We start from the raw sequence: 144,179 nt of genomic DNA on the forward strand, positions 1-144,179 counted from the left end.
ACTTATGCATCTGGCAGTGGTAAGCAGACCAGATATTATGTATGGAGTCAGTCTGGTGAGTAGATATCTCAATTGTTTTGATCATACACATTGGAATGTTGTCAAGAAAATAATGAAATACTTGAAAGAAACCAAAGACTATGGTTTGTGTTATAAAACATCACAGCAGAACCAAGNATGTCGAGATGTCACAGTGTCGTCGCAAATGGGCGACATGTTTAAATGGATTGTTGTTTTGAAAAGTGCTGTTATTACTCGTACATAGTTTTTGCATGCCATAATATTGGTAAAATGTGAGTACTATAAATTATATTTTGTAATAATTGTAACACCTATGTCAACCACATTTTAAGCAAATAAATTTTATTATTATTATCTCTTTATTCAATTTCCTTCTTATTTTTAATATTTTTTTTACAATGTAAATTATAGAAAAACTAAAAATACATTATAAAAAAAATTATTATTATTATAGTTTACTTGCTGACTGACTGAACTGCATCATGACATCAGACCATCAGTGAAAAAAAGATCGCCTATTTTATTTGGCAATATTTCGACTTAACAGATATTTACTATTTATGTATTCGTCATAATAGTGAATAGCCCAGAAAAAGAAATTGGTTTTTTTAAAGGCCTTAATATGTTTTTCTGTAACTTTTTGGACTTTAAATAAAAGCTGTCATTATAATAAGCCATTTTATTGATGTTTACCTCAAAGATTAATGTATTTCATTTTATTAATAGGAAATTGTCGTAGTTTTTTAATATCCGGTATCCGGCCGGATAGTGAGTTACTATCCGGTATCCGGCCGGATAGTAAATTTAGGCCGGATATCCGGCCTACCGGATAGTTACCGGATATCCGTTTCATCTCTAATATCTTTCAATCAATGCATTGAAGACAATTTCATAATTATCAGCAATTACTGGTATGCTTTTAACCGTTGACAATGCAGATCCAGTGAGACAAGAAAGCAAATAATGATATTTCTCAATAGTACTGAGGTTTGCGTTTTCATGAATTAAAGAAAGATATGTGTCATAAAATGTTCGCCATAACTCAAGATTGCCATCGAATTTTGATAGGTCGATTTTTGGCAAACGAACCTGAGGACATTGTTTTGGTGACGCGGGGTCACTGACCTTACTCGCAGCCGCGGCAGAATTTGACGCTAACGACGGCAACACCTCGTCAGCCACCGAAACAACGGAATAATACAACAAATCAAATGATTCTACCTTCTTGTAATCAATTTGTGTGTCTGGATTAATTGTTAAAATTAACCGGTTTATTTCGTCTGTAACTTCGACAAATTCAGTTCGAATAGCATCTATGCGCTTGAAACGACTTTTAAATATCGCAAGTTTGCTCCTGTCTGTCGTAATTTGTTGAGATAAATCGTACAATATTTGAATCTCACGAAATACATACTCCCGACGAGTATTCAGTAAAGTTAACTTTGAATCATCATCCATTTTGGATATTGCTAATACGACAAAATGTTAAGTTATCAACGATGGAAATGTGTGTAAAATGACGAGTTATTATTACGATTTTACGATATAATTGACAAGTAAAACTGTGTTTGCTTGAGTCAACGTTTAAATAACGTAAAAGTAATACAATAACGATTGAATTTTCGACTTACGAAATTAACAATGGCGTGCTAAAAAGTGCTACCTGGAAATTTTAGAGTTTTCGATGAGCGTTTTTTATTGACTGTAGAATCCAAAGAGCTATTCGTGCTCGAAATGACCACAAAAATATGGAGTACGTTTGACCAGTAGGTCTAAGAAAACGACGATGATAATATTTGATTTGATACGACGCAGAAAAATTGTATTGAGCTACAGACAAAAAGCCGAGCTGCGAAGACGTAAAAACAATTGACAGCTTTTTTTCCTTTTTTTCTTTTTTTATAAAAAATTATCGAATCAGCCAGTATGCTGAGCATGGAGGTATTAAACACATAGCATGTAATATTTAGTTACTAATTTACTAATGATGTCGATAGATGGCGTTTGACAGCTTTGCCTTCATGAATATTTACGTACCTCAAAAATGTTTGTCAGGCGCAAGAAGATTTTAAGCAATGACGATAGATGGCGCTTTTCCACGTCTTATGAAAATCCCAAATATTTTACGGGACCCTATTTTTTTCCAAAATAAAATTAGGCCTATGTTACTCGTGAGTTATGTAGCTTTCGAATGGTGAAAGAATTTTTAAAATCGGTCCAGTAGTTTTTGAGCCTATCCATTACAACTAAACAAACAAACAAACAAACAAAGTTTTCCTCTTTATAATATTAGTGTAGATAATACCTAATGGAAAGTCGTGACTAGGCCGAAGGTGGAAACGAGCTAAATCCTCAACTCCCGACCACAATGCTGTTGTTATCATTGTTGTTATGGCGACTGATTAAGGTAACAAGGTGGTAGCTAGCCAGGCGGGATTAGATCAAGCTCTACTACAACCAACCAATCCGTGCAGATTTTTTTGCCTCCACTGGGAATCGAACCCAGGACCTCTAGATCTGAAGCAGGTGACCACTAGACCACATAAGTGCTTAAATGAAGAAGGCTTAAGAAATACTGAAATACCTGAAACGTTCCACGCTCCCTCAATCTGGTAAGAGGCAGTTGCCACCCCAAACATAAAGTTCTTCGGGAAACATATCTTGTCCGCAGGCTCGCACGATACTCTGGAAAAGAAACGTATAGTTAAACACTTACACTTAACTACTTACTATACATTGAAGTAGAGTAGGTAAGGTTACGTTAGGCAACTTTATTTCGTTATTTGATTGATTGCTACAAATAAAAAATGGTGAGTAAAATAAAAATTATGTAAGCACCTAAAACATATCTGAAAATTCTTCCCAATAGATATCAGTTAATTCCCTGGGTCAATTTGAGCATTAATTGTCGGTGTGATATACTGATAAAAAAACTATTGTTCTTATATTATATCAGACACTTAAATTTTATTTACTTAAGTTATACGAGTATGACACAAGGGCCTTGTGATTATGTGTACTTACAAAGTAAAAACGGCCTTGGGGTAATTAGAACTATTTATACAAATAATATTTACCGAATCAACAGCAGCGCGAAAGCTGCGCACACGCATCGCAAGCGGTCCATGATAACACTATGACCGCGACAAACAACCAGTCAATACTTAGTCCGCTGATACGGTATTTAATTATAAACATTATCTACGGTATGCTGTCCTAGTAAGATGTATAGATGTCTAGTGGCCAGTTAATAAAACATTGAAACATTACAAATAATATCTATGTTACAGGAAATGTATGAAATCCGTCATTGTATACAATTCCTAGGATTTGTGTATAAGTCCTAAAATCACCCGGAAATGTGTGATGTAAATTATATTAGACACATTTCCTAGGAAATTTACACATTTCCTAAACAGCAATCGGAAATGTAATTAAGATTTCTTTTTTTTTCCGAAACTCAAATGGCGCTCCCGCGCCGCGGCCGCTGTGTATGTGACAAGGTCGCAAGTCTAACCTAACCTAACCGAGACTTTGTTATCCAGCTACAGGAGTACTAAAACCTTCATGTCAATAATAGTTTAATAAAAGATATGTTAAAATTAGGGTTTTCCAATACTTCAGCGTAATATGCGTGATGCCGAACGAAAGGTATGCCAATAGGCAAATATTTTTTTCAGTCAAAATAATAGTGCGAAAACAACTTTCAGGCTAAACAATAATAGTTGTGAGTTAAAAGTACCTATCGGTCAATGTGGTTTGTCTAAATAAAATTTTAGGCGTACTGAGGGGCACTAAATCACATGACCGCGCTTGTGCCGCTTAGTTTTATACATTTCCTAATACAATATTGGAATTCTATAAAATTCCTAGGAAAAGTATACATGTCCTAGGATATGTGCGTATTAAAAAATCTCTGAAGCAATATTTTATACATTTCCTAAATAGCTTCGGAATTGTATACATTTCCTAGGAATAGTATACAATTCCTAGAATTCATACATTTCCTGTAACATCTACACTAAATTATAAAGAGGAAAACTTTGTTTGTTTGTTTGGTTGTAATGAATAGGCTCAAAAACTACTGGACTGTTTTTAAAAATTCTTTCGCCATTCGAAAGCTACTTTATCCATGAGTAACATAGGCTAAATTTTATTTTGGAAAAAATAGGGTTCCGTAAAATATGTAGATAATGTAGTCTACGCGCGCGAAGCCGCGGGCAGAAAGCTAGTCACATATAAACAACAAAATTAAAATTAAAACTAAATGTATTCTGTCGAGAACACTGAGAACATTCCCGGGAGCGTTCTCGGTTCTCGAGAATATTCTCACTGGGAATATTGCCGGGAACGAGAACTTTCTCAGCGGCACATCTCTACACACAACACACTGGTTTAGAGTTTAGAGACAGCCTTAGTTCAGAATTCGCTTGGTGAATCATTTGATATTTTGATGTCAGCAGATTAGAAGATAAATTGGTTGATGATACGTAGCGGCCAATCTTAGTAGGTACACTAATAGGACCACATAACATAGTAGGACATATTTCAGAACTGGAAAACTTATTGCTTACGATTAGGCCGCTTTGGTTCAGAACAAAACCCAGGAACAGTACGAAACTACGAAGAAAAAGTCATATCGATATAAAATTATCAACATCCTGTATATTTATTTGTTTGCTTTGAAGCCATAAAAGTCAATGAACTTTTAATAATGTACCTTTTAATATAAATAATTATGATATAACAGGTGTGTACTTATGAAGACATTGACTGTTATTCAGAATATTAATTTGATACATTGTAATCGTAAGATAAAATAATAAATAATAATAATATAATTTTATCTGAATTGGTGAAATTCAAATAAAAACAAATCGATTCGAAGAAGTACCTCTCGAAGAATTACAAAAAACACTAGGTGAATTAATTACCTATTGTGTAAAATCACCATATAAAACAAATATAATAATTTTCATGAAGATACATAGTAAGACCACGGTAAGACATTACAAAGTTTTTAAAATTACGCGCCATAATTTACATTTTCAATGTTTCTGCTCGGCGCTAGATGGCTCTTTCTTACTAGATTCATACAAACGCTACTGCTACCCACCGCTAGATGGCGCATTATCAGAAGAATCTAGGCATTTCTCGAAACATTGTCTCGAATATTCCGACAGGGGGAGCTGTAAGCCACTCGGTGTATATAAGCAGATTGGAACCGCTGTCACGCCAGTCAAATACGGATAAACATTCAGCGCAATTGAAGAAAAACGAAAAGTGGTGAAAATGTCTTTGCTACCGTTGTTCGACGAGAGACTTTTCATGAGTCCCATGATGAGGGATCCCTGGTCTGCTGACTTCCGCAACTTTTCCCCGATCCTGGCTCAGCGCGACGCACTCTTCAAGCCTTGGCACCGGATGATGAGGTCTTGGGAAAAAATAATGGAACCTATTGACCAATTAATGGCCCAAATGAACGAGTGCAGGCTAAGTGACAGTGTTCGTAGCGACGACGAAACGTTCCAAGTGAATGTGGATGTTCAACATTTCTTGCCGGAAGAAATCAGTGTCAAAGTATTGAACAAACAAGTAATAGTGGAGGGGAAACACGAGGATAAACTAGATGACCACGGATACGTCTCGAGGCAGTTCATGCGGCGGTATGCTCTTCCTGATGGGTGTTTACCAGATACTGTGCAGTCCAAACTCTCGTCTGATGGTGTGCTAACGATCACCGCTCCCAAAGTGATCGCCATGCCCTCAACTGGTGAACGAATCATACCAATCACTCACACAGGACCGGTGCAAAAGCAACTAGGATCTCCAGATTTCGAGGAGTAAAGTGTGCGGCTGTAAATATTGATTATTTTTTTCTTAAGACTGATTTGTATCTTCGCTATTTCTGGTATTACCGCCTAATTTAAGTTACAGTTGAATAAACCTTTATTTTAAGATTATCTGGTGTCTCTTTGTTTTAATGACCTCCCCTATTAAATAAATTGCAAAGCTGATAAGATTATTTATGAATGTGCTACGTAGCCCTTCTAATGCAAAGATTCACTTAATATCGATGTATAATGTACTAACTTACATTCATTGCATACATTGCTTCTATTTAAAGACTTCAATCTTTAGACCGATATAGGTAGGTAAGTTAATTATTTACTATTTAAAGTCTGACTATAGGTTGGTTGGTAGGGACTTAGACTAGGTATATTTCAATAAAGATCACATTCTTAAATTAAGACTTTAATATGCATTTCACGAAAAAGCACACAGACACACGCACAGCTTAAATTAAAACATCGCAATATGGAATGTATAACTTTAGCTTAGAAAAAATAAGTTAAAACATTATCAAAATATCAAGATAGTAGGTATAGTAGAGACAAAGGGGCTAAAAATAACGAAAATAGTGCATTCGCTATAAATAGCTTGGCAGACGTCCCGATGCAACGCCCTTACTGGCCGTACTCGACGAGGTGCTCGACCAGGTGCTCGACGGGCTGATCGCCCACGGGCTGCTCGGCTGCCTCACCATCGCCGACCAACTTCAGCTTCTCAGGCTGGGTCTTCAACGGCCCCGTGCGTTTGATCGGCACCACCCGCTCGTTGGCCGCGGAGCAAGTCAACGGAGCAGACACAATCAGGACCCCGTCTGAAGACAGCTCCGACTCCACCGCATCGAGGTCACAACCCTCAGGCGGTAGGTAGCGGCGAATGAATTGACGAGCCACGATCCCGTGCGAGTCCTTCTTTTCTCCGTGACACCCCTCAATCACGAGATACTCGCCTACCACCTTCACCGATAACTCTTCTGGAGCAAAGTGCTGCACGTCGAGATAAATCTGGAATTTGCCGCTATCGGTCTCTAACGTGGAGGTAAGTTCGCGCGCGGGCATTACCGGCATCCGCTTCCACCACTTGTTTCTAGCGGCAAGCCGGTTTAAGGGTGCGAAGATGTCTTCTTCCATGAAATTTGGTGGCAAATCACCATCAGGAATACGAACAGGGCGTGCGCCACTATCAATTAAAAACTGGATCAATTTTTTTGTCATATTAATGCTTCCGACCATGCTGTAGATGTGCAACTTGGTTTTCATCGTTGTTAGAACTGCGCATGACGATCCGGGCGGGCAACGGCGCTCCGTCTGTTCAGCTATTGCAAACTGTTGTAAGCTAAAATTAATTTATTAAGATCATAATTTTCCTAAATTTCAACATAACAGTAAATTTTTAAATAAACTTATTTATTTATTTATAATTTTGCACATAAAACTGTATAGTGGGGGACTTAATGCCAGGTCACCTAAGTAAAATAATATACCTAATTATTATAATAACTTCCTAGTAACTTTTCAGTAAATTCGTGAGAACATGAAGTGGGTAGATGGTCGATTCCGAATCATAAAATTATTTCACGTATTTTATTACATAGGACTTACTCGTAGTTTAGTTCATTATTGTCTTAGATAAGTTAGAAAAATTATACGTAGTACTTATTATTATTCTGTGGTATAAGTAGCTAATTTACCTAACATGTCAAAGGACANGAACAATGTATGGAGAACGAACATTGTCCTTTGTCAACTTACATTTCTCTATTAATACTGTATATTAAACTAGCTTTTCGCCCGCGGCTTTGACCGCGTGAAATTTTTGTCTGTCACAGAAAAACTTATCGCGCGCGTCCCTGTTTCAAAAACCGGGATAAAGAAATAGTTTGAGTCCCTTTCTCGGGACTCAAACTATCTCTATGCCCAATTTCATCAAAATCGGTTCAGTGGTTTAGGCGTGAAAGTAAGACAGACAGACAGACAGAGATACTTTCGCATTAATAATATTAGTATGGATTAATTTCCTTTAGGGACATCATCGGCAATAGAGACGGACAATAAAATTGCTTCCATTCCCTGACAAGCTATGGTAAAGAGATGCACACAGCACACTCACTCACAGTTACACGAGATCAAACATACCTATAGTACGAGAGCCCACGACCAAAACCATGTCTCATAGCAATACGGCAAAAACCCTATAAAATCGTTAGATTGTAATGATTCTGAACCCGACTAGGTGTGTAGTAACGGTCGAAAGTGTAGCAACTGCGTGGGAGGCCATTTCTGCTGTGTCAAAAAAAAAAGACAGTCGGTATTATAGCAATACGTCTGATAGTGAAAATGTACATAGATTTTATAATTGTATTACGAAAAAGTTTGTTTTCAGACATTTTGCGCGTAGCATATAGCCTGAGCGCATTTTTGAAAATGTCAACAAATTTAGCCGACCTGTATCATAGCAATACGGATAAAAAAAAATTTCAACTTTTCGTATTGCTGCCATGATTACCAAAAACCTGTTTTCAGACACTTTAAGTGTAGCATATACTCCCAAAAACGAAAATAGCGTTTCGGAGTCGCCTGGCCGACGCCTCTGTTAAATGTTTTTTTTTAATTTACAGCCTTCATAGATATTCAAGAATCTCCCTTGTCTATTATATGTACGATGTTTATTTTACAGAAGAGGACGTTGAAGATCTCCCGAGCGACGTCCAGAGTGATTTCAAAGACGACGATTCCGAATCCGACAGCGATTGAATACGAGAATATTTTGTAACTTTGAATAAACCGTTTTTTTTTTTCAACTTCATCCCAGTTTCCTTTTGTGCGATTTGTTTCAGTCCTTCAACTTCAATGTTACGGTTTCGGGTAAATTCTTTGTTAATTATCATCTAATAAATTCAGGGTCGCAACGTATTCATTGGTTTGTAACAGAAAATTCAAGATGCCTCAATAAGATTTTTAAATGATATCTGAGTATCGAAAAGTTGTCTGATAGAGAAGGTGCTACACTTAATTTGTCTGATATAAATTTTTTGCACATGTGGACAACTTATTTTATCATGTCCAACAATTTTCAGACATATTGCTATGATACCGATCGGTAAAATTTGTTAACATTTTCAAAACGGTCTTAAAATTTAATGCGTTCACATTTCCGTCTGAAAATTGTTTTGTTCGCATCAAATAACCAAAATTTACTAATAAAAAAGATTTTCAGACGTATTGCTATGAGACATTTTTTTTGTCTCATTTTTAATTTTTTTAAGTGATTTTACGGGTTTGCGCTACACCACTAACGTCTGAAAANTTTTTTGTACCATAAACGCTCGTTGTACATCTACAGAGTGTCCCCATATGATTAGTCCGTATCGTAATACTGAAGACACATAACCGTGATATGCCGATAAAGCAGTGTCTCGAGAGGCCACTAATCTTAAGCGACGCAGGGCGAATACGAATTTGTCAAGTTTTGCGCATAATTTATCAACGTGTTCTTTCCAATTCAAGTGTTTAATGTTTATCTATGGTTATGCCTAGGAATGTTGCAGAGTTGACCTGTTGTATAGGTGTGTTGTTGTAATTGATACTCAAAGGTGCATCTGCCTGGTGATATGCTCTAAAGTGAATAGCATTTGTTTTTTGAAGATTTATCCTTAATTTATTTTGTTCAAGCCACTCTACAACTCTTCTTAATTCGTCCTTACATGAGTTTTCTAAGGCATTTTTGTCTTTAGATTTTTATTACTAACGTAGTGTCATCCGCGATATCAATAAGTATCAACATTAACAAAGTCCGGTCGCCGAGCACGTAGAATTTCGTCCAATAACCCCAAGCTACCCTTTATATTTCTGTCGCGTTCGCACACTCACTGCGGCCGCGCGTCGCACAGTCGCGACAGCAATTTAATTACGCGCGAGCGATAAGGATGGGTAGCTTGGGGTCATTGGACGAAATTCTACGTGCTCGGCGAACGGACTTTAGTAATTTACTTTAACAAAACTCTACAGAAGTCGTATTGATCACTTTTTGGAGGACAAAACCTCATAAAATTAGAAGCTGACAACTATCGGCAGATAAAAAGTCTAGTCTGCTAGGAGAAAATGAACTGTTAGAATCGGACTAGTCAGTATCGATTTATCTAACTATCGATATTATGAGTGAATCTTACCTAACGACCACCAATCGCACTCCGGTCCATATCGACCCTGCCCGTCTTCCATCGCCTGTAAAAATAAGTGGTTACATTACAATGATTGCATTTGCAGGCGAATTTTGGCTGTAACATAAAACAAGAAATTGCTACTCACTCTTAGAATTTCAGGCGAAATATAATCTGGGGTCCCCACCGCCACGTTACTTTGTACCTGATAACAAACAAAAACAATCAAACATCATCCGCCATTGGACACCACATTCACCTTAACTTGAGGATTCACTGAGAAGTAATAATGTCACAAAATGATGACCAAAAGATTTTCCCATTTCAATGTTATGTGCGGTCAGCCTGTTTATAAACATGTCTACTTTTAATGTGTAGCTAAGCTTTAGTTTAAAAATTGATTGAGGATTATTTCATTTCTGCTAAGCCCGGTCTGTGAGCACGTAGAATTTTGTCCAATGACCCCAAGCTACACATCCTTATCGCTCGCGCGTAATTATGTTGCTGTCGCGACTGTGCGACGGGCACCCGCAGCGAGTGTGCGAGCACGACAGCAATATAATTACGCGCGAGCGATAAGGATGGGTAGCTTGGGGTCATTGGATAAAATTCTACGTGCTCACAGACCAGAGTATAGGCTGTTATGCTACCTAACTTGACTGTAAATAATGTTAGTTAAATGAGTTTACCTTGCCGTCATCCCCTAACCGCAAACAGGACCCGAAGTCCGCTAGCCTGATGTGCCCGCTCGCATCTAGTAACACGTTGTCTGGCTTTATATCCCTGAAAAACAACATAACTTTATAATAAAAATGAGTTTTTCAAGTGAACACCACTTACTGCTAAATAGCTACGCAGATTTATCTGGATCAAAGGGATCGAAATACTTATTGCCACAAATGTTACGTAGTACGACGCGGTCTCCGAGGGACTGGATTCCCCTTAAGGGTCTGACGTAGAATGTGCTCTTCGCAAAATGTGCACAGCGCAAAATGTGGATCCTATCCTACTAATATTATAAAGGCGAAATTTTCTCGATTCAACCAAGCAAGAGTTAACTAATTAATCTCAGAATAAATCGTCAGTTAAGATATAATTTCCATACTGAAACTGTCAATGTGCCAGTTATACCAGGAGTCATTCTCGGATAAAAGTTTGGTCGAATCGGGCCTAAACATACCTGTAGAGTTATTATTATATTTCGAACTCCTCGTATATTTTGATTAAATTCGTTGCCGGTTCAATCCAGTTTAACTTTCCCTTGGGACAAACTTGACTTTCACTGGTTGGGTTTTGGGAGGTCAAGCTGTAGATCCTGGCTACACAGGAGTTGCAGCGGTGGGAACGAGAGGTGGGAATAGTCCCGATATCTTATTGAGGTTGTCGGTTCATCGAGCAGGTTCTAAGCCCGTCTCTGTGGTAAGACCACCTGCTTCAGACGCAGAGGTCCCGGGTTCGATTCCCAGTGGGGGCAGATTTTTCTGTTCGGTTTGGTTGGTGGTAGGGCTTGTTCAAAGTTCGCCTGGCTAGCTACCACCATCTTACCTAAGTCTGTCGCCATAACAATAATGTTAACAGCATTGTTGTATTCCGGCAGTTAGAGGTAAGATAGCCAGTTCCTCCGTGGTTGAGGATTCCGGATGAAGCTCGCTTCCACCTTCGGTCTGATCGTCACTTACCATCAGGTGAGATACAGGCCAAGAGCTTCCTCGTTGTGGATAAAAAAAAAGAATCTAAATATATTTAACTCAAAGGTGACTGACTGACTGAGAGACTGACTGACTGACATAGTGATCTATCAACGCACAGCCCAAACCACTGCGGGCTGAAATTTGGCATGCAGGTAGATGTTATGACGTAGGCATCCGCTAAGAAAGGATTTTACGAAACTCCACCCCTAAGGGGGTAAAATGGCATCCACGCGTACGAAGTCGAGGGCGGCCGCTAGTATTACTTTACCTGTGCACGTATCGGAGCTCGTGCACGCTCTGTATGGCCAGCACCATCTCGGCGATGTAGAACTTGGCCATGTCCTCGGGCAGCCGGTCCTCGAACTTGGACAGGAGAGTCAGGAGGTCCCCGCCGCAGTAGTAGTCCATCACTAGGTACTGGAAGACAGAGATAACAGATGATTTCAAACGAATTTAAGCTCTAAAAACCGACTGCCTATCATATGGCACGAATACACTATGCGAGACGTATAGATCGTTTCATCCACGAAGACGCGCCCCTTCATTCTTCCGCTAATGTTTGAGTGTTATCGGTACACGCTAAATTATCCATGAGTGCACACGCACACTACAATTGCTGGAATCAGACTCCCCGCACCCCGATCTAGCGCTTCAGATACAGACAAAGATAGCAGATTAGGTTAAAGTAATTTAGAACTTGGAATATCGACTGCCTTAGGGCCTTTCTCACGGTTTCATCCACGTATACGCGCCCCACCAATGTTTGCTCTCGGTCGTGCGGGGTGCGGGGAGTTTGATCCGAGCGGCATTATTGTAGTGTGCGTGTGCACTCATGGATAACTTAGCGTGTACCGACAACACTCAAAATTGGACTTGTGTGTACACACTACAGAATCCCGTTTTATGCTAGTCCAGTTTGATCCAGATACAAATACAAAAATCTTTAGTGTGCTTTCAGTCCTTTCCAGTTTAATGACAAAACAGTTTTACAAATTAAAACGGATCAGTTTTTTGCGGGACACTGCAAATGGGATGTTCTTGTGATCTTGGGTAATCTTCAAGTCAGTTACGTCAAATTCACAACATTAAAAATGGTCTTTCGAGCCGGATTTCAACCAAAGACTTATGGACTCACCAAATTGTGTTCATCCTGGAACGCATAGTGCAGATTCGTTATCCACCTCCTGTCGCCATAGACTAGCACGTCGCGCTCTTCTTGGAAACATGCTGTCTCTGCTCTCTGTGAAAAAAAAAATGTATAGTGAAAATTATTCTTTATTCATCTATACCATCCGTTTCTTATTTAAATTGTATTATTATTACTTAGACAGCTAATCAAGGTGTGTGGGCGTTTAATAAAGTGCCTGACTCCCAAGTATTAGAGAAATTATTAGTAACTTACTAACCTAACCTAAAGTCCTTTACACTTTTGACACTTAATGAACATAATTATGGGTAAAAAGAGATGAGAGAAACGTGACTCTTCCCACATAAACCTGTATTACAGACTATTCCCACCTTTTGTTTCCACCGCTGCATCTCCTGTGTAGCCAGGATCTACAGCTTGACCGCCAATAGAAACCCAACCAGTCAAGTTCAAGTTTGTCCCGGGGGAAAATTAAAAGGTTGATAAAATAACAATAATAGCTTACCTTGAGCATCTCCCATTTGTTGAGGATCTTCATAGCATAGACTCGTTCTCCGGTGGTGGTGGACACCGTGCCGCCAGTCGCAGCTGCCAGGTTAGCGCCGCCATCTGTGCCCTGAGTGGTACATAGAATAATATGACTACATGTTATGAAGGGAGGTTCTCGTGGTCGTTTCATTGGGCTCCGGAAGACACCATCGTGCTTTAGTAGATAGACTCTATCTAGCAGGGAGAGTCCCACATAATCCACTGGCTGTCCCCATCGCTCAGCATATGCGCAAAGCACTTGCTGACGTAAAAAAAAGAAAATAACCCTGTGGTACCAGCAATGTAGAATGGCTACCTAAATAAACTCCGACAAACGTTACTTCGACATTACGTTACTCCGACACTACTGAATATCTACATGACTTTACTTCGACACTACCTTACACAGGCGTATATCCTTTAAGAGACGACTTAGGGAAAATATGCAAACATCAGGCCTCCCCAGTCCATCTGGTCAGGCTAAGAAATGAACATCAAGCCTCCTCTGGCAATTTAGAGACAGTCATAATGGGGGAACCAGACGCAGGTTAGCGTACCATCCCTATATTGTTGACATTCCACCAGCTCGCACTAAGCGTTTCGATGACTCATTTATAATGCGAACAGCTAGGAACTGGAATTCGTTGCCTGCTGCTGTCTTTCCCGAAAACTATAATCCGGGCCTTTTCAAGGCGAGAGTGAATAGGCACTTACAGGGCAGATATGTACCATCCTAGACTGCATCCCACTTAACATCAGGTGCGATTGTGGTCAAATACCTGCCTTATTTTGCATAAAAAAAAAGTCGTCCTCACGTAGTGGATATCAACTGATCGTATCCCGGGTTTGCAGACAACAATGTGAAAGTCATTGTCTCATCCTGATCAGCGCTTAGGCATACGAAAGGTTAAATGAATTATAATAGTAAGTTCAAAACATACCTGCATAAAAGATGCCCTCACGACGCACACCTCTCCAAAGGCACCACGTCCTATGACCTTCACCAGCTCGAAGTCGTCCCTTGACAGTCGGAACCTCTTCAAAGCCGTCGCCACCGGTTTTACTGCAAAAAAAGTTAACATAAGAAACATAGACAAGGAAAGTGTATAAATAGACAGTACGGAACTATTTAGGGAATGTATATGAGTATGCTAACGATAAGAGACTATTCCCACCTCTCGTTTTAACTTTCTTTTTATCCACAACAAGGAAGCTCTTGACTTACATCTCACCTGTTGGAAACCTGGTGAATGCAAGCTTCACTCGGGTTCCTCAACTACAGGGGAACTGGCTATATTACCACAGAATAATAATAAGTACTACGTACAGAAGTTTTACTTCGCGAAGGTATTTAAAAAAAATATGCTCAATGTCATTAACAATATGGTGTAATTTCGCTTGTCTCAAGAGTCAAGCACCATTTTGTTGACAAACGTCAGTGATCGGTACTGCGCCGAAGCTATAGGGCTGACTTCGGTAAAATGATGTGACGTGAGGTGCCAAACTGCGGAAAATGGCGAAGGAAATACAGATTTTGCATGAATTATCATGAATAATATTAACTACTTATTTACCTCTCAGTGTCTTGAGGCAACTTAAAAAAGTACATTCTGTGTTTTTATCTCAGATCATAGAAAGAGAATAGATATGAAGTCGCGCGTAACTACAACGAGAACCAGTGTCCCCACATTTCCCCCACCACAGCTCCCACACACACATTCAACTGTGTAAAAACAAAGCGACTGAGAGTCTACGACNTCTATAGATTTGATGCGGTTTTGTCCGTATTGCTATAAGACAAAAATTTTGGTCGTGAGCTCTCGTACTACTATTAGGTACCTACAAATACATGGAGCCCGTAAAATAGGACTTGAGATACCTAATAATGCCGATTTGTACTTTCTACCTTTATGCCTAACTAGCATAGTCCACAAAACTGATATCTTTGGTTGACGTCTTATCACTTTATTCATTATTATTGTCCTGCTGAGGGTTCATAATTTTCATTTACTTGTCTCAATGACTTTTGGCCACATCATCATCTTTTAACTCCTAAACAAAGCACTGTAAGCTCGTAGGCTCGTAGCTCTCTACAACGAACACACACACGAGTTAGCACCGGGAAGTAAAAAATTATAAGACATTTTTGCCATGGAAAAAAATATAAAAATTCAATATTGATAAATGAGTCACTCATTGATTTTGTCCATCTTTTGTTTAAAAAAATCCCTACATTTTTTTATTTAGGAAAATTAACTTAAATCTCGCGCTATTATTCTACAATATTAAAATATCAGAATAGCGTATCCACAGCTTCATCGTGCTTAATTCATGGTTGTACAGTGCGGATGTGTGCATACCCTGCCTGTAGCTAGCGCAATAAATCATACATACATATCCTTTGCCAGTGTGAAGGTGAAATGCATCAAATCGATAAGTCCTACAGGACACTCGGCCATTGCACTTGCGCGAACCCGACGCTATCTGTCACTGGTACATCTTGAATCATTCGTGATGCTTTATATTGAATGATGAAAATTTAAGGCCAAATCAAACCCATGGTAAAGTTGCTTCCAATTGGAGAAAACGTCATGAAAATTTTCCGGCACAAAAGCCATTATTTGCCTTATTCCACTAAAAAGTTCATTAATCCCCATTACTTTAAAAATAAAATCCTTATCTAACGGGAATTAATTCATTATTTCCCAATAAAAGCTCCAATTTAGCGTTAACGGGGAATAGTGGAATAAGCCAAGTTACTGCTGGAACCGTATCTAAGTAGAAATGTAAGACGTAATGGCCGATTACCATTGACAATGAACATCATAATAAGGCTCTAGCGCTCGCTAATAGGAAGTAAATATTTTTTCCTATGATATTTTGACAGTCGATTTGTTTGTGATGCACAACACAAGGGTACACAATACCAAAGTCTCTAAAACCAAACAGCCAAACTATTACCAATACTCACTCGATAACTAAATCTAAAAAATATAACAATAACAAAGGTGACTGCCTGATTGACTGACATAGTGATCTATCAACGCACAGCCCAAACCACTGGACGGATCGGGCTGAAATTTGGCATGCAGGTAGATGTTATGACGTAGGCATCCCTAAGAAACATACTAAGAAAGGATTTTACGAAACTCCACCCCTAAGGGGGTAAAACGTGATCCACGCGTACGAAGTCGCGGGCAGCCGCTAGTTATCTATACCTCAGATAATTTAATACTAGTCCTATACTATGCTAGTACTTATCTAGATACAATATTGATTTACATGACTATTAATAGTTAATTAGGTAGGCAGTAAGGGATGAAGGAGAGACGCTCGAGGTAGGTACCGATTCTAACTAGAATAACGTGTAAGTAAGTATGGAAAGTAAACATAGATAATTCTTATGATGTCCGCACGACCTTCAAGACTTTCGTGACTGGTTGTGTGATGTAACAAGTTTGTTGTCTTTATTGATTAGGTTACTCGTATTTTCAACAGCGTCACAAGTCCAAAAAATACTTGTTTTACGATAAGTAGGTATAATAACTCAAAAGTTACATTAGCCCAGTAATAAGATAAATCAACAAATTAAGACGTAGCGATTTATCGAATGAAAAATACAAAGTTGGATGATTGAAATTGTAAGTCATGCAACTGTTTTTTTTAAATATAAATTTTATTAAACATTCAGTGATTTTTCACATTGAAGCGAATAAAAAAATTAAGTCAAAAATAAAGAGCGATAAAAAATAACCGCGGGATATAAAACTTTAAGCATTGTAGCGCCATCTGTTGAGGAGTAGTTGAACGAAGTAAAGCAGCTATGTCGCTCCAGAAACTTTTTGTTTCAGGTTTTATTTAGTTTCTTGTAAGTAAAGTCCTCGAAATAATATCAATAATTCATTTATTATGACGTAATAAATACATTGAAGGTATTTCATCATAATAATATCAATGATTAACACAATAGAATGTTCGAGAGTTTCGAGACCTGCCTCAATAGCGTCATCTGCAGATGCNTGTGGTAAATGACTTCATTGTTCCTGTAGTTCTTCGTTTCACTTATGTTATTGCACGTTACGACGCATTATCCAACAATATCGGAGAACATTTCCTCAGTACGACTGAATCGCGACTAACCTGGCGTCGCGGCCGATGTTCGTTTCTGGGCATATCGCGGAGACACGCGCCACGCCCCCGTTTCACATCTATTCCCTTCTATGATCTGAGGTTTTTATTATTATTTAGGCAGTTAAATACTGCACAGTATTTAGTACACCATTTTCTTTATTTTCTTCCATCATACACAAGAATACGCGTGCGTGAGTCAATGTTCGCTCGTATGTGAGGCCTTGTCGAATAGTATCCTGTAGGTGGGCCATCGTGCGTGTTTTGGTTTTCAATGTAAACTCGCGGAGATGAACAGGCCTGATATAACACGAGCAGGACGTCCAGTAGTCTACAAGCTGAGACCGGCGGCGCGGGACACTGGACTCTATTACTACCGGCATAGGACTCACTGTAGTGTATGAAGTCGGCGACGGCCTTCTCTTTGCGGCGACTGCTGTTGCAGCATTCGTCATATAGTACGAGCAGGACGTCCAGTAGTCTCCACGCTGAGACCGGCGGCGCGGGACACTGGACTCTAATACTACTGGCATAGGACTCACTGTAGTGTATGAAGTCGGCGACGGCCTTCTCTCTGCGCAGACTGCTGTTGCAGCATTCGTCATACAGTACGAGCAGGACGTCTAAAAGAGTCTCCACGCTGAGACCAGCGGCGCGGGACACTGGACTCTATTACAATGGCATAAAACTCACTGTAGTGTATGAAGTCGGCGACGGCCTTCTCTCGGCGCAGACTGCTGTTGCAGCATTCGTCATATAGTACGAGCAGGACGTCTAGAAGAGTCTCCACGCTGAGACCGGCGGCGCGGGACACTGGACTCTATTGCTACCGACATAGGACTCACTGTAGTGTATGAAGTCGGCGACGGCCTTCTCTCTGCGCAGACTGCTGTTGCAGCATTCGTCATACAGTACGAGCAGGACGTCTAAAAGAGTCTCCACGCTGAGACCGGCGGAACGGCCGGTAGCGCGTCGAGACACGAACATTGTCTCGATCTGCTTGAGACGCTTGATTCCCAGCACTGAAAAAAACAATATGGGTTACTCTACGCAAGAATAATTCCTAATATGTTACAAATGTTCGCATATTTGTCTGTTACGATATCTACGGGAAGAGTGGGAGTGATACTACTCCCACTTACGAGGGCTGCACTAAAAGTATCGGGAATGGAATATTTCCACTGTTCCAGTCATATTAAAATCTATTTAATTGCAAACTCCAGGGTTTTAAAAATCGTATACCATTTATTTATTTAAAAAAAGATTCTCGGTCGTATCACAAGGTCTTGTCAAACTTGTTTAGTCGTTGAGAAAATGGAATTGACTCGAGAAAATTCAAGAGCGATGTTTATTATGACTTTTGAAGTGGTTTAACACAAAAACAGTGTGTTGACCGGATGATTTCTGCATTTGGTAATGAAGCCCCATCCAAAACCACAATTTATCGCTGGTTTGCTGAATTTCAACGTGGACGTGTCAAGCTCAGTGATGATCCCCGTCAAGGTCGTCCAAAAACTGCAGTCACCTAAGAAAACGTTGATGCTGTGCGTAAGCTGATTGAAGAAGATCGACATGTGATATACCGCGAAATTCAGGCAACTTTAGACATTGGCATGAGTCAAATACAAATAATCTTGCATGAACAATTAGGTGTAAAAAAGTTGTTTTCCCGATGGATACCGCATTCGCTCTGTGAAGAGCAAAAAGCGGCTCGCGTTACTTGGTGCGTCAGAACTCTCGGGAGATTACATGCAGGATCCTCAAATGCTGTATACAACATCGTATCAGGTGACGAATCATGGATATACGCGTACGAACCCGAAACAAAAAACCAGTCACGAGTTTGGGTGTTCGAAAATGAATTAAAGCCAACAAAAATTGTTCGTTCACGGAGTGTTGCAAAAAAAATGGTGGCCACGTTTGTCTCCAAAACCGGCCATGTTGCGACTATTCCTCTTGGGGGACAAAGAACGGTTAATGCAGATTAGTATGCTAGCATTTGTTTGCCACAGGTCGTTTCTGAACTCCGTAAAGAGAACTGCAACCGCCGCATCATCCTCCATCACGACAATGCGAGTTCTCACACCGCGCACTGAACAAAAGAGTTTTTAGAGCAAGAAAACATAGAATTATTAGTCCATCCGCCGTACAGCCCCGACCTAAGCCCTAATGATTTCTATACTTTCCCTAAAATAAAGAATAAATTGCGTGGTCAGAGATTTTCATCACCTGAAGAAGCTGTGGAAGCCTACAAAACGGCCATTTTGGAGACCCAAACTTCCGAATGCAATGGTTGCTTCAATGATTGGTTTCGTGTATGGAAAAATGTGTCAAATTTCGCGGAGAATACTTTAAAAAGCAATATATACATTTTTAAATAGTAATGTTGTTTCACTTCCTTGATTCCCGAAATTTTCAGTGCCGCCCTCGTACATACATCACTCATGGGATGGGTGGGAATTATTCTACTCCTGCCCACATAAATAGTACCTAGCTATAGACATAGGGCAGAAAAGTTCTCAAGTGGCGACCACGGGCTAGAAGACGTAGCGTGGGCAGGCCTCCTACTAGGTGGACCGACGATCTGGTAAAGGTCGCGGGAAGAGCCTGGATGCGGGCAGCGCAGGAACGTGCATTGTGGAAAACCTTGGAGGAGGCCTTTGTCCAGCAGTGGACGTCATTTGGCTGAAACGAACGATAGACATAAGATGCATGGCTCCCGTCCCCTGTTTCACTCGCTTCCTATGTGTCGCTCCACTGTAACCAGGAGGAAACTTTATCTAATTTACTAGAGGCGAATTTAGGATTCGCACACCAGACGGGTGGAGGAGGCCTGATGTTTGCATATTCGTTAATAGTTAGCAAAAGGCGATTTTTACGACATGTAATGCAATTAAATTGCAATTCAGTTAAAGCTTAGTGCTATAAATCTACATCCTAGATAACATTATTGTTTGTAACCAGTTACGAAATACCAGTTGTATTTGGGTCAAGAGCAAGGCCATTAATAAATAAATATAGTAGAAATAATTCAGTTTTACACTTCGTGACATAATGATTAGGCACGATTAAAAACAATACAATATTTTAATGAAATAACTTCCTGTAACCATTAGTCATTGGATAAACAGTCAATAAAATAGTTAACTCGTACATGTCATTCCAATTAACATATTATTTTATACTCAGTCAATTAACCTTTAAAGTCCCAGACGGCATACATTAATGCCATAACAATTGATTATCTATTGTGTCTAGATTCGCGGGCCTTGAAGGATTAAAAAATATTTCGAGACAAAAAGTCCACAAAACTAGAGACGTGTTGTGATATTCCGAACAGATCCGCTGGAAAAGACAAGGTCTAGCGCTAAACTGTCAGTGCTTGAGGAATAGGAGCGGCACGGAAGAACCCTTCGCCACCCTTTTTGACATATTACAACGTTACAGAACATACAAATCTGAAGTCTCTTTGACATTTGACCTAGCAAAAGGGAGGATATCCCGTGCCGCAAAGAAAAAAAGAAAGACCACAAATCTAGAGACGCGTTGTGGTATTCCGAGCAGCTGGAAAAGATAACAGGATCCCACCCCTTTTGACATTATGACGTGACAGAGCATACAAATCTGAAGTCTCGCTGACATTTGACGTAACAAAAAACACCCACCCGTGCCACTCGCTCCCGAGTGTATATCATAGTTGCGACAAACAAAGGTGCTACAAACGTAGTGGCGGCAGTACGTTATGCCAACAATCAATGACGCGACTGCACATTAGCTCGACGAACAAACTGCCTCCTTCCAAAGGTTGCTGTGCCCTAACTGGGTCCACATTGATCTGCTTAAATTGTAATGTGGTGAAGCAATAAAGTATTGAACGTTAGCGCGACAGAAAGATGGGGGCGACAAACGAAAACACGAGACTTTGGAGCGACAAACCCTAGCGCGACGTTACTTAGGCTCGACAAACGATTGCACGACAGAACGCTCCCATAACTCAGGCACTGAGTTATGCGCTAGACATAGGTCTCGATAGAACTTCAGCAAACTATAGCGAGAGTCTAGTTTTCTAAACTTTCCGGTTCAATGACTACAGGCTTTCAGTTCTCCAGTGACTTGAAAACTGTGTCGTCCCTACATCTGACTCTGCGTTTATTTTTATACTTATCTTATGTATAAATCGCGTTATATGACGAATTTATTAAAGCGTTATGTAGATAATTTTGTATTCAAATTAGACAGAAAAGATCTCGTAATCGATTCGGTAACCGATCGTTTATTACTCTAAGAATCCAGATCAATCTGTGGCAATTAATAGAGCAATTTATAACTAACTCTTTGTGACATAATATATGACATCAATTTGACAAAATTGCTTCGAATTAAGCAATTTAACTGTCCATGTAAGTGCATATTAAATACAAAGTGCGATGACCTTTTTTGCAAAGCTTGGTAAAAAAAGATTGTAAGCGACCTATGTTCATAACCATAAGGTTTGATCTAATAGCTCTTGTACTGGACAAAAAAACAAGCTCCTCGAATCCTGCGAGTGGAAAAGATTAGCGTAAACACGAGGATGTATTTGGAATTATCTATTAGTAGGTACAATACATTACGTCACAGAAAGTTATAAATAATACATTGTATTCGATGTAACCAGTTTAATTGCAGACAAATATGTAGTTCCTAATTACAAAAAAAAACCATTAGCGTCGCACTCGATCGAAATCGGTGCGAATCGCAAATAATTTCATTGTAGCCGCCACTTGTTCGACAGAAACAATAAACAGGAAACTGTGGCTAAAATAAAGAGGATATCCTATAGACGTAGGACAATAACACAGCATGTGGTGCATATCGTAGCCGCGATGTAAATTTGTAATGGTGCCGTGCCACAGTGCAGACGAGCGGTAGTAACTCTATGGCTCAAAACTCACGGCGCGATTTTCACCCGCGCCCGCGGCGGTTGTGGAATTGGCGGTTTTATTTCAAAACTCACGGGAGCGGTTATTTGCGCGGTTAGGCTAAGAACTCATGGCGCGATTTTCACCGCGGGCGCGGGTGAAAATCGCGCCGATCAAGTCACTGGTACAAAATGGTGGAAAACCGCGTCGTGAGTTGTGCATTAGTTTTTTACATAAGTATCTACATTCTACAGAAGCTGCGGGCCCGCAACCGCTGCGGACGCGGGTGAAAATAATCGCGCCGTGAGTTCTTAGCCTATGTTGTCTTAACCAAGTGTCATCCACTGCTGGACAAAGGCTCCCCTAATCCCCTAATGCTTCAACCACACCAACGCGTGAAGATCGCCATCTCCAGCGCGATCATAGGAAAATGACAGGTCGGGTGAACTGTCATGGGTCGCGCGACCTGTCATTGGTCGTTGATTGCGCCGGCGATGGCGGTCTGCACGCGTTGGTGTGGTTGAAGCTTAAAGATTTCCACTGTGACAGAAGAGTCCAAAGAGAATGTCTATAGAGTCCCACGCTGACTGCAATCGGGCGTATACCGCGACCCTCATCATCAGAGTCGGAGGCCTACCTACGCTACGTTTCATAGGGAAACGGTGGTCGCCACTCAAGAACTTCTGTCAAGTTGTCATGTACGTACTTCACGACTTCTAATCTGTACGTGCATTATCTTTGAATGATTTTCTTTATCATAGCGATTACAAATTGCAATGCATTTAATAGATAAAGTATAAACAACAAGTAATTCAGATTTAACTGACATAATCTTGATTCATCGAATATAGATTTACGTTCTTTTTGTGATTGTTTTTTTCTTTTACGTATAAAACATGAATAATAAAATTTACAAGACAATATGGTAGAATCTACAGTCATAATAATCGAATTAAACATTCAGTTTTCCCGTAGACGTCGTAAAAGGCGAGCAAGGGGCAAAAACGCGAACATCAGGCCTCTCTAATTCGTCTGGCCAGAGTGGAAACTTTGGGCCAAAATCTCCACCTGCCTCTGGTAAAATAGATTGGGTGCTCCTGCCTGCAGGCAGTACATATTACATGATGATAAATATTACTCTTTAATTTGCAATAAACCTACATGGATATCTTAGGACCTCCGCTAAAACTCGCGACGAGCACAAATCATTTTCGATACTGACTGACCGCGTGCGGGCGCCTGCGTTTAGCAGAGGTCCTTACTGACTGACTTACTGTCACTTAATATGGCACTGTGTCATAAGTCATAACATCCTAATATTCTAATAATGATAATTAATAGGTGCGATTTATTGCCCGTTAATTACACTAATAAGGCAGCCTTGAGCCAGTTTAGGTGCAAATTGTAGGCATAATCAACCATTCTTTCAATTAGTAACATAGTTTTGAACAAAGGTGCCTTAATTGGTTCACTATCTATTCACATGGATTCTTCAAGGATCTTACTATTATGACTTACTTTTGTTCTTATTATGGCAAAATACTAACAAAACTCTTTTCAATCTGATAAAATGCTTAAAACTCTTTTCAATGTGATTCAAGACTTGTTTAAATATTGAATTGAAATTGTACTAATCAAAAACAGTGCTTGAAATTGAGAATGTTACTAGGTATGCAAAATCACTTGAAACCTATGTTACAGTTAAACTTTTACATTTACAAATACATTAGTTTTTATTTCATTCAAAAATACCCAGTAGTTATGATTTTATAGGCATTCAAAGTTCGCTTAAATATTGAGTCCCGCCGACGGTCACGTGACCCCGTGTGACGTACATTCACAGCGTCCGCTCACTAGAAAACGGATATAAACATACTCAAATATATTTTTTTTGTAAATACAAACTTATTATACATATTAACACCCAGACCCATCACAGAAATTAAAATTGAACCAAACCCAAACTTGATGCGATTGTGTCGTTTTATTGCGAATTACCTTCCAGCTCCATCATTAGACCCCGATTACTATATAGAATTAAAATACTCATCAATACAAAACGAACGAGCCCAAACTCGATGCATTTAAGTCGTTTTATTATAGAGTTCCTATGGCCACCTTCCAGCTCCATCATCAGATCAGCTCCATGTCATCATAATATTGCATGGTCATCCAAATCACATGTGTTTGCGAAATGTCAGCTTAATCGGTTGCCTGGAAGTGGGTCTTAATTCAGTTTGCAAGATTCCACCCATACAAATATGAGCCAGTCGTTGTAATATGACGTCACGCGCATAAAATGGCGGGCCGGCCGCCGCCCGCACTTTTAAAATTCAATATCTTGGAAACTAATTAACGTATCGAAATAATTCTTTCACGTGTATTTTTTATTTTTAACAGAGAATACAGAAAGTTAAAAAACAAAATTAGTGAACATTCTTCATTGACCTAGTTTTGAGCTTTCTTCTGTAATATGCTTATTCTATGAGTTGATAACAGTAACCATGCATGTTAATAAAGAACTAGGTATAGCTTCTCATCAATTAAGATTTCCATTTTCACATAGCAATTGGATCACAACACCTGACTAAAAATAAACTGGTTATTTTTTCAAATTAGAAAAGATGATAAAAATTTTTCCTCATAAAAATAATATGTTATTTGTTTATATTTTTTATGTGTCACAGCCAATATAAACTGATTGACCTTGACAAAAATATCTTCTACAAAACAGTTTATTTTTATACATTCCTCGTTGATAGGAGAAGGAAGTTTATTTCACTATTAAATATTTCTATTTGTTAATAAATAACTTACCAGGAACATTGTTTATCGGGACCAACGCCCGGTCAGGGGACGAGTCCTCGTCGTCAGACATTCTGGCTCCGCTGCGTAGCTTCGTTCACACTACAATGTCAATGGACTTTTGGACCGCACATGTCCTGTACACTACACTATTAGTCCTATGAGATTCTCGTAAAAAATCTACGTTTAAAATTTTAAGGCATTCACTTTTTTATTGTGACCGTCACCAATTCATGTTCCATTGTCGATTTTAATATCTGAAAGAAAGAAAATAATGTTAAAGATTATACAGTTACACCTTAGGTTATGATGAAAGAGTAGGGACAGAAGCCAGAAACGGGTCCAAGGAGTGCAAAGAGGGTACAGTTAGTGTGACATTCTTAAATTAAAAAAGAAACTGAATTACCTAATATATCCTATGTTTAGAATTACATTTGTCTAATACATAGTGTTTTTAAAAAGTATAAAAGCTATTCAAATGCTGTTTTTGTTAAAGAAGATTCATATAAGAAATTTGGTTTTAGTCAAATTCCAGGGCAAAAGTACCCCAATAAAAATACCCCATGAAATTAAAAATCAGTTGCATTTTAATTAACAACAGAAATTGTGTTTAACATTGACAATACCTGTTGTTTACAAAGCAGTAGCAATTAGATAATCATCTGATTCGTCAATTTATTTATTCACAATTCTTATCATTGGGAGAGGACTATGTTCACCAATTAAATACTAGCTGATGGAATAAGAAATAATACATGAAAGGCATTATAAAAAAAAATAGAGAGGTTTGGTGAGAATATGACTCATGTGAGTTCATGGGATGAATAATAGACAATCATATTTCTTTTTCCTAATTGATTGCGATAATTTTCAATTAAGAAATCATTACTTAATTAAGTGCTTTCAAAAACTTGATGAGGCCTAGCCTTCTATCAGCAATACAGCACTACTGATGGTTTTTGCTGTCTTTTTAACCCATTTAGCCCTACCGTACCCTATGTGGTACGGTATCTTTTTGAAAATATTTCGAAGTACCAAACTGTTGTTAATTTGTAAAAATGATTGTGACGGTAAGCTTAAAGTGATTATTTTACATAAAAATATTTTAAAATATGTTTTAACAAGTGGTTTCGGAACTATTTATGAAATTCCTCGACAGAAAACTAAAAATATATTTACAATGTATTTAAGAAGGTATAATTTCTTATTACTCATGGTAAATTATGTTATTTATCAATTTTATTTTAAAAATAGAGTACAATAGATATCATGACTACAAAAAAAATATTATTCAGATTATTTTTATACGGTTTATTCCAGTCTAAAATAGGTGTACCGTATAAGGTACAGTAGGTCTATGCATGAGCAAGTCATGCGAAAAAATATAATTAATATTTATTATTTTTATTTGTTTTAGGCTATTGATGCTTCACTATATTGCCACAACTCATGAAAAATTTGATAATTTCAGCAAACATAAAGCAGTCTTGGTATTTTTCTACTGCTGTCTTATCAGATGACCGCTAATGATGATCAGATTGACGAAGATTTAGGCGATAAAGATAGTGTCAATGTAAATAATAACCCTCAGAGTTTTCTTCGATGGATTTGCTAAATTTCCATCATCGTGTTGCTAAATGCGATTAAGGATAGCACTAAACGTAACAAATCAGAAGAAGCCAGGTCTTCTTCAGCTATCCTCACTAACTTAGGAGAAGGTAGGAAAAAAGAACCAAATGTGGTTAGTATCACAGAAAACGTCTTACAAGATATGTCAAGTGTGATACTAGTGATCATGTGATTTTATTTTTATTGTATATCATACAAAAATAAATAAAAATGTTCTTTGAACAACGACTATGTTTTGCTTGCTTATAGACCTACTGTACCCTATATGGTACGGGCTCCCCTTGGCCCCCTATTTATGGATTATTTTTTTCAATATTTTTTTCATGATTTTTAGACTTCCCTTTGTAAGTTTTTACTGAAAAAACGATATTTATTTACAAAAATAATTATCGGTCTAAATGGGTTAATTGAAAATAACAGTATACTCTCTCATATATATTGTGTAAATTATGTGAATGCAAAAAATGCGCACGTAAACATTAGAACATGTCTTTCGACGCCTTAATTACCGTTTAAGTGATGATAATAATACTTTAATTGCAATCATTAACAATAGGGTCTGAGATAACTAACAAGGCTTAGTGAAATGGACTAAGAAATTACGGGTATTGACGCACCTTGTAATTTATAGGAAAATAAGTGTAAATAAATGGTGACTGAAGATAAGGTAAACCCAAAATCGACTGATCGTAAGGCCTAGTCGACCTTAGACCGTCGCAAACAGGAAATTTAACAATTTCTCTATTGTCTAACGATTGAAATAGCGACAATTTGCTTTCTATTCGTTCTGCACAAGGTTGCGGGTGTCATTCAATACTCCAGTATCGAGGCGATGCTTTCGCAAGCCCAAGACTGAACTTATATTTTCACACCAAAAAAAACTATGAGACCCAATGACATATCGATGCGTTTCCGTATCGAAACTATAAATAAACAATAACATGTACTTGCGTGAGACGAAAATACCACCCACTCCAGGGTTTACGGCTCCAGTTAATATTAAATTGTTCCAAATACAATACCAAAGATCTTAACCTAAATTTTTCTATCGATTGTTATGCAAAAACACTGAGGTGACTCATCGTTGAATACTTGACGCACTTATCACACACACATTAAATATATATTCACCTGTTTAGAGCAGTATAATTAATTGATTTTAACTACAAATAGTATTTCTTTCTACAAAACTTAATTTTCGAGTCTTTCGGAGCAGACATTTTTACTTGGCGGGGGAGGGGAACACTGACAGTGCTGCCATAAGAAATAATTAGGTAATAAAATTACCAAATAAATAAATATTAATAATTTTAAAGGTAGATTTGGCCATAAACCTCTCATAACTCGAGTTAAAAATTTCAAATGTTTTTGAAGTGTTTTCAATTTTAAAATTTTTTGAAATATTCCAATCATTTTTAGTATTTTTATTTTTAAACAACTATTTTCATTTTAGCTTTAATCCAAGAAATCAGTAGTATTACTGGTAGAATTAATACACAAATACAATTTTTCTTTCTTTATTATATTCATTTGATAAATCATCTCATTTGAAATACCTATCCCAAAAAAATACACTGCTATCGAAATAAAATTGCTAAATTCGGAAGTCGTCTGACTGGCAACGTCTTTACCGGAAACGGTAGTACTAGTAGGAAAGGAATCAGTTAGAAAACTATTAATTAGAATATTATATTCTGAGCACAATTATATATTTTTTTGAATCTGGGTATATTATTATTTTTAGATACTAATTATCATAACGCTTAATATGACAATCATCTATTATTTTGTGTGATAGCACGTAAATTCCAATGCAAAAAGTACATCATTTGACAGAGCGTCATGTACGTAATGGAGGCGATGATCTTTCGTTCAGTGAAATAAATATCGAATTTTGACTAATTATTACCTAAAACTGTGTGTTATTGTGCTCAATTGGATTGCAGTGATTGATCTGAAGAAATTTATGGATACCTTATACAAAATAAAGTGCATAAACAACCTCGTTCTGTTACTGGTATGTATGCCATCAAAATATTTTGGAAAGTTCTTCATAAATCTGTAATACTGGCACAAATACCACGTTATTTGACTGAAATAATCTAGTTTAGGCGTTAATTCAAACGTTTTTAACGTAAAATGTAACGTGGAATGTCGTATTACATGAATTATTCGAAGGCTTTGTCGTCCGCGTAATTAGGTAGCTGATCGGAAAGGTCATGCATTCATATTAGCTTTATTCTTTCCAGAACGGCTGTGGCGACGTAAAAGACCGTTTGTTTATGGGAAAATAACGAGTGAGACATACCTGGGAGTGTTTGCAAGAGCAAGTTAATGGTTTGGAGAGGACACTTGCACTGTGGACCAGCAAATGAAGGTATGGCTTCTGATCAACCCGTGAAGAAGAAACAGCGAATCGATGCGCCCGATATCGACGAAGGCAGCGACAAGTCCGCTGAGGATGTGCTCACGGAGATATTTGACTCGGAGACTCCCGCCGAAACGTCGGAAGAGTTTCCCACACGCAACGGCGGATCACCAGACAGCGGGACTGTGAGTGAGGATGCAGTTGACTGCTCGGCCATCTTGAGGCTACCTAACGATTCCAGCATAGACATAATACCCTCCTGCTCAAATTCCACACCGCATTGGAATTCAGAGGATGACAAGCTGCTCTCCGAGCTCAGGGTACTCCAGGATGCTCTTGTTGGACAATGTTTGTGTAGTTTTGATGACAACACAGTTATTCAACTCTTTGATAGACAACTCAATATAGTTTCTTGGCCGTTGACTTGTTCGTTAACATATTTATCCACAATGCAGCTGATGTTCGATATTTATTTGAAACAAAACAGTACTGGTACTATTTGCTCAAAGGTAATGCAGGCGTGTGATATCTTCGTCAGGAACAGGCATGATTGGATTACCGAAGTTGTTGAATTGGCTGATCATAAGAGTAAGATCGTCACTTTTGTGGCGAGCAGGGTTCTCGCCAGCTTTCTTATTGTTTCAAAGGATACAGTAGATGAGAACTGGCTTCAGCAAATAGCTGAGAATATTTACCTGTTTGATAGAATCAACAGGATAACAGTACAAAAAATAAATTTCAGTCTTGACATTATCAAGAGGATAGTTGAATGGAAGGATGTTGAGCAACATCCTCTAGAAGACAGTAATTACATAAACTCAGCTGGAACCTTGCAGGTCCAAGAAGATAACCCTTTCAGGAGTAGTGTGGGATATGGCACGAGCAGCAGTAGTTCAGAATTGCCATCCTCAACCACACAGAGTAATAACTTACACAATGCCTTTTCTAATTTGCAAACACATAATGCCCCTTCCACTTCATCAACATCATCAGATGATAAACCAACAGAAGAGAGACCAACAACATTCAAATTGCATGAGCCAGTATTAAAATTGCACTCTGAACCGCTTACAAATGACTTGGAGGAGTCAATATCCCCTGAACCACCACAGTCGAGGATAGAAAGGGTAAGTGAAAATGGTTGTGTCACTGTCATCCTCACTGATTCAGAATCCTTTGACACATCACACATAAAATGCCTAACAATTAAAACGTTAGAACACCATTGGCCAGTCCTGGTGAAAAACATGAAACTGCTACTCCTGAGGTACCTGAATTTAGCAAATGCTGAAAACTGTATACTTACATTTTTCTCTCTGTGGGAGAACATAATTAGTGTGAAAGCGAATCTCTCCGTTATAGACACGAAACCTTTCTATGCTGACTTGCAAGGTTTTGTGGACTTACTACGAAATACAATGCTGCCAAGTCTCATTTATACTCATTTGCTTAGTTTATTCAATGAAGTTTTATGTTATGGTTCCACTTTGGCTTTACAAGATATCTTGCCTGAGGAGATTTGCTGTCTAGCTCACTCTATAGTAAGATTTGTCAAGGATTTTAGGCTGCTAAACGATGTGCGAGTACAAAACAGCAGAAGTGGCCTTGGTTTCTTAGGTCCTGAATGCACAGTAATCCGTAACTATTCTTTAGGGCCCGCAGTAAGCCCATTGTCCACCACAATTCAATTGGTCGATCAAAGTTATGGTGAGGACGAAAATGATCATTCAAATCACACAAGAAGTGAAGTGGACAAGACAATGTTGCAAAGAATGTCTCTGCTAGTACTCAAGTCGGTTGCTGTAACTGTGAAAGAAATGCGTTGCGATTCCTCTGACAGTTCTATTGATTCGTCAGATTATAACGCGATACAAGACATGCAGATCGTGGAACGATCCATCAGAGATGTGTTGAAAAAGCTTGATGTTTTTATTAGAAACAGCCTAGAGTTCCACCCAGAAACACCGTTTACAAAAATGTTAATACATCTTTTCAGTGAACAGGATGACTATCTGATTGAATCCATGGTATGCACACTGGACATAACTGTTGGTATTGTATACAGAAATTCTATGTATCCAGACCTCATTCCAATGTTGAATCCGATTGCTTCATTCATAGAATTCCTAAAAGTGGTTTCCCATGACAGTGATGTCTTACTGGATTACCTGGTGAGCAATGAAACATGCTTTTTGCTATATTTGCTCAGATTTTTAAAGTACGTGAGGAGGAACTGGCCTAAATTCCTTGAAACGTGCCAGCAAACTGATCTAGGTGGCTCAAGAGGACTTGATGACACGATGAGAGTGTTGATTCGACTACGATTACAAATCAGCAGACTGGTATCGAAGTCTCTTTTCCCATACAATATTGGGCCAGTCCTAAGATTGCTGGAAGTATGTGAGAGCTTGTATGAAGGCAATGAATTTAGCTGAAGTTAAAATGTTATAGATGCTGGACAAAACCATGATTTGCCATAAATTTATTAAATGCCACGGAGAGGTGATTACTAAAATGGTAGACTTATTTTATCCAGAAATAGTTACACTATAACTTGAATAGATTTTAATTTAATACTCGACTCCGTTATGTATTTACGATATAAATTAAGTTTTTAACAACTCAGTCAACTTTTCTCAGAAAAATATTGTGTACATTTCATCAATAAAAAAGACTGCCAACTTATTTTACATTCCAAAATTTCTTGTTCATTTACGATTTATAATAATTAAAGTTAGTTTTCTATTTATATTAATTAGTTTTAGTTATATTCTATTTAACATAATGATGTAATTATTTTTTATTTGTAAGTTATTTAAGGTGTAATGCAGTCTTCCTTTTTATACTGGAAAAATGATTTTTTTAACATAGAATGAATTAATAGCAATAATACAATCCATGTAAATGCAACTGGTATTCAATAATATTATTTTGTGGCTCTGTAAAGTATACTTAATTATGTGTTTAGCCCATAACTTGATATATTCTTATGAAGTTTGTGCCTTACCATGCTAAAAAGGTGCTTGATAAAAAATACTAGATTTATACGTGTTTTTGCACAAATATTTATAAATAATCGTATAATAATATGGCAACTATTTTGCATAAATTAAATCAATGCAGAATATACAATAGTAATTAATAACTAGGCGAGATTTAGATATAATTTATTTTAGTGAAGGTTGTATAAATATAATTTAATTTAACGTTTCATTTATATTATGCGGGTCTTACTTTTTCTTACTAAATTATTTTCCATGCCACAGCGTTGTAAATATGGCCATCAATTACCATAGTTATTGTAAGTAACTGTAACAGTATTAATAACAATATCATAATTTATGTAAACATTATTATTTAGTAGATACAGCTTCTTTGTCAATCTATAAAGACCTAATATGTTAAAAAAAAAAATGTACAACTTGCAGACATTTAACATTCTCATATTTTTTTTTACGTAAATAATTTTAGCTTTCTTTTTATAATTTATTTATGAAATCTATGTCAAATGTGTACTTATTTTACTCTAGTTTATTAATTGCAAATTAAATTAAACGGTCTTTATAATTGCAAAGTGAAAGTAATCATAATAACTACAGGATCTTCTGATTACTATCTTAGCTTAAGTTAGGGATTCACAACAGACTGTTATTATAGGATGTCCATTTTATTATTTTGTAAGCTGTTGTAAAATTTTCTATTTCTACTCTTTCGCTGTACTGAATCTCAAATTTAAACCGCAGCCTATAATTTTAAGGGCAGTGCCACTTGTTCCGAATTATGAATGAATGACCGATTAATCTTGCCAACCATTTTTTATTCACCGATGATTGTTTATTGTACGATGGTTTTTCAACTTGATTGTAAGATGTTTTTATGTAGGTAGTTCAAAATACTTTTTATTACTGATTATCAAAATTATTATTATCTATTTGGCATTAATTTTAGTAACGTTTGGCTAAATTCGTGTAAGTTTATTTTGTCTTGATTAGAGAAAATGATAAAAAAATATAAATTTTAAAATCTAAAATTGATTCAGTTTATTATTATTTTGGCCATAATTTTTTTTACGATGTCCGTTTGCGGATTTCGTTCTGAAATTATAGTGTTATGGCCGTAAGTAGTTAAGGTAAACCTTATGTACTTGTTATTGTTAATTAAGTAACAATAAATTAATTTAACAACAATAAAATGAAATATTTTTGTACATGATGACATTTGTTTGTTTCATTTTTCTCATATTTTTCAAGACTGGCTTTTCTCTTATGAAGTTATACCACAATACCATTGGAAATTGCAAGGTCAGCCGCCGACTTTCAATAATTGACTTGTTTCGACTTCAATATAGGAAGGTACAGTCAGCCTCAAATATAGTTCACGACACCCAAAGTTAGTTTCCCTGCGTGATCGAATCAGAAATGAAGAGATCCGCAGGAGAACCAAAGTGACTTGACATAGCCCGCAGATCGCTAAAATCAAGTGGCAGTGGGCGGGGCACATAGCTCGTAGAGCTGATAGCCGCTGGGGCAGGAAAGTTCTTGAGTGGCGACCACGAGCTGGAAGACGTAGCGTGGGCAGGCCTCCCACTAGGTGGTCCGACGATCTGGTGAAGATCCGGGAGGTGGATGGTGGACGTCTTTCGGCTGAAACGAACGAACGAACTCAAAGTTGTCACTCACGAACTATGTGACGCTGACTAGATAAGTAATTTTGTCCAATGACCCCAAGCTACCCATCTGCTCGCGCGTAATTATGTTGCTGTCGCGCTCGCACACTCACTGCGGGCGCCCGTCGCACTGTCGCGACAGCAATATAATTACGCGCGAGCGATAAGGATGGGTAGCTTGAGGTCATTGGACGAAATTTTACGTGCTCGGCGACCAGACTATAGTCTATCTATAGATAGACCTCTAGATAGTCACAAATAAAAATGCAATTGTACGTATCACCAATCTGTATTTCTATCTTTACAACATATAAACATACATAATAGCATTGTACACGGTAGTCTAACTTGTATACAGGTATTCTAACTCTTATTGCTTTGAGTTATTTGACAGTCTTCCATGCATTGGCAATACACAAAATCGGTCTTTACGCACATATTTATATTGTCCATAATGAAACGACACTCGAGAATTATCCTGCAGGGCTATTCTCAGTCAAACCGAAGTTTCGAATGTTTCATCCCTCTCACGCAAAGAGGTGCTAGTATGTGTAACAGTGACAGATAATAGACCTTGTTGAAATTGATCTAGTTTACAGAGTTATCATATTATTATTTAGTTAGGGCTTATGTATAGGATCCATATGGCGACCTGTATTCTTCTCTCGCTCTAACACTAAACAAACTGGGACAGGTAGCGCGATGGTAATGCTAAGCAATGCTATGCGCAAAGACCTCAACACAAGTATAGTCTAATACATAAAGAGAAACATTTCAGAAATACAACAAAACACATTTTTACTATGAATCTAAGATAGGTACAGTCAAGTCTAAAATGGTTTGAACAAATTGATTTCTAATGTAAAAGATACGCATTTTGCACTTGATTGTACTCAGGTCTAGTGTAACAAAGGCCCAAAAAACCTTTACAATCTGTTAGGCCGATAAATAGTTAAGATTCACCTTTGGTTTATGCTAAGAGTCAATATAAGCATCTACTGAACAAAGGTTTTCAAGGAGTTTATTTTAAAATAATTTAAACTCGTTTTAAAGAAACTTTATGTCCATAATTAACATAGTTAATAAACTCCTATTCGATCCTTTAGCATTATTTTTCCAGTATTTTAAATTAATAACAAAAGATTTAGCGCAAACCAAATTGTGCCCTAAACTAGAAATTATAAGACACAAATTAGCTTGCACTGACTATACAGGCTTAACATTCCAGAAAAAATAGATTATGATGGTTCAGGATCCACTAAGAATAGGGTAAGTAAAATATCCAAGAAATCTGCCATCATAGTGGCGCCTCCTAGTGGTAAGTCACAAACAATTTTCAACTTTCCTGCGCGAGCAACCTGTCTCTTCCTACTCTGTATTTAAAGACTATAATATTGCCAACGCAACGTTCACACAATTTTACATTTATCAGAAGTCAAATCTGGAATATTATGTACCTAATTTATTTACATTACATTCGAAAACATGTATTTTTAAATCAAGGATCGACTCTTATTTTAACACAATCGTTATTTCTAAAGTGAGCTAGAAAAATACAAAAGAATACGTACTAAGTTAAATGCATTATTTATTATCAGCATCGGTATTCTGCAGGGTGATACCTATTTAGATTTTTTAATAACACTTTTGAGAACAAATATTAATCATGTATGACAGGTAAAGAACCATTTTTTTTCTTCTCAACTTTTATCGAAAAGTGTAGATAGACTAGTGCAAATTCATGATGATGCATGAAACTTACAAAAACAGTTTTTGTGTCCAAATGACAACTGTGGTATACAGTAGAATAAGCATAAAAATAATAAATCAAATTGGTAGTAATTAACTTACTTAGTCAGCCCACAATAAAACCAATACTGAATAAAAAAAATCAATTACACAATTACAAAATACAAACATTTAAAATTTCTGAGTAGAGTCGATCGAATCTAAAAACGGTAATACCAATTTAAAACTAATTTTAATTTCATTCGACTTAAATATAATTTTGTGATTATTTCCAATTATTTTTAGTTAGGTTTTTTTACATCTTCTAACTAAGTCAATAAGTTATAATAACATGTGTCATCTCACTCTTTTGACATAGGTGAGAGCGAGGTAGTAAAAGACTTGGTTTCATAGAAACTTGGGATAGTAGTTAATAATAACATGTGGAATAAACCACAATTTGTCTACATAATTATTATGGTTTAATAATTCAATTATTCCTATTGTCACATACGTCAGAACATCAAGGATAGCTAAACGTCAAATTTCCTCAATTGATTTTGGACCTTAAGCTGTAGGACTACAATTCAAAACACATTGTGAAATTCACGATATCGTGGTATGTTGACTTTTGACGAGAGTTCCATGATGATGGTCTAAATGGCATAATTATTGATTGAAATGAAAAAGTGAACCTTGAACTATGAGATATAAAGTCCAGAATCCATTGGATGGTATGAGTGACTGAGACTATAGCACATTAAGGTGAACACTGGCATCTTACTTAGTTGCAATAGAGCGCTATTTCGCAATAAAAGTGTCTAAGGTCCGATTCGCAAAAACTTTAATCCGAGAATACTAATACATAACTACTCCTGGTATAACTGGCACATTGACAGTTTCAGTATGCGAAATATTACAAAATGTCGAATAACTGACGATTTATTCTAAGATTAATATTTACTCTTGTTTGGTCGAATCCACCCTAAGGCTAAGTTGCACCACCTAACTTTGACCGTAACTATAACGATAACCGGTGTATTTTGTATGGAGTTTGACAGATTTTTGACGTTTGTCAAAGTTAAAGTAAGATGGTGCAACTCAGCCTAAGTGTTGTCCACTGTTAATCAATGTCCTGAGCACGAATGACTCTTAGTCGTATAATTGTATTCTACATAGAACTGTAGCGGCGCTGTTTTGTTTTTCAAACAAAAAATACTATTTCTATCGAGGCCGATTACTATTCGTGCTCCGGGTACTGTGCCGTATTCTAGACTATCAAACACATCAAAGCTCAATTCTGACTGAACTTATAAAATTAGCATAAATCGAGCGAGATGCCTCTTTGTATAACAAACAATCAACAAAGATATCTTTGTACCTACTACATCAATGAACGACAAAGCCTAGACAAAGTGACAGTCGTAACTTCAAAATCGCTTCGCTCCGGCGTTTATTTCTACATTTACTTTAATCCGTGCTGACATTTTGAAATTAAAACTGTCACGAATATTTCTAGGGGACTACAGGCTTAGTAAACGTTGAGGGTAGTTTAACATTCACTGTCAACAAATACGATAACTACCTTCAGAAACAGTCAATATACCGATGAGAGTTATTTTAACCCTTTAACTGATATAGAGAAAAATATTTTCATTAGTTTTGTACCTTATGTTTTCTCAATAAGGTTCAAAATATAGTGGCAACAATTCTGCCACTACCAGGTAAAGGTTTAATGGATCTAAGAAATAATATTTTACACAACATTAACTGACAGACTGTCATACTTTTTTTATAAAAATACTAATTTAATATGTGACCAAAATAACTTCAGATATTTATTTGAAGTTAGGATGTCGTTTGAGATTTCAAAAAAGGCGTCTTATTTTCTTACTTTAAAGTTCAATTCAGCATGTTAAAAGTTACTTACGCCCGTATTCACAAACAATGCTTGCTTAAGTGAAGCAGAAAATCAGAACGCACAGCGTTGAATAAAGCTCTGTGATTGGTTTGTGTGTAACAAACAAAGATCTGAAGTTATTTTAGTCACACGAATCCTTAAATTAAACACCAATTTAGTGCATAAACAAAAACAAAAAAAACTCACACACAATTAAACTTCACGGTACAAAAACAAATTACGACATAACTAATTAACCAATATACCTAGCTGGTAAACAACACCACGACAGCTGTTATTCAACTAAACACAAGACTTTTACACTATATGTAGATCGTTTCATCCACGAAGACGCGCCCCACCATTCTTCCGCTAATGTTTGAGTGTTATCGGTACACGCTAACTAAATCATCCATGAGTGCACACGCACACTACAATAGACAGTTTGACACCAAACCCCAATAATTCGAAACCACAACTGTTTTAAAAAGACCCTTCATTCTGGTCTTAAAAATTTAATTTATTTTAAATTACCTGTAAATTACGATTTTTGGTCGCATTGTAATTGAAAAAAGTAGTTTAATTGAGTTGACAAAATAGTGACGTCACTTGCTTGTAGTGCCATACAAAATCTATGGGAGAGTTTCGTTTTGACAGTTTTAAAAAGTACGTCAATTGACTGTGGTGTCAACATGTCTATGCCGCTCGGATTGCTCGGAGCAAACTCCCCGCACCCCGCGCGACCGAGACCAAACATTGGTGGGGCGCGTCTTCGTGGATGGCACGATCTATATAAGACTTCTATAGTATTATACAAGCTATTCATTGAGACGACATATTTTGACACGCGATCAGCCGGCGTGCAGCGATGGCGACCAGACTTAAATGCATTGATCGCAATCGCTGCACGCCGGCTGATTGCGTGTGATCTCGTTGGTTTGGCCGAACCTTTAAAATGTTTTCTAAAGGCCTTCGAACACAATCAGGGGGCTTAGTGTGAGTGACTTTACATCAAACGTATTCGATATCGAATGCGTCAAAAAAATCTATGAAGATTTTAGTTCTTGAAAGTATCCACTAGGGACGCTGTACAATTTTTTTTCGTTCGTTCGTTCGTTTCAGTCGAAAGACGTCCACTGCTGGACAAAGGCCTCCCCCAAGGATTTCCACAAAGACCGGTCCTGCGCTGCCCGCATCCAGGCTCTTCCCGCGACCTTCACCAGATCGTCGGTCCACCTAGTAGGAGGCCTGCCCACGCTACGTCTTCCAGCACGTGGTCGCCAGTCGAGAACTTTTCTGCCCCAACGGCCATCGTCTCTGCGATTTTTTTTACGCAGTCAATATCGAATACGTTTGATATAAACACACTAAGCCCCGAGTACAACCCGCTCGAGTTAAACTGCGCATCTGGCGGCCGTGACGTCACATCGCCGCTTTGGTACGGACCGAACGAACGCGGGAGATGTGAGAGGGTAAGTGAGAGGGAGAGTCGCATTCCAGCGAGGTACGCAGGTAGCCGATCGGGTTTTAATATTGACATCGTTAATACTGTCATTCCTTTCTGTGGTATGAATAATTTCTTCATTCCAACCTCCACACTGCAGAAGTTATGGAGTCTGGCCTTTACTTTTATTCTAATTAGGTCGCTATAAAAAGTTATGATTCGTCGATATTACGAACATGATTTGGCTTATTTTAATCGAATTTATTAACAGCTAAGCTTACCGAAATATGATTAATCCCAAAATTTTTGTGAATGCATGAAAATTAAAGACAATTAATTTAATAATGATGGTAATTATGTACATAAATAATTTCCAACAAACACACGGTATGTACATTAAAATTTGAATAACAACTGCCGTGTATTAAATAATAGAAACAAAACAATAACCCTAAAATGCTCAGGTATCGTAATCCTCATCTATTTGTAGGTTACCAGAATTTAAATGGTCTATGTCAACCGGCTGACTGGCGGGTTTGACGTCGATTTTCTTACTTTCAGGCTTATGAGGTTTCGAGTTCTGCCTCTGTAACTTTGGAGCGTTCTTCGGCGGAACGGTCACGATGCCAGCGATCGCTGTATCTAAAACGCGTATCTCTGGTTTGGTGAGATTTTTCGAGAAGTCTATATTTAGAATAGGCGTCGACGGCGTCCTAGGGGGTGGAGTGGGATTCACGTCGACGAATTCCGTCGTTGGTTTTGGCACTGGAATTTCTAGTCTATGTAAAGGCTCCACAGGGGTCATATCAGTGTAGCTGGTTGAAGGTTGAGGGCTAGCATACGTGGGGTTAACGGTGATGACCGTTCTGTGCGTAGCGTCGTCTGTTAAGAAGGTTTCTTGGTAGAAGTTGGCCGTTCTGACCGGTTTTTCCTCGACGTGTCGTTTGGTTAGGTCTATGGCGGTGTCGGAGGAGACTATGGTTGAAGTAACGGTCTCGGTCCGGTGCGTTCTGTGAGGTAGTTCGGTTTCTGAAGACAAGCCCCGTCGGAGGGGGTTTGCGGGGGGCACGAGAGGGGGCGGCACCCTGGTATCACAGCTGCTGGAACTGTTTGAGTCTTCTCTCACTACCCTGCGGGGTGGCACTGATGCGTCTGAAAATCTGGTGAAAGGAAAGATGGAATTAATTTAGTGATGTCATAGATCTCAAGGAAATCTCGAATATAAATAAAAACTAAATATTTCGAGTGTATTTAAACTATGGACCTTAAGAGCGCTTTCACATTAGGGCATTAGAAGCGCGACAGCAGCGCGGCAGCGGCGTTTTTATAATGTAAAGGCATGCATCCGTTGTCACATAGTATGAAATTTTCGGCAGCACGTCTATCGCGCGTTTGTCGTGCTACTAACGACCTAATGTGAAAGCGCTCTTAGGCTTTTTAATAGACGACGAACTAGAGATAATTTGGACAAATACCTTGAAGAATTGGGTGAGCTTTCTGCACTCATCATTTCTTTCTCTTCAGCCACCGACACGTCTGGGATATTCTTAACCTGAAATAAGAAACAAAACACATGACATTTCTTTACAGAGTACATTCGTCCATTTTTCAAAGTCCACCAGCTCCTCAATCCTCGAATGGACAGTCTCGGCTAGGATATACTGCTTGACGATTGTGGAGACTAAGGCCCAGAACAGACGGTGAAACGCAACTGCAACGAAACTGCAACTGCTAGTTACTTTTGAGTTGCATCTAAGTTTCTGCCATAGCGTCCGTTGAGAGACCACACATGACGCGACCAGTTTGAAACTTTCAGTTTCATTCATCAGAATTATCAGAAAGTTGCAGTTTCGTTTCACCGTCTGTTCTGGGCCTTACTGGTCATAATTCCTTCATGTTAAGATCTCACTCATTCCCAGAGGAAGGAGAACCCCGAATCATGATGCTTGACGTTACAGAGACTTTAAATGGGTATTGAAAGAACAGTTCACAGAACAGTAAGGAACTTGGATGTAGACTTTTAGGATTCCTTCAGGTTACGTAAAACGTTATTTCATCTTCTTGGACCATCAGGCTTATGAACTACATACACTCACCAGATTCCGCAGAAATTCGAACAGCGACTTAGCCACTTTGACTTTTTCTTCTTCTTTACCAGAAGACTCTTAAACTATACATTATGCTCACCAGGTCTCTTAGGAAGTCGAACCGTGACTCGCCCAGGATGCACTGCTTGACGTGTCTTGGGCTGAGCGTCTTGGCGTTGCGCGCCGTCGTCACCTGCATCGCCTTGCTGACCACTTGATGTAGGTGCTCACCAGGTCTCGCAGGAAGTCGAACCGTGACTCGCCCAGGATGCACTGCTTGACATGGCTAGGGCTGAGCGTCTTGGCGTTGCGCGCCATCGTGCCTTGCATCGCCTTGCTGACCACTTGATGTAGGTGCTCACCAGGTCTCGCAGGAAGTCGAACCGTGACTCGCCCAGGATGCACTGCTTGACGTGGCTGGGGCTGAGCGTCTTGGCGTTGCGCGCCATCGTGACTTGCATCGCCTTGCTGAGGAGCGACTCCACGAAGAGTTCCAGGGTGCGCGGTGTACCATCGAACAGCTCTGAGTTAAGGAACTTAGAAAAAATTGAATGTCAGGGCCGTTTTTAACGTATTAAGGGCCATGGGCGTACCCTGGTGGCAGCTTCCCCCTGTCATAGTAACAGTCCGATCCAACTATCGGCTGACCAAAAGTCTGTGATCTGCGGCTAATGAAAGTGCGCACATTAGACAGAGTTGTATTGGCCAATTCTTCATAAAATTTGAGTCGGGCCCAACTATCGGCCAATTTAAGCTAATCCTATTCGCAGACCACAAACTTTTAAACGGTGTAATGTGCGCAGTTTCATACATTTCCATACTCATTAGTAGCCCGACCCAACTATCGGCCAACTAAAAATCGGTGGTCTGCGCCTTAGCTTAAAATCTGTAGTCCGCGGGGATTCCTAAAACAATCGTCTCTATCGAGTTAAAAAGAACCAAACATGATAAATAATTTAGACAAAATGAGATCATACCACCAAACCTCTTGTGCATGGATTTATTCGCACTCGTTGGCTTTATAAATTGTAATAAACCTATTAAAATTCAACCTCGATGTAGCACCGCCATAAAGCCAACAAAGTGGGTCTTTCAATCGTTTAAATCATAATACAATGAGTCTCAGTCATTGCATTGATCATCAATGACACTGCACAGTGGAAAAAAGTGCAGTAAGACATGGTTTTTACCAAGGCGGTTCTTCTCCGCGTGTTTTGTATAACCAATCAGATGGCATTTATTTTATTCCTTTGGACAAGCAGAAAGTAGGTATAGGAAGTTTTAAATATTTTCAAACGGCAACGCGTATACAGTAGTCTGTGATTTCAAGTTACTAGAAGCGGTTGACAAAATAATTTATATTTTAAGTAAGGAACAAAATTTGTAACGACCTTCTGTCCAGAGGTTTATACCCATTCATTTCATTTCCCGTTATGACTAAATAATTATCCACTCCCGGATACCCGAAAATTATCACTTCGTTCACTTCCTAGCGATTAAGACTCGAGATATTGTGCAGTTTCAATTTTGTCTTTCTTTTATTGTAACTTTAGTGTTGTACAATATTTAGTGTTGTCTACACTAATATTATAAAGAGGGAAACTTTGTTTGTTTGGTTGTAATGAATAGGCTCAAAAACTACTGGACCGTTTTTAAAAATTCTTTCACCATTCGAAAGCTACATTATCTACGAGTAACATAGGCTAAATTTTATTTTGGAAAAAAATAGGGTTCCGTAAAATATGTAGGCTATACAATGTAGTCCACGCGGGCGGAAAGCTAGTACAATATAAGAGTATCTCCTATCCATTATTATGTAAGACGTATGTTGCATTATTATCAAAGTTAGCCTACTACATCCACTTGTATTATACCAAAGATCTCTACGCAATTTTGCGCAAACGCATCGCTCCAATATTAGCTCTGACGTACACAAAAATCATAAATATAAATAAGTCGAGCACAAAGGCGAATCTGTTAACTTATCAGGTTGTAGACAGTCTACAGCACGTCAGACTAAACATTTTTGTTGGAAAACAGTGCCTATTTCGACTAGCATAAGAGTCATAGTATTGCTCTGATGCTCTATCGCCTGTGTACATATTTCATCTCATTCCGATAACGTTATTGAGAACATGAGTCAAAATTATTATCCTTGCTTTATTATCAACAGACTATTTTAGTCCGCAACTATGCATCTAAGGCCGGTTTCTACCAAAGCGGAGAGAAGAGGAGATGGAATAACCAATCAGATATCCGCTCCGAAGATGAGCGGAGAGGTGTTCAGGAAATAGCGAGATCTGATTGTTTAAACACATCTCTCTTCTATCATTCTCATCATCATTTCAGTCGTAAGACGTGCACTGCTGAACATCCATGCCTCCCCCAATGCTTGCCATGTTGTTCGATTGGTAGCGGCCTGCGTCCAGCGCTTCCCTGCTACTTTTATGAGGTCGTTGGTTCACCTTGCGAGTGGACGTCACACGCTGCGTTTTCCGGTAAGCGGCCTCCATTCCAGATCCTTGCTGCCCCATCGGCCGTCAGTTCTGCGTACTATGTGCCCTGCCCATCTCTCTTCTATGCTTTGGTGGAAACCGAGCCTTGGTTGGACTATTGCGGTGAATCCAATCGTAACACAAGCATTTTTAGCTTACCACGAGGGGTTAACTGTAAATAATAATAATCATCATCATTTCAGCCATAGGACGTTCACAGCCGTCCACTGGTGAACATAGGCCTCCACCAAAGATTTCCACAATGGCCAGTTGGTGTTAATACTCTTTGCAAAAAATTTAGACCTAGCTGAATTAGAAGTGAAAGGCATCAGAAGAGTAATAAATATGATACAAATTATAATTATACTGTAAATATTTGAAATATGTTAAACACTGCAAAAATAATCATAATGTTATCATAATAAACAACATTATCCTTCAGAAGTGAAACTTTTTAAAAATGATTTATATTTTAGCCAGCCTAGAAAACATATTGTTTTAGTTAAAAATACATTAAAACACTGCATGAACAGAAGTTCTTGCCTATTCTGTTCTGACTGCTAACTAAAAAATTTATTATCTAGAATTTCATGGAACCCCATAACATGAGTACAAGAAAGAAGTCCATGTCAGATAATATTGCAATGTTTTCTATTGGACTGAGAAAGCTGCATTATGTATGTGTGCCCTTTGTCTTCAAAGACACTTTTAATGTGCAGCACTCAAAAACTGACTTGACTTAAGTACTTGATTACCATAAACCATAAGATAAACAGCACAATTTTGACAGTCTTACTGCTGCAGAAATAATCTCTGTGAGTGTGAGTAATAAATAAGTCTTATTCAAAACCTATTTGTTTCAGTTTAAAAATTGTAAATGGTCCATGACTGCAAAATGGTACGAAGCCCTATAATAAAGATTGATCATAAATCCATGTCAAGCCAGGTCAAGAAACTAGTACATGAGGACTTTGGAGCGGAAGATGTATCAGAGATAAGATAACCCAGATTTGTGTATTTAGATAAGTAAAACTGTAGTTTAGGGATAATTCACTATGGTTAAGTTAATCCTGATAAAACTGTAATAATAATCAACTTCTTTTCAGAATTCATTTTGTTAAATACTTTAAGCTTCAATAATGTCAACTTTAAATAAGTTAGACTTATTTCTGATTATAAAATTCTTTTACTAATAAATACTGAATAGTCTCAACAAACATGTCATTGGTTTTGATAAATGACATGTTAATTTGGGTTTTCTTCATTGTGATAACAAATAAAATATCTACTCAACATTTTGTAATTTCCAAACATAACTCATTCCAACATTAATGAAATGGTTAACAAAATTATAATCATAACTTGAGATTAACTTGTTAGGAATTATTAAAAACAACAAAGTAAAAATTTGCATTATCCAATTCAATAGAATCTCTATGTAAAAATGTGCAAATTTGTATTGTTTTGGATGAAAACATTGAATATTTATGTTAATTTTCTATCTTACTTGTTGTATTGTATTCCTTATTCAATAAAACATAAGTAAATAAATAATAAACAAACAGCCTAGGGCATTGCCCTGAGGGCAAGTTAATTAACTGTTTAAAAACATTTTAATTTCCAGACAATTGGTTCTAATATTTTCCATTCTACCTTCAATTGTCATTATTAACTTTAACAAAATTTACTTTTGTATAGTTGAAATAGTAGTACCAAGAAAGAGTGTTGTATTAATAAGTATGTCTGAATTTTAAGATAACTTAAAATCACTTCAATTTAAAGAATCTTCTTAGTTAATCTAGTAGCAAGTTTAGTGCTAATAGGAATAACATGAAATTGAAATAATCAAAAAAATGCCATTGGATATTACATAAACAAAAAACTAAGAGCTTTTACATAACAAACATGGTGATGTTTATAAGGCAAACAGAAGATTGGCTCAGGTAGAAAACCAAAACTGGTATATATTGGCTAATTAATAAGACCTAGAGTACTTATTGGACGGGATGTATCAGTATTGCTGATTGTTTGGCATTGTCAAATCATTTTATGCATTCTATTATTAGGTGTACATTGAAAAGGATATAAATTATGATAGGCACCGCCTGCGCCACTTTCCCCACTTCCTCGTCAGTCTGCATGATCTTCTTGATTCGCCCCTACAAATAAACAATGTCATGATATCACCAATCCCCTCAAAATTCTACATGAAAACAACAATAATTTTGACAATTTTGCAACCATTAAAATGCAAATTTCGGCTTACCGCTGGGAATCTGGCGTTGTATTTTCTCTTTTTTGACGGCATGGCGGAATACTGTGCACTTTATCACCAATTAAAATATTAAATTAGCTTCCTACACCATCAGACTTGGTACTTCTCGCGCATTTTTGAGGTTATAAAAGGGGGACGTTCGCAGCCTACTTCATTTATATACGAATCTGTCAATTTCTCTTTCATTTTCACACGCCAAATAACACAGCAATTATTATGAAAATAAATTGAAAAAATATTTGAAATAAAATTTATATGAAAATGAAGGGTTTGTAAGTAATTCAATAATTTATGATAAATTATTACATTTTCAAAAAACATTATAAAAAGGATGTATATTTCTTGTTTTCTTTGCTCTTCGCTATTATTTAAAAATCAATATTCGTTTATAAATCAATCATGAATCAATCATTAAAATTTTGGCAGAAATAAAAAATGTTTTAATAAATCTTCTGTCGCTAGTTAATAGTCAATCAATTCCTCTTTTCATTAGTTAACAAAATGCTAGGGTAAATATGAGATCTAATATTTAATTTAATGATTAAACAAACAGCATTTTTTTTATTTGTCCACCCACAGAACACGATTACTAAAGTTTCTGAACGAAAATACGTCAGTCAGTCAGTCACCAAAATGGCGTCGTTGACGAGGTGTGTGTATTTTATTTTCTGGAAATTATTTTAATTTTAGCCATTATTTGCCCTAAATAAATTGGTTTTGAGTTACTTTCTTTGTGTATGAAAATTTGGTAATACGCTTATAGTATTTAGAGCACAAGCTGTTCAGCTAAACCTGGAAATCACCATGCATCACATTGTTGTTCTTCTGAATTTATTAGCTTTTATCCTTGTTTATCTCTTTTCATGTGACGATAACCCGTCATAATAAAGAGTAACAAGTTCAGTGATAAAGGATTTACAAAACGAATGGTTCGAAGGCAATAAATACATTTTTTATTTATTTATTTATTTATTTAAAAACTGGCGCACTGAAATATAATCTTTATGAAACTTTATATTTCAGCTTATTGCCAGCTCCGACACAGCAAGTGTGGGATCGAGATGATGAATTGAAGGCAAAACGAGTCGGCAGCGCGTTGGTTGTGTCCCAAACAAGTGTGCCACCTTATGGACAGAGGAAAGGATGGGTGCCGCGGGCAGAGGAGGACTTTGGAGGTAATTTAGCAATTTCAAGGGTTAGGAACTCTTTATTGGTACCAAGTACGATGCTTATATTTTCACCAAAATACCAGTTAATTCAAAGACAAAGTTGTGTATCGACAAATAGCATTGATTGCAGTTGTAAATTGAAAATAACAGCACATCTAAACATTGACTTCTTATGTTGCAATAGCTGAAATTTTGCTACAAATATCTATAGTCTGATGTGCTATTTATGTATATTAATGTAAGGCTTTCCTAAGGAATTTAGGTACCTACTCTTTTTAGTTTTTACAGCTACTTTTTAAACCTAATTTTAGCAGTATCCTTTCTTACATTATTAGAAGTGTCATAATTGAATAATAAAAAATAAACAATGGTGTAATTCTAGATGGAGGTGCGTTCCCCGAGATCCATGTGGCCCAGTATCCCTTGGGCATGGGTGCACGAGGGAAGGAGAGCACGTCAAACGCTCTGGCCGTTCAGCTGGATGAGACGGGCCGTGTCAAGTACTCGGCTATTGCTAGGCAGGGGCATAGCGCTGATAAGGTTGGTATTGGAATATGCACCTAACAAGTATAGCAATGGCTTCAAATTCAAAATTATTTATTGTGAAACATTAATGTGATTTATGATTCAAAATCCAAAATGATGGAGGAGGCTTTTACCCAAGTGGGGCCACAATCAAGAGAAATAATTAATTTTAAATAAAACTGTAATAACTGTGGATTTATAAATCTATAATAAATAAATAAAATGATTCAAAATCTATGTGTTTAGTCTGTACTTTTATAATTGCTAAGAAGTGGCCTTCTTTTCGCTTCGGCGTTGTTGGGTAGACTTACAATAAATATTCCAGACCAGTCAGGCTCATACCAAAGTTGTGATTGAGTTAACAAATATTCTCAAATTAAAAAAAAAATCTGTGGTAAGAAGTTTTCTCATCGCAAGCTAATCTTGATGACGTTAGGCACTTTATCTATGTAGTGAAATTAATAGAAAATAAATTATATTTTTATTTGTCAACAGATAATCTACTCCAAACTTACTGACCTGCTGCCGTCCGAGGTACTGGCTGAAGATGATCCCACGCTCCAGAAACCGACCGATGAAGACATACAAGATATCACGGAGAAGACCAAGCTTGCCCTGGAGAAGTTGACCAACGCCAAGATATCTGCTGCTATGCCCGTGAAAGCTGCCCCTAAAGCTGTGAGTTGGATATTTTGAGTTAGATTTTTAATTAATCTAGATATTTAATACTTACCAGTTACCATACTGAAATAGTGCTTTATTATTATTTATTTATATGTTCAACAGTTGGACATCCTATGACTGAAATGATGATGATACTGAAATAAGTTTTTTTTTAAGCTTACTGTGTCTGGGCCCAAGAATTTCTAGGCCGTCTAGCTCGGACAATAACTCGCGGCTCTGTCCCGAAGACTTCAGGAGGACACCGTCAGGTTTTAGTGAGTAGGTCCTGCCCTTCTGGCAGGGAGAGCCTCACATAACCCACTGGTTCCCCCGGGCCAGTGGGTATGCAAATTCATGCATTTCTTGACAAAAAAAAAGATCCGTTAAACTTGGGCTCTAAGCAGAATATGGCCTAACCAAATAAGTTTTGTAATTTGGGCATCTTTGACATCTTTGGGCTATTGTTGCCTTTTTTAAGAGGGGATTTCTTCTCTTCCCGTCCGTGTTTCCCCATCCAATAAAAATCATTCGGCCCTTTTATTAGTGAGGGTTTAGATGTAAGTCCATCTCTGCTATAAGCGGAGAACAGCCATTATTTACGCGCGTTGATAGTACCTTTCCTTGGCAGGCACCGGCGCAATACATCCGATACACGCCCGCGCAGCAAGGCGGCGCTTTCAACTCCGGAGCTAAGCAGCGGGTCATTAGGTACGTACATCTTTTACAAAATTATTTTAAAAATATACTTGCTACATCAGTTTTATAAGTACGAGGGCTGCACTAAAAGTATCGGGAATGGAATATTTCCACTGTTCCATTCATATTAAAATCTATTTAATTGCAAACTCCAGGGTTTTAAAAATCGTATACCATTTATTTATTTAAAAAAAGATTCTCGGTCATATCACAAGGTCTTGTCAAACTTGTTTAGTCGTTGAGAAAATGGAATTGACTCGAGAAAATTCAAGAGCGATGATTTATTATGACTTTTGAAGTGGTTTAACACAAAAACAGTGTGTTGACCGGATGATTTCTGCATTTGGTAATGAAGCCCCATCCAAAACCACAATTTATCGCTNGTACGTACATCTTTTACAATAATATTTTTAAAAATATTCTTGCTACATCAGTTTTATAAGTATGTCTGCGGTCAGCCGGACTAGGATACACGCTGTGATAAAATCTTATCGACGGTTTTAGACGACAAACGTATGGGTATGTCGCGTAAAATCGATAAAATGGCGAGATAAAAGCTTATCGCGGCGCGCATCTTAGGCCTACAGGTCAAATGAACGCGCCCGCACTTGCCCGCACGCTCAGGTAGCATCAATACAAAATGTATAGAAGAGACGGACAATGTTGTTTATACATGATGCGGGCTGTGTTCACTTAGATCTGACCTCAGAACGCACCCAGTGCAGTGTAGCAAATCTTTTATTCTGTAGTAGCATCAAGGCAGCTTGGTTTTTTAAAATTTAAAAATGACAAACATGATTTAACCACCTTTGCATGTGATAATACCACCTGTCTCAAAACTGGGTTCGATTCCAATATGGTACAAAATTTTCTGGTCATTTTTGTTGATTGTAGGTCCACCTGACTCTTAACTAAGTCTGTCACCAATTCACCAAGCTTTAATATTATGTCATCGGAGGTTAGTTAAGCAGTAGCCTTTTATTCACGTAAGAAAACTTCAACTACAACAAAACACTGAGTTGCTATCCTATCGAGTAATCGTTCTATCAAAATGACCCTTGTGAATACGGATTTAGAACTGTTTTCAATGGGACGACGTAACAAAACTTCAATGACAACAAGTCGCTGAGTTGCGATCCTATCGAGTAATCGTTCTATCGAAAATGACCCTTGTAAATACGGATTTAGAACTGTTTTTCAATGGGTCGACTTCTGAACGTCCAGCGAGATCTTGACTGTCAAAATATGTACGTGAATTAGGCCGTCTGTGGTCGAAGATTCCGGGTGATGCTCTCGTCGACATGTGAGATGCAAGTCAAGAGCTTTCCTATTGTGGACCTCATAACCATCGTTCTTTCTCCTCAAGGATGGTAGAAGCCCAATCGGACCCGATGGAGCCGCCGCGCTTCCAAATCAACAAGAAGATCCCGCGCGCGGCGCCGTCGCCGCCCGCGCCCGTGCTGCACTCGCCGCCGCGCCGCGTGTCCGTCAAGCAGCAGCGCGACTGGAAGGTGCCGCCGTGTGTCAGCCACTGGAAGAACGCCAAGGGTGAGTTCGAGTTTGATGCCTTCAAGTGACATATTGACAGGTCTATAAGAAGCAGCAGCGAAACTGGTGGTGGAAGGTGCCACGGTCACTGGAAGAATGCTAAAGGCGAGTTCCTGGTTCGATGCTTTAGCTCCTTCAAAGCGACTAGGGGTCCGTCTGGATACGCCAATTTAGGTTCCTCATCAGGTCATTTTAGGTTCCTAGCGCGGCAGGAATGCGGCCTTTCTGTTAGTCCCTGATTCGACACCCTCAAGTGACTTAGCTCCTTCTTCAAAGCGACTTCCAGGGGAGGGGCAGCAGCCCCTCCTGCCGCTCCCACTGGGTACGCCTATTTCATCAGGTCATAGCGCTGCAGTAATTCGAAATTCCTCCCCCAAAGATTTCCACTATGACCGCTCCTGCGCATCTCGCGGGCTCACTAGATAGTCGGCCCACCGAGGTCTATCTACACTCTTCTCCAATCCGTGGTCGCCTCTTAAGAACTTCTGTCCCAACGGCCATAAGCTCATAAAGTCTCATAAGAGAGCCTCGTCCCCCAACAAGAAGATCCCGCGCGCGGCGCCGTCGCCGCCCGCGCCCGTGCTGCACTCGCCGCCGCGCCGCGTGTCCGTCAAGCAGCAGCGCGACTGGAAGGTGCCGCCGTGTGTCAGCCACTGGAAGAACGCTAAAGGTGAGTCCTTGATTCGATGCCCGATAGTGACAGGCAGGCCAGCGCAGTCCTGACGAGACGGCGAAGAGACCTAGAAGAAAATCATCATTTCAGCGACAGGACGTCCACTGTTGAACATAGAATGCCCTCAAATGACAGTGTATAGGTCGATAGAAGCAGCAGCGGGATTGGAATGTGCCAGTGTGTCAGTCACTGGAAGAATGCTAAAGGTAAGTCCTTGATTCGATGCCCTCAAGTGTCTTAGCTCCTTCAAAGTGACTTCTNCGCCCATGTCATCAGATCATTTTAGTTTCTGGCGCTAGAGGAATGCGACCTTTTTCGTCGTTCCAACCTAAAGACTGTAGGATAAAGGCCTCCCCCAAAGATTCCACTACGACCGCTTCACTAGATAGTCGGTCCACCAAGGTCTGTCTACACTATTCTCCAATCCGTGGTCGCCTCTTAAGAACTTCTGCCCCAATGGCTATCAGCTCATAAAGGCTCATAAGAGAGCCTCGCCCCCCAACAAGAAGATCCCGCGCGCGGCGCCGTCGCCGCCCGCGCCCGTGCTGCACTCGCCGCCGCGCCGCGTGTCCGTCAAGCAGCAGCGCGACTGGAAGGTGCCGCCGTGTGTCAGCCACTGGAAGAACGCCAAGGGTGAGTGCGGGTTCGATGCTCGTATAGGGCACATTGACAGTGAAGATCAAGGGAAGAACAGGGCGACTCGAAGGAAGGAAGAACGCTAAAGGTGAGTCCTTGATTCGATGCTCCATGGTGACAGGTTGTAGGGCCAACGCAGTCCTGACGAGGCGGCGAAGAGACCTAGAAGAAAATCATCATTTCAGCGAAAGGACGTCCACTGTTGAACATAGAATGCCCTCAAATGACAGTGTATAGGTCGATAGAAGCAGCAGCGGGATTGGAATGTGCCAGTGTGTCAGTCACTGGAAGAACGCTAAAGGTGGGTCCTTGATTCGCTGCCTTCAAGTGACATATTGACAGGTCGATAAGAAGCAGCAACGGAACTGTAAGGTGCCACAGTCACTGGAAGAATGCTAAAGGCAAGTTCCTGGTTCGATGCTTTAGCTACTTCAAAGCGACTTCTTCGTGGGTTCCTCTCCTTGGGTACGCCCATATCATCAGGTCATTTTAGTTTCTGGCGCTGCGGAATACGACCTTCCTGTTAATCCCTGATTCGGTACCCTATCTAGTGACTTACCCCTTTCAAAGCGACTTTTCTTCCTGCCGCCCCCTGCCCCCCTTTGGGTACGCCCATGTCATCAGGTTATTTTAGTGTCTGGCGCTGCAGGAACGTGACCTTCCCTATTTCGCTGTTCCAACCAGTAGGATAAAGGCTTCCCCCAAAGATTTAGTCGGTCCACCGAGAGGTCTGTCAATACTGCTTGCTCCAATCTTAAGAACTTCTGCCTCAATGGCTACGTTATAAGGGATCATAAGAGAGCCTCGCCTCCCAACAAGAAGATCCCGCGCGCGGCGCCGTCGCCGCCCGCGCCCGTGCTGCACTCGCCGCCGCGCCGCGTGTCCGTCAAGCAGCAGCGCGACTGGAAGGTGCCGCCGTGTGTCAGCCACTGGAAGAACGCTAAAGGTGGGTCCTTGATCCGACACATTGACAGTGAAGATCAGAGGAAAGACAGGACGACTCGAAGGAAAGAAGATGCCCGCTTGTGACACGTTGACAGTGTATAGGTCGATAAAAAGCAGCAGCGGAACTGTAAGGTGCCACAGCCACTGGAAGAACGCTAAAGGTAAGTCCTTGATTCGATGCTTCAAGGGACAGCTCCTTTAAAGTGATACATTGACAGTGAAGATCAAAGGAAGGACAGGAAGAGAGATCGGAGGAAGGAAGAACGCTAAAGAAGCTGCAGCGCGACTGGAAGGTGCCGCCGAAGGTGCCGCCGTGTGTCAGCCACTGGAAGAACGCCAAGGGTGAGTCCTTGATTCGATGCCCGATAGTGACAGGCAGGCCAGCGCAGTTCTGACGAGGCGGCGAAGAGACCTAGAAGAAAATCATCATTTCAGCGATAGGACGTCCACTGTTGAACATAGAATGCCCTCAAGTGACATATTGACAGTGTGGGTCGAGAAGCAGCAGCGGGACTGTAAGGTGACATCGTGTGTCAGCCACTGGAAGAACGCTAAAGGTGGGTCCTTAATTCGATGCTCCATGGTGACAGGTTGTAGGGCCAACGCAGTCCTGACGAGGCGCGGCGAAGAGACCAAGAAGAAAATCATCATTTCAGCGATAGGACGTCCACTGTTGAACATAGAATGCTCTCAGGTTACACATTGATAGTGTAGGTCGATAAGAAGCAGCAGCGGGATTCGAAGGTGCCATCGTATTTTAGTCACTGGAAGAATACGAAGGGTAAGTATGATTGGATTGCCCTCAAGTGAGGGCATCCAATCAAAGCGACTTCCAGGATTCAGGTGCTTCTCGTGATTCACCTAAAGGCCTGTCGATATTTTTCTCGCCTTTGCAGGTCCGTAGTTGGTCGCCACTCGATAACTTTTTTGCCCCGACGATTATTATGCCCACTGCCACTTAAGTCTGACAATTCTGTGGGCTACGCCAGTTTTTTAATGTTACAACGGATCTCCTCATTTCTGATCCCATCACATAAGGAAACTCAATCGAATCTCTCACCAATCCAATGGGCATGATTACTAATCACCAAGTCTACTTATCCAATGTCTTAATCAGTGCTCATTGCCCCCAGGTTACACAATCCCGCTTGACAAGCGGCTCGCAGCGGACGGCCGAGGATTACAGCAAGTTCGCATCAACGAGAACTTCTCCAAGCTAGCCGACGCGTTATACATCGCTGACAGAAAGGCCAGGGAAGCTGTGGAGGCCAGAGCACAGCTGGAAAGGAGATTAGCGCAAAGAGAAAAGGAGAAAAAAGAAGAACATTTGAGGGTTCTCGCGCAAAGGGCCAGGGATCACAGAGCTGGTGAGAATTTGTTATGTTATCGTCTGAAAGCAGCTATAGGGCACACAGGGTTTAGTTTTTGTTATAGCGGCAACAGAAATACATCATCTGTGAAAATTTCAACTGTGTAGTTATTACGGTTTATGAGATACAGCCTGGTGACAGACAGAGCGACGTTAATATTAGGGTCCCGTTTTTACCCTGTGTATGGGATCCTAACAATTGCTAAAAGACCAGAGACCACAGAGCTTATTCAGATACTATTTAGTCAGGGTGAACTGCATTGAGACACTAAATGAGTCACATAAAAATATCGTAGCAACTATATTTATACAGACCTACAAAGCGTTAGGTATAGAAAAGTAGTTCAAGAAAATGTTAACTCACTTCTAAGACCACGCGTAAAAATCTCGTTTCAATTTTACGCATTCATTTGATTGCTTTTTAATTTTTATTAGACAGAGCATCTACTGAGCGTAATCGCTTCACTGTAGGTAGACCATATTACCAGCATTAGGGGACATTTTAATAACAGTAAGAATAAGAGCAACCTTTTCATCAAAAAAAGGAACACAATCTACCCCCAGTCTAACAGCGCCTTCTACCCAGGTATCCGAGCGCCGGAGGACGAGGAAGCACCACCAGAAGTCGACGAGTCCGGCCTCACGGTGGCAGAGAGAGACAAACTGCGCGCTGAGCGGCATAAAGAGAGACAGCGAGAGCGGAACTTGGCTAGAGCTGCCCCAGACAAGAGGTAGGATAAGATGTAATTTTATTGTTAGTTGGAAATCCGGCTCGAAGGACCATGCTGACTAGACCAGCCAGAATTTGACGAGCCCGGGCTCCCTGTGGCAGAGAAAGACAAATTGCGCGCTGAACGACTTAAGAGAGACAGCGTGAGCGGAATCTGGCTAGGGCTGCGCCGAACAAGAGGTAAGATCAGACAAAATTCGAAAATCCGGCTCGATGGACCATGCTGACTAGACCAGGCAGAAGTCGACGAGTCCGGCCTCACTGTGGCAGAGAGAGACAAACTGCGTGCTAAGTGGCATAAAGAGAGACAGCGCGAGCGGAATTTGGCTAGGGCTGCGCCGGACAAGAGGTAAGATAAGAAGTAATTTTATTGTTAGCGGGAAATCCGGCTCGAAGGACCATGCTAAATAGACCAGCCAGAAGGGGACGAGTCCGGCCTTACCGTGGCAGAGAGAGACAAACTGCTTGCTGAGTGGCATAAAGAGAGGCAGCGCGAGCAGAACCTGGCTCGGGCTGCCCCGGACAAGAGGTAAGATAAGATGTAACTTAATAATAATCCTTAACACTGGCAATCAGTGGAAAATCTGGCTCGAAGGACCATGTTGCGCGCTTAACGGCACAAGGAAAGACAGCACAAGCGGAACCTGGCTAGAGCTGTTCCGGACAAGAGGTAAGATAAGAAAATATCCGGATATCCGGCTCGAAGGACCATGTTGCGCGCAGGCAATCACTTACCATCAGGTGATCCGTCTGATGTTTACCTCCTGTCACATAAAAACGGCGTTTTCTGGCTTCTGGCTGNCCACTTCCTTGATTCCCGAAATTTTCAGTGCCGCCCTCGTATGTCTGCGGTCAGTCGGGCTAAGATGCACGCCGAGAACTCATGGCGCGATTTTCACCCGCGCCCGCGTCAGTTGCGGGCCCGCAGCTTCTGTGGAATGCAGATACTTATGTAAAAACTAATGCACAAACTCACGACGCGGTTTTCGCACGCAGCGGGCGCGGTTGTATTCGGGTCCCGACGATCGGCGGGCGACCATTTTGTACCAGCGACTTAGCACGCGGCGCGATTTAATCGCGCCGTGAGTTCTTAGAATAACCGCGCAAATAACCGCTCCCGTGAGTTTTGAAATAAAACCGCAATTCCACAACCGCCGCGGGCGCGGGTGAAAATCGCGCCGTGGCCCGTGAGTTCTTAGCATTACACGACAAACGTATGGGCATATCGCGTAAAATCGATAAAATGGCGCGATAAAAGTTTATCGCGGCGCGCATCTTAGGCCTACAGGTCAAATGAACACGCCCGCACTTGCCCGCACGCTCAGGTAGCATCAATACAAAATGTATAGAAGAGACGGACAATGTTGTTTATACATGATGCGGGCTGTGTTCACTTAGATCTGACCTCACGACGCACCCAGTGCAGTGTAGCAAATCCTTTATTCTGTAGTATAGTTTAAAGGCAGCTTGATGTTTTTTAAAATTTAAAAATGACAAACATGGACACACTATTTAACCACCCTTGTATGTGGTAAATGCCTGTCTCTAAATCTGGCTTCGACCAATTCCCAATGTGGACAATATTTTCTGGTCATTCCTGTTGATTGTAGGGCTTGCAGTAGTTGTAGCCTGTCGCCAAAATGCTTTTACATCAATGTATTACATCAATCGGAGGTTAGGTAGTGTGCCCTCTGTGTTTGAGGATTTCAGGTGAAAAGCTCTCATTTACCTCTGGTCTAATCATCTTCTTATGTCAGATGCACGTCAAGAGCCTATCGTCCCTATTGTGGTTAAAAAAGCAATATTAATTTACCGTGCAACATAAAGGACGTCGCACATTTATCAACCCAGAAAGGGATCGTAACCGTATCAATTCGAGGCGGTTAGTATTCTTTGTATGAAACTCTATACTGCAACGCACACCTAACTGTATCGTAAACGTCTCACCTCGCAATTGATAGCGCGTGAAAGGCGATGACAGCTCGCGAAAAGCGATACGGTGTTGATTCCTTTCCGAGTTGATAAGTTCCACCACCAGTTCGCATTCCACCAGCTCGCACTAAGCGTTTCGACGACTCTTTTATAATGCGAACAGCTAGGGACTGGAATTCGCTGCCTGTTGCTGTATTTCCTGAACACTATAATCCGGGCCTTTTCAAGGCGAGAGTGAATAGGCACTTACAGGGCAGATATGTACCATCCTAGACTGCATCTCACTTAACATCAGGTGCAATAAGATACCTGCCTTGTCTTGCATAAAAAAAGTCTGCTATGAGCATAAGACGTTCCTCTTCTCCTCCAGGATGGTAGAAGCCCAATCGGACCCGATGGAGCCGCCGCGCTTCCAGATCAACAAGAAGATCCCGCGCGCGGCGCCGTCGCCGCCCGCGCCCGTGCTGCACTCGCCGCCGCGCCGCGTGTCCGTCAAGCAGCAGCGCGACTGGAAGGTGCCGCCGTGTGTCAGCCACTGGAAGAACGCTAAGGGTGAGTTGACATTGACAGTGTAGATCAAGGGAAAGACAAGAAGACAGATCGAAGGAAGGAAGAACGCTAAAGGTGAGTCCTTGATTCGATGCCCGATGGTGACAGGCAGGCCAGCGCAGTCCTGACGAGGCGGCGAAGAGACCTAGAAGAAAATCATCATTTCAGCGAAAGGACGTCCCCTGTTGAACATAGAATGCCCTCAAATGACAGTGTATAGGTTGATAAGAAGCAGCAGCGGGATTGGAATATGCCACCGTGTGTCAGTCACTGGAAGAACGCTAAAGGTGGGTCCTTGATTCGCTGCCTTCAAGTGACATATTGACAGGTCGATAAGAAGCAGCAGCAGAACTGTAAGGTGCCACAGTCACTGGAAGAATGCTAAAGGTGAGTTCCTGGTTCGATGCTTTAGCTCCTTCAAAGCGACTTCTAGGGTTCCCTCCTGGATACGCCCATATCATCAGGTCATTTTAGTTTCTGGCACGACCTTCCTGTTAGTCCCTGATTCGATACCCTCAAGTGACTTAGCTCCTTCTTCAAAGCGACTTCCAGGGGAGGGGCAGAAGCCCCTCCTGCCCCTCCCCCTGGGTACGCCCATTTCATCAGGTCATAGCTCTGCAGGAGTGCGAAATTCCTCCCCCAAAGATCTTCACTATGACCGCTCCTGCGTATCTCGCGAGCTCACTAGATAGTCGGTCCACGGAGTTCTGTCTATCCTATTCTCCAATCCGTGGTCGCCTCTTAAGAACTTCTGCCCCAATGGCCATCAGCTCATAAAGACATCATAAGAGAGCCTCGTCCCCCAACAAGAAGACCCCGCGCGCGGCGCCGTCGCCGCCCGCGCCCGTGCTGCACTCGCCGCCGCGCCGCGTGTCCGTCAAGCAGCAGCGCGACTGGAAGGTGCCGCCGTGTGTCAGCCACTGGAAGAATGCTAAAGGTGAGTCCTTGATGCGACACATTGACAGTGAAGATCAAAGGAAGGACAGGACGACTCGAAGGAAAGAAGATGCCCGCTTGTGACACGTTGACAGTGTATAGGTCGATAAGAAGCAGCAGCGGGACTGGAAGGTGCCGCCGTGTGTCAGCCACTGGAAGAACGCCAAGGGTGAGTTCGAGTTTGATGCCTTCAAGTGACATATTGAAAGGTCGATAAGAAGCAGCAGCGAAACTGGTGGTGGAAGGTGCCACGGTCACTGGAAGAATGCTAAAGGTGAGTGCTTAATTCGATGTCCTCAAGTGACTTAGATCCTTCAATCAAAGCGACTTCCAGGGTTCCCTAAGGTACGCTCATATTATCAGGTAATTTTAGTTTCTGACGCGGCAAGAATGAGACTTTCCTGTCAATCCCTGATTCGATACCCTCAAGTGACTTAGCTCCTTCTTCAAAGCGACTTCCAGGGGAGGGGCAGCAGCCCCTCCTGCCCCTCCCCCTGGGCGCAATGACGGGACGCTATGACCTGATAAAATGGGCGTCATTTTATCAGGTCATAGCGTTGCAGTAATTCGAAATTCCTCCCCCAAAGATTTTCACTATGACTGCTCCTGCGCATATCGCGAGCTCACTAGATAGTCGGTCCACCAAGGTCAGTCTACACTCTTCTCCAATCCGTGGTCGCCTCTTAAGAACTTCTGCCCCAATGGCCATCAGTTTCTAAGACATCATAAGACAGCTTATAAAGGCTCATAAGCGAGCTCCCCGCTCTCAACAAAAAGATCCCGCGCGCGGCGCCGTCGCCGCCCGCGCCCGTGCTGCACTCGCCGCCGCGCCGCGTGTCCGTCAAGCAGCAGCGCGACTGGAAGGTGCCGCCGTGTATCAGCCACTGGAAGAACGCTAAAGGTGAGTGCCTTCAAGGGACAGCTCCTTTAAAGTGATACATTGACAGTGAAGATTAAAAGAAGGACAGGAAGACTCGAAGGAAAGAAGATGCCCGCTTGTGACACGTTGACAGTGTATAGGTCGATAAGAAGCAGCAGCGGAACTGTAAGGTGCCACAGTCACTGGAAGAACGCTAAAGGTAAGTCCTTGATTCGATGCCCGGTAGTGACAGCTCCTTTAAAGTGACACATTGACACTGAAGATTAAGGGAAGGACAGGAAGACAGATCGGAGGAAGGAAGAACGCCAAAGGTGAGTCCTTGATTCCATGTCCTCAAGTGCCTTAGCTCCTTCAAAGCGCTTCCAGGAAGGGGGAGGAGCAAGTCATATCTAGCTGCTGGACTAACTAGGGAAGGGGGGGGGGGGGCAAGTTATCCTAGCTTCTAGACTAGGGAGGGGCAAGTCAGGTTTCGAGGTCAGATAGTTGATATAGCTCCTTCAAAGCGACTTCCAGGAGGGAAAGACAGCTGCCATTCATAGGTACGCCCATGTCATCAGTCATTTTAGTTTCTGGCGCNCGTATTAACTGGCTAGAGCAGAAAATGGCTACTGGGTAACATCTCGCATTACCTCGGAGAAAAAAATGGCTACTGGGTAACATCTCGCATTACCTCGGAGCAAAAGAATGGCTATGGGTAACATCTCAGTAGTAGGGATTCGAGAGTTCTGGCTCACCCAACTCTGGCTCACCTAAATCCGAAACGCCGGCGGCTAAAAAAAAAAAAGGTTTAGGGGGTCACTTGGAGCGATTGCACGCATCCCCAGCTTCGTATCTGCAACGGATCCGGAGATAAACATCCGCGAATGTGTGTCCTACTTTATTTGTTAATTATTCCTTCATTAATTACCAACAACTAATGACTCCATTATTCCGAAACCAGTAACATAACATCTACCACATTCCAAGACAAGTTACTATTAACTAATAATATCTTTTAAAAATCCATTGCTAAATTGACATTACTGGTATAAATACCCATATACATCACTACTTTCTTCACACTTCTTCCTCTGAATTCGTATTCAATACCTATCAACACACAAAACTCAATAACATCCATAACTATGGAGGTAAGTAACACATTAATAATCATTTTACTATAATGTTCTTCAATCTACATTTTTGTTTAATTTTCTTAAGTAATATCTTTTTTATACTAACGTTGCATATCTTTCCTTAGTTACAGATTCCTGAATCCGAATGTAATGTGGCATTCGATGAAAATACATTTAAAAACTACTACTTCCCTTTGTCTGATGAAGATGAGATTCCTCCATAACAACAAAGTTCAAGCAAGAGAACAAACAATGAATCCATTGACGAATTCTTCACCACACCAAACAAGAAAGCTAAAACCAAAAAGTCCTCAACAGTGGGACGTCCGAATCCAAATATTGATTGTATATCCTATGTTTCATCTAACGCGGATGATGGATCAAAAGCGACGCACTTAATTAAAGTTGAAATTTATGAATTAAAAAAAATTGAAAACATAGAGCCATCTGAGCAATGGAAACATGCGAATGTACGTGTGAAATATTTCACAAAACCAACAAACGATTCCATACATAGAAAAACTCGACAATTAGTTTACGATATAACAAAGAGCATATCGAATGCACCGGGGTGCCAAAAATATACGGTAAGCAATAAAAAATAAAAATGCTTTGCCTCCATACCAACAAAGTTCAAGCAAGAGAACAAACAATGAATCCATTGACGAATTCTTGTGAACGTCAGAATGGCGGGTGTATGGTCACAGAAATGAATAATATAAATATGAATTTTCAATACCTGAGGTGTACCTTTATGTACCTTTAGTTATTAATTTTGTACTTCCCTAATACGGGAACAATTTAAATTACAAAATGAGCCGCCAACCTGATATCAGGTTGGCGGGTGTATGCTGAAATTGGACGAAACAGGTAAGTTATGGTTTTCTTTTATTTACAATTATTTAGTACCTCAAATGTACCTCACAAATATATTATGATAAACCAAATGCGACGAATAATTAACGAGAAAATTGATACGCAAAATTTGATGTCCACCATTTTTTTGATGGCCACCATTTCTTTTAACAAGTTAGAAAGTTGACACTGACACAGATAATACATACCATACAGATATTTTTTAAGTCTGTTTTTTNAGGAGGGAAAGACAGCTGCCATTCATAGGTACGCCCATGTCATCAGGTCATTTTAGTTTCTGGCGCAGCAGAAATGCGACTTTTCGTCGTTCCAACCAAAAGACTGTAGGATAAAGACCTCCCCCAAGGATTTTCACTGCGACCGCTTCACTAGACAGTTGGTCTGTCTACACTATTCCCCAATCCGTGGTCGCCTCTTAAGAACTTCTGTCCCAATGGCCATCAGCTCATAAAGGCTCATAAGAGAGCCTCGCCCCCCCAACAAGAAGACCCCGCGCGCGGCGCCGTCGCCGCCCGCGCCCGTGCTGCACTCGCCGCCGCGCCGCGTGTCCGTCAAGCAGCAGCGCGACTGGAAGGTGCCGCCGTGTGTCAGCCACTGGAAGAACGCCAAGGGTGAGTTGACATTGACAGTGTAGATCAAGGGAAAGACAAGAAGACAGATCGAAGGAAGGAAGAACGCTAAAGAAGCAGCAGCGCGACTGGAAGGTGCCGCCGTGTGTCAGCCACTGGAAGAACGCTAAAGGTGAGTCCTTAATTCGATGCTCCATGGTGACAGGTTGTAGGTCCAGCGCAATCCTGACGAGGCGCGGCGAAGAGACCAAGAAGAAAATCATCATTTCAGCGACAGGACGTCCACTGTTGAACATAGAATGCCCTCAAGTGACAGGTTAATAGGTATAGGTTGATAAGAAGCAGCAACGGGATTGGAAGGTGCCATCATGTGTCAGTCACTGGAAGCTAGAGGTAAGTTCTTGATTCGATGCCCTCATGTGACTTAACTCCTTCAAAGCGACTTCCAGGAAGGAGTCCAGCTTCTGGACTAACTAGGGAGAGGAGGCTAGTCATACCTAGCTTCTGGACTAAGGGGGAGGGCAAGTCAGATCTTTTAGACCCATGTCATCAGGTCATTTTAGTTTCTGGCGCTGCAGGAATGCGTCTTTTTCGTCGTTTTAACCAAAAGACTAGGGCTAGGACTAAAGGCCTCCCTCATAGAATTTCCCTATTTCGCTGTTCCAACTAAAAGACTGTAGAATAAAGGCTTCCCCCAAAGATTTAGTCGGTCCACCGAGAGGTCCATCAATACTGCTTGCTCCAATCTTAAGAACTTCTGCCTCAATGGCTACGTTATAAGGGATCATAAGAGTCCCGTCCCTCAACAAGAAGATCCCGCGCGCGGCGCCGTCGCCGCCCGCGCCCGTGCTGCACTCGCCGCCGCGCCGCGTGTCCGTCAAGCAGCAGCGCGACTGGAAGGTGCCGCCGTGCGTCAGCCACTGGAAGAACGCCAAAGGTGGGTCCTTGATTCGATGCCCGATGGTGACAGGTTGTAGGTCCAGCGTAGACTAGACGAGGCAGCGAAGGGACCAAGAAGAAAAGCGTCATTATTTCAGCGACAGGACGTCCACTGTTAAACATAGAATGCCCTCAAATGACAGTGTATAGGTCGATAAGAAGCAGCAGCGGGATTCGAAGGTGCCATCGTGCGTCAGTTACTGGAAGAACGCTAAAGGTGGGTCCTTGATTCGATGCTTCAAGGGACAGCTCCTTTAAAGTAATACATTGACAGTGTAGATCAAGGGAAAGACAAGAAGACAAATCGGAGGAAGGAAGAACGCTAAAGAAGCAGCAGCGCGACTGGAAGGTGCCGCCCTGCGTCAGCCACTGGAAGAACGCTAAAGGTGGGTCCTTAATTCGATGCTCCATGGTGACAGGTTGTAGGGCCAACGCAGTCCTGACGAGGCGCGGCGAAGAGACCAAGAAGAAAATCATCATTTCAGCGATAGGACGTCCACTGTTGAACATAGAATGCCCTCAAATGACAGTGTATAGGTCGATAAGAAGCAGCAGCGGGATTGGAATGTGCCACCGTGTCAGTCACTGGAAGAATGCTAAAGGTAAGTCCTTGATTCGATGCCCTCAAGTGACTTAGCTCCTTCAAAGCGACTTCCAGGATTTAGGTGCTTCTCGTGACCGACGATCCACCTAAAGGCCTGCCGATATTTTTCGCGCCCGTGCAGGTCCGTATTTGGTCGCCACTCGAGAACTTTTCTGCCCCAACGGTTATTATTTCTAGGAGTTATCTACTCTGCCCACTGCCACTTAGTCCGCCAATTCTCTGGACTATGTCAGTTTTTTGTTGTTACAACGGATCTCCTCATTTCTGATCCGATCACATAAGGAAACTCCATCAAATCGCTCACCAATCCAATGGGCATGATTACTAATCACCAAGTTTACTTATTCAATGCCTTAATCAATTCTCTTCGTCCCCAGGTTACACAATTCCGCTTGACAAGCGGCTCGCAGCGGACGGCCGAGGCTTACAGCAAGTGCGAATCAACGAGAATTTCTCCAAGCTTGCCGATGCATTATACATCGCTGACAGAAAGGCCAGGGAAGCTGTGGAAGCCAGAGCACAGTTGGAAAGGAGATTAGCGCAAAGAGAGAAGGAGAAAAAAGAAGAACATTTGAGGGTTCTCGCGCAGAGGGCCAGAGATCACAGAGCTGGTGAGAATTTGTTATGTTATCGTCTGAAAGCAGCTATAGGGCACAGGGTTTAGTTTTTGTTATAGCGGCAACAGAAATACATCATCTGTGAAAATTTCAACTGTGTAGTTATCACGGTTTATGAGATACAGCCTGGCGACAGACAGAGCGACGTTAATATTAGGGTCCCGTTTTTACCCTGTGTATGGGATCCTAACAATTGCTAAAAGACCAGAGACCACAGAGCTTATTCAGATACTATTTAGTCAGGGTGAACTGCATTGAGACACTAAACGAGTCACATAAAAATATCGTAGCAACTATATTTATACAGACCTACAAAGCGTTAGGTATAGAAAAGTAGTTCAAGAAAATGTTAACTCACTTCTAAGACCGCGCGTAAAAATCTCGTTTCAATTTTACGCATTCATTTGATTGCTTTTTAATTTTTATTAGACAGAGCATCTACTGAGCGTAATCGCTTCACTGTAGGTAGACCATATTACCAGCATTAGGGGACATTTTAATAACAGTAAAAATAAGAGCAACCTTTTCATCAAAAAAAGGAACACAATCTACCCCCAGTCTAACAGCGCCCTCTATTCAGGTATTCGAGCGCCGGAGGACGAGGAAGCACCACCAGAAGTGGACGAGTCCGGCCTCACGGTGGCAGAGAGAGACAAACTGCGCGCTGAGCGGCATAAAGAGAGACAGCGAGAGCGGAACTTGGCTAGAGCTGCCCCAGACAAGAGGTAGGATAAGATGTAATTTTATTGTTAGTTGGAAATCCGGCTCGAAGGACCATGCTGACTAGTCCAGCCAGAATTTGACGAGCCCGGGCTCCCTGTGGCAAAGAAAGACAAACTGCGTGCTGAACGACTTAAGAGAGACAGCGTGAGCGGAATCTGGCTAGGGCTGCGCCGAACAAGAGGTAAGATGAGATAAAATTCGAAAATCCGGCTCGAAGGACCATTCTGACTAGATCGGATGTGGACGAGCCTGGCCTCACCGTGGCAGAGAAAGACAAACTGCGCGCCGAGCGGCATAAAGAGAGACAGCGAGAGCGGAATTTAGCTAGGGCTGCGCCGGACAAGAGGTAAGATCAGACAAAATTTGAAAATCCGGCTCGAAGGACCATTCTGACTAGATCGGATGTGGACGAGTCTGGCCTCACCTTGGCAGAGAGAGACAAACTGCGAGCTGAGTGGCATAAAGAGAGACAGCGAGAAAGGAAGCTGGCTAGGGCTGCGCCGGACAAGAGGTAGGATAAGATGTAATTTTATTGTTAGTTGGAAATCCGGCTCGAAGGACCATGCTGACTAGACCAGCCAGAAGTTGACGAGTCAGGTCTCACTGTAACAGAGAGAGACAAACTGCTTGCTGAGTGGCATAAAGAGAGGCAGCGCGAGCAGAACCTGGCTCGGGCTGCCCCGGACAAGAGGTAAGATTAGATATAACTTAATAATAATCCTTAACACTGGCAATCAGTGGAAAATCTGGCTCGAAGGACCATGTTGCGCGCTTAACGGCACAAGGAAAGACAGCACAAGCGGAACCTGGCTAGGCTCCGGACAAGAGGTAAGATAAGAAAATATCCGGATATCCGGCTCCAAGGACCATGTTGCGCGCAGGCAATCACTTACCATCAGGTGATCCATCTGCTTGTTTGCCTCCTGTCACATAAAAACGGCGTTTTCTGGCTTCTGGCTGTGTCGCATTTTGACGTTTACTTATGATTTTATTTCTTCTAATCCATTTGAAGCCGTACTAAACAAACTAATATTTCCACCTATCTAACGACAAGTTTATATTCCTTCCAGAAACAAAATGGCCAAGGATCGCGAACGTGACATCTCCGAGCAGATTGCTCTAGGGCTCCCGGCCAAGAACACACAAGGTGGCGAGGGCATGTTCGACCAGCGCTTATTCAATAACAGCAANAATTAATTTTACATTTAGTTGCATGTCATAAATTAGGATTACCATGTCAAATTAAATACAAAAATAAATATTATAAACTTACATTTTCAGGTTACGGCGACGACGAAGCGTACAACGTGTACGACAAGCCTTGGCGCAACCAGGACAACGTGGGCTCGCACATCTACCGGCCGTCGCGGAATGCTGACAAGGACAACTATGGAGATATCGACTCTATTGTTAACACCAGAAGGTTTGTATCTTTATTGTATTGGTTTTTGTTGACAGGACTATTAGAGTAGGCGCACACCGTTGATTTTTAGTTGGCCGATAGTTGTGCCCGATTTTAAATTGTATGAAGAATCGGCCAAATCGAATCGGCGTAGTGTGCGCACTCCCTACATGCCCATACTGATCAACTGCCCGACTAAACTATCGGCCGACGAAAAATCAACGGTGTGCGCCTACTCTTACCTACCTCTGTTTCCCGCCAATGTAATTTACTGTATACACCTATTTCTCTATTAGAGATATCAGATAACTAAATTGTCTCATCTCATATCAATCAATAAACTGCGATATGAAAGCCTCCTACAAGATGACACGATTACACTGTCAGAATTTTATACATTTTGGCATACTTTTTAAGAGGGGTTACATTTAACAATCAGATAATAATCGGTACTCAAATGTTACAAAACTGTTGAAGGGTTCACGTTATTCGGTTTTTCACTACAATAGAGTCCAGGCGAAGACCCTTACAAGTTTTTTATGGTTGATCATCATTTTCGAATATTTTTACTTTTAATTTTATTACAAGTTTCATGGATCTCCAATTTAACCCAAATAAATATCTGCCAAGCAAGAATTATTCAGAATAATAATGAATTTGTCTGATCTAGTTAATTTTTCTTCAGGTTCGTGGCAGACAAAGAGTTTGCGGGCACCAGCAGTGGAAACGCTCGCGCCGGGCCCGTGCAGTTTGAGAAAGACGCGCCCGCGCCGAGGGAAGAACCGGTCTGTATTTATTTATATATTTATAAACGTCTTAAAAAGCTGACAATAGTTTCGAAGCTTTGTATAAAAATTTGTTGGGGGCCCCATCTTTAAAAAAGTCATTAGATCATTGATACGGCGGTAGCTAGCTACGCCCCAGGGTTCTAGCAGAGAAGAATAGGACACACTTCTTCCGTCGATGTCATGAGAGGTGACTAAGGGACAAAAGTACGCACATCAAATCACCCCGAACCATGATGGCCAACGTGGGAAGTGTAGACCTCCTTCCTTCATATGTCTGTATAAAAAGCCGCTTTTTCGGATTTGAAACTGTCATTTTCTGAGGGAGCTAGACAAAGTAACATTCACAACGCAATATCGTAATCGCTTCCCGGAGCGATGTAGCTACAATCAAAAAACGCAGGAACGAAACGATTTTGGAATACAAATTATATCACGTAATAGGTAACTCATACTATATTACTCTATTTAGTAGGTTTAATGATATAATAATAATAATTAACTTTTTTTAAAAATAAAACCGACTTCAAATGCGTGAACACAAAAAAAAAACTAAAAATTAAAAATATTGCGTATAAAAAAGTTCAACCCCAATTTTCCACCCTTGGGGGTGAAATATTTTCTTCAAATTCGCATGAAACCACCCTTTTGATAATACCTATTCAACAAAAAAATAATCGTTCAAATTTATTTATAATCGGCGGAGATATTGCGTATAAAAATGTTCATCCCCAATTTTCCACCCTTGGGGATTGTTTTTTCTTGAGGTATTACCTATACGCCGAAAAAAGATTTGTTCAAATCGGTTCATAATTGGCGGAGTTATCGCGTAACAAACATAGAAAAAAAAAACATACGGGTCGAATTGATAACCTCCTCCTTTTTTGAAGTCGGTTGAAAATTGGAGTTAATTAAAGACTATATTTAATTATTTACTTATCAATATTTGTACACAGTCCCGCACCCAACCCGACGCAGACTTCGACCCGTTCGGCCTGGACCGGTTCCTGAGCGAGGCCAAGCGCGCCGACAAGTCGGGCCGCAAGCGCGACCACCACGACCGCCACGACCACCACAACAAGAAGCGACGCGACTAGCGGAGGATAATTACTGGGTGAGTTAACGACCAAGATTCTAGTCTAGCGTGTCTCACCAGATGGATACCGATCCGGTATCAGGCCATATTATGATCGACCACAACAAGAAGCGACGCGACTAGCAGAGGATAATTACTGGGTGAGTTTCTAGCTAAAAGAATGATCTGCTAAAGTCCGGTCGCCGAGCACATAGAATTTCGTCCAATGACCCTAAGCTACCCATCCTTATCGCTCGCGCTCGCACACTCACTGCGGGCGTGCGTCGCACAGTCGCGACAGCAACATAATTACGCGCGAGCGATAAGGATGCGTAGCTTGGGGTCATTAGACGAAATTTCATCTGCTGAGCATTTCTCATCTGATAGGTAGTGACCTGGTACCATCTTTCCCATCTAGCTCTAGACCATCTAGACCTTCTATATCAGTGTTTTTCAACCTGTGGGTCGCGACCCCCTGGGGGGTCGCCAAGCCTTTGTAGGGGGGTCGCGAGAGGTCGTAAAAACTACCTCAGTAAAAGAATCAGTAAAGTTATAATGATAGATTTATCCGAAATCTAATTATACAAATGTTGTATGGATTGAAATATTACAACATCTTTGTAACATTATAAAATGCATGAAAAAAAAAGCGAGCGGTCGGGGGGTCGCGAAATATTTTTTCGCGTCATGAAAAATGTTGAAAAACACTGTTCTAGATGGTCTAGATCTAGATATTCTAGACCAGCGTTTCCCATCATGATCGCCACAACCACCATTACAAGAAGCGGCGTGATTAGTAGCAGCCGATGAGGTGAGCTAAGGACTATCTCATTAGGACACCAAGACTTCGACCCGTTCGGTCTGGACCGGTTCCTGAGCGAGGCCAAGCGCGCCGACAAGTCGGGCCGCAAGCGCGACCACCACGACCGCCACGACCACCACAACAAGAAGCGACGCGACTAGCAGAGGATAATAATCATTGGGTGAGCTAAGCACCATCAGCGTTCTAGTCAATCACTAGATATTAACACAGAATAATAATAAGTACTACGTACAGAAGTTTTACTTCGCGAAGGTATTTAAAAAAATGTATGCTCAATGTCATTAGTAATTTAGCCTGTCTCAAGAGTCAAGCACCATTTTGTTGACAAACGTCAGTGATCGGCACTGCGCCGAAGCTATAGGGCTGACTTCGGTAAAATGATGTGACGTGAGGTGCCAAACTGCGGAAAATGGCGGAGGAAATACATGATTTAGCATGTATTATCATGAATAATTATTAACTATAGTCTATCCAATATAGCTTGATTAGAATGACGGCTGTCAAACGAATGTGACTAGTGATGGGTATGTTTCGTACGGTTCACATAGATGTATCGATAAGTTTTCGAAAAAATGATATAAAAAAATGCACCCAATTTTTCTTCATATCTTTATTCATAAAAATGACAATTATGATTTAAATTTAAAGACAGTAAAATTTAAAATTCATGTCAAGGGTGTACAACCTAAGTCGAAGTCATTATCAACAGTGTTCTTCAGTGGGTTTTTTCCTCTCGCTAGAGGTAAAAAATTAGTAAGAAAAAAAAATTGTTAAATATGTTAAAAAAATAGTTTTAATTTAAAATGACTTAAAAACTAAAATTTTAAAATTACTAATGATAAAAACTATTTACAAAATAAAAAATACTTCACCCCCAGCGCCGCAGTCAGGAATGGTGCCCAAAAGGCTGGCAGCATTGCCACGTTGAATGGCCAGGCTAATTCTCTGGCCGAAATAGCTGCCAGCCTTTTGATCACCGGTCACCTCGGTGAGCCTCTTTGCCAGTTCCTTATAAAAGGAACGAGCGCTTGGACCCCATAGTTTTAATTTAATATGACATTTGTCGATATGTCCCAACACTAACATTTTTGTAACTCGAGATAACCTTGTAGAGACGTCGTTAATGCTCTAGCTTGATTTTTATAATTTCGAATTACTACTTATTGGTGTAATTTAACGCTGCATTTACACGAAATTATCATTTTTATTGGAAGCACTGTCGTCGAAAATATTATTTGTAGGTCAGACGTGAATTATTTCTTGTCCGCCAATATTTAGCTCTCATTGATCGCTACTACAAAGTTATGTCGTTACTTTTGATGACAGCTGTCATTCTAATCAAGCTATATTGGATAGACTATACTTATTTACCTCTCAGTGTCTTGAGGCAACTTAAAAAAGTACATTCTGTGTTTTTATTATTATTTACGCAGTTTAGTCCAGTCAATGAATGCCTTAACGACGGTGTAGAGAGAAATCCGTGGAACACAATTTCTGACCTCGGGACTTTATTTAGCCTAGTTAGGTGGTGAACATAGCAAAAGTCCCCGCCCTTAGCCCTTGAGCCGGCGGGGAGAGGGGAGTTTAAAGGTACCACTTTTCGGTTTTTCGCTTAATCCTCGGAAACTATGCGTCCTAGTGACATGACTACTATGAACCAAAAAAAGCTTATTNATTACGTAAAACAGTTCATAATTAACTATAAATAACAATAATAACATAGCAATGACATAATTTTAATGTAATTAGAATCACTCACACGCAGCGATACCCTAAACAACAGCAACGGCAAAATGAACCCGTTTAATCGTGGTTTCACAATAATCATTTATTGAACTCAAGCTTACGACTAAACAAACTTTTGTGGCAAACAATCATGGGAATTTACATATTTCCACATATAAAATAGGCTAAATCTCAAAATCGACCGTTCACGTTGGCGTCGCGCACCGGGAAGAAGGAAACTTCTAGAACTTCCGTCCGCGTGAGTCGCGAGACGCGCGGGGGGACTGCCNTGTACTCTGTGTTGCGAGGACTGATCTACCTTTCATCAATTTTCTATTATAAAAAACCTATACAGTCCACTTTCAAATCAAATTCCCTGAACCAGCGTAATAAACGCAATTTTCAGTGCGACATACGCACAACTCTAATTAGGCTTTTATTGATGATATACTTGGAATTGCTCTAGAGCCAATGAGGAAGTTGGAGACATTCTCATGAAGGTTATGCGTAACTATGTATTTATTAACGTGACCGTATTTGTCCACAGTCCCGCACGCAACCCGACGCAGACTTCGACCCGTTCGGTCTGGACCGGTTCCTGAGCGAGGCCAAGCGCGCCGACAAGTCGGGCCGCAAGCGCGACCACCACGACCGCCACGACCACCACAACAAGAAGCGACGCGACTAGCAGAGGATAATAACTGGGTGAGCTAAGCACCATCAGCGTTCTAGTCAATCACTGGATATTAATATCAGAACTGACGCCCAAGAGGCCAGTAAGGTTCTGGACTGGAGGCCTCTTACAAGCGCAACGTGGAGGATAGACGACCTCATAAATGTAGCAAGAAGGCGCTGGTTGTAGGCCGCTGGCGACTGCCCAATTTGGAAATCATTGGGCCAAGTTCAGCAGTGGACGTCCTGTGGCTGAAATGATGATGATGATGACCATAACAAGAAGCAGCGTGAATAGCACCAACTAATGAGGCTTAAAATTATGACCTGATGAGCGTTTTCAATCTGATGGTTAGCGACCCGGCACCGGCGATAAGCAGCGATTAATAAGGTGAGGTACTAAAAACCATCATTAATCTAGAAATCTAAACAAGAACCTTCAGCGATATATAATAGTCCGCGCTACTAGAAGACGCAGCATACTAGCTTATGCTCGTGGCTTCGCCCATGTGAATTTCATTCTATTAGCCCATGTTAGTCACAAATTAATAAGGTGAGCTAAGGGCTATCTCATTAGAACACCAAGGCTTCGACCCGTTCGGTCTGGACCGGTTCCTGAGCGAGGCCAAGCGTGCCGACAAGTCGGGCCGCAAGCGCGACCACCACGACCGCCACGACCACCACAACAAGAAGCGCCGCGACTAGCGGAGGATAATAACTGGGTGAGTTTCTAGCTAAAGCCTGGTCCGTGAGCACGTAGAATTACGTCCAAATACCCCAAGCTACCCATCCTTATCGCTCGCGCGTAATTATATTGCTGTCGCGACTGTGCGACGGGCGCCCGCAGTGAGTGTGCGAGCGCGACACTATAATTGCGCGAGCTATATAATTACACGCGAGCGTAAGAATGGGTAGCTTGGGGTCATTGGACGAAATTCTTTATGCTCGCCGACGGGACTTTAGCCTAGGATGCACGCTATAGCTGCGGATGATTGTCCAATTTTAGAACAAAACTCGCGGCTCCGCTTCATTGGCTCCCGAGGACACCGTCGGGTTTTAGTGGGTCTCTTCCCGGCAGAACGGCGGGCTTCCTGGTCCCACATAACCCGCTATTCGAAATAAAAAGCATACGCTCCATTATATCGTTTTATCAAAGCGTGTTTTCAGTTTTAGTCGATAAATCTATACATTTTTCGTTTAAAATCAACGATAACATTATATCGGAGGTACTGAGCTGAGCTAAACACCATCAGCCTTCTAGATTCATCATATCAGCTGCAGGCCGTGCTAGCTAACAGCAAGAGTCAATGAGGTTCTGGAAAGGAAGCCACGAAAGCGCAACCGCAGCGAGGGAGCTACTAGGTGCACAGACGACCTCATAAAGGTAGCAGGAACGCGCTGGACACAGGCCGCTACCAACCGGATAATCTCCGACAAAGCTAAAAAATATGTTTGAAAAATTATTCATCATCATTTCAGCCATAGGACGTCCACTGCTGAACATAGGCTTCTCCCAGTGATTTCTAGATTGACCAGCTGGTTTGAAAAATTGGCAGTTTCTATAAGCGCGGATTATAGACAACTAGCTTTCCGACCGCGGCTTCGCTCGCGTGAAATTTTGTCTGTCACAGAAAAACTTTATCGCGCGCGTCCTTGTTTCAAAAACCGGAATATCAAACTATATCTATGCCAAATTTCATCAAAATCGGTTCAGTGATTTAGGCGTGAAAGCAAGACAGACAGACAGTTACTTTCGCATTTACAATATTAGTATAGATTTAAGTAAAAAGGGGTGATGCCTTAACTTAAGGCAGGCTTAAGGCCTTTCTTACTGTCGACAGTTTCACGCCTGTCACCTATCAATAATTTTATTATCCTTACTGATTTCTGAGAATACGGATAGAGTTAAATGTGATAATGTATTTTTTTTTGTTACAGATGGTGTACATTGTTTGCCTTATCGTCTCGCACAACGTATGTTACTTTATTCATAAGTGTTTCTTTATTAACTGCCAATTTGAAAGCTTGTTAGCACAAATTCTAAGAATTGAAAGACAGTTTAAGATACGTTAAAGAATTATCCACTCATTCGTAAAAAGGTCAATGAGTAAAGATAAAGAAATGTCCTAACGAGTTGCAGTGTGACTTGATGGTAATTCTTTCCCAACGGGTAACAGTGTTAATTCGTTTGGGTGTGACTTATTGGGAACAAGAAAAAGTTAAAACAATGACAGCATATTTTAGTACACTTAGATTATTCTTATTGGAATTAACAAAATTACAAAATGTTATGAAACTTTGTGATAAGGAGAAACTTAATTTAATTGAAGGTATTCATATAACTAATATTGTATTCAATAATTCATTAAGAATACGCTTATGAATAAAAAGGACATAAAATGCATGAGGCGAAGGTTTAATGTTATGATAAAATAAGAATGACGTTAATAAATCCAAGTTTCCTTAGACATAGTTAATTAATTTTAATTAAAGAACTGTGCAGTCTTTTACATGCCTTGTTAATTGTAAATATTTGTTTCTTAAGATTTTCTCTGAAAAAATGTATTGTTCATTTTCCTAAACTCCATTACACCATAACGGCTGACAGCACTCAACTGTACTACAGTAAATTAATAATTACAATTTATTACAAGCTACTATTACAGTTACAATTTTATTGTTGCTAACATACAGAACAATAATGGAGTGAGTGGAATGTAAATTGTGAATGGTAGGTTGTTTTTCCTTAGGATATAATAAAATGTATATGATGTGTAGGTATTTTGTACTATATGCGTTTCAGCTGAAAAGAGCTTGTAATAATAATTTTAGTTAATAAAGTTATGTGTAATCAAAATTGTATTTTATTGCTCAACTTATTCCCTATAAAAGTGTAAATTCCCATAGCAATTTGTAGTGTGTCAGTGGTTTTTAATAAAAAGTCAGGTTTACATTTTGACAATATTTATTGGAATAACAATACTTCGTAACATACATAAATGTGAAAAATATGCGAAAATTAATACGAGAAGGCTGTACGCGCGCCACCAACTAGGCAGGCGACAACTACTTTAAGACACCCGTTGGACATACAAAAATACGCTTCTACGGTGACAACAAAAATTGTGAACCTTCATTGGAGTCCTAGGCCAATACTCAAGTGTCACACCGTGACGAAGGACACCACACACCAAAAACGTTGCTAAAAATATACATCTTCATTAAATTTCAATAAGTGCGTCAGTGTCATCAAAACCCATAGTGAGAAGGCTGATCTGAACACAAGTTTTCCATACAAAACGTCGTTACAGCGTAATAAATACTGAACTTGAATAGTTAATAATTTAAGGAGATAAAAATGTTAAATTTATTACAGTAGGTATATGCCAGCATGATGTACTAGTATTATTTATTATGACGTATATTGGAATATGACACCACCCGTCGACTGTTGTTACCGTGCAGTTTTACAGTCAGCGTCAAAAAGTTCGTGACACCTAAAGTGGCCAGAAAGTAACACAACCTTATTCCGATTGCAACAAAGATGTATTGCGAACTTTTGGCTGCTTTGGGTGTCANGGGTGTCAGGAATTATTTGACGCTGGCTGTACGTGGGGACATTAGGAGACTGGACCAGTCATGTTAAATGCTTTCAAGTCCCATTGATGGTGGTGTCATACGCCCTGGGCAGCGCGTTGTACACCAAACGTCTACTTGTGCTTGAGGATGGTGTTTCTGAGCTTGTCCACGTTTGCTCCGGAGAACTCCTCGAGTTTCTTGCTGCTCTTGACGAAGACGAAGGTGGGCATCGAGTTGATGTTGTATTCGGTGGCGATGTCCTCGCACTCGTCCACGTCGACCTGGAAAGAATGAGAAGAAAATTATAAATATAATATCTTAAAAGAAATGTCTAAGAGGGGATCGAAGACACGACCCTTTGCTTGCCAGGCGACTGCTTGGAAGAGCATCTATCTAAGCTAAGATTTTTCAATCGTCAGATAACTTTTAACTAAAGAATAAGTTTGGTACAATGACAGTTTCAGTATGGGAAATATGTCAAAATGACCAGGTTCAGTTAAAAGATATTTGGTGATTGAAAAATCGGCCCTTAGACTACTTGATGTCAAAAAAAGTGGTGGTAGAGCTAGTTATAATTTGGGAACTGTCTTCGAAGGCATTTAATAAAAGTAATACTGACAATTACAATCTTGTAATGTTGTTCTCTTAAGTTTTTGTAAACCTATTCTTTCTCGGTTCTTCAACAAAAATCTAAAAAGTAAGTCTTTATTGTGTGTGTAACATAAAGGGCAATAAAATACAGACACACCACAATAAATTCCGTAGTTAATCAAACTGTAGCACCATCTTTTCCCTAATTGATTAGGTACTTAGTTAAATTGCGTCACATCAGCCTGTCAAGCGCCTATCACACAGTCCGGCACTAATGTGATTACAGACGGACCGCCCACTCAGTAAGGCCCTGGTCACATATTACAAGCGTCGAGAGTTTTCTAGAAGATATGTTTATGCTTTAGAAGTCCCCTGTCGAAGATTATCAGACTTCCACCATGGGAATCCAGAACCATCTCTAAATTGTCGACATTCCACCAGCTCGCACAACTAGGGAATGGAATTCGCAACCTGCTGCTTGCTATCTTTCCCGAACACTGCCTTTTCAAGGCGAGAGTGAATAGGCACAGGGCAGTTATGTTCCATCTTAGACTGCATCTCACTTAACATCTCATCAGGTGCAATTGCGGTCAAATAGCTATTGTTTTTTGACGTTTAAAGTGCTAAAGTTAATCAATCAATTTCGTAAAAAATAACACTGACTGAAAATTTTTACGACAAGCACCAGTGTGATAGTAGTCTTAGGTCGATTCCAATAAAAACCGGCATCTTTCACAAATAAACAAGTAAAGTTGACTAATATCGATTAACATTTTCCTCGTCGTAACTACGCGGGCTTTCAAGTGAAATCGTTTAACTTAGTTGTCACTCGTTTGATTACTTTGAAATATCTTGTTTTTGTTGAGATGATACTCATAACAAGATTTACAAATTCTATTGGCGCCGAAAAAAATATATACAGGGTGTCCCGTAATTTTTTTTATCTATCCTACTAATATTACAAATTCGAAAGTTTGGATGTCTGGATGTTTGTTACTCTTTCACGCAAAAACTACTGAACGGATTTTGATGAAACTTTACAGTATTATTGTTTATAACCCAGAATAACATATAGGCCATAATTTATGACGATTTGTGACAAACAAAATTTCACGCGGGTGAAGCCGCGGGCACAAGCTAGTTATCTCCAAAAGTTCGGCTGGCACGCCCTTTACGGGACACAATGTATGACATCTTTTAACATTGTATGTGCTTTACATTATCTTACGTTACTTTAGTTATAGTCTACCCAGACAAGTTACATAAACCGCAATCCTTGAAGGTCGGATCCAGTTTCCTCTATGTTGAGAAAAACATTCCTTCGTGTAACTATTATGTCATTATAAACTTTGTCTATTTGATAAGTTATGTTATTGTAATACTGTGATAAAAAGGTTACATGTTATTTTATAACAAACTTTTGTATTGCTGAGATAATTCATAACGAGTCTCACAGAAATAATGAAACTTTTTAGTTGCAACTCAGACTCAACCTACATTAATATAAAGTTAGTAATTTTGATTTCCAATCTATTTTAGATTTATCTATGTACCCAGTACCCAACCATGTCGTTAAAGTACAGTAAATAAAAAATATAAAAACATTTTAAAGTAGCACTAATCACAACTAGATAAAGTCCAGTATTCAATTTGATATGACGCCGTCCATACAAACGTGTATTTGATCCAACACAATGCAATGGACAACAGACATGCCCTTGTGAACCATAATCGATTGCAGCTTATCGATTCGCTGTTGTTACCGATGCGTCATTTAATCGATTTGATGTTCAAATGTGGAATCAAGACTGTTTTATTTATATTCATAATGTTATCATAGGTCTGAGTTTCAGTTACGTAAGAGGTCTATAGTGATTATCACTATTTGAACTTTTTCAGGGCCGTTACAAGGAATTTGTAATTTTATATTTATGAAGACTTATGGGTTACCAAAGTTTGTAAAGATATTAGTAGATTAAAAAGAAAAAAGTAAATTCCATTAAAGGAGCATTGAAATGAAATATTAATGAAAAAAATTACAAAAGTAGCCCATTACTAGCTCGTATTTATGAAAAAGTAATGGACAGGAACCTAACTATAAAAGGTAAACTTTATAAAACTTCTTTGATTCTAAGACTTTTCTACCATCCCATGATTACGTCACATTACATCTTATGTTTATTCAGAGGATGGGAAAACGCCATCCTTGTTTGCACTTTGAAGCTAAATTAAATTGAAAACAAGCTGATAAAACGTTTTATCCTCATTTAAAAACCGACGTGTTATGATTTATGAACTCGTTGGTCATTTTTAATTTAGGCTCTTAATAGTATGACTAACAGGAAAGAACAGGGAAAGGATATTGAAACAGGAAAATGAAATAATATTTGAAATAATTTAAATCTATATTAAAAAAAGCGAAAGGTCACTCATTGACTGACAGTCATCAAAAAATCTCAGAAACTACAAGTGCTAAGAGTCTCAAATTTTGCATGGGGGTTCCTTTTAGAACGTAGGTGCTCACTAAGAACGGATTTTACGAAACTCCACCCCTAAGGGGGTAAAACGGGATCCACACGTACGAAGTCGCGGGCAGCCGCTAGTAGTATGATATTAATAGGTAGAGCAAAAGCAAAATGCGCCTAAAAACCTGTATCAGTACGGGTTTAAAGAATTCAGATTCTTCTAACTAAGCAATTTCATAGTATTTATTTATTTTATACTTATATGCACATAGAACGGTGTACATAAGGCGGACTTAATGCCTTTCGGCATTTTCCTCCAGTCAACCTTAAGGCCAAACTGAGAATAAAGTAGGCGGTATAAAATTAATATGAATTTAGAAAAAAATAATTATATAAATAACATAGTATGACTCAAGTGTAATGTTAGCCTTCAGTTTTTTATCGACCATCAAGTTTTAGCTCCTGTTAACTAACGCCCGTATTCACAAAAACATTACTATGAGGTCTCACTGCGCGTGGAGATGGACGCACAGGGTGACACACGAACTAATCAAAAAGCTCTATTCAACGCTGTGCGTTCGATTTGCTGCTTCACTTAAGCAAGCATCGTTTGTGAATACGGATGTTAGAATCAAGAATTTGAAATACATTGTACAAATTGCTGTACCATTCTATAAACTATATGAGCCAGTNGGCGCTTGCTGGCTATCTTACTCACACCAATAGATAGAGCATATCCGTCACAATTGTGCGGCTGTGGGCCCGATCACTTACGTCTTAAAATACCGCCAAAATTTATCTTTAAACTAACGTCACAATTGTGTTCGGCTGGGCTGAAAGGGATAAACCATCATCCCTTAATATCTATTTACTTTTTCCAGTTATGTTTCCTATCCAAAGCGGCTATCAACGAAGATGCGTTTCCAGACTTCAGGGAACAGTTCAGGCCAGACCGAGCCGAAGCGAGAACGAGACAGAAATACGACTTCATCTTCGGAAGGAGAGAGATAAGGGATATCTTCGAGGACTACCATAAGAACTGCACGGGGTGTGATGATGACGTCGACGTGGCGGATAGAGAGGACCACGTCACTCAGTATTTGTCGGAGCTGATGGTGAATACGGACAGTGAGATCACTAGTTTACAGGTAATTAATCATGAAATTACTACTTACTCCCAAAGCTAATGCTGCGCTTTTTTTATGATATTACGACATTTTGGCACATTTGTATGCACCATGAACATGCCCACCCGCAGGGCGTTGCATTCACCAACTAACATGACATGACAGAAAATGGAAATGATTTAGCTAAAGGCAATTCTGTAAAAAAAAATTTTTCAAAAAGTCTAACGAACTTATGAAAAAAAAAACGTTTTACAGCAAATGCTCTTGTATTGGTTTCAGGCGAGTGACGTTGAAGAAACACGGGACGAATCAGGGTAAGCGTTGATCAGATTGTTATTTTTAAACTTCAAAAAGGAGGGTAAACAACCCTTAATTTACGGAATATAACCCCTTCATCTCCTATTCGTAAAAAAAATATTTTCTTTTATTTTTCAGTGAAATTATTTTTTAGAGAAAGTGACCAAACATTATAACTTTACCAGATAAAAGTGCTCAATCGGTGTTATGATGACACTGTTTTAATTCTTGAGTAATAAGAGTCGGCCGTTTGGTGTAGTGGTTCAGAACGGACTACTATGCCGAGAGGTCCCGGGTTCGACTCCCGGCCGGGCAGAAATTGAAATGATGAATTTTAATTTCTGTGACGGGTCTGGGTGTTACTATGTATAATATGTATGTATTTAAAAAAAAAGTATGTAAGTAGTATATCCGTGCTAGTACCCATAACACAAGCATATTAATTGCTTACTTAGGGGCTAGATGGCGCTGTGTGAGATTGTCCAAAGATATATTTTTTATTTTTTTTTATTTTTTTTAAGAGTATTTTGTCACTCTTTTCAGGGGAAAAGAAGATGGCTACTTCGCGTTTTTGACAGGGGAAGAGAAGGTCTTCGAAGTTGAAGGGATTTGGTCGGAACCTGCAAAGACGATCGTGGAAGAAAGCGAACTGCTCAATTATAATGCATTTTATTGAAAATACAACATAGTGTAATAACAAAGCTCTTTTATTTATTTCCCAACTAGCGGCCATTGAAGTAATATTACTACGTATACATTATAACTCAATGCTAGCGGCCGCCCGGGCGCCCGCGACTTTCGTACGCGTGGATCCCGTTTAACCCCCTTAGTGTTTGAATTTTGCAAAATCCCGTCTTAGTGAGCACCAACGTTCTAAAAGGACCATGCAAAATTTGAGACTCCTAGCACTTGTAGTTTCTGAGATTTCGTGATGAGTAAGTCAGTCAGTGACCTTCACAATTCGTGAAATGACCTACGAGTCCTACGACCTACCATTTATTGTCCCGAAGCAGTGGTAGGGTTAATATTGGGACGTGTAAAAGTGCTTTTTAAAAGCCTATTTGCAAAAATAAATGAATTTTATGAATTTTCTAAATAAAACATACTTACCTAGTGTCACTTTAACAAGGTACTATTATCCTGTATGGCAGGTATGTAGGTCTTATAACCTAGTCCTTTAAACATTAATCCTGAAATACTGCTGCAGTATTTGCTCATTAAAAATATGAGGATATTTTTTACTGACTGGCCAAATTGAACTAGACTTCTCACGCAAAAATACTTACTGCCAAATTAAAATTAACTACTCCCATAAAATAATTTAATGTTCTTTCCTAGCCACAATTTAACGATTTATCTAGAAGTTAGAAATCCATTTCATAATCAAGATTTCTTTCCACAAACTACACACCATTAATAACTTAGGTATAGCATACTGCATACCAATAAATAAGTTAAGTCATAAAACTTCTAAGATTTTATTTAGTTTCGAGACAGGCAGCCACCGTTCTTGGCACCAGAAGGATTAGCAAATAGGCTAAAACGTTAGTGATGCCAAAGTCACTCTGTCTTTCTGTTTGTTACATTTCACGAGCTACGTACGAGTAAGTAGGTAAGGATACAGGATTTGATAGCTATAGAAATAAGTTGAATTTGGGAACACACACTTTTTTCACAACAAAATCAAGAGAGTGAATTATTTTGGTTCTTTAGGAATTTTAAAGGTTTTACATTTATATTTGTATTAAGGAAGTCGTCATTTCTGGACTTCACTATTCAAAATTTTTCATCATCATCATCATCAGGACATTTTGAACTCCACTACAGAAGTCTCTCTATTTTACCACAGGCAAATGGCGGATTTGGCTTACACTCCCCACGCTGCCGCGCCGGTCAAACGGATTAGGGTAGGAAAATTATTTAGGCTGGGATGCATCATCTTACTTTCGTTCGTTCGTTTCAGCCGGGAGACGTCCACTGCTGGACAAAGGCCTCCCCCCAGGATTTCCACAAAGACCGGTCCTGCGCCGCTCGCATCCAGGCACCGCCCGCGACCTTCATCAGATCATCGGCCCACCTAGTGGGAGGCCTGCCCACGCTACGTCTTCCGGCTCGTGGTCGCCACTCAAGAACTTTCCTGCCCCAGCGGCCATCAGCTCTACGAGCTATGTTCTCCGCCCACTGCCATCTTACTTTAACACTCCAGTTACGGTTAAAGAAGTGGCGCAACTCAGCCTTAATCTTAAGAAATCAAGGAAGAAGAATGAAGATGTTAGTTTAAATTTTACGACCTTGCCTGATCAAAAGAATCAAAGTCAAAGTCAAAATTTCTTTATTTGTAGGTATAGATTTTTTAAATACATAGTAACTTACAAATCGTCAAAGATTTTGCTCTTAAGGAGCCTCTACATGTCTCATAATCTTTTTACCCTACCAGCGCTTCGAGACCAACATTTGGCAACTTTGCTGAGAAGAAGCGCTCTCCCTGTGATAGATAAAAATACAAATAAAGCCGCAAGCATAAACTAGTCCTAGCACTAGCACACAGCCAATATGCCACTTAAGCTCTCCATACTAGTATTTGCCTAAAACAGGAGATCCTTTAACCTTCACAGATTAAATACTACACGGGCCTCATGCCAAATAGCACAATGAATGGGCTTGGAACACCGCCAGCGCTGGTTTGTATGAAACTACCTTCATATCAAGCTTTTGTTCTGATTAGGTAATTAGCCGACGTATTAGCACCATAAGGCTAGCTTATTAGGGAAATAACTCCAGTTGGATTACTGCATTGTATATGGAAAGAGCTTGGGTCTTAGTTGACCTGCTGCAGTTTACTGATGTAAATTCTATGCTTCTATAGTTTGCAATGAAGTGAGTTGTTTTTGAAGTTTTGCTTTTGAAATGTGTTAAGTAATTTTGCCTGCAGATACCTAACAATCTGGCGCCAGATGGGATTCCGAGTTTGATTTCTGTTGGTAGGAATTTTCGTAACCAAGTAGGTACATAGGTACTTATGTAGTATAGTTATAAAGCTCTACTTCAGCGGTTCCCGAAAGGTGGTCCGCGGAACCCTGGGGTTCCGTGGAAAAGCCGCAAGGGTTCCGTAAAAAATATAATCCCACGTTTCGTGACCGACGTTGTTCGCTCGCACCGACTTGTTTACGTACAAGGAAGGGGCAGGACGTGCGGGCGGAGTAGTACGGGGGTTCCGCTAGGAAAAGTATAATCAATTTGGAAAATTTGGAAAAAAAATTGGGAAACCCTGCTCTACTTAGTATTTTTACTCGACTGCGCCAGAAGGAGGGTTATGTTTTTATATGTGTTTTTAAGCGCTTTACTCTATAAAGTATTTAGAAAACATCTATACAGAAAGAGCATGTTCATTCATGCGTATAAAATTAAATAATACTGTACGTATGTCGAACTACTCCCAAATCTTTTATAAAATTCATAAATATCGGCTTCAATAAATAAAAAAGTAGCGCTAAATATGTTGCTAGGCACAAAACTCGACAACAGCTGAACCAATTTGCTTAAAATATTATCTCTAGGAACTTCTCTTGATAATTTTTTCCTGGAATCATTTCAAATTCGGGGCAAACTGAATGTTTTTAATATTTTTTATAAGGACAGGAATACAGGATGTCTGTTGGGTATGCTAGAAATATTCGTTTAGGTCCATGGAAATTCCCTTGACTCTTTTTATGAAGAGAAAAATTATAAAAAAATCCTGGAATCATTCCAAATAAGAAACAAATTACAAAATTTAGATATTTTTTAAAGGTAAGTACACGTCCACTGTGAATGCTGGCATTACACTCTCCTATGTTCTTCTCATTAATTTCGTTGCGGGTCCAGTGATGATTGACCTTCAATGGTTGGGTTTTTACACAAGCTGTAGATCCTGGCTACACAGGAGTTGCAGCGGTGGGAACAAGAGGTGGGAATAGTCTCGAATGTGAAATCATACAAAGAAAACTAAAATCCGTTTCGTGCGTGCGGTGATTCCAGCGCTGGCCAAAAAGATTTTGGCTAAGCCAGCGGTCCCCAAACTNTGGCATTAATGAAAGGCTGGGAGTTAATATTATTAATCAACTGTAATGTTCGAAAACAATGTTAATATTAGGTGTTAATGTATGAAATTGTCGTTTTGTATAGAGAATCTGAAAAAATTAATTTTTCCATACAATCACATTTGTGATTTTTCAGATAACCACATAATTAATTTTTGGCGGTGTTGCCTGCTCCATACATCAATTCTACGTAAATAAAAATGTATTCCGTAAGAAAAACTAAAGAAATGATCGCAGAACCTAATAAAAATCAAAATAATCAAATTAATCAAAAAAATCGTGATTTTTAAAAAAAATCTGATTTTTTTGATTAAAATAAAAAAATCGTGATTTTTTTAAAAAAAACTGTTTTTTTTTTTATTAAAATAAAAAAATCGTGATTTTTAAAAAAAATCTGATTTTTTTGATTAAAATAAAAAATCGTGATTTTAAAAAAAAACTGATTTTTTTGATTAAAATAAAAAAATCGTGATTTTTATCCACCCTGTCGTCAGGTCATTCAGTCTCTAATGTACCAGAGACAAATGGAGGATTTGGTCTACACTCCCCACGCTGGTCAGACGGGTTGAGGAAGGTTGATGTCCGTATTTTCAAAATCTAAATTATCTTTATTTGTATAGACTAATTAAATTAATACTTACAAATCATCAAACGCTCTTAAGGAGCCTATACATGTCTCATACTTTTNAGACAAATGGAGGATTTGGTCTACACTCCCCACGCTGGTCAGACGGGTTGAGGAAGGTTGATGTCCGTATTTTCAAAATCTAAATTATCTTTATTTGTATAGACTAATTTAATTAATACTTACAAATCATCAAATGCTCTTAAGGAGCCTATACATGTCTCATACTTTTTTGCACTACCAGCGCTTCGAGACATACATTTGGCAAGTGCTGAGAATAAGCGCCGCAACAAACTCAGGCACCACTGTCTGTTTGGCTCTTAGTCTCCTTTTACGACATCTACGAGAAAAGTGGAAGTGGTCATATTCTACTCTGTCGGAATAAAAAGACAACTAGTGCTAGTGATTTTGATTTAATTTACTTGCTTGATGCCTAAGGGTGGATTCGACCAAACAAGAGTAAATATTAATCTCAGAATAAATCGTCAGTTTTGCCCATACTGAAACTATCAAAGTGCCAGTTATACCAGGAGTTATTCTCGGATAAAAGTTTGGTCGAATCGGGCCTAAATAAATCTTATTTAGGTTGACCGCAATGTGACTGAGGTGACCGTGCCCTCAAGGTCATGTCATAGGAATCCGCAATGAAGCCAAGGTTACCTAAAGGACGGCTGACGTAATATGGCGGCGTGAAAATGCCGTTAAAACGTCTGAGTTGCACCACCTAACTTTAACGATAACCGGTTTTTTTGTACGGAGTTTGACAGATTTTTGACGTTTGTTAAAGTAAAAGTAAGATGGTGCAACCCAGCCGTAGTGCCTTTTTCATGTGATGCGGATTTACCACGCGTGCGGATCTGATTTCTCTGTTTCTAATCTATGTTTGAGTTGCGTGCGTGTTAGCCCGCGTAGGAAAAACATGTGGGATAATGAAATACGGGCAAAAAATCAGCATCACGGAAAAAAGGCACTAAGGCTGGGTTGCACCATCTTACTTTAACTTTAACAAACGTCTTTAAATTTAAAAAACAGCTTCATATCACTTCGCTAGGTACTGTTGAAGCCCGACGGATTAGCAAGCTGAAGTGGCAATGGGCAGGGCACATAGTACGCAGAACTGTCGGCCGATGGGGCAGAAAGGTTCTGGAATGGAGGCCGCGTACCGGAAAACGCAGCGTGAGACGTCCACCTACAAGGTGGACCGACGACATCGTAAAGGTAGCAGGGAAGCGCTGGACGCAGGTCACTACCAATCGATCAACGTGGAAAGCATTGGGGGAGGCCTATGTTCAGCAGTGGATGTCCTATGGCTGAAATGATGATGATGATGATAAGGTACTGTTGAAGTACTATAAATATGTATTTTTACTTGTCAGACATCGCAGATGGGATTTCCAACGACCGACACGCTTACTTCTTACGGATATGATATAAATTACTTACTAAAATAGATTGGGAAAAAATATGTACAGAAAACAGCAAATCAGAGTAGGTACACATTTTGATGAAAGCAAACACATCTATTACAACTGCATAAGAAGCTGCAGTGTGAAGCTTGATGTGCTCATCTGTACTTCTTTGAATTGTTTGTGCCAACTTTTACAATGCGATAACTGGATATTGTTTTGATGGAACATAATTTTCTAATGTCCGTCATAGTGAAAAAAATTAAGTAGAGCTGGTTCAACGGCGAATAAAACATAGAAATACTATACTATGCAAACGCACATTTGAACTGTTACATTGCAAAGTGAATAAATTAATATGAACCCGGTGGGATTCGAATCGCCAGACGTTGTGGTCACCGTCTGCACGCGAACCACCATTATACCAGTCAGTCGTAAAAAAAATCAAAATTAAAAGCCGCAAAAAATGGCAAGTTCAGAAGGGCGTCACGTCACAGTAAAAAAAAGTTCGAGCAGTAACCACTGACCTGTATTATTACACACTGGTCAAGCTGTCTCCATAAGTCCATACAAATGACAGTTAATTTTGTGTGGCAATTTGAAGCGCCACTACGATTGTCCCGAGAACTAATTTTAACGTACGTTGCAAGGAGTGAGCATAGGAGTAAGCGAGTAAGACATCGCTAATTTTAGTTCTATGAATAAACGTACAGCCTACAGTATGGCCTACAGCGCTAAAATGGCGAAACTCAAATAGGCACAGAAATATTATGACAGCAGCCAGTCCAGCATAATACAGGTCAGTGGCAGTAACAACGGTAATCTGTGGCCCTGCTTTTGATACCTAGGTCTTTTTAGGGCACTAAAATGACCCAAATATAGACGCCCATTTCATACTGCAGTCTTTAAGTAATTAATTACAAACTATCGCGAATGATGTCATTGGGACAAAAATATCATTTATCATGTTGTTTTGAGCTGAAAATAAAATATTTTCTATTCGGTTATCGTAGTAATGGTTGTTGAAATGTATTCTGGTCATGATAATTTGACATGTATAATAAGCAGTCGGCGACAGTCTAGGACTCTAGGTACTTGGAATAATAAGAATAAGGGGATTGTCTTAGTTTCAGTCTTTTATTTGGCCGAGATGAAAAAACATAGTTCGAGATTATACTTCAGTACTACTACAGTCAGTGTTTGACGCTTTTTTCGTGACACCTAAAGTGGCTAAAAAGAATCCAGTAATGATAACAGCGCCCTCCTTACAATGTCATAGCTAGGACGGTTCAGTGTAGGACATCTTTAAGAGAGATTTTTCAACAACCATGTGATGGCGCGGGTCGTATCTAACGATATTTTTCTTTCTATTGTCCTCTTTCTCTCTATATCTTACGTCATTTATCACTATGATTTATTTTATTTTCCACGAGTCTACATGGACTTGGCTGAATCGAAATGACTAAAAAACAAACATTAGCTTCTATAGTATATTATTATTATGACCCGCATAATAGTGAACATATTTGTTAAAATAAGTACCTATGTACACTTATGAAGCAATAAATAAATGATTATGATTATGTTCTCACGGAAATTCCTGACTTTTATGTTATTTACTAGTGCATAGTGTAGCACTGTTTTTTGCATGTTTATTTTTGGAATCAATCGAGTTACACTTTGGCTAGTACCCGTGATATATGAGTAAACAGCTGATACAATGTGGGTACACTTATTTATGAAGTGGTTTCAGTGATTTTTAAAGAAACTACTAAGTACTTACTTATTCTGTGCTACTACATGGGTTCTGGTGTGGTCAGCTAACCATATAAAATTGAAGTACCTATGTGAAATTTTAAAGAATTGGCTAGTTTAACCAAAAGACGTCGACTGCTGGACAAAGTTGTGCCCAGATGCTTGCCCCAACCTTTATCGTTGGTCAATCGAGTGGGACACATACACTTCCAGCCCGTGGTTTTCTTTTCTATCCCAACGGCCAACAATTCTACGAGCTATTCCCTCTTTGAGTTCGGCAATGCTGCAGACTATGTCGGACTTTCAAACTAGATTATTCTCTAAACTAGGTAGATACTTAGATTACAGTTTTGATATTTAATAATAGTGTAAAAAGCGTGTAATCTAACTTGCAGACATTACACACGGCATAATCGTTAGACAAACACAGCTCTGTCTGCTGATACGAGCAACTTATCAGCGAATAAAATTACATAGTCACCAACATAATTTTGGTTGAAAAATAGCCTGTATTACAAGGAGATAAGACACTTGTGCCACTGTGTTTAGCTTGAAGTGCTGTCGACTAGAAACAGGTGTGGGGGATTGGCCAGGGATTATTCATTGATACATGCAGGATATGGCCCGTGATATGGCAGTCATGTTTTATGCAAGTCAATTAATAGGAGTAATTTTTAGAGCAATAGGTTTGTTTTTTAGCGTCTTATATATATAGGTGCTATATACTATATTGCAATAACCTGCACTCTACTACATATTTATCAACCCGTAGAGTGCCGTAGACGACAGCACATCAAGATCTCTCTTGGGTTGCTGTATTGTAATAAGATCGAACTTGCAACAAACACAACAAACCTGTATGGTTTTGTGTTAATAAAATATGACAACATATTTATTTTAAGTTTGCCAACAAAATTATGTACCACAAGTTGTGATAGCAAACCACAATTAGCAAACGTGTTGATAACACTCCCCATGCGTTTGATAAGGATAACTTTGATAAGGTTATTATTCCATTATTGTTTCATTTTATTTGTCTGTAGGTTGAGTGTAGACAGTCAGCGTCAAATAGTTCGTGACACCAGGCCTGTTCATCTCCGCGAGTTTACATCGAAAACAAAACACGCACGATGGCCCACCTACAGGATACTATTCGACAAGGCCTCACATACGAGCGAACATTGACTCACGCACGCGTATTCTTGTGTATGATGGAAGAAAATGGTGTACTAAATACTGTGCAGTATTTAACTGCCTAAATAATAATAAATCTTTGGACAATTTCACACAGCGCCATCTAGCCCCAAAGTAAGCAACTTAATGCTTGTGTTATGGGTGCTAGCTTAACGGATATACTACTTATATACTTTTTTTTTTAAATACATAAATATTATACATAGTTACACCCAGACCCGTCACAGAAATTAAAATTCATCATTTCAATTTCTGCCCGGCCGGGAATCGAACCCGGGACCTCTCGGCATAGTTGTCCGTTCTGAACCACAGATAATAAAAACACAGAATGTACTTTTTTAAGTTGCCTCAAGACACTGAGAGGTAAATAAGTAGTTAATATTATTCATGATAATTCATGCTAAATCATGTATTTTCTCCGCCATTTTCCGCAGTTTGGCACCTCACGTCACATCATTTTACCGAAGTCAGCCCTATAGCTTCGGCGCAGTGCCGATCACTGACGTTTGCCAACAAAATGGTGCTTGACTCTTGAGACAGGCTAAATCACACCATATTGTTAATGACATTGGGCATACATTTTTTTAAATACCTTCGCGAAGTAAAACTTCTGTACGTAGTACTTATTATTATTCTGTGGTGACACCGAAAGTGGACAACACAACCTTATTCCAACTATAACAAAAACGTGTTGCGAAGTTATTGGCTACTTTGGGTGTCACGAACTATTTGACGCTGACTGTACACTGCGGTTAGTGACGTCATGTCTACGAAGTTGCCTAAATACGGTCGTTGGTCATAGTATAGTAAATATTTAGCAGAATGACATGTACTATTTTATTTACTTTGGAATTTGGTTCTAAAATTAAACTTGAAGATGTTAACTTATTATCATCAGGTCATTTAGTCGCCACTGCAGGAGCATGACCCTATCTAATTTACTAGCTAAGGGCAAATGGATGATGATGTTACATGGCACATAATTGTATGTAACTGTTACGGTCAAAGTGATAAATGTGAAAATTATGAATAATCGCCGGTTATTATGAATAATTACCGCATGGTTTGGTAAATGTGATTAATATGAGGTCACTTATGTGTGTATAAAACTAAATAGGCGGCTTAGGGGTGGCCCAAGGGCCACCCCCGCCGCACCTTAACCTATTTTTCACTTTAAATCAAAACATTATGTTATAGGCATCATGGAAAAGTAATATTATGCAAAAAACATTCCAAACTCATTATGCCAAATTATATTAATATATATGATATCAAAACGTTCAAAAGTTTGGCTGTACACGAGCACGTACACAAGATGTTGTTCTCTTTTATGAAATTTGTTAGTACTAAGGTTGAATTATTAAATAATCACTGTTAAATGTGATTAATTTATCACTTTTACCGTGACTGTCGGTAACCGGTTATTATTAATAATTTTCAATTTATCACATTAACCGTAACATAACAACAAACATAACCGAGATTATTATTAATATTGATTTTGTTATTCTAATAGAAACAGTGAAATAAGTAGCATAGGTTCATGTGCATTTTGATATTTCAGATGACCAAAATTTAATTTTCTTGTAAAAGATAATCATAATCGTGCGCATACGCATCGCACCAACTATGTAAATTGGATAATTTGTAGAAGAGAACGTATAGATCCGGTATGTCAGTAAGTGCTTATTCATCTTACAAATTAGTGACCTATTTAAACGCATATAAGAATTATGCCCGTTTTCACCATCAATCCCTAATTTTTAAGTGACCCCTTGTAAACAAAATTCCTGTTATTTGTTACCATAGGGTTCACTTAAAAATTAGGAATTGATGGTGAAAACGGGCATTAGTCACCTATTGACATTTGTCCCATTTCTATTACACAAATCTATGGTGATATTATAGATCTGCGCTTAACTGGGACAGTGCTTGAGGTATGGGAGCGTCACGAAAGGGTGTTTTTGAGACGTCAAATGTCAACGAGACTTCAGATTTTTCAGATTTGTATGTTCAGTCACGAAATAATAATGTCAATGTCACCCCTCTCGTGCCATTCCCATTCTCTAGACCAGGGTTTACCAATTTTTTTTGCCAAGGAACCCTAATTGATTATACTTTTCCTAGCGGAACCCCCGTACTACTCCGCCCGCACGCCCTGCCCCTCCCTTGTGCGTAAACAAGTCGGTGCGAGCGAACAACGTCGGTCACGAAACGTGGGATAATATTTTTTACGGAACCCTTGCGGCCTTTCCACGGAACCCCAGGGTTCCGCGGACCACCATTCGGGAAACGCTGCTCTAGACCTATAGAGTAAAATTTCCGTTAGACGCACGTTGAACACTATTTTAAAATGATATTTACTTAAAGATGTTCAACTTTTGTTAGTTAATTGTTGAGCGTTAGCAGTATTAATATTTGAATATTTACCCAAACATGTAAAAATAGTGACATCCAAGTATTTCAAACTAGCTTTCCGCCCGCGGCTTCGCCCGCGTGGAATTTTGTCTGTCACAGAAAAACTTTATCGCGCGCGTCCCTGTTTCAAAAAACGGGATAAAAACTATCCTATGTTCTTTCCCGGGACTCAAACTATCTCTATGCCAAATTTCATCAAAATCGGTTGCGAGGTTTAAGCGGGAAAGCGTAACAGACAGACAGACAGACAGAGTTACTTTCGCATTTATAATATTAGTTGGGATGTAATAACAAGTATGACAAATAGATATAGCGAACTAAACGAGTTTTATGTTAAAACGAGTACGTGTGAACTGTGACGATCTTCCGACACAAGGTCCAAGCTATTATAGTAATTTTCAAGTTATTTCAACCCTATTTCTCTGTTAGATAACCAGTTCGAAGCCCCTAAGACACGACTGTATATCTTTATTGTTTATCATTCGTGATGTATTATGCTTGGCCACTTTTGGAGACAGACAGTAAAATTAGTAGATCAGTGGCCGATCTGGATGTCGTAAAATGCTACTGAGACCCATTTTCTACCAAAGCGAAGAGATGTGTTTTCACCAATTTGATTTCCGAACCGAAACTAAGAGGAGAGGTGCTATGGAAATAACGAGATCATGGTCATTCAAATACATCTGTCCTCTCTTCGCTTTGGTGGAAAATGGACATAAGGGACTTTGCGTACATTAGATCTCATGAAGCCGTCTGGTCAACGCGGAGGAGTGTAGGCCAAATCCCTAGTCTTTAACGGTGCATGTGTATTATTACAAATACACGCAATAAAACTGCTGATTTAAATAATTTTATAGCATTTTCCTGCAAAAAAAAGGAGGGAAGAAGGCTTACCTTGAGGACGACCAGGCTGTCAGCCATTTCCGTGGCCATCTCGTCTAGTTTGGGCCCGATCATCTTGCACGGCCCGCACCAGGTGGCCATGAAGTCGATCACCACCAGCTTCTCGCCAGCCTCGGCCAGCCTGTTCTTCAGGTCTTCGGAGTCCTTGATGTGGATCGACATGTTTACTGGAATTAAAAATACTTTATTTAGGATACAATGCCTTGATAAAACGATATAATGGTGGGCATGTTAGGCTAGCAGCAGTTGGGGTCACCAATCTGCGACTCTTTCAATGAAAAGGTTTAGACTCTTCAGTTCTAAGGTAATTTGACTTTGAAAAAAATCCTCAGATATAGCGACACCATGAAAACAGGCAGGTACGATAAATAAATCTCTATTTGACAAAATCAAAGTGAATTATGTCAACGTGAAATTGTGAACTCCGTCAGTTTATAATACATCGCGTCATTATTGTAAACTAACAGTGGGTTAGGTGAGATTGTAATCTAACTTCTTATTATCATCTGACGGAATTTACAATTTTATGGTGACAAATACAAAGTTGAGTTACTGCCATAAACCCGTTATGCACTGTGGTCTATGGGGGCGGACTAGCGTCTAGCGTGTTGATAACAAAACGATAATGGGAAATCGATACAACACAAGATCAACGGTTCCACTTGACCGTTATTACTCAGGACTTAAGGTTGAAAATTTTGTCGCAAGTCACTGGAGTAAGTATGCAATATTTGTAGCTATGAATGTTCTCTTGTAGAATACCTACCTACCTATCTACTAGTTTGATGATGTCATGGCTTGTTTGTACTAATTATGGTAAAACTACGTCTGTTTAACATAATTAATTATCAACATAAATACACGCACGAAAAACACCAACAACATCGAGAATTTTCCATTTCAAAGTAGTTACAGTCAGCGTCAAATAGTTCGTGGCACCCAAAGTAGCCAGAAAGTTCGCAACACGACTTTATTGCAATGAGGGCTATCGTTTTAGCGCTCACCAGTTAGCGCCACTGTAGAGTAAGGTCCTGTCACTTGCTAGTAGCGAAGACAGTGGCACCAACTGGTGAGCGCTAAAGTGGTAGGAGGACTATCGCATTTGCACTCATCAATATGGCGCCACTGTAAAGTAAGGTCCTGTCACTTGCTAGTGGCGAAGACAGTGGCACCAACTGGTGAGCGCTAAAGTGGTAGGAGGACTATCGCATTTGCACTCATCAAGATGGCGCCACTGTAGAGTAAGGTCCTGTCAATCGCCAGGGGTGCCAAAGTATAAAAACGATAGCCCTCATTGGAATAAGGTTGTGTTGTCAACTTTTCGGCCACTTTGGATGTCACGAACTATTTGACGCTGACTGTACTTATTTAGACAATTGAACTGTCAAGTGTCAAGTTGACAGACCCTACAGGGTATCAAACCTGGAACTTTGGCGTTTGAAGGTATCCTATCATTGCAACTACGATACTGTCTGATTTTATTATAGGTAGGTACCTACTACAATTTATTATAGCCATTTAGGTACCTAGTAGATTAGATTGGAATGTTTCTTTAGGTAGGTATTCTGACCTAATTGAATATATTGTGTTATTTAGAATTGAACTTAAATGAAGTAAATTAAGCTATTAATCATCACATAGCTGTGTAGAGAATAAAATCCTACTAATATTACCTATAAAGGTGAAAGTTTATGTGGATGTTTGTTACTCTTTCATGCAAAAACTACTGAATGGATTGGGCTGAAACTTTACAGTATTATTATTTGTAACCCAGATTAACATATTATAGGATATAATTTATGCGAATCTGTGGCACTAAATTTCACGCGGGCAAAAGCTAGTAGATTATAAGCAAAGTGACCTACCTAATTAAAGTTTTTGTTTGCCTTGTTTATAACATAGTTTTTATTTCTTTAACATGTTTCAATGTCACGATAATACGAATCAAGATAGAAAGATAGGATATTAAAGTATTTTCTGTCATGTGTAATAATATTACAGGGAAAATGAACTGTAATAAATAAAAATTATTGTACTTTTTCCGCATAAAGTATGACAAAATTATTCTTTCACAATTGGAGGAAATACCTACTACCTACACAATCAGATGATTTACCGGCTATTCAACATACACGAAAAACAATAGTAGTTCAAGTCAATTAACATTCTTATTTTAATAGATTACAAATGCTAATGTGGAAGTTTAGAACTCTAGAAGACTAAATCAATACCTAAAACAAGAAGTTTGAATCAATCTATTGAGTAAATTCTGTATTGTTTGAGTTACAACTCTATAGAGGAATATTTATTTATGGTTAAAAGTGGTTAAAAGAAACTAACGCGCGGTAAAGATTTTTCCTTGTTTCTTGTAATGACTTACAACAAACAGCGAAACCGAGTAATCAATACACCTCTCTGTCCTACATTAGCGAAAGAACGAGATAACAAACAATAAAAAACAAAAAAGAATTCATACAATCTCACCAGCCAGTTCGCAAAAAAAGTCAAGGTTTTATGCGACCGTAAAAAAATGATTAGCACAACACTTACCGGTATTTAAAACTAAAAAATATCACAGACTATACGTTAACTTTTTAACGTGTTGAGNAAACATGTCAGTCAATTTGACAACCTTTGTCGGAAACATTATTCAATGAAAATATTGTCCAAACCCTTAGTATTTCTCTTCGACAAATACTTTAACACATTGTGAACCACTTTTCTTTCACGACTATAAAAATATTTTAGCAATTTAATTCATAATACTAATTGCGCACATTTAAAATAAACTTTGTTTACACTTTGACAGCAATAGACTGACATGCAAGGTGACATGTCAATGAAGTTTTCAGTTACTGTTGCCATTAAAAGAAATTAGTACCATTACTTTTCCGCAACATGGCGAGGGTTTTTATGTTCCTGGTCAGGCTATAGATCAGTGGCCGATCTGGATGTCGTAAAAGGCTACTGAGACCCATTTTCTACCAAAGCGAAGAGATGTGTTTTCACCAATTTGATTTCCGAACCGAAACTAAGAGGAGAGGTGCTATGGAAATAACGAGATCATGGTCATTCAAATACATCTCTCCTGTTTGCTTTGGTGGAAAATGGGCCTTAGGAATTTTGCGTACATTAGATCTCATGAAGCTGTCTGGTCAGTGCGTAGGAGTGTAGGCCAAATCCCTAATCTTTAACGGTGCATGTATGTATATTATTACAAATATACGCAATAAAACTGCTCATTTAAATAATTTTATAGCATTTTCCTGCAAAAAAATGTAGGGAAGAAGGCTTACCTTGAGGACGACCAAGCTGTCAGCCATTTCCGTGGCCATCTCGTCTAGTTTGGGCCCGATCATCTTGCACGGCCCGCACCAGGTGGCCATGAAGTCGATCACCACCAGCTTCTCGCCAGCCTCGGCCAGCCTGTTCTTCAGGTCTTCGGAGTCCTTGATGTGGATCGACATGTTTACTGGAATTAAAAATACTTTATTTAGGATACAATGCCTGGATAAAACGATATAATGGTAGGCATAAAGGCTAGCAGCAGCTGGGCTCACCAATCTGCGACTCTTTCAATTTAAAGGTTTAGGACTCTTCAGTTTTAAGGGAATTTGACATTGACTTTGAAAAAAAAAAATCCTCAGATATAGCGACACCATGAAAACAGGCAGGTACGATAAATAAATCTCTATTTGACAAAATCGAAGTGAACGTCAACGTGAAATTGTGAACTCCGTCAGTTTATAATACATCGCGTCATTATTGTAAACTATCAGTGGATTAGGTTACATTGTAATCTACCTACAGATTTCATCTGACGGAATTTACAATTTTACGGTGACAAATACAAAGTTAAGTTACTGCCATAAACCCGTTATGTACTGTGGTCTATGGGGCCGGACTAGCGTCTAGCGTGTTGATAACAAAACGATAATGGGAAATCGATACAATACAAGATCAGCGGTTCCACTTGACCGTTATTACTCAGGACTTAAGGTTGAAAATTTTGTCGCAAGTCACTGGAGTAGGTACTCAAAGTTTATAGCTATGAATGTTCTTACAGAATACATCTACTAGTTTTATGATGTCATGGCTTGTTTGTACTAATTATGGTAAAACTACGTCTGTTTAACATAATTAATTATCAACATATAAATACACGCACGAAGAACACCAACAACATCGAGAATTTTCCATTTCAAAGTAGGTACAGTTAGCGTCAAATACCTAGTTCGTGACACCCAAAGTAGCCAGAAAGTTCGCAACACGACTTTATTGCAATGAGGGCTATCGTTTTAGCGCTCACCAGTTAGCGCCACTGTAGAGTAAGGTCCTGTCACTTGCTAGTAGCGAAGACAGTGGCGCCAACTTGTGAGCGCTAAAGTGGTAGGAGGACTATCGCATTTGCACTCATCAAGATGGCGCCACTGTAGAGTAAGGTCCTGTCAATCGCCAGGGGTGCCAACTGTTAAGTATGAAAACGATAGCCCTCATTGGATTAAGGTTGTGTTGTCAACTTTTCGGCCACTTTGTCACGAACTATTTGACGCTGACTGTACCTATCCAGACACTTGAACTGTCAAGTGTCAAGTTGACAGACCCTACAGGGTATTAAACCTGGAACTTTGGCGTTCGAAGGTATCCTATCATAGCAACTACGATTCTGTCTGATTTTATTATACTACAATTTATTATAGCCATTTAGGTACTAGATTAGTACCTACTTTTCTTTAGGTAGGTATTCTGACCTTCCTAATTGAATTTATTATGAAGTAAATTAAGCTATTAATCATCACATAGCTGTTTGGAGAATAAAAGAGATTTTAAGCAAACTGACCTACCTAATCAATGTTTCTGTCTTTATTGTTTATAACATAGTTTTTATTTTCTTACCATGTTTCAATGTCACGATAATACAAGTCAAGGTTCTAAGATAGGATATTAAAAGTATTTTCTGTTATCTGTAATAATATTACAGGGAAAATTAAATGTAATAAATAATAATTGTACTTTTTCCGCATAAAGTATGACAAAAATTATTTTTTCACAATGGAAGGAAATATCTACCCTATCTACACAGTCAGATGATTTACCGGTTATTCAACATACACGAAAAACAATAGTTCAGGTCAATTAATATTCTTATTTTTATAGATTACAATTGCTAATGTGGAAGTTTAGAACTCTAGAAGACTAAATCAATACCTAAAACAAGAAGTTTGAATCAATCTATTGAGTAAATTCAGTATTGTTTGAGTTACAACTCTATAGAGGAATATTTATACAGGGTGGAAACGATAAGTGATCTCATTCGATTATTTCTAAACTATACAAGATATCGAAAAACTGATTACTAACCCTGAAAGTACTTCACAAGCTCTATCCAACGGTACCAATATTAGGTTACAGAATTAACTGAATCTATCCGAAAACTTAATGTTTTCAGCTTCCATACTAAATGTATGCCAGCCAAACAATAATAGAATTATTAATTTTGTTTATTAAATAATAAACACTTAAAATGAACTCGTAAATAGCATTCTTATTTAAAATTATTCTTGGAAAACATTGGTTTTAGGTTTTACTTGCTATAAAATTAACAAGACATGAGTGCCATGACTGTGGCTGTACTAAATGTATGGAAGCTGGAAACATTGAATTTTCGAATGGATCCAGTTTATTTTGTAACCAATTATTGGTACCGTTGGATAGAGCTAGTGAAGCAGTTTCAGGATCAGTAATCAGTTTTTGAATATTTTGTATAGTTTTTAATATTATGTGGTTTTACTAAATGTATGGAAGCTGGAAACATTGAATTTTCGGATAGATCCAGTTTATTCTGTAACCTATTATTGGTACCGTTTGAAAGAGCTTGTGAAGCACTTTCAGAATCAGTAATCAGTTTTTCGATATCTTGTATAGTTTAGAAATAATCGAGTGAGATCACTTAACGTTTCCACCCTGTATAAGGTTATCCAAAGAAACTAACGCGCGGTAAAAATTTTTCCTTGTTTCTTGTAATGACATACAACAAACAGCGAAACCGAGTAATCAATACACCTCTCAGTCCTACATTAGCGAAAGAACGAGATAACAAACAATAAAAAACAAAAAAGAATTCATACAATCTCACCAGCCAGTTCGCAAAAAAAGTCAAGGTTTTAGGCGACCGTAAAAAAATTATTAGCACAACACTTACCGGTATTTAAAACTAAAAAATATCACAGACAATACGTTAACTTTTTAACGTGTTGAGGCAACGACGTTCCGCCTATGACTGCCGGCACCAAACAAACAACTCGACTCCGTTCAATGTTGACTTGGCACACGGCCATTATGGAGCCATGACGTCATGCACGACATGACTTGTGAATCACAATCGTCGCGGTGACGAGATATCCAAGAATCGTAACGATGATTTCGTAGATTCCTATACTGAATTAATCGTGATGCAATTGATGAAGGAGCTAAATAACTTCCTAGTTGTTTCATTGAGTAAAATACCCATTTGACTATGACGTGTTGCTGCGAAACTAGTAGTTAATGTGCCCAAAATTTGTATTTGGTAGGCCCTAGGAAGGTGCTCATGTAGACAGCAACTGAAGGAGTGTTGGACTGATGTTCCCGATTGAGGTATATTCGACTAAGTATCTTCCTTAGACAAGTGGCAAAACTTGACACCTGTAATTTCAAAAGGACTTCGCTCCGGGGCAAGTTCTGACTTCTGAGAGGTGGTTGCTTAATATGGGCCTCTTAAGAAGGCTCAAGGTCACCCAAAGTTCGATGCAGCGTGATAAGCTCGGCGTTTCCCTGCGTGATCAAATCAGAAATGCGGGGATCCGCAGGAGAACTAGTGACCGACATAGCCCGAAGAATTGCTAAAATCAAGTGGGCGGGGCAGTGGGCACATAGCTCGCAGAGCTGATGGCCGCTGAGGCAGAAAAGTTCTCGAGTGGCGACCACGGGTCGGAAAACGTAGTGTGCCTCCACCAGGTGAACCGACGATATAGTGAAAGTGGCGGTGGTGGAAGGCGGGAAGTGCCTGGATGCGGGCAGCGTAGGACCGGTCTTTGTGGAAATCCTTGGGGGAGGCTTTTGTCCAGCAGTGGACGTCACTGAAACGAAAGAACTTCGAAGGGATAGGATTTTCGGAGCGACCAAAAAGTGCCTCTTATTGTCTATGGGGTGGCTTTTCCCGCGTGTCGGTCAAATGTCGCGGTCGGTCTGTTTTGTGACAGTTTTTAATTTTATCCCACGCACTTCTCAAGTTGTTTTATGTGCGATTTTACAGCAAAAACGTCTTGTGTGCTGACTGTACAAGCTAAACAAACACTGTAGCATCTTATGTCCATTCAATAAGGGCGATTTTGCAACATACATTTGTAGACTAATGTGCCTGTTGCTGTACACTTTATGGCCTTGAATTTGAAATTAAGATAACTCCCACAATTAATAATTGTAGACATGAGAAAATTTTGGCTATACTTCTCGAACTGGATAAAATTGTTGTCAGTACAGTAGCTTCAATTCTGTGCTTTATTGCCTTATCATAAGGGTTTTTAAGAGTTTAATGAAAGAAAAAAGCAGGTTAAATAGGTTTTATATCTAATAAAAAACAGTTTTAATTGGTACTTGTACTATACTACTAGATTCTCAGGACAATTAATATTTCTATAACTTTCACAATCCACAAGACAGTAACTGGTAGGAAACATTGAATATTTTTATTAACTTAATAACTGTTACCTAAAGCTAAATTGAGCAATGATTTTACAGTCATTACTTACTTGGTCAATTTTATTATATTTATTAAATCATTTTTATTTTATTTATTTATATTATACATTATTTTACTGAACAGCTGATTTGAATCCTTTTCTTTCTAGTTTTTTTTATTATCTTTGCTGAAAAATTGGGTGATATAGAAAAACAACATACTGATTTTACGAAGAAATTACTGCATTTGCCTATGACAATAATCATCATAATTTAAAGCTTTAAAGAATGAAATACAGCTAAGAAAATTTACACATTATGTAGAATTATCAAGGTTAAATAAGACAGTAGATCAAATTAATTAGATAAGGAAAATAACATGTATAATATTTTAATTCCATTTATGAAGAATAATTATTAATAAACCCACTCAAGGCCTAGCAACTTGTATAATAATGTAGTCCAAACCAAGTCATTGAACTCTGTAATCCCCCCTAATACTTAAGTACTGGGCCCATTGGACCCTGGCGACCTAAATTCCAATGGTGTACCTACTAATGTACTTATACTTATCATAATGCGTCGTTTTCCAGACATTTGCCGCGTTTTCAACGGCACTTAGTAGTGCAGTAGGTTAGTAATTACAGATTAACATCTACAAACGTGGAACATAGCGTAACAATCTACCTACTCAAAACATAGGTACATAATATACTAAATTATGCACCAATAATCAATAAATTACCACCCACAATGACTCATCCATCATTCTGACGACTAAAACACGATTTATAACCAGTGAATGGTAAGTAAATGATGTGAAACGCAAAAAAAATATTAAGTAAAGCGTACTTGAAAAATCAATGACACTCGAAGAGTCGATGTGAACCATGGCTTATTTGCCATTAATACATACTGTATTGGATGAAATTTGTGTATAAGATATTGATAAATGCAAAATACGTTAAAGAAAATTACTTACGTGATTAGAAGATGAATAAATCAATCACGAAACCGGCAGAGCACGCGGCAAGCAAAGTTACACCAAAAATGACACAACGAATGAATGATGTATTTTCTCTGCCGTTGTAATCGTCGTTCATGATTCCGATTGGTCAACAAACACAAGGCATCTTTATTTCAGCTAATCAGTGAACAGATAATTTCAAGGTTATTTTGAATGTCAAGTATTGCCCAATCAGAGAAAAAACAAGTTTCATTTCAAGCAGTTGTTTCTTGAAGTCGTAGCGCACATTCATTACTTTGTATGATCCCATGCAACAATTTATTAAAAAAAAAACTTGTCACGCACTTACCTGTCATTACTGTCAAATTGCTGTCAATTTTGGATTGGGCCTGTTGGATTGCGAATGTTTTTATTTTCTTTCTCGTCATTTCCCGTTCATTTCTTTAGCGGCAGTCGCTTGCGAAGTTTAGTTTTTGTATATTCAACGATCAACAGAAGTGTATCGAAGATGTCCATCGATATTAATGCAATCGGTGCCCAAAAAGTGAAGAGCGTCGCCAATGGAGAGGTACTTTCAATTTAATTCTTTTCACAAACTTTCCTTTTTTTGTTTCTAATCTAGATCTAATTGTGTGATAAATTGATAAGTTCGAATTTTCTAGTCTAAACGCTAGCTCAGATAACTCTAATCGCATGTGGGATGTGAAAACCGGCTTAACCACTTATGTATAACGTTTGTATGAACTATTTCAGTTCTTAAGTAGGTATATGCATTAATAAGCAATTCAAGTCGAGCGTGAACTGAGATTAGGAGTACAAAATTAAATGCAGTAATTAACAGTATATGATGCATCTTTCCTTGTTATGTCTGTGTGAGTTGCATGAGATGAAAATACATAAGTAAACATCTTGGGACAGTGTGTGTGTCATTTGTAGCTATGCTTTGTCACAAAGAACTTATTAGAAACTACCGGAAAAATAAAAGCAAACAAGAATGTTGTTCGAGTGTTGTTTTTGATGGCTTTAAGGTCTGCCGTTGTCCTAATTACTTCTTCGTATGGATAAAGGGAGATTCTTAAATTAATCTCACAATAATATTTATACAGAGTATCCACATTTTAGCTATAGGTAGTGGTCATTTTTTACGTCAATTGCAGAACTTTAAAGAAATTTCATCATAGTGCATGAAATCAACAACATCATTAGTCATGTTTCTCAGTGTTGTTACTTCATTGTCCGTTTCAAATCAACGAACAATTTGTACTGCACAACATTTACGTTTGAATTTTTTCTGCACTTTGTTGTCCAATTGAGACCAAATGCAAATATGAAAGCTTTCCGGTAAACATACCTGTTTTGTACCTTTTAAAGGAATAATAATGTATTATGCAAACATCGGACATTTGCATTGGCATGTATTTAAATATAAAAAGAAATGATAAAAACATTCCGTCCATACATATACGACTTTCAGATAACACCAATTGATCATGTTATTGCTTTTCTTATATTTATTGCTGTCACCTTTCTCAAGTAACGTTGATAAGAAGATATTTATGGTGTCAATGTTTTTCTCCTAGCTAGATAAAAGGCTTTATAGCAAAGATAAATCCTATAGAAACAAGTTAAATAACTGTTTTATTTAACCCTTTATATGGCAGTGGGAATATATTTCCCACCATATTTTGAACTTTATTCCCTTGTCTTAGCATCCACAAAACAATGAAAAATAAGGGTTAAAGATAAATGAGATCTAGAAATAATGTAGTCCATAATTTTATAATTTTAAGTACATAATGGATGTAATAAAATGTTGAGTATTGTTGTATTGAGCTTGAAACTGTAATTTAAACACAGTAAATATTTTTCTTATATTTAGGCAATACATTATGTATGTATTTCAGAGGCTTCGCCAAATAGAACGCTACCTAGCGCGCGCTAATGTTAAATTATTTGATTTGATTTTGATTTTTTGATTTGACGTCGCGCTATAGCGCCGAATTGTTTTGGCAGAATGTGGAATGTGGATACTTTAATGTCAAACAGGGCTGGAGTTAGGACGCCGCGACAGAGCGTTTCGTGCTGCTTAAGGGNCACTTATCGTTCCATATGTATAACCACCCTGTATAATCCGGCTGTATCTCCAGGTCACCTAGATACATTCCATAGCAACTGTAATATACATTTAGGTACATACATTTACCAATTTTGGTGATAAATAGGCATTTTGTATAACGCCTAAACAAAAACAAAGGGTAATATTTTGGTGTTATACATAGATTTCGAATATAAAAAATATATATTTTAACTAATTAAGACATGACAAAAAAACTGAGGTATGTCTCGTTTCTGTCGGGTCTGGGTTTTTTTTGTATGGGGCGTGACCGTTCTTCTTTCATCATATTGCATGAAATCAACAACATCATTAGTCATGTTTCTACAGTGTTGTTACTTCATTGTCCGTTTCAAATCAACAAACAATTTATACTTTACTGCACAACTTTTACGTTTGAATTTTTTCTGCACTTTGTTGTCCAATTGAGATCAAATGCAAATTAAAGCTTTCTGTTTAAACAGACCTGTTTTGTACCTTTTAAAGGAATATGTATTATGCAAACATTAGGCATTTGCATTCGCATGTATGTAAATATAAAAAGAAGTGATAAAAACATTCCGTCCATACATGTACGACTTTCAGATAACACCAATTGATCATGTTATTGCTTTTCTTATATTTATTGCTGTCACCTTTCTCAAGTAACGTTGATAAAAAGATATTTATGGTGTCAATGTTTTTCTCCTAGCTAGATAAAAGGCTTTATAGCAAAGATAAATCCTATAGTAACAAGTTAAATAACTGTTTTATTTAACCCTTTATATGGCAGTGGGAATATATTTCCCACCATATTTTGAACTTTATTCCCTTGTCTTAGCATCCACAAAACAATGAAAAATAAGGGTTAAAGATAAATGAGATCTAGAAATAATATAGCCCATAATGTTCTAATTTTATGTACATAATGAATGTAATAAAATGTTGAGTATTGTTGTATTGAGCTTGAAACTGTAATTTTAACACAGTAAATATTTTTCTTATATTTAGACAATACATATGTATGTATTTCAGAGACTTCGCCAAATAGAATGCTACCTAGCGCGCGCTAATGTTAGCTTGACGTCGCGCTATAGCGCCGAATTGTTTTGGCAGAATGTGGAATGTGGATACTTTAATGTCAAACAGGGCTGGAGTTAGGACGCCGCGACAGTGTACTGCTGTTAATGAGTGTGTCTTACTTTTTTAAAAAAGGATTTTGTCAAATTTTTTTCTCATACAATAACTGTAGATCGTTTCATCCACGAAGACGCGCCTCACCATTCTTCCGCTAATGTTTAGAGTGTTATCGGTACACGCTAAATCATCCATGAGAGCACACGCACACTACAATAATGACGCTCGGATTGCTCGGATCAAACTCCCTGCACCCCGCGCTTCCCTCGACCAAAAATTGGTGGGGCGCGTCTTCGTGGATGAAATGATCTATACATACACAGCTCAAAATAATCATTTTTTAACTGAAAACCAAAATCTTTTACAGCTTATGTCTGGACTGTGTTTTGTTTCAGGTGAAAGAGCTGAAGAGTTTCTGGGAGGACCAAAATGTGGCCGTCATCTTCTTCCGTCGCTGGGGATGCATGTTCTGCAGGCTGTGGGCTAAGGAGGTCATTATCTTTATTGTAATTATTCAAATATGAGTATTGAGCAGTGGACCGACGATCTCATAAAGGTAGCAGAAAGGCGCTGGATGGAGACCGCTACCAATCGGTCATTATGAATATTGAGGGAGACCAATGTTCAGCAGTGGCCATAGGATATGGCTGAAATGATGATGATGATTGAGCGATGGACCGACAATCTGGTAAAGGTCACAGGTGGTTAATGCTTTTATAATCTACACAGTAAGTGGTTTGTAGTTCTTGAGTGGCGACCACGAGCCGGAAAATGTAGCGTGGGCAGGACTCCCACTAGGTGGACCGACGATCTGGTGAAGGTCGCGGGAGGCGCCTGGATGCGAGCGGTGCAGGATCGGTCTTCGTGGAAATCCTTGGGGGAGGCCTTTGTCCAGCAGTGGACGTCTTTCGGCTGAAACGAAGTGGTTTTTATTAAAATATCACTTTTTCCTGTATTACAGCTTGGAGATATAGCCCCCATTCTGTCAAAGCATAACATCAAGCTGGTTGGCATCGGTGTCGAGGAGGCCGGCTCCAAGGAATTCGTTGACGGGAAATTCTTCGATGGAGGTAACATACATTTTACAATTTGTACGAATTTTCATAAAAACCATAACGGGTTGCATGATCGAACTGAGTTTCGCGATGCTAATGTTTTACAGTGACCACAACGCATTTTCGACCCGATCAGAAATGAAGAAATCCGAAATCCGTAGGAGAATCAAAGTAGCCGTTATAACCCCCTGAATTGCCAAACTTAAGTGGCAATAGAAGGAGCACAGCTAGAACTGATAGCCTTTAGGGTTCAAAATATCTTGAATAGCAACCACGGACCGGAAAACGTAATTTAGGCAAGCCTCCAACCAGACGAAGGAAGGAAGACTAGTGAAGGTCGCGGGAAGCGTACCAAAAAATCTTTGAGAGATGCCTTTGTCCAGCAGTGGACGTTACTTCGTGAAACGAACATGCGTTTTAGTATCACATTATCCATTTCGTTCGTTTCAGCCAAATGACGTCCACTGCTGGACAAAGGCATCTCCCAAGGTTTTCCACAATGAACGGTCCTGCGCTGCCCGCACCCAGGCTCCTCCCGCGACCTTTACCAGATCGTCGGTCCACCTAATAGGAGGCCTACCCACGCTACGTCTTCCAGCCCGTGGTCGCCACTCGAGAACTTTTCTGCCCCAATGGCCATCGTCTCTACAAGCTTATGTGCCATCCATTTATATGTATTTCATCCATTACAGACCTGTACTACGTAGAGAACATCGCGACGTACCAGCAACTCGGTTTCAAGCGGTTCAACCTCGTCACGATCCTCACGTCCCTGCTGTGGAAGCAGTCACGCGAGGCCATCGCTAAAGGCCGCAGCATGGGTAAGCTCAAGAAACGTATGCTTGTAGATGTGCCTTAATAATGGGTACTTAACTATACTAGACTGCGGGTGTCTATGGGCGACGGTAATCACTTACCATTTGCTCGTTTGCCTCCTGTCACATAAAAAAAAAACTTTTCTTGCAAATAATTTTGTCATTTGTTAGTAATTAGAAAACACAAATGTTTACGGGATTTAAACCGCGACCTTCTGTATGCAGAAGCTGAAATACTATGGTAATCCAGAACGAGAACCACCAAGAATCGAACCAGGACCTTTAAACTGCGCCTCTGAGCTAACACATCAATTAAGTGAAAATAGCAAAAAATCGACTAGTAGATAACTTTGGGGGAGGCCTAAGTTCAGCAGTGGACATTCTGTAGCAGAAATGATGATGAAAACCTCCAGAAAGTAACCAAATACCAACCGCAGGTTTGGAAACCGATCTAATCGGCGACGGATTACAAAATGGCGGCTGCGTGCTATTTCAAAATGGCCGCCTAATGCATCACTACGTGCAGAACTGTCCGACCGAAAGGATGTGCAACACTGAACTGCTTGAGGTTTCATTTACGTGTATTTCTTGACCGACTGCAGCAAAGATGGGATTTTAATCTCAAAAGATGGATTTTTAATCTCAAAAGGTGGGGTTTTAATCTAAAAAGATGGGATTTTAATTTTTTTTAAATGGGTTTTCAATCTCAAAAATGGGTTTTGAATCTCAAAAAGTGCATTTTGAATCTCAAAAGATGCGTTTTAATCTCAAAAGATGGGGTTTGAATATCAAAAGATGGGTTTTTAATCCCAAAAGATGCGTTTTGAATATCAAAAGATGCGTTTTAATCTCAAAAGATGGGGGTTTAATATCAAAAGATGGATTTTTAATCTCAAAGGTTGGGTTTTTAATCTCAAAAATGAGTTTCGAATCTCATAAAACGGATTTTTAATCTCAAAAGATGGGTTTTAAATCTTTGCTGTGGTCGTAATGTCGTATAGTGTTGTAATTAGTATGTATTTTTGTAATTAGGCCTCGGGGGTGATTTGAAGGGTGATTGGGTGCAGACAGGTGGGGCACTGATGATGGAAAAGGGGGGAAAGGTGCTCCATCACTTCGCACAGCAAGGGCCGGGGGAGCATATGTCCAATTTGGACATTTTGAAGGTAGGTAGATAAGCCCCCGTGATAGTGTTGCCAGTTTTTTAAATTGGTGTAGCTAGTTTAAAAAAAAAAATTATTGTTAATCAAGAGTTATTTGCTTGAATGGGTTTAAGTGCTTATTTTGTTGTTTACGTGAAAATTTAATATCATTTGTATAAATGAAAATTTTATGACTTTTTTTCGTGTTAAAACTAGCTTCATAAAAAGAATAGCTTCACAACAAGAACAATTGATTTATTGACCACTATAGTTTATTTGAATACGGTAAGAGGTCGAATATGTATGAAATTCAATGTTTTTTATTTCAGACGTTTGGTCTTGAGAACGAGTACAACCCTGAGACGATGGCCAACAAGAAACCTGAGGAAAGGGGAGAGTGCAATGTACGTATTTAACTATGTTACAAAGGGAGCATTCGCTTGCGAGCGTTCGTTCGCGAGCGTATACGCGCGAGCCGAATTCGCGAAGCGTATGATCCTGTTAATAATTATTTCATGAAATTAATGGCAAGACACAGATATTATGTTGTCACATTTTAAAAGGTTTTCATTCATAGATTTAGCTACGTACTTCGTCTATTTATTGGTATTATTAATTTTTTGACACGGGCATAAATATTTAAAAATACTAGTAATTCGTGATTCCTCTCTAAATCACTTATATTTCCTATCCGTTATATCTCGTCCAAGTACAATCAAATTCAAGTATTTGTTTGCCTAATTTTGGGTAAATATAATCATAAATATTTCTATTTGGATCTTAAGCCTTTATAAGGCAGTGGGAATATAGTTCCCACCACATTTTGATTGTCTTAAGGTCCAAAAACAATGAAAAATTTAATTATGTTGTAAACGTTAAAGGGTTAAGACTAGTTACTTAATAAAACTCCAAAAAGCTAAATATTTGCTTGTGTCAGAAGTGTAACGGTGTACACCTTTAATAAACCCCAAAAACAAAGTAGTTAGCCCAAACTAACCCTGGCATCACACCTGTCCGCTTTCCAGACAGAGGCTGCGCCCTAAGGAATGGCTGAGAACACTGGAGCGCCACTCTCTGGCTCCTATACACACGATATGGACGGAGCGGCGTTGCAAGCATAGCAAGGTGTAGCAGTATAGTTGACGTGGGGAGGTTCGTTGCTGGTTTCACACAGTATTTTAGACTTTTTATTGACTTTAATTTTTTTTGCTAGATGTGCCCGCGGTTTTGCCCGCGTGAAATTATTTTCACAGATCGTTATAAATTATAGCCTATTATGTTATTCTGAGTTATATTCAATATACTGTAAAGTTCGATCAAAATACGTTCAGTAGTTTTCGCGTGAAAGAATAACAAACATGCAACCAAAGTCTGGATTGCAGACATCCACACAAACTTTATTAGTACGGCACTTACAGGATTTTGGCTTCCAAATTATTACATTATCAGTATGTGGGACACTTAAAAACGTCCCAAATGTAGCTTGTCCTACTAACTTCGGGACAACATATCGAATGGTGCTGAAAATGGTGGAAGAAAATCATTTTAAAACATTTTTTGGTCTAAAAATCTAAGAAAAGTAATTTAGCTTTCAAGATCAAAATTATTTATTTAAAATGAGGAGTTATTTTAGAGGTAATGGTAATGTAAATATTTTCCCACTATCAGTGGGAACTATGTTCCCATTACCATGTAAAGGGTTAACGGTCCCACTACTGTTTGAAACCAGCAACGGAATTGAAGAATCGTACTGATTTTTTTTATATCGTAAGTTTTGTATTAATATTTTGATGTTTTTATACAATTTATTGAAATTCTAGTGTTAACTTATGGGTGTGGTGATATTGGTAGTGTAAGGCTGTGGCTTGATTGCAAGAGTTTTATTTAAATAGGTTTCGATTAAAACCAACATCTGATGTCTCTGTCGACACCATCAATATAAAACAATATTATCTTCTCGTAGTACATAACCCTGCAGTCATTATAGTCTCGAATAAATAGACATATCAACGCTTGTAGTCAGGCCGCGGCTTTTAAGGACTGATTAAACTTGGGTAATACAAAACTGTGTTATATCACCGTTTTTACTAAATACTTTTTGTCTCTTTCACTACAGTGAAAACGGCTTATGTAGAAAAGAGACAGCATTTTATGAATCGCTGCTATAACACAGTTTTCTTTTTTTTATTAATAAAAATTTTTCTTTAAAACCTTGGCCTTATTTGACACTTGGCCGTATTTCTCTTTTTAGGTAAGTTAAATTTAAATTGCCAAGTATTTTTTTAAACGGTTGAATCATTAACGAATTTAAATTGTTCTTAATCTTATTGGGTTTAAAAATTGTTATTCCAGTTGATTTATTCTTATTTCTTATATTGGGGTTAAAATTGTTATTCGGTAGAATTAAAAAACGTTATTTATAATATACAGTTTATTCTTAAATGTCTATATCGTATGCTTGTGATATGTAAATTGAAGTTAATGTGAAACATAAATACATTTAATGTTTACTACTACTTCGAACATATACTTAGTTTAAAACATTCCAAAAGCGATTGATTTATTTTATACTTATTTGTTTTTATTATTTTGTAACTGGCAACCACACGAGAGAAAATTTTCTCTACTGGCAACACTGGATCATCTTCTGGTCTAGAATTTCACAGTTGCATCGTTTTTTTTATTAAACAAGTATAATATAAATCAATTGATTCCATGACAATATATCCTACGTAATTAAAATTATAATGTAAATGATTACATAACATTATGAGCACAACAAGTAATAAAGGCTTGATATTTACAAAATGTTTTATTATTTAAAATAAATTGCAATCACACGTCATTCGCGAATATAAATTATAACAAACCAAACACACAATTTTAACAAAATTAATTTAATAATAGTAGTACTTAAAATTAGTTAACATATTTTTAATTAATTGAGTACTGTGGTTTACTATCCCCAGTTTTTTTGGTCAAAGAACAGCGAGCGTAATTCGGGTACAGAAGGTACACTTTGTCATCAGCCGCGTCACAGTATATTATATCGTTGACAATGTCAAACACCATTCTGAACACCACAGTACCCACATCAAACATACCTAATTCTATCAACAAATCACGCGGATAATCTAGGTAATATAACGTCCTAGTATTAGCGTCCAAAAAGTGGGCGTTATCATTTTTGTCAGTGGACAAAGAATAAAGAATTTTACTGAACAGACACGGCTTCGTCGCCCCCTTTTTCAACCTATAAACTAAATAGTCGCTCGTAAAATAAATATCATCGAATTTGTCCACTATAAAATCATCAATGACATAATCTGTCAAAGCAGAAATGCACACTGTACGATTACCATCAATATAATGCAATCCCTGTTTTTGGTATTCAGAAAAATACAACTTATCCTTAAATTGCATGTGCCAGATAGTTTTGCTGAAATGAGCGAATCGTTCAGTTTGTTTCGTCATCGTACTGTACTTGTAAATGCCTTTAGTTCCAGAGAAATACACTTCTCCTGTGTGTTGGTTAATTGCTCGTGCGAAAGAGTATGCGACAGGCAAAGTATTCATCTTCAGATTATCAAAATTTAGGTCCACTACTGCTGTATAGTCTGTGTTTCTTATGTCTTTGTAATGGAGATGCAGCAAGTTGTCCATGCGGTCTATGGCGATCTGACCTGACAGTTGGGCGCCTTCGAAAACCTTCTTTCTGGTGTAGCACACATGGTCGAAACACGCGTGGCAAACGGCTGAAGCTGGTGCCAAAAACGTCGTTATTAGCGACAGTGTTATTACTGCTGATTTCATTTTAAATCTGGAAAATAAATGTTATTATAACAAAGGTAATAAATAAATCCAAAACCTAGCTTGACTTTAAGTGAATAGAATAAATATTAAATAGGCAAAATATCGTTCGCCAATTTTAGTTTTCAAACATATGGGCCTTCTATAGATAATATAATATTCGGTGTAGGTATATTTTTACTACCGTATCTAATCTACCTTGACCTACCTCAAATACACGTCATAGAAGACAAGACAAAAACCTACAAATAATATCGTGAATAAATACGACAAAGTTTTCATACATCCGTTCGCTTTAAGTTTGCCGCTGGCGATATGACGTCACTCGAAGGGAAGCGTCTATAACTATAACAAACTACACTGGTCATCACAAAAATCGACCCTCCCGCGACAATCACTTTCCAACGTATGCATCCCCACTTCCCACTAATATTGGCACCATTTAAAAGCCTAGTTCTAAACTTCATTTCATTAAAGGAAAGGTTTTTACCCCAAAAATGTGTCTGTAGAAGAAGTCAGAGTCACTTCTTCAAAAAATGATAGTTACGCTTGAGCCAACCTTTAAGGCTATAAAACTGTTAAGTTGGGATTAATAGCTATCCACCTGTTAAAAAGGACACGTGAGATCATTATTTGGTTTTATAACCATAAAAATTGGTCTAATTGATCCCAGAGGTGAGCCCAAAGTGAGGTCTTTTTCCAAGTCACATTTGATAACGATGATGATGATCGTTTATTAAGAAATGTGTTTTTCTTTAAGGATATTTATTGGGCTTTCAAATAACACCAATATTGTTGGGGCACCATGATTGTGTCAGTAGAAACGAGTTTTCCTGTAAAACGTAGATTTTTGTGATGACCAGTATATAATTATTTAAAATATTTTTTATTTATTATTATTGAAAAAATTGTGTATTTGCGTAAAATAAGACACATTAATTGCGTTTAATCACTAATTGCGTTTAATCGCGGTTGGGGGAGGGGACGCGCATTCCACGGACCGGCAAACTTAGCGCGAACGGGTAGTACCTACACATGTATTTGTCCATAACACTGGCAACATTAGAGGTAGATAATTATGTAATAGATTTTATAATTTAAAATAATGCGGATCTAAGTAGGTACTAGGTACCCGTTCCCGCTAAGTCCGTCAATGCGCCGGCAAGGTCCGTGGAATGCGCGTTCCCTCCCCCAAGCGCGATTAAACGCAATTAGTTAGTGATTTTAAACGCAATTAATGTGTGTTATTTTACACAAATACACAATTTTTATCGATAATAATAAATAAAAAATATTTTAAATAAAGTTTGTTAAAGTTATAGACGCTTCCCTTCGAATGACGTCATATCGCCAGCGGCAAACTTAAAGCGAACGGATAGTAAGTAGATTCCAATGAAACTGCAAGTTAAAGGGGCATGATAAAATTAAATAACAAAATGACGCAGAAAATCTTATCGTGTTGACGGTCAGTTTTTAAGTATTCTGTCTTTCTTGAATAAAAATTGTTTTTCGGACTTAATTCTGCAGAAAATTATAATAGTAAGTATGAGATATTTGTAGACCAAAAATTAATACCTACTCATTAGGTAGAACCATTCCTTTTTCAATTTAACACTTTAAAAAGTTATCAATTACTTAGGTAGGTTATGTACTTACTTGTACTTGAAATTATTTCATAAGCCACCACTGGTGAAACACTACAAAAAAGCTGCAAAATTTAGTCGTTATATTTGAAAACTTAAATAATTTTCACAATTAAATCACTCGAAACTCAAACACAACTACTAGAAGTAAATATTTGGAGCCAAATACGACTCGTCTCGTGCTCAGACAATACGTATTGAATTATCGCATATTGTTTACAAACTTTTTATCAACGACGTCGGGATATTAAGTCATTCATTAATTTATCTTTTTCAGCTTAAATATGTGGTTAAAACCGATAGGGGAGACCGAGGAGAGTTGTAACAGAGTTTAGCTGTAACAAAGCCTCTCAAAAATTTCTTTGCACCTATGACAGTTAGCGAGCTGGTAATTTCACGCAAACAGATCACTAACTTGATAAACTGTCATAGGTTGAGAGAAATTGACTTAGTTCTTTACAACTCACCTCTGTTACAACTCTCCTCGGTCTCCCCTAATTATGTTTGCTCTCATGCAAAAGCTATTGGTTTAAGCCGAATCTTTCCATTCCAAGAATTTGAAAGCGTCTTCCAATACAGTGAACAGTTTCGGAGAAATAACAACTCCCTGCCTTACACCTCGCTGTAGAGGAATCGCCCTTGTGCTTTGGTCCTGTACTAGGACCGACATGGTGGCGTTTCTGTACAAGCACTTCAGCACCTCCATTTACCGAAAAACTATACAGTACCGTTAGAGACACTGCAGCACTGCCCAGGTTTCGATCATATCGAAGGCCTTCTTATAGTTCACGAACGCAAGCATAGTGACAAGTTATACTCCTCAGTCTTCTGTATAACCTGCCGCAGCGTATGGATGTGGTCTATGGTACCAAAACCTTTTCGGAAACCGGCTTCTTCGGGAGGCTGGAAGTCATCGAAACTACGCGCGAGACGATTTGTGATGACCCTCGAAAACAGCTTGTAGACAGGGCTCAGAAGCGAGATGGGTCTGTAATTCTTCAGTAAGGTGTTATTTCCTTTCTTGAAGAAGAGTATACTATCATGAATCTGTTCCATGCCCCCATGTTCCATTTGGAGTATGATAAAACTTTGCAGTTTTTCATCAAAACCAGCAGAAAATAATTGTTTATTGCTAAAAAGCATTCATCAATATTTACTTTAAGTATTTATAATAATTNTTAAGATTGTCACATTTTAAAAGGAGTCTTAAGTAAAAAAATGTTAGGTACAAAAACTAAAATTAAGCAATTGGGTACAAACTTCACTTTTTAAAACCCAACACTTTTACTGTGAACATGTGTGTTTTTTTTTCAGGTGAAAGAGCTGAAGAGTTTCTGGGAGGACCAAAACGTGGCCGTCATCTTCTTCCGTCGCTGGGGATGCATGTTCTGCAGGCTGTGGGCTAAAGAGGTCATTATATTTATTGTAATTATTTCAATATGAGTATTGAGCAGTGGACCGACGATCTCATAAAGGTAGCAGAAAGGCGCTGGATGGAGACCGCTACCAATCGGTCATTATGGATATTGAGGAAGGCCTATGTTCAGCAGTGGGTGGCCATAGGATATGGCTGAAATGATGATGATGATTGAGCGATAGACCGACAATCTCGTAAAGGACCCATGTGGTTAATGCTACTTTTTCCTGTATTACAGCTTGGAGAGATAGCCCCCATTCTGTCAAAGCATAACATCAAGCTGGTCGGCATCGGTGTCGAGGAGGCCGGCTCCAAGGAATTCGTTGACGGGAAATTCTTCGATGGAGGTAACATACATTTTAAAAATTGTACGAATTTTCATAAGAACCATAACGCGATGAATAAACGAACTGAATTTCGCGATGCTAATGTTTTACAGTGACAACGCATTTTCGACTCGATCAGAAATGAGGAAATCCGTAGGAGAATCAAAGTGCCGGTTATAGCCCCCCGAATTGCCAAACTTAAGTGGCAATAGGAGGAGCCCATAGCTAGAACTGATAGCCTTTAGGGTTCAAAATTTCTTGAATAGTAACCACAGACCGGAAAACGTAATTTAGGCAAGCCTCCAACCAGATGATCGAGTGAAGGTCGCGCGAAGCGTACCAAAAAATCTTTGAGAGAGGCCTTTGTCCAGCAGTGGACGTTACTTGGTGAAACGAACAAGCGTTTTAGCATCACATTATCCATTTCGTTCGTTTCAGCCAAATGACGTCCACCGCTGGACAAAGGCATCTCCCAAGGTTTTCCACAATGAACGGTCCTGCGCTGCCCGCACCCAGGCTCCTCCCACGACCTTTACCAGATCGTCGGTCCACCTAATAGGAGGCCTACCCACGCTACGTCTTCCAGCCCGTGGTCGCCACTCGAGAACTTTTCTGCCCCAATGGCCATCGTCTCTACGAGCTATGTGCCTGCCATCCATTTATAACATATGTATTTCATCCATTACAGACCTGTACTACGTAGAGAACATCGCGACGTACCAGCAACTCGGCTTCAAGCGGTTCAACCTCGTCACGATCCTCACTTCCCTGCTGTGGAAGCAGTCACGCGAGGCCATCGCTAAAGGCCGCAGCATGGGTAAGCTCAAGAAACGTATTCCTGTAGATGTGCCTTAATAATGGGTATTTAACTATACTAGACTGCGGGAATCTATGGGCGATGGTAATCACTTACCATCAGGTGATCCGTTTGCTCGTTTGCCTCCTGTCACATAAAAAAAATCTTTTCTTGCAAATAATTTCGTCATATTTTTAGTAATTAGAAAACACAAATGTTTACGGGATTTAAAACGTTCGTTCTGTATGCAGAAGCTAGAATACTATGGTAATCCAGAACGAGAACCACCAATAAATTGCCCCGTCCAAGAATCGAACCAGGACCTTTAAACTGCGCTTCTGAGCTAATACACCAATTAAGTGAAAATAGCAGAAAATCTACTAGTAGATAACTTTGGGGGAGGCCTAAGTTGAGCAGTGGACATTCTGTAGCAGAAATGATGATGAAAACTTCCTGAAAGTAAAAAAATAACCGCAGGTTTGGAAACCGATCTAATCGGCGACGGGTTACAAAATGGCGGCTGCGTGCTATTTCAAAATGGCCGCCTAATGCATCACTACGTGCAGAACTGTCCGACCGAACGGATGTGCAACACTGAACTGCTTGAGGTTTCATTTGTGTGTATTTCTTGACCGACTGCAGCAAAGATGGTTTTTTAATCTCAAAAGATGGGGTTTGAATCTCAAAAGATAGGTTTTTAATCTCAAAAGATGGGATTTTAATTTTTTTTAAATGGGTTTTCAATCTCAAAAATGGGTTTTGAATCTCAAAAAGTGCGTTTTGAATCTCAAAAGATGCGTTTTAATCTCAAAAGATGGGGTTTGAATATCAAAAGATGGATTTTTAATCTCAAAAGTTGGGTTTTTAATTTCAAAAGATGCGTTTCAATCTCAAAAGATAGGGTTTGAATATCAAAAGATGGGTTTCGTATCTCATAAAACGGATTTTTAATACCAAAAGTTAGGGTTTGAATCTCAAAAGATGCGTTTTAATCTCAAAAGATGGGGTTTGAATCTCAAAAGATGGGTTTTTAATCTCAAAAATGGGTTTCGTATCTCATAAAACGGATTTTTAATCTCAAAAGATGGGGTTTGGATCTTTGCTGTGGTCGTTATGTCGTATAGTGTTGTAATTAGTATGTATTTTTGTAATTAGGCCTCGGGGGTGATTTGAAGGGTGATTGGGTCCAGACAGGGGGGGCACTGATGATGGAAAAGGGGGGAAAGGTGCTCCATCACTTCGCACAGCAAGGGCCGGGGGNTTTCATTTAATTTATTTAAATCAGGTTACCTATAATAATATTTTTTCGTTAATTTATGAAAATATCAAATTAGCCCGTAATCCTGAATCCTGATACATAAAGTTAGCCTATTAATTTAACACAGGTACGACTGTACTCAGTGTTGCACTATCAAATGCAATTGACGCGCCACTATGCCAGGGTTTTTATGTTCCTGGTCAGGCTATAGGTTATGTACTTACTTGTACTTGAAATGATTTTATAAGCCACCACTGGTGAAACACTACAAAAATGCTGCAAAATTTAGTCGTGATATTTGAAAACTTAAATAATTTTCACAATTAAATCACTCGAAACTCAAACACAACTACTAGAAGTAAATATTTGGAGCCAAATACGACTCGTCTCGTGCTCAGACAATACGTATTGAATTATCGCATATTGTTTACAAACTTTTTATCAACGACGTCGGGATATTAAATCATCCATTAATTTATCTTTTTCAGCTTAAATATGTGGTTAAAACTGATAGGGGAGATCGAGGAGATTTGTAACAGAGGTTAGTTATAACAAAGCCGATTTCTCTTCACCTATGTCAGTTAGCGAGCTGGTAATTTCACGCAAACAGATCACTACTTAACTCGATAAATGTCATAGGTTGAGAGAAATTGACTTTGTTACAACTCACCTCTGTTACAACTCTCCTCGTTCTCCCCTAATTATATTTGCTCTCATGCAAAATCTATTGATTTATACCGAATCCTTTTTCCATTCCAAGAGTCTGAAAGAGACTTCCAATGCAGTGAAAGTTTCGGACATATAACAACTCCCTGCCTTACACCTCGCTGCAGAGGAATTGCCCTCGTGCTTTGCTCCTGTACTTGGGCCGACATGCTGGCGTTTTTGTACAAGCACTTCAGCACCTCCATTTACTGAAACTATACAGCACCGTTGGAGAGACTGCAAACTGCGTAGGTTTCGATCAAATCGAAGGCCTTCTCATAGTCCACGAACGCCAAGCATAGTGACAAGTTATACTCCTCAGTCTTCTGTATAACCTGTCGCAGCGTATGGATGTGGTATATGGTACCAAAACCTTTTCAGAAAACTGCTTGTTCGGGAGGCTGGAAGTCGTCGAACCTACGCGCGGGACGATTCATGATGACCCTCGAAAACAGCTTGTAGACAGGGCTCAGAAGCGAGATGGGTCTGTAATACTTCAGTAAGGTGTTATCTCCTTTCTTGAAGAAGAGCATCTGATTATGCCTCCATGATGCATTCGAGGTATGATGAAACTTTGCAAAGTTTTGCATCAGAACCAGCAGAAAAATATGGGTTCCTTGTCAGGACTACGGAACCCTAAAAAGCAGTTTATCGCTAAAAAGCATTCATAAATATTATGACCTTGTTATTTTTAACAATTACAACTTACTCGTATTATCACTCGGTGACTGTGTCAATTCAGTTAAGATAAAAATAAAAGTTATTGTCGAAGGTCATTGTAAGTAAGTAGATATCAGTAAAAACATAAACATTGGCTTTTGTCGGTCACACTGAGTGAGTAGGTCACACCTACATAATAATTATCTTTCCATCATCATCATCATTTCAGTCATAGGATGCTCACAGGCCTCTCCCGATGATTTTCAGATTGGCCTGCGTTTTGCTACAATCTCTATGTATAAGACGCTTGCCGGTACGCAGCCTCCATTCTAGAACGTTGCTGCCCCATCGGTTGCTAGTTCTGCGCCATGTGCCTTGCCCACTGCAATTTTAATCTTTTCATTTATCATTTATTTCTCGTTTTTAACCTTTTACGTATAAAGAAATGTTAAAGTTTATCTACCTTTCATTGGAAGTAGGTAAAGTACCTAGTTATTTGGTACTTTCCCTGCGTGATCGAATCAGAAATGAGGAGATTCGCAGGAAAACGAAAGTTACCGACATAGCCCGCAGAATTGCTAAAATCAAGTTGTTGGCGGGGCACATATTCAAATTCAAATTTCAAATTCAAAATATTTATTCATAGCAAAATACACATTGCGTTGAACATAGCTCGTAGAGATGGCCTCTAGGGCAGAAAAGTTCTCGAGTGGCGACCACAAGCCAGAAGATGTAGTGGGCAGGCTCCCCACTGATATGGGAATATCCTCAGACCCCATAGTAATGCAGCTTGCAGACCAAGAGCTAAGACATGATGTGGCTAAGGTAACCTAGTTGTGTGCATGCAAACTATGTAAAGATCAAAGCTTGAAAATCTAGCCGATACNTAAAACCGACTCCAAAAAACCTACACTAAAAAGTAGAACAGTAATTACTAATTTCCTACTTATTTATTAGGACGAATTATTATTTATATAGGTATACCATGATTGATACTTTTGGAGTCGGTGCAGGCAAACTTTACATGTTTCATAATCTTGGCACCGACTCCAAAAGTATCAATCATGGTATACCTATATAAATAATAATTCGTCCTAATAAATAAGTAGGAAATTAGTAATTATTGTTCTACTTTTTAGTGTAGGTTTTTTGGAGTCGGTTTTATTTTTTTTTATAAAATTTTTAACCTTTTACATATAAACAAATGTTAAAGGTTATCTTCTACCTTTAATTGGAAGTAGGTAAAGTACCTATTTGGTACTTTCCCTGCGTGATCGAATCAGAAATGATGAGATTCGCAGCAAAACCAAAGTGACCGACATAGCCCGCAGAATTGCTAAAATCAAGTGGCAGTTGGCGGGGCACATAGCTCGTAGAGATGGCCTCTAGGGCAGAAAAGTTCTCGAGTGGCGACCACAGGCTGGAAGATGAAGTGTGGGCAGGCTCTCCACTGATGGGGATATCCCTGAGGATATCCCCATCAGTGGAGAACCTCTTATGGGGTCTGACATGGGTCATTACTATGGAGCAAGCTGCATTACTATGGAGTAGGTAATGCAGCTTGCAGACCAAGAGCTAAGTCACATGATGTGGCTAAGGTAAGTACCTAGCTGTGTGCATGCAAATGTAAAGAGTATGGAAAACGGCATCAGCTATGAGATCTAGGCTAGACTAACTTAACTCTTGGTCTACAACCGGCATAAAAAAGGTTGATCATGAGAGAACGCTTCCTGAAAATTTGGGAACTGTTTGAAAATTAACATACCTACTCCTACATTTATAAATAAGTGTGACTGTGTGAGATAACGTATTGAGTATTTTACAACACGATATTCGGGTGTAGTGTAAACATACGGATGCACAATATACGTGGGAGTTAGGCAGGCTGCACACTCGCTACAAAATAGTGCAAAACAAAACATTAAAAATAAAAATACTTAATACATCAAATTCCAACCCGTCTGGCCAGCGTGGGGAGTGTAGGCCAAATCCTCCATTTGCCTTAGCAAATTAGAGGGTCATGCTCCTGCAGTGGAGACTAATACCCGTTTTCACCATCAATCCCTAATTTTTAAGTGACCCCTGAAGATGATTTGGTTTTCAAAGAGGTCTCTCAAAAATTAAGGATTGATGGTGAAAACGGGCATATGTGACCTGCCCCCCTAGACAAAACGCACTTTTGATCGAATCGAAAATCGAATCCGTCAAAACTCCATACAAAAAAGGGGCTTTTCGACCACTTTTCGACTGGTTTGCGATTATAATTTGCACTTTGTCTAGATCCACTGATGATGATGATGAATACGTCAAATCTTTCGCTTGTCTCTGATAAACTACCGTAATGCTCCTGCAAGAGAGATTAATCTTCTGATGATGAAATGTTCCGTAGTCAGGGCCTGATCTACCATTATGGCATTTTTTGGGCTTCAGTCCAGGGCCCCGTGGGTTCAAGGGGGCAATTCTAGTCAAGTCAAAGTAAAAAATAGACGGTTAGTAATGCAAAACAGCCCCCTAAACTCACGGTCCGGCCCTGTCTGTAGTAATTTTTGCAGATTTTGAATATGTGCACTAACTGCCTCTGTGGTCTAGTGGTAAGATCACCTGACCCGGACTCAGAGGTCCCCGTTTTGTGGTAGCGGTTACTCTGTGTGATTCATTTCCGTCAGTTGAGATGGAGACCAGGACCTTCCCTGGAATTTCGATTTCTTCACAGATTGACGGCCAACAGAATACGACGAGAATATTTTTCTCTACCAAGACAAAGTCGCACCGTATGCCGAGGGCCTAAACTACATGTTTTACAAACAAACCAACGAGATGAGTTTCGTTGTATTGTTTAACTTTTAGTGTGTAATCGATCTGCCCGCTTTAGTTCGCGTGGACGAGCTGGGTCTAATGGTGAGAAACATTTTTATTATAAGACCAGGCGTCAGCTAAATATAAAGGTACGTATTGCTTACTTATTACTTATTTATTACCTAATCAGTGTTATCAATCTACCATTAGTACCTACCTACCTAAACATGGTGACGTTTTTCATCTGGACAAATTATGTACCTAAACCTTCCTAATGAATCACTTTATCTATTGGTGAAAACCGCATGAAAATCCGTTCAGTAGCTTGTCAGCTTATCACGAACTGACAGCAGACACGGCGCACGGCTTGTAGAGATTACAAGAATTTTTTCCATAAGTGACTAATATTGATTCCTCCAAATTCTCCAAATAAGCTATCAAACTCTTTATAAGCTAGTCGTGAAAAACACCTAAAGTCCTAATAAATACAGCTCATATTTGAACAGCGCACGCCTGCCTACCTGCAGTGGAATGCATATTTGCAATTGTGATGGGTGGCTGACGTGTGAATTGATATCAAATACTCATCATTGCGAATAGCCAGGGGTGTATTCAGGTTCTATAAGGCCCTACATAGGGTCGGACCGTGAGTGAATACTACCTAGGGGCCCACCTAATTATTCAAAGTATAGAAAAAATGAGACAATTAAAAATTTGATTTGACTTAGCTGGCACTGGGATAAAGCCCAAAAAGCCATATGGTAGATCTGGCCGTGTTCTTACATTGTAACTTTTTGCAGCGATACAAAAGCGATTCAGTAGCGATGCAGCTTCGATACAGTCGCAGCCATGTAAAACGCGCGTTTCTATCGCTGAAAAAAGTCAAAATTTGTAAGCTCCCAGGTTTAACATAAGGTCTACATTTTCCCTAAGGATTTCCACAACGTTTCTGTGCTGCCCACATCCAAGCGCTTCTCCCAACATTCACCAGATCGTCGGTCCTTTAAGTAAGTTCTAATAGGACCTTATCTTACTCGCTGATTGATATCAAATCGGCTGGCGTACTTTCATATTTGTTCAAACGATTAAACCAGCCATCGACCAAAAAAGTCTATTCCTTGAGCCCATTTTCTACGCCATCCTTTCGTGTGAAAATTCTACAAATTATTGTGTAGTACCTATTGCCCATATTCCCCCGAGAATACGGCCCTGTTACACCTCTGCATATTACCATTGCACCCGCTTTAGGGTATTATGATATCTAGCGACCGGTTGAGTAGTTAAGTGAGTTTAGCAATTGGGTGTTGAATATACAATACTACTTAGTCCTGTGATGTGGATTTCGACATTTCATTAATTTCATACATGTTTTTCGTATTATACGTGGGCTACACGCACGCACGACGCGGATTGGCTGCGGGCACACAATACAAAATCTTTGTCCTGCGTGCAACTAGCAGCGTGATTTTACACGCGTTTCCGCACGCGTGCCAAAATATGCATCACAGAAAAAAGGAACTAAAAGTGTTGTATTCTAGGTTCATTAATACCTACAATCGTTAAATGTTTTGCTATGGCCCTTATAGGTAAAATAAAGGTCAAAACTCTATTAAAATTCGGGTAAGTACCTACGTAGTAAGCTGTAAGATTAAACGTAGGTATTATTTATTTGCATAAGTTTGAGTAGTGTTATCGAATGTTTTTGCCCTGAAGCAAAGCAGACTATTAACTATAAACAGGTTAATTTATTAACTTAATTAACAAGATAATGAGAATAAGTTCGAGAAGATTTTGTGCAATTTCTCAATAATTTATCTTTGAAATAACTAGAATGGCTTATGCAAAGGTGACTACTGTGACCTTAAAAAGAATAATTATAATTCAGACTAAAATGAAAATACTTACTTAATGAAGTACTATTTTATTCGTGGTTAAAGCATTCGTCACAATAGTCCAGCAGTCATAGGGATCCTACTAAGGACCTTTTAATCTTTAATTTGGGAATCTGATCGTTGAACTAAGTATTGTAACCTTGTTCTTCATTTACTGATTTTCGTTTCATTCGTTTTAGCCAAATGACGCCCAAGGCTGGACAAAGACCTTCCCCAAGGATTTCCATAACGACCAGCTCTGCCCGCATCCAGGTACCTCCCGCGACCTTCACCAGATCGTCGGTCCACCTAGTGAGGGCCTGCCCTCACTACGTCTTCCGGCTCGTGGTCGCCACTTGACAACTTTTTGCCCCAACAGCCATCAGCTCTACGAGCTACGAGCCCCGCCAATGAGGGTTTTCGCGAATGAAAGATCCGCTAGATGGACGTGGATGTGGGGTCTGACTGCTGCGTGATTGGTGGATTTTGACAAATCTGTCAATGTCATGTCAAAATTAACCAATCATGCAGCATTTGGACCTCGCGTCTACGTATTGCCATCTGGCGGAATTTTCATTCGCGAAAACCCTCATTGCCACTTGATTTTAGCAATTTCTGCGGACTATGACACCGACCTGTTGTACAAATAGCTGGATTATTATGTTACAGTCTATGAAGCACGCTACCCATCATCAAGTCAGTCAGAGTTCGGCCACCCATCTGGTAATGGTGCTCATAGCCGCGTTGGAGGTGGCCCACGGTAGGCCTTGCTACGAGGGAGGTGATTTTGAGGTAAGTACAGGGACTATTCCCACCTCTCTTACCCACCGCTGCAACTCCTGTGTAGCCAGGATGCTTGACCGCCAATAAAAACCCAACCAGTGAAGGTCAAGTTTGTACCGGGGGAAAGTTAAACTGTCATTATACCCGCAACGAAATTAATCAGAAGAAAGAAGAGGTCAGTACAGTTATCAGGTCATTTCCTTCTTCTTAGGGAAAGATGGCAGGAAATCGTGCGGAGAGTTGTATCCGTCTTTACAACCGATGTGAACAACGCCTCAACGTGACCACGACCGCTCTACCAAGAGCGAAACGAATAAGAAGGGGATCAGATCAGATCATTTAGGTACACAGATTGGGAGATAGGTCATTTAGATTTCACTGCAGGAGCTAGACTCTCTCAAAAAAGCAAATGGAGGATTTGCCCTGCAAACCCTAGGCCAGTACAGCTAGCACGAAAAACTTTCGAGTTCAAATCGTTTGCGTACTCGAATCGCCATGAAAAGATTTAGTAAGACAACTACAACAGCGCCCTTGTAAACGTGTTGTAATAAAGTGAACTTAGTATGAGATGTGGTTGCACGAATCTTATTTTGAGAATCAAAATACGCAAACGATTCGAAGACGAAAGTTGTTCATGCTAGAGGTACAGAAGTGGATGTAGAGATTTGTACAACAAAAATGTGATCACTAGCAATATTTTCGGGATGTGGGTTGTAGTAACCTGGTGACAGATTTTGTGAGGCTCGATTAGGCCTAGAATTTTAAGTTTCAGAGACCAGAATCATATCTTTCAGTAATCTATTTGAACAGAAGCGCTACACTCGTGGTCATATTTAACAGAAACTTTAAGACTCTCCATGGGCGTCGGACATGACTCGTCAAGTCGTTGGGCCAGTGATCAGATGTTTTATAGCCCTTTCAGACCCACGACGAAACTAAACAAGGTAGTAATAAAAAAACTCGATATTCATTATCTTTGGGGATCAGAGAAAATGAAAATTGAACATTTTCAGTGGTACCATGTTGTTTTCATGGTTTTTCAGGGGGCGTACAATTGTATCAACGTGGGCCCAACTCATTCAAAGTCACAATACAAAAAAAATTGATTCGAGGGCATTTAATGCAATTCATAGTCCCATGAACCCCAAAGATTATTTTGATTTCATTAGATCTACATTGCGATTTCAAATAAAATAAAAATAAAAAAAATAAATTTACTGGCCTTTTTCGGCCATTTAATATTGCGCAGCAGCGATAGCAAACGTTACAAACAGATCAACATTAAAATAAATTTCTAAGNCATCGTACAATTTGTCACTATCTATGTCAATATTTAATAATTCCTGGAGTTTAGTAATGCTGGTCCATGTGATTGGTTCTTTTAAAGATAAAATTTATACACAAGTACGAGATGCATTTAATTTTTAGAAATACCGGAGAAAATATTGCTCTCCGGGAGGTCGGGAGGTTAACCATTATTTCCGGAGTCTCCCGGGCAATCCGGGAGGGTTGGGAACCCTACGCGTAAACTACTACAACTTTTCAAACAGTCATAACTTTTTACTGACAGCTTATTTTTTTTTCGTCCCATACTGAAAGTTAATATCTATTTAATGGACTATAAGCCAATATAGGTCTCATTAGAGGTGGACATTTGGACCACTTTTGGTCATTGTCCTTTTAGTGTTTCCATTTCAGTTTTACCTACCGGTATTTCTTGATTATGAGCTAAACTTATCGATGCTTTAGCATCACTATCTATGGATTCAATTGAACGTCCCATTCAATTCAATTGAACGAACGTCCAACTCGCAGCATGTCCGCTAAATTTGAAACTTGTTAATGGGTATTTAGTTCGGACTTGATTTAATGAGGGTATTCAACGTCCGTGACGAGATTTCTAAATGACAAATTTTGAAATGGACAAAACAATTCCGTGTAATTTCAAAATTGGTGATTTCATTTCATTTGACGAACTAATTAGTGAAAATTCATCAACCGCTTTTTATCCAACCCCTACCAACTATATGTTGTAGGCCTGTACTGGAAGTGAGGGTAAGGAAAAATTAATAAGTCCAAAAAGTCAATTAAAGTTAGTAGTCGTTCTTGCAACTCACGAAGGCGAGTGAGCTTTACCTACCTACTGCACATAACGATAGTGTAATGTCTATCAAAACTTTTGAAAAACGAACAGCAGTGAGCCATCACACATGACCTACCTGAACGCCCGTGGACGTTACTGTCCATCAATGTGTTAAAAGTAACAAAAAATTATATAACTCTGGCGTTTGCTCCAATCTCAGGATATCAGCAATAATGTAATCCTTAAAATAATTGTTAGAGTACTTAATTTTACAATCTAAACATAATTGTTCAGTTCAGCTAACATAAAACATAAACGCAAAGGAAAAACTCAAATAAATAACCTCAGAACAAACGCCTGTAATACTCGTCTCTTTAGTCAAAGCCTTTCGAAGTTAAATGTAGAGGATATTTGCAAATCGCGGGGATTAGTCAACACACAACTGAGAGTTACATCCTATTTGTTAGGATACAAAGCTAATGGTAACGAAGAAAAATATGGAGGAATGAACTTATTAAATCTTGTTTAAACTGTTCGTTCGTTCTTTCTTTTCAGCCAAATGACGTCCACTGCTGGACAAAGGCCTCCCCCAAGGATTTCCAGACGACCGGTCCTGCGCTGCCCGGATCCAGACTCTTCCAGCAACCTTCACCAGATCGTCGGTCCACCTAGTAGAAGGCCTGCCCTCTTACGGCCCGTGGTCGCCACTCGAGAACTTTTCTGCCCCAATGGCCATCGTCTCTAGATGCAGTAGATCGAAATGATACTTCGTGCATTGCATTTTGAAGGAGTTTAAGTCTTTACATACAAATGATACAGTGGCCTACCTAATTTAGGTATGGAGATTTCGTAGGTAAACTATTTTTTAATAATAGATCTAAGTAATTCTAGTGGTTCACGTAGAGAGTTATTATGCTTAGAGGTAGATAGTTCGATTGCCACAGTATAAGAATATTTGTGTGCATAAACACTGGTGTTTTTACTTATTGGTCTGGGTATTTCCTGATTGTTTTTTCAGGATCTAATTAAGTACACTAAAAAATTAAAAAATATTATGCTACATAACATTCTTATTCAATAAATTAATGTATACTAAGGATAAAAAAAACTTGACAAAGCATACAAATAATCTCAAAGAAAAATAAACTCGTACATTATCTCACAACACAAAACATCAGAGCACGAGTCGGCTGTTTAACAAAATCCTCGCAAAGTTAAATGTGAAGGATATTTGTGAATCGGCACGAGTAAATACAGTACTGTGCGAGCTGAAATTTTCTTTGTTGGAAAATGGAGACTTAATGCTAACAGAAACACATGAAAAATTATTTAATTTTGCCTCTACCTATTTATTATAAGTATTCTCAATAAAGCTACCGGTGAAGATTACTGCATGATTGCATCTTTTGATAAAATGTTTTGTTTCTATTACAAAATGCACTTTCAGGATCAGTAACAAGTTTTTCAATATCTTGTATAGTTTACAAATAATTGATTGAGATTACTTATCGTTTTCATATCATTATTCGTTCCTGTATAATTGTTACGGTTAATGTGATAAATTGAAAATTATGAATAATAACCGGTTATTATGAATAATTACCGACAGTCGCGGTANCGCGTCCGCCACGCGTCACTTCCCTGCCGCTCACATACTTCACTTCACCCCCGGTACTGGTAGCAGATAGACGTGTAATTTTATGTAATTGTGTTCCAAATATTAGTGAAATGGCTCCTACTGTAAGTGAATTTCCTTTACGAAGGCAAGTGAAAGAAATTTTATGCTAATTGAATACGTATTTTAAAGGTGTGAACGAAAAGTTTTTAGTCTGTTTTTATTTTGTAATTATATAAATTTGTTTGTCTTTTTGTTGTATTTTGTAAGGCTGGCTGGACGCCCTCTCTATAAACGGTGCTCGCAGAATATCAGCGTCGAGGTACTTCGTGCCTTGTTAATTGGCATATGCTGAGCGAGGACCTGTTTTTATTTATTTATTTATTGAAAAGGATGTGTCAAGTGTCGTTACATCGGCCCAATTGGTAGCTAGTGTTTTATGGAGTTCCTTTTAATAAAACATTAATTTTATTTGTATGTGTTTTACTAACTGTACTTTTGGCGATCACTCACACAAATGCAATTCTCAGCTTAAGTTGATAGGACTGTAACAAGTATTCATCCAACTCATCAAATCTATTTTTATTCGAGAAACTATTAAAAAGCTTGCACCCATTCACCCGAATTTCACGAACAATTCTAATTGAAAAGTCTCAAAAATCATTAAAAGTTTGCCTCACAACGTGGCCCATATTCGAATTCCTGTATCTACGTATTCCCATTCCCATTGCCACAGAAAGTTCTGATGCTATTCCCGTTTTGGGAGCTAGGAACAAAAGAGTGACGGCATCGACACGACGTCCCGTAGCTCTTGTTAGATTGTTTTGTGCGATTTGCAAATTCAATTGCCGACATCGATATAGTTTTTTTAGTTGGCGCATTACTATTTTTGTCTGGTTTAATAGCAACTATACGGGATATGGTACAGGTGTTAGTACAAAGCCGTTATTAATACGGTTTGTTATATTTAACGTCAAAATATTTTAGAATACCAGATTCTAAGATAAAATGCTTATGCCCGTTTTCCCCATCATCAAACCCTAATTTTTAAGTGACCTCTATGAAAACAAAATGCCTGGTATGTGTTACCATAGGGGTCACTTAAAAAGTAGGGATTGATGGTGAAAACGGGAATAAGTCTTCTTCTTTTCTTTAGATAAAATACATAGTAGGTAAGTTAATAATTACAAGGTTTTGCTCTACATTCATAAAGAACTTTAAAAACACAAAAGCACAAGATTTAAGACGAAAAGAAAAATCTACATTATTAGTATTTGTTACAGTACTTTTGGTAACAGTAATTAATTAGTACTGAATCTCTTTAGGTTACTAACAAACATTTACTCCAAACACTGTTACAAACTTGACTTACGAATTCGCATTCTGTTGTAACACTAACAAACTCCCAGATAATAGAATTAAACTAATATAAATTATATTAATGCTAATGAAAAAACTTTCGTCTCTAATCCTCAAATACTTAGATTTCTTTGGGTTATTTTCTCCGAAAACTCATCGCCTTAGCAATTAAAAACCCTAGAAGGTTGTTGCTAATTTTAGTTTTTAATTAAAATTGTTAATTAAAGAGATCTCTGGAGTATTACTTTAAATATTATCTGTATCTGGAAGGTAAATTACGGTCTGAGATACTGTCCCTTTTTTCTTGAAGATAAGATCTTAAAAATGCCCGAGATGAATGGCTAAAAGGGTTTAAGATATCGTAAAAAGATTTATGCTTAGATATGGTATCTTTGTAACAGCAATGAAAAACATTTTAAGAGTAACGCTGTCATGAAACGGTTTATTTAACGGTTTTTCGCCACTTGAAGAGAACAGACATTTACAAAAATAACACTGTATTTTATCACTATAATAAAAATAAAATGAGCTTGACTTCTAAAATGCTAAAACATAAATGAAATTCAAGTAGGTTTCATAATTTATGTACACTTGTACAGTTCCTAGCAGGTTGAACTACCAAGAAGGAAAATATTTCTCAATTCTGAAGTTGATTACAAAGCAAAGATGCAAAACCTTATTCTTCTAAGAAACTTATATAACGATCTTAATCAAGTCTAGCTTAATTCATGTCAAGGTCAAAAATTACACTTACAATCCACTAGTACTATATTCTAAATTACTGGAACAATTTGAAAAATTCTTTCACTATTAGAATTCTACATTATTTCTGATGAACATAGGTGGTACGAAGTTCGCCGGGTCAGCTAGTTATTCATAATCTATTGCCTCAACTCAGTACTGTGCGTTCACTCATTGTATTAACTCAAAATTGCGCTATGGCGCAAAAAATCCACATACGTTTTCCGCGGACTTATAACGCACCTAATTTCCTGTGTGGCATTATCCTCACGAGGTACGACAACACATCACCCTCCATTTCGTTGCAAAATCGCTCTTAATACAAGTACATAAGGCTACGGGGTTTTTAGCTCGACTATGTACAAAGAGGCGACTTAATTAGAATATGATTACCCAACTTTCGCCGCGAACCCGAATATGGCGCGAACCGGGATTGTCGCCGTAATAATTACATCCGGTGACGCTCACAAACTTTGGTTATTAATCACGGGAGAGAAAGAAGTGACGGATTATCACTGCTGGTATTAACAAGTACAAGTTCGAAACTTATTAAAAGTAACAACTCGTACTCGTAGAAGTTGAAAATTTTTTTCTAACCTAATCAGAAAGGAAAAACAAAATTTATGAGTAGTTACAGTTACATTGTGTTATACGATTTTGAGATGTCACTCAGTAAAATGGTGCAGTAATGATGTAGGAAGATTTAATGAAGGCTACTGACAACACCACTCTTGTGCCGGAGTTTTGGGCTGACACTGTGTAGGTTTGTTGTCGACACGACAAGAAGAAGATGTGCTGAGTTACATCTAATACCGTGTATGCAGACGTTGTAACTTTTCCCAGTATTCTTAACTCCTACCACCTGACGCTTTTATGGGAGACTAAATTTGTTGCTAGATCAGAGTGTTTGTATGTCTCTCAACCTGTCCACGGGATTGAACTACGGGACTATTTCCACCTCTCCTTCCCATCGCTGCAACTCCGGTGTAGTCAGGATCTACAGTTTGAACGCCAATAAAAACCCAACCAGTGAAGTGAATCAAGGGCACACTGAAAACCAGCGTCCAGCGTTCCCCACCGTGGGCCACGGCGTATGCTGAGTCCCATTGCGATGGGCATCGCTGTTGTAACAGGATGGCACTGCTCAGTTCACTTTTTATTTCCTTGTAATATTTATGTGCTGTTTCTGTCTTTTTTCCGTATACTTTCTTTGTTCTCTAAGTGATGTTCATCGTAATAAATATTTCTTTCTTTCTTTGAAGGTCATGTTTGTCCCGGGATAGTTGAGCTACATGACCCACGACATGTTACTATCCTATCATTTGTCCTCAAAATAATCCAAAGCCTTAACCCTTTACCTACGGGCCCTTGAAAACCAAAGTCGCCTCTCAATACGGGGTATTTTAACCTATAAAATTGTTTGCTCCACTTTACATCAAGATATTTTAAAAAGTATGAGACTTTCGGTATTGAAATTCGGAATATTATATTTTGCAACTAATGTAGTTTCATAATTACAAGCGAAATTTACATTTAATTTGCAATTTTATTGTTTATTTGTCGTAAACCGTGATTTAGTATAGGCTTTGCCAAAATAACAATAGATGCCACCCGTATTGAGAAGTGACTTTAGACTAGGCAACTATAGGTGCCTCCCGTAGGTAAGAGGTTAATTCAAAGTTTGACTTACATATTTACGTGTCAACATCCCTTAGTTAACAGTATTTGCGTGTGTTAACACATACTTCCTCAACACACTCTTGACACAATTTCAGCTTTAGTTTTCACCTAAATATGGCGACTCAAATCTTAAGAAGATTGTTGCTGAAATAATTACATCTGAAGACAGGAGATGCTTATGAACTTTGGATATTAATCATACGCCGGAATTTTCCTAGATAGGACTTTTGTTGGACGGATACTTCCACGGTAATTGTAATTAAAATACGCTTCAAAGCAACGAGATTTATGAGTAAATAAATCTAGGTTGTCTAGTTTAGAATAGTCGCCGTCTGTGAAATGATATTATAACATTTTATTTATTTCAAAATACTTTAGATCATTAGTAACAGTAAAAATTGAAACGGAATTACATAAAATAGTTAAAATAGTTTTGTCAAGAGAGACAATAATAATTGTCATTATACTCATTAAGTTAATTCGATCTGATTGATTGAAACCAATCAGTGTTATAATTATACGAGTAACGAAATTAAGCCCATGTTAGCCAAACAGAGCTAAGGTATAATAAAACGAAATTAATGATTAGAAAATAGCTAGTGCAAAACAAATGACAAATCAAGCGCAACTATTCATTACCTTTATAAAGAAAAAACGGAGCAACAAAAAACAAAACTCGATTGCATTCATCCACAAACAAAGCAAAGCTGATCAACTTTCAGTTAGTTAATAGTGGGGAAAAAAAGCTCACACGAGTGAGCCGATCGCAAAGTTTGGTAATAAATCACCACACTAAGGAATGCTCTCCCACTCAGGCTAGGTGACAAAATAGGTTCCTCAATTAAGTATGCGAGGAATTTTCATTTAAACTTCTTTGGGTAGCTTCAGGATGTGTGGGCATCAGGTAAATCTAAGGTAGAATAGTCCGGGTAATTTGTTTCAGACTCTGATTGCTCTGATTTTGAGCCTTTGCCTGCGACTTTGTGGAAATAGTTTTCATAATATTTCCCGTTTTTGTAACACTTTTATTTACTGCTCCGCCCCTAGTGTCTGTAAGGTGATGTTATATAGCCTAAAGCCTTCCTCGATAAATGGGCTATCCAGAACAAAAATATTTTTTCAAATTTATTTATTTTATTTATTTATTTATTATTCATTATTGAGCAATTACATATTTGATCCAAATAGCGTCCTAAAATGGGACCAGTAGTTGATGAGATAAGCGCGTTCAACCAAACAAATTCTTTAGCTTTAGTTTATTAGTATAAATTAATTTCTAACCTACCTGAAACCACAGAATAATACTAGTTGCTGAAACTTAATTTTATTACGTACAGAGGGCACAGTTCCAGATTCTCATTACCAGTCATGTCGTTTCGTTCTATCGCAAAGAATTACCATTTGATGAGAGCGAAAGAAAAAATGGAAATAGGTGTCTGGAAATAACTACTATTACTTATACGTAAGATGCTCCAGTGCTTAGTTTGTTTTTGTCTAGTCTGTACTTAAGTATCCATGATTACCATTGTACATGATAAAGAAATGTTATTAGTTTTTCTTGTATTTCTAAAGAACACGGACAGATATAATATTATTATGTTAGTAAAGTCATAACTCTACTACTTACAAAAATAATACAAAACTTCTATTATTAATGTTTCTTCAAAAACACTCCGACGTTCAAGCTAAAGCGGCAGAGTGTTAGCTCAAGCCATTATGCGGTAAAACTGCGGTATATTCCTTAATAGGACTTCCAAAAACCCAAAAAAATTTTCAAAGGAACCCAAATTAACCGAGCAATACTACCTCGAAGCGCCTCGGGATATAAGGCAAGGAAATCTCACTCTTAATAACATAAAGTGGGTAATAGAATAACTGAGCCACGTCATTAAGGAGTTCGTGTGAATTTGTGATTGAAATTATAAAAAAAACAACCCTCTTTCTGGCACAGTCGGGTAAAAACAACCTTTTCGGGGAATTTGGACCATTATTTTAAGTGCCCCTGTACACTTTTTGTCGCTGGTTTGATTATCTTCTAATTTATATGAGTTATCGGCCGATACAAATCGGAGTAAATGCGTACTTACATAAGTACTAGTACATTCTGATTACATTATTACTCCGACTAAACTTAGACTGATCAAAAAGTTTTAGTCAGTGGGGAGTATAGTTCGCACCAGTAGAATCATAAAATTTTGTAAATAGCCGATTCATGTTGAAAATCTACTTAAAGAGAAATCAAAGTCTCAGTATCTTTAACTTTAGTACTTTGCAACTAGAGTTAATAATATTACTAGATAGATACATAGACATAGATATTAATCTTATTAGACTTTATCTGTTACAAAAAATACCAGCTTGTCTTAGAGCGGACTATAAATGCGTATAACCCCAGACATTTTAGTTATTTACTAAAATCCGCTCGGATTTTTCATGTTCATCAGATTTGTTTGTTCGCTCATTTCTACAATGGCTGAACTAATTGAATGTTGTGGCTTCCAGTGATGTTTGCATTTAGTTCTGTTTGATTTAAATCTCTGAGTTAATTAGTAATGTTTATGGCACGAGTAATTTTAGGCAGATTTAAAACTGGAATGGGGTACGGGTTGTAAAATTTAGCGCCACATGCAGTTGTGGGCTCATATCTTGCTGCAGGCAACGACCTTAAAAACAAGAACGTTTAGTATATATACTAAACAAACTTGTGTTAATATATTATTATTTATACTATGATGATTTTGAGTGTGCCATAAGGAATACCTATACATATACATACATACCTATCACAAGTATCATAGCCTTTCAAATGGTAATAGAACAAATTAAAACAGGCCAGTAGAAAGCACATATCGGATTTTTTTATGTTAGAGACGATTTTCTGGATATTGAGACAGTTTACTGTCTACCGTTATTAGTATGGTTTTTTGGTAGTCAAGCTGTAGAACTGTCTCAAGGCGGGATGACAACTCCATAGAACGACTGGTCGTCCAAGGAAAAGTCGTAGGAAATGTGACTGCACCAGACAGTCTGCCAACAGAGAGAGATGGCGGGAGATCGTGTGGAGAGTTGTATCCGCCTCTACAACCGATGTGAACAATGCTTCAACGTGACCACGACCGCTCTGCCAAGAGCGTAACGAATAAGAAGAGTGACCGAGTGGTAGGAATGGTCCTGTTACTATCTATGAGGGTGAAATTGTTAATGAATCATTAACAATTTGTCTAACTTCTGGCTACGAATATTAAGGTACCTTCATTGTGTTACTAAAGCGGATTTCAGCGATGTTCTCAAATATTTTTCAGGACGATCAAAGCGGCTTGCGATGATTACTAATAAGGCCCAATTAGGCTGTCCGTGGGTAATCACATTAAAATTAATGGCGGCCCTTTATGACACCTTGAGATTAATGTGACGAGCGGTGTTTACCTTCCGAAGGTATTCATCGTCGTACTTTTATGCGTGAATAATTATTTGAAGAAAGAAAAATGTTTATTTAGTAAGTAATCACCTTGAAAAAACTATTCAAAGAAAGTCTTTCTTGGTCATGGAAATATATTTACATAGTACCTACTTACCTACATTGCCGTCAGTTTTTTTTACTAGGATAATTAATTTCAAGCTATTCTGACTCTGTGTAAACTGAAAATATATTGTAATGATTCCAAACTGTATTTATCCTGAATTTTTAGGTACATTTTCCTCTCTTTTTTTTACAAATCAATTTTTGACTCTGGCTTTTATTTATCATAGTAATTTAAAGAAAGCTCTGCTGGACAATCATTTTTAATTAATACAATTCACATTACAACAACCTAATCATTCATTATTAGGTACATACAATGAAAGATCAGTGCGTATTTTATCCAGGAAAAAAATCCAAGAAAATTCAACCCACTCCAACCTGTAGTTTTGCAAAGTGAAGTTAATGTAGGTATACTTTAACCGGGAGCATGGAATTCTCGCATTATTTATGTATACTAAGACGTGTAGCCGAGTATTTGAGGACGGACATGTAACGTGCACCGTGTAAAAACATTTTGTTCATTGAGAAGTACTTTAGAGGTGAATATACTCGACGCTTTGCAAGGTTGAAAACGTTTGATAAAGTTTAAAATGTAGGGGCCTCGACCGGGAAATGGTGAAATGAACGAACAGTGGACTGTATTACAGGTTTATTGAAAGAAACTACGTTAAACAGTTTGGTTGGCAAGTTAATAAGCAAGGGGTGCGCGCGGTGTCTCCGATGGCGTGAGGTGAAGTGAGTTCTTGCAACTCACGAAGGTGAGTGAGCTTTACTTGTGTGTGAACGTGTACATGCACATAACGATAGTGTAATGTCTATCAAAACTTTTGAGAAACGAACAGCCACGTACCATACATGCAAAGCTCACTCGCCTTCGTGAATTGCAACAACTACAGGGTGTTAGGTAAATGGGTATATGACCCGACACTAGCCCATGTTAACATGGGCATATAAATGGTATGGTGAAGTCAGAAATTTGATAGCATCATTTTAATTTTCATACAAAATAAAATTTATAAAATCCGATTTGTATATGAAAATTAAAATAATTAAAATGAAGATATCAATTTTCNTTTTAATTTTCATACAAAATAAAATTTATAAAATCCGATTTGTATATGAAAATTAAAATAATTAAAATGAAGATATCAATTTTCTGATTTCACCCTACCATTTATATGCCCATGTTAACATGGGCTAGTGTCGGCTCATATACCCATTTACCTAACACCCTGTATTTGCGTTTTGGCAAGCGTATTTTGGCTTTGTAACATTGGCTATAGTTTAGAATAAGCACGAGTTATGAGACGCTTTTGACCATTATTTAGTTGCTTAAAAATTACAGCCAATAATATTTACAAGAAATGCAATATTGCACTTGTAAAAAGTTTTTTGAATTATTATTATTTTACAAATAAAGAAAGAAAAGTAAGTTACTTGTATAAGTAGACATAATATGCGACAATTGATATAAAATATTGCTTTAAGGTCCTTACCTTAATAAATAATAATAGAAATAAGGAATAATAATAGAAAACTATTAATATTATACCCAAAAAATCTAAAGCGCACTTTATATAAGTAGGTAGGTACGAGCGAAAGTAAAAAGCAAAAAATAAAACAAATCAACAGTTAAATTATTGCATTCAATTTAATTAAAATATTTACAAAACTAGCTTTAAAATAAAATTGACTGAATTTTCGAAAGCTTTATAAAAAGCATTAAAGTTAATTTTAATCTATAATGTTTAACAAAAAAATGACGTTTTTCGAGAGTGACATTAACGTTTCTATATATTTTAACTTTTCAGATATAATATCCTACCCTATTCTGTCGAAACCGCGACATTTTGGGGCGATTTTCCGCTATTTGTACAAAGAAAATTGATTTCGTGATACGGGGAGGAACTCGTGAATGGTAGACGAATTCTTATAGACTTTTGTCATTTCAAATGCAAATAGAATTCTAATGTTTTCAAATACTCTTCCTGGAATGTTAATAAATCTCACATAATAAAAGGGAATCCTACATCTAAATATGTATGTATATACAACCAAACGGTGACTGACTGACTGACTGACATATTGATCTATCAACGCACAGCCCAAACCACTGGACGGATCGGGCTGTTTGGCTTGCAGGTAGATGTTATGACGTAGGCATCCGCTAAGAAAGGATTTTACGAAAACTCCACCCCTAAGGGAGTAAAAATATGGGATCCACGCGTACGAAGTCGCGGGCGGCCGCTAGTTTGATGATATTTTCCGATGGAAATTGTAGCGCAATTTTATTAGACAGATCAAAAATTAAATTATTAGCTAACCCTTTCTCTATATGAGACAAACTCAAACAAAAACACCCAGATATGTTATCTGCATCAATTATGTAACTCAATTGCCAAAAATAAGTTAACGGCTCCATTCAAGTTCGCAAAGCTTGCAAACGGGGTCCATCGGGACCCCATTTGGAGTCCTTTTCAAATATTTGTACCTGGGAAACGTATAATTGACCCATCCAAGCGAGTGATTTCGCGTTAGGGTTCCGTATCTTAATATCAATAAACCAAAACCTTTGTCCTTTCGTTCATTTCAATAGACATCCACTGCTGGACAAGGATTTTTACTTATATCTATGTATACTAATATAAATGCGATAGTAACTCTGTCTGTCTTGCTTTGACGCCTAAACCACTCAACCGATTTTGATAAAATTTGGCATAGAGATAGTTTGAGTCCCGGAAAAGGACATAGGATAGTTTTTTATCCCGGTTTTCGAAACAGGGACGCACACGATAAAGTTTTTCTGTGACAAACAAAATTTCACGCGGGCGAAGCCGCGGGCAGAAAGCTAGTACTATACAAACCTTGTTATGCATAAAAAAGCATCCAAGCTTCGCGCGACCTTCACCAGATCATAGATCCAACCTAAACCTTAACTTATCCGTCTATTTAAAAGAACAATTTGTTGCCTAATTGTTAAAAAAAGAAACAAGATTCCGTGCTACGCCATCATTAGTCTGATTGAGCCATCGCAGACTCCTTAACTGTTTATTTAGTCTGACCCCATGATCGGGAATAATCTTCCAGTTTGCAACTCCTGTATAGCCAGGATCTATAGTTTACTCCAATGAAATCCAACCAGTATAGGTTGAATGATCCCAGCATTTAACTCTTGCTATGACAACCCACACTATGGTACAAGAGGCTTCGTTATCTATCAGTGTATTATTCTAGACCCTTGTGTATACATTGATCGAATCCCGTTGCGGTTTTGGCATGGAGTTTGTAGCTATAGGAATAGTCACACTATGTTTCAGTCTGTTAGAGCAGAATACTGCATAGAACTAGAAATAAACTAGAAAGAAAAGCAATATTTCAGGCAACATTGTTATTTAATGTCACCAAACTATATGTAATGGGCAATTAAGAAATTGGAGCAACTATAAACTATTAAAAAGCTTGTGAACACGATGATTTTAAGTCAGGAACCATAGAAAGTAGAAACCTTATCAGTGGAAATAAAACAAGCAAGTGAAGAAGTAAGATAATATCTGATGATGGTAGTAGTGGTGACAAGACAGCACATAGTCTATTTGTATTTACTATCGAAGATAAAAGTAATTTCTTCTCACAAAACATTTTATTACAGAGTTCTAGCCCAAACCGTATCCAATTTGCTACATAGTTGCTATTTCGATTTAATTATCTAATAAGTGAGTTTTATTGAAAAGAGATTAACCATCTTGACTGAAAGAAAATACAGACACAATTCAAAATAATTGAGTGTTAAAATTATTCTGTAATTATTTCACAATCCAAAGTTTACGCCACCAGGTGGTTAGACAGCTTTTTGAACTTATTTAACTCGTTATTTCATTAAGCTTTTAAATAAGTTTCGTAAATCTCCAGGCATGCCAATGTTCTTCAAATTTTAATTAAGATTAATATTAATGATAAGGCCTAAGTTATAATTAAGATACAATGGTTTATATCCATTTATATTTGGAATTTAGACAACTGTGATTTATTTTCTTTACCTATATTCGTATGTGCTAACCTACAAAAATGTTTTTCATATGATGAAAAGTGAAAATGCATATAATTTCCTTGGTATGATACCTATAAATTAGAGCTTTTCCGGAAAAATCGTCAGCATGGTTCCTTTTACATAATATACATATACCCTAAATGTTCTAGAGTGCTAAGAATTATTCAACTTAATACATACTTATAACCATATGAGTAGATATGCAACCGATTATAAGCTAAACAAATAGAATTGTGCAGTATTAGACAGATAAAAGTGCCCAGATTCATTCTGAAAAGCTCCTATAGAAAAGAAAGATCAAAGAAAATTCTTACTGCAAGAATCCAATAAGTAAGATGTTCATTCTTCTAGCAAGAATAATGGTAGGACAGGATTATTATTAAACTACAGTTAATTTAATATTTTTTTCTTCAAACCAAGTAGGAAGTGTCATCATCTTTTGACTGAATACTGAAATGTAAGCTAACGCATAATTTTATCACATAAATCGGGGTTGCTCAACCATTTTTCCGGTTCCCAGTTAAAATCCGTATCCAATATCCGCATAAACGTTCACACAATCCGTAAAAAGACCCCCCAAATCTCCGATAACCGGCCGATTTGTATTCTCAAAGTGCACCTCAAACGAAAACAGCGATATCAAGTAAAAAAAAATCAACAGTTATTATTACTTACTCACCATCGAATTCGGCTACAAAAACAAGTACCACTTGCATTCCATCGGTTCATTCACTACACACACACATCACTACTTAACCGTGAAACACATTCGGGAATAGCGCGTAAATTGCGGATTTCGACGATTCGCGAGATGACGCGTGCGTTCGGCGCGCCGACCCAGCGGTATATGAACGAGGCGCTGCCCCCCGCCCCGGTTCGGACCTATAACTCCAGAGAATTTCCCCTATAAAAATATTTATTCCCCAGCCGCGTATTGCGCAATGCATAAATTGAGGAACACAAACATGCACCTAACGTCTCGGATTGGAATATAAATTACTAACTTTTGCCAGCGACTTCGGCTCAATTGGCTGGATCAGATTTCGCCGTGCTTTATCGCTTTTTTCATACTTTTTATGAGTGTTTTTCATGTTGTTGATATATTCATTTTCCCCTCGAGTGTTCGCACTCGTTTTACAAACCCTCAGCAAAATTTTAATTCACAATCCTATTAAATTAATACTTAACTCCTTACAGCTATTCTTCGTTTCAAATTATGCTTTCCACTGAAAATTTTTCATAGCTTTTTATAATCTGCCGATCCAAAAAAAAACTCATTTACTTGGTAACCATCTTGTACCGGGTGTATTTCACAGTGTCCATTATTTATTTATGTAGGCAAAAGTGATTATAGAGTTCGCGTCAGTTCGTGAACTACTTATGAATGTTTGCTTGAACGGGTCCACGGAGGGAAATATTTGGGACAAATACCGTTGCACGCAGCAGTGGTAGGTAAATATTACTATCAAGTTGGTGACACAATGAAGCACTTTTAAATTCAGGAAGTTCGATCTCGAATGTCCGAGCTTCGACTCTCACGTGATTCCCTGTTTCAAATTAATAAATTACACTTTATTTAAGTTCAAAATTAAAATTGTTTACAGCTAATTAAATAATTAATTGTTATATAACAAGGAATAGGGATGTTTCCTGGGTCAAAAAGCAAGAGTTTTAATTAGTCCGTCAGTTAACTTATCAAACAATACTCTAAACGTATTTTTCACTTTTTCAAACTACTTAATGAAAAATTAAAGAGATAAGGCGCGCCAAAGTTCATAAGAAGGGGCCCGTGACGTCAATGAGTGCATAAAAGTGCCGCACTTTGTGACGTCGCGCGGAATTTCAACGCACCATAACTATGTATTTATTTGTTAGATTGACAAATAAAGTATAGGTGTCCAATATTTTTTGATATTAATATAAATTTTTTAAGTCATTTTAAGTTAATGTATTACACTCGACATCAAATAAATCGCACCTCCCGCGACAAGCATTTTCAAACGTATGCATCCCCACTTCCCACCAATATTGGCACCATTTAAAAGCCTAGTTCTAACCGTCATTTCATTAAAGGAAAGGTTTTTACCCCAAAAATGTGTCTTTAGAAGGATCCAGAGTCACTTCTTCAAAAAATAGTGAGTTACGCTAGAGCCAACTTTTATGGCTATAAAACTGTTAAGTTGGAATTAATCGCTATCCATCTGTTAAAGAGGACACGTGCAATCATTATTTGGTTTTATAACCATAAAAATTGGTCTAATTGATCCCATAGGTGGGCCCAAAGTGAGGTATTTTTTCAAGTCACATTTATGGTATATGTTAATCATTTATTAAGAAATTAAATGTGTTTTTCTTTAAGGATATTTATTGGGCTTTCAAATAACACCAATATTGTTGGGGCACCATGATTGTGTCAGAAGAAAATCGTTAAAGTTCGCGTCGCGAAAGGTGCGGTTTATTTGATGTTGAGTATATTATAAAATTTATTCTCGAATAAAAACTTAAATTAGGAAAAAAAAAAAAAAAAAAATTAAACATGACGGACTAAAAATTTTTTTTAGGAAACTAGCCTATTGTTGTAGAACTTAGACCTTTGGGCCAGAAAAGTTCTCGATTGGCGACCGCGGACCAGTAAACGTAATGTAGGCAGGCCTTCCTTCCTGCCTTCTATTCAGTGAACCGACTACCGGTGAAGGCCGCAAATTCTTATCGGTCTTTGCCCAGCAGTGGGCGGTATTAGGTTGAAACGAAGCTATTTAAGAATGAGAGTCTGTGATGAGTCATGTTAAATTTCTGACAGGTTATAAGCGGACACCAGACTTTTCATAACCCTCAAGCAACAAAAAGATTGGTTACAACAACCAAAAAATAATTCCAATTAAGAATTCGTTAAAAAAACATCTACTGAATAAGGGTTCGTATTATAAAGATTAATTAAAGGAGTAAATGCAAAAAGGGTGAAATGGAGACGTGGAAAAAATTCTAATCAGTTTATACAAAATGACCCCGTCCCTTTGGGGCAATTTTGTTCGCGATTCGCATTAATTTGAACATTAGAGATAATTAAATTGATAATTTCAAGTTAGTGTTTTGTTAATGAACTTGGAATCGTTTGATGGAGCGAAAGTTTTAGAGCATATTTATCTTGAGAAGAGACTTTGACGTACTTTGGAGTTAGCCTACTGCAAGAAAAACAGTAAGGTATACTTTTCATTGAACTGAAACAGTCTGAAATGCTCTATATCTTTTGAGAAGACTGCTATTAAAATTATATTTAACTTTGTGTTAAAATATAGAATATTTAAAATCTCTTTTCTGTTCTCTATTGTGTTCGAAAAATGATAGAAAGTTATTTAAGAAAGAAAAATATTATTAAAGTAGTAATCTAAATCGGATCTTTAAAAATTAATTTTGTAAGGAACCTTTTCATTTTTTCAAGTTGTTCCCGTACTGAAAGTTTTTACTTTCAATTATGAAAAAGTTGTTTTTCATAATTGAATGTGAAATTACCCTGTAATTATATTCCTACTAATTTGATTACTTGTCATTTGCATGGAAAAGCCATTTTGGAGATTCCGTTTTATGGGCCTTAACCTTTAACTGNAATTTTCCTCTCGAGTGTTCGCACTCGTTTTACAAACTCTCAGCAAAATTTTAATTCACAATCCTATTAAATTAATACTTAGCTCTTTACAGCTTTTCTTCGTTTCAAATTATGCTTTCCACTGAAAAATTTTCATAGCTTTTTTAATCTGCCGATCCAAAAACAAACTCATTTACTTGGTAACCATCTTGTACAGGGTGTATTTCACAGTGTCCATTATTTATTTATGTAGGCAAAAGTGATTATAGAGTTCGCGTCAGTTCGTGAACTACTTATGAATGTTTGCTTGAACGGGTCCACGGAGGGAAATGTTTGGGACAAATACCGTTGCACGCAGCAGTGGTAGGTAAATATCACTATCAATTGCGTAAAACAATGAAGCGCTTTCTACATTGTTTATTTTTAAGTTTGATCTTCACTCACACGTAATAATTCCCACAAAAGTTCCTCGTTAATCTGTCAAAGAACTGGTGTAGAACTGATGTTCATTGGGGCAGAAAAGTTCTCGAGAGGCGACCACGATCCGGAAAACTTAGTGTGTTCCCACTCTATGGACTGACGATCTAGTGAAGGCCACGGGAAGCGCTTGGATGTGGGCAAAAGAGACCGTTTGTTGTGGAAATCGGTGCGGTCTAAAGTCCAGCATTGGACTGAATTTGGTTGAAACGAAGCTTTTAAAGCTCCCATTGATACATGATTGACAGCTCATAACCTGACAACAGGCTTTCCAAATTTCATAAGCAACAAAAAGATTGGTTACAACAACCAAAAAATAATTCCAATTAAGAATTTGTTAAAAAAACATCTACTGAATAAGGGTTCGTATAATAAAGATTAATTAAAGGAGTAAATGCAAAAAGGGTGAAATGGAGACGTGGAAAAAATTCTAATCAGTTTATACAAAATGACCCCGTCCCTTTGGGGCGATTTTGTTCGCGATTCGCATTAATTTGAACATTAGAGATAATTAAATTGATAATTTCAAGTTAGTGTTTTGTTAATGAACTTGGAATCGTTTGATGGAGCGAAAGTTTTAGAGCATATTTATCTTGAGAAGAGACTTTGACGTACTTTGGAGTTAGCCGACTACAAGAAAAACAGTAAGGTATGCTTTTTATATAACTGAATCAGTCTAAAATGCTCAATATCTTTTGAGAAGACTGCTATTAAAATTATATTTAGCTTTGTGTTAAAATCTATATAAATAAAAATGAATTGTTGTTCGTTAGTCTGATTATAACTCGAGAACGGCTGGCCGATTGAGCTGATTTTGGTTTTAAAATGTTTGTCGTAGTCCAGGGTAGGTCTAAACGGTGAGCAAATAAGGAAAAATGGCGATGGCTTATTATAGCCTTTAAGGCGGAACAGAGTTCGCCGGGTCAGCTAGTATAGAATATTTAAGATCTCTTTTCTGTTCTCTATTGTGTTCCAAAAATGATAGAAAGTTATTTAAGAAAGAAAAATATTATTAAAGTAGTAATCTAAATCGGATCTTTAAAAATTAATTTTGTAAGGAACCTTTTCATTTTTTCAAGTTGTTCCCGTACTGAAAGTTTTTACTCTCAATTATGAAAAACAACTGTGAAATTACCCTGTAATTAAGTTCCTACTAATTTGATTACTTGTCATTTGCATGGAAAAGCCATTTTGGAGATTCCGTTTTTATGGGCCTTAATAGAATAGGTGGCTTGAAGTACATTATAATTACGAAAGTATTACTTATGTATGTTTCAGGTCATAACACACTTATCAACTCGTAAAGGGATCAACACAGTATCGCCATTCGCCGCAAGGCGTTTGTGCAGTACGGAGTTACACTCAAATAATACTGACCGCCTCGAGTTGATACGGTTACGATCCATTTGCGGGTTGTAAGTGTGCTTCGGCCTTTATCCATTACTAGCTGACCCGGCGAACTTTGTTCCGCATTAATGGCAATAAATAAGCAGACTTTTTTTAAATTTTGAACGGGATAAAAAGTATCCTATGTCCTTCTCCTGGCTCTAAACTACCTCCCTGACAATTTTCAGCTAAATCGGTTCAGCCGTTCTTGAGTTATAAGCGAAGTAACTAACACGACTTTCTTTTATATATATATAGATTTTGCCAGCTCTGCTTAATTTGAGGCAAATTAAATAGGAGGAGTAGGAGGCAAGGTAATAATAGTAGCATTTGCCTGCGACCTCGCCCGCGTGAACACTGAAAAAAATAGTTTGGTTACTGCTTACACAAATGAGTGATTAGCGAACTATAGGTTACTACTAACTAGGTACTATGGTTATAAGGAACAAAATTTTGTGTAAATTAAACAAACTATTTTGTAGTGAGCTAAACCTGGTTTGCTTATATGTTAACACTCAGTTCGCAAGTCACTCATTTGTGTAAGCAGTAACGAAAAATTTTTTAAGTGAATAAGTATTGTGAAAACTTTACCTCTACTTTTTTTTCTTCGGTTCCACTATTCTGTAGCAAATTCCATCTTTATCAGTTCAGTGGTTTAATCGTGAAACTGTTATAGACAGAGTTTCTTTCGCATTTTAAATAAATTAGTATGGATTCGAGAAGCAGAATCAGTTATCAAAACGTAAACGATTCTATAACTTCTAAATAACGTGTACCTACAGTTCGTAAGATTCTTCATCTTTACTGCAACTCAACACTATCTCCAAGGGGATCTGCCGATTCCTTCAATCTGACGATCTGAACTCGCTTTCATAACCGTTACACTGATTGATAACCATAATACTGGTTCATCAGTAAATTGAGTTACGCGATGCCCCGACTGAGCGATCAGTTCGGTTCCGCTAATCTGAGATAGTGATGACAATTTTTAATTGATTTTATCGATAATTTTACGTACTACATTAGACGAATACATTAGACGAATTCTTTAATAATAAACGAACACTTTTAAGATAGGTATGCAACATTATTATGTAAGTTTCTAGCTAACCTAAGTTTAGATTAGTCCTATCTCACCACTAATATTGCAATACCCATTAACGGTTATTAAGTTATAAGCTCATTGTTTATATTAAGACCCAATTGTAAACACTTAATATGCAATAAAAGATTTGAATTTGAATTTATCGATAGT

The 144,179-nt window shown here is 38.8% G+C and overlaps 9 protein-coding genes across 12 annotated transcripts; 4 read left to right on the forward strand and 5 right to left on the reverse strand.

Annotated features, from left to right (window-relative positions):
• Positions 1 to 5,234: 5,234 nt before the first annotated feature.
• Positions 5,235 to 5,984, forward strand: LOC114352777 (protein lethal(2)essential for life). Its single transcript, XM_028304499.1, has one exon. It carries the CDS (start codon positions 5,314 to 5,316, stop codon positions 5,866 to 5,868), a length of 555 nt encoding a protein of 184 aa, XP_028160300.1. The 5' UTR covers positions 5,235 to 5,313; the 3' UTR covers positions 5,869 to 5,984.
• Positions 5,985 to 6,296: 312 nt separating this feature from the next.
• On the reverse strand, positions 6,297 to 7,129 carry LOC114352776 (protein lethal(2)essential for life-like). The gene has a single exon (XM_028304498.1). It carries the CDS (start codon positions 7,101 to 7,103, stop codon positions 6,489 to 6,491), a length of 615 nt encoding a protein of 204 aa, XP_028160299.1. The 5' UTR covers positions 7,104 to 7,129; the 3' UTR covers positions 6,297 to 6,488.
• A 2,893-nt stretch (positions 7,130 to 10,022) lies between these two features.
• On the reverse strand, positions 10,023 to 27,876 carry LOC114352778 (serine/threonine-protein kinase Genghis Khan-like). Its single transcript, XM_028304500.1, has 10 exons — positions 27,807 to 27,876; positions 25,243 to 25,487; positions 18,370 to 18,546; positions 14,338 to 14,459; positions 13,374 to 13,484; positions 12,857 to 12,961; positions 11,990 to 12,138; positions 10,720 to 10,813; positions 10,179 to 10,235; positions 10,023 to 10,094 (listed from the first exon to the last, which is right to left on the reverse strand). Exons 2-10 carry the CDS (start codon positions 25,301 to 25,303, stop codon positions 10,023 to 10,025), a joined length of 948 nt encoding a protein of 315 aa, XP_028160301.1. The 5' UTR covers positions 25,304 to 25,487; positions 27,807 to 27,876.
• An 827-nt stretch (positions 27,877 to 28,703) lies between these two features.
• Positions 28,704 to 32,353, forward strand: lin (protein lines homolog). The gene is made up of 2 exons (XM_028304497.1): positions 28,704 to 28,876; positions 29,109 to 32,353. The coding sequence occupies exon 2, from the start codon at positions 29,194 to 29,196 to the stop codon at positions 31,660 to 31,662; it is 2,469 nt and encodes an 822-aa protein (XP_028160298.1). The 5' UTR covers positions 28,704 to 28,876; positions 29,109 to 29,193; the 3' UTR covers positions 31,663 to 32,353.
• A 6,455-nt stretch (positions 32,354 to 38,808) lies between these two features.
• Positions 38,809 to 45,972, reverse strand: NC2alpha (negative cofactor 2 alpha). Its single transcript, XM_028304488.1, has 5 exons — positions 45,814 to 45,972; positions 45,634 to 45,706; positions 41,415 to 41,557; positions 40,441 to 40,517; positions 38,809 to 40,125 (listed from the first exon to the last, which is right to left on the reverse strand). Exons 1-5 carry the CDS (start codon positions 45,853 to 45,855, stop codon positions 39,426 to 39,428), a joined length of 1,035 nt encoding a protein of 344 aa, XP_028160289.1. The 5' UTR covers positions 45,856 to 45,972; the 3' UTR covers positions 38,809 to 39,425.
• Positions 45,973 to 46,425: 453 nt separating this feature from the next.
• Positions 46,426 to 73,441, forward strand: Bx42 (Puff-specific protein Bx42). Its single transcript, XM_028304496.1, is given in 13 exon segments — positions 46,426 to 46,472; positions 46,846 to 46,997; positions 47,374 to 47,531; positions 48,012 to 48,194; positions 48,808 to 48,887; positions 50,242 to 50,423; positions 53,811 to 54,044; positions 54,633 to 54,777; positions 65,587 to 65,712; positions 65,790 to 65,939; positions 66,604 to 66,703; positions 67,660 to 67,817; positions 72,937 to 73,441. Coding segments are annotated over 12 exon segments (1,668 nt in total). The 5' UTR covers positions 46,426 to 46,455; the 3' UTR covers positions 67,801 to 67,817; positions 72,937 to 73,441.
• Positions 73,442 to 74,164: 723 nt separating this feature from the next.
• Trx2 (Thioredoxin 2) lies at positions 74,165 to 100,243 on the reverse strand. 3 transcript variants are annotated; one of them, XM_028304493.1, is made up of 3 exons: positions 93,988 to 94,038; positions 91,429 to 91,604; positions 74,165 to 74,858 (listed from the first exon to the last, which is right to left on the reverse strand). In XM_028304493.1, exons 2-3 carry the CDS (start codon positions 91,597 to 91,599, stop codon positions 74,709 to 74,711), a joined length of 321 nt encoding a protein of 106 aa, XP_028160294.1. In that variant the 5' UTR covers positions 91,600 to 91,604; positions 93,988 to 94,038; the 3' UTR covers positions 74,165 to 74,708. The 3 variants fall into 3 exon arrangements, with proteins under 3 accessions (XP_028160294.1, XP_028160295.1, XP_028160296.1); XM_028304494.1 differs by lacking the exons at positions 91,429 to 91,604; positions 93,988 to 94,038 and adding exons at positions 94,734 to 94,909; positions 100,139 to 100,243 and having other exon boundaries at positions 74,578 to 74,858; XM_028304495.1 differs by lacking the exons at positions 91,429 to 91,604; positions 93,988 to 94,038 and adding exons at positions 94,734 to 94,909; positions 97,640 to 97,827 and having other exon boundaries at positions 74,578 to 74,858.
• A 246-nt stretch (positions 100,244 to 100,489) lies between these two features.
• On the forward strand, positions 100,490 to 107,614 carry LOC114352771 (prostamide/prostaglandin F synthase). The gene is made up of 7 exons (XM_028304492.1): positions 100,490 to 100,691; positions 103,748 to 103,843; positions 104,314 to 104,422; positions 105,100 to 105,228; positions 106,255 to 106,388; positions 106,694 to 106,768; positions 107,390 to 107,614. The coding sequence occupies exons 1-7, from the start codon at positions 100,527 to 100,529 to the stop codon at positions 107,405 to 107,407; spliced, it is 726 nt and encodes a 241-aa protein (XP_028160293.1). The 5' UTR covers positions 100,490 to 100,526; the 3' UTR covers positions 107,408 to 107,614.
• Positions 107,615 to 107,924: 310 nt separating this feature from the next.
• Positions 107,925 to 116,062, reverse strand: LOC114352770 (uncharacterized). 2 transcript variants are annotated; one of them, XM_028304491.1, is made up of 2 exons: positions 115,839 to 116,062; positions 107,925 to 110,184 (listed from the first exon to the last, which is right to left on the reverse strand). In XM_028304491.1, exon 2 carries the CDS (start codon positions 110,175 to 110,177, stop codon positions 109,299 to 109,301), a length of 879 nt encoding a protein of 292 aa, XP_028160292.1. In that variant the 5' UTR covers positions 110,178 to 110,184; positions 115,839 to 116,062; the 3' UTR covers positions 107,925 to 109,298. The 2 variants fall into 2 exon arrangements, with proteins under 2 accessions (XP_028160292.1, XP_028160291.1); XM_028304490.1 differs by lacking the exon at positions 115,839 to 116,062 and adding an exon at positions 111,831 to 112,064.
• Positions 116,063 to 144,179: the final 28,117 nt, after the last annotated feature.

The sequence above is a fragment of the Ostrinia furnacalis genome, unplaced genomic scaffold (assembly GCF_004193835.3).
Source record: "Ostrinia furnacalis isolate ACB-3 unplaced genomic scaffold, ASM419383v2 OfSCF1439, whole genome shotgun sequence".
NCBI classification, from domain to species: domain Eukaryota; kingdom Metazoa; phylum Arthropoda; class Insecta; order Lepidoptera; family Crambidae; genus Ostrinia; species Ostrinia furnacalis.

Bases quoted from the DNA above. Each gene is read 5' to 3' on its own strand.
- Trx2 (XM_028304493.1), bottom strand. From the start codon at position 91,599: ATGTCGATCCACATCAAGGACTCCGAAGACCTGAAGAACAGGCTGGCC. The intron at 74,859-91,428 runs GTAAGCCTTCTT...CATTCTTTCCAG, and splicing joins ACAGCCTGGTCGTCCTCAAG to GTCGACGTGGACGAGTGCGA.
- LOC114352777 (XM_028304499.1), top strand. From the start codon at position 5,314: ATGTCTTTGCTACCGTTGTTCGACGAGAGACTTTTCATGAGTCCCATG.
- lin (XM_028304497.1), top strand. From the start codon at position 29,194: ATGGTTTGGAGAGGACACTTGCACTGTGGACCAGCAAATGAAGGTATG.
- LOC114352776 (XM_028304498.1), bottom strand. From the start codon at position 7,103: ATGGTCGGAAGCATTAATATGACAAAAAAATTGATCCAGTTTTTAATT.
- NC2alpha (XM_028304488.1), bottom strand. From the start codon at position 45,855: ATGCCGTCAAAAAAGAGAAAATACAACGCCAGATTCCCAGCG. The intron at 41,558-45,633 runs ATATCCTTTTCA...TCGATGGTACAC, and splicing joins GGCGGTGCCTATCATAATTT to CGCGCACCCTGGAACTCTTC. The intron at 40,518-41,414 runs GTGAGCACCTAC...TTCTTATTTCAG, and splicing joins TCGACTTCCTGCGAGACCTG to GTTAAGAATATCCCAGACGT.
- LOC114352770 (XM_028304491.1), bottom strand. From the start codon at position 110,177: ATGAAATCAGCAGTAATAACACTGTCGCTAATAACGACGTTTTTGGCA.
- LOC114352771 (XM_028304492.1), top strand. From the start codon at position 100,527: ATGTTTTTATTTTCTTTCTCGTCATTTCCCGTTCATTTCTTTAGCGGC. The intron at 100,692-103,747 runs GTACTTTCAATT...GTTTTGTTTCAG, and splicing joins AGAGCGTCGCCAATGGAGAG to GTGAAAGAGCTGAAGAGTTT. The intron at 105,229-106,254 runs GTAAGCTCAAGA...TTTTGTAATTAG, and splicing joins CGCTAAAGGCCGCAGCATGG to GCCTCGGGGGTGATTTGAAG.
- LOC114352778 (XM_028304500.1), bottom strand. From the start codon at position 25,303: ATGTCTGACGACGAGGACTCGTCCCCTGACCGGGCGTTGGTCCCGATA. The intron at 18,547-25,242 runs GTAAGTTATTTA...TGTTTTTTTCAG, and splicing joins CCCGATAAACAATGTTCCTG to TGCTGGGAATCAAGCGTCTC. The intron at 10,095-10,178 runs GTGAGTAGCAAT...TTATTTTTACAG, and splicing joins TTTCGCCTGAAATTCTAAGA to GCGATGGAAGACGGGCAGGG.